The sequence below is a fragment of the Candoia aspera genome, chromosome 6, assembly GCF_035149785.1.
Source record: "Candoia aspera isolate rCanAsp1 chromosome 6, rCanAsp1.hap2, whole genome shotgun sequence".
NCBI lineage: Eukaryota > Metazoa > Chordata > Lepidosauria > Squamata > Boidae > Candoia > Candoia aspera.
This window is the reverse complement of record NC_086158.1, coordinates 87,338,545-87,439,949: the sequence shown is the minus strand read 5'-3', so window position 1 is coordinate 87,439,949 and position 101,405 is coordinate 87,338,545. Positions and strand designations below refer to the sequence as shown.

At 42.2% G+C, this 101,405-nt stretch overlaps 2 protein-coding genes across 2 annotated transcripts; both read right to left on the bottom strand.

The window, feature by feature from the left end:
- Positions 1–2,385: 2,385 nt before the first annotated feature.
- On the bottom strand, positions 2,386–80,901 carry LOC134500510 (PH and SEC7 domain-containing protein 1-like). The gene is made up of 8 exons (XM_063307844.1): positions 80,698–80,901; positions 40,591–40,634; positions 22,578–22,756; positions 20,557–20,627; positions 14,782–14,939; positions 11,339–11,483; positions 10,828–10,971; positions 2,386–3,422 (listed from the first exon to the last, which is right to left on the bottom strand). The coding sequence occupies exons 1-8, from the start codon at positions 80,899–80,901 to the stop codon at positions 3,198–3,200; spliced, it is 1,170 nt and encodes a 389-aa protein (XP_063163914.1). The 3' UTR covers positions 2,386–3,197.
- A 92-nt stretch (positions 80,902–80,993) lies between these two features.
- Positions 80,994–95,033, bottom strand: LOC134500509 (PH and SEC7 domain-containing protein 1-like). Its single transcript, XM_063307843.1, has 4 exons — positions 94,887–95,033; positions 94,156–94,214; positions 92,527–92,616; positions 80,994–81,155 (listed from the first exon to the last, which is right to left on the bottom strand). The coding sequence occupies exons 1-4, from the start codon at positions 94,972–94,974 to the stop codon at positions 80,994–80,996; spliced, it is 399 nt and encodes a 132-aa protein (XP_063163913.1). The 5' UTR covers positions 94,975–95,033.
- Positions 95,034–101,405: the final 6,372 nt, after the last annotated feature.

The following is a 101,405-nucleotide window of genomic DNA, read 5'->3' as shown; positions in this document are numbered from 1 at the left end:
CCTTGTCTTTATTCCTTCTCTCTCAGAAAATTATTTACTTGTTCATTCCCAAATAGAAATTATTTCTATTTCATGTTGCAACATGTTTTGATTTTGGAAATGCCTTGCTTTGAGATGTTTGTCTACTGATTGGAATAATCTGTAAGCCCAACCAACACATTAGGGCATCATGTTCAAAATGGGTTGTTCCAACCTTTTGGGAAGAATGTCAGTTTTACTGTCCCTTCTGAAGACAGCAGAAGAACCATAGCAAGAGTCTTCATGGACCCACCATCAAAATACCTATAGAAAGTGCAGAAGGTGTCAGCAATTTCCAACATGCACTTCAAAACTCCACTGTGAAGCCCAAAATAGATGTAGTGTGTAGACATTGCCCTGTGGATAAGGAGTGACAGCATGCATTCATATTGTGAATTGTCAGGCATGAGCTGCCTAATACTGGCACTATTAGTAGAAGGCAGCAGTGAAAAACTGCTGCCTTCTTTGCAAAGGCATACTATCTATTGAAGCAGCAGACTGATACAGCAAAGCATATGGCAAACTGCAACCTTAGTGTGATGAAAATCACTGTCCTCCACTGTTGTGTTTGTGCTCAACCACCATCTCCCCTCTGGTACATCTGCCACCAGAGCATACACAAGACCTTCCATTTAATTGGGATGATCTGTTTAACATAGCTGCCCGCTCAGAGTAAGACTCTGGGCAATAATAGCTTGTCACGTAGAGGACCTCTGAATGCTTAAAGTAGACCTCCCTCCACTTAATGGTCCACAGTACTTTCCTATCTATGATGAGCTCAGTTTCAAAATCTTTTTGTTACCTTTGCTTTGCTTTTGTTACCTTTGTAAAGATGGGATCTTTGATTTCCTTAGAACATCTCAACTTGCTTGATGCCTGAAGAGTGTTCACTTTTTATGTGGATCACATAGCTGCCCTGGACCTCTTTCAAGGATTCTGCTCAGCTGGCTCCCATAAAGGCCTCTCTCTTACTATCCAACAATTTGCACAATGGTTCCCAGTAGTGATTAGTATCTTCCCATAAAGAAGCACATTCCATGAGAACAGCAGCTTCCTCTTACGGAATTCTTCAACCAGCTGCAGCTCTGTCTCAGCCAGCTATCTCCAGTAATTACTATCACATGAATTTTGAGAGAACACAGATGCAGTATTTGGGAAACTTTTTTTTTACACAAGTGCTATCTGCTCATGTGTGGTATGCAGAGACCATGATCATTATCTGTATCTGGGATTGGCTACCTGAGCATTCACTTAACTTGCCCTCCTTCCCCTAATACTTTCCTTTATAGGCCTAGCCTAATTTTCCTTGGCCTATAAAGTCCGGGCGTGCGGGGGAGGTGAGGAATATGCATAGAAGACAATGGCTGCCCCCAACACCACTAAATCCTTGGTGTTACAAGGCTCCTGAGAACACTTCCATGTAAATGATGAAACTGTGTGTGTGAATGCAGTTCAACCAGACCTTTTTATTCTTTGTAAAACACCTAATTCCTGGGTTACACTGCTGGTACCTTGAGAAGGAATGGGAATTCTCTTTCCAGGAATTGCCACACTTTTTGGTGATTATTGGGCAGCTTTTCCTTAATGGCATTTCAGAAAAAACATGTATGTTTATCTGCGTAATCCAGCATCTAAGCCAGGTCTCCTTCCAATACCTGGAAGGCTGTTGAGAAAAAACATGGTGCTTTGGGCTCATTTATATTGAGGTGGTCAATTATCTGTGTTTGAACAAGGCAACAGAAGTTGCTGATCCCAGTTTATGGCACTCGCAGTAACACATTCTTTATCCTGTTTCTGTAATACAGAAGGAGTTTGAGGGACAACTGGATCACTGTCAATGCTTGAGCTGGTTTACTTCAGTAACTGAAGAACAAACTATACAATTGGCTTTTTTTACAGTCTGCTTAGAACAGAAGAAATATGACATATTTTGAGATTCAGTGATGGATCTCTGGGAGTGGTTTGTCTTTCAGGCATCACCCTGCAATACTCCCACCATATAGGTAGCCTGGTATTCCACATCTGCAGAATTTCATGTTGCTTATACTTCTGCCCTGATGATCAGCTGGGTCCTTTTTTCTTTCACTGTGTATACAAGATTGTGATCAAACTTTGAGCCGTGCCTTAAAGCCTTTTGAAATTACAAGTTAAGGGACCAGGCTATCTATACAGGTGTTATGACCACACCACCTATGCAACCAATGGTTTGGGAGTTGGGAATACTCCTGGAAGTCTAGAATACCCCCATCTGTCCTCTGAATATGCCCCCACCAGGCTCAGGTGATTGAATGGCCAAAGTTTCTTTCTACTACATAATCAATGGATTTTGTTCTGGTCACTCAAATTCATAAATTACTTGTGAAGAACAGCAGGCCCACTGCCTAGGGTGTTCTGCTGTGGAAGAGGAGAACTATTAGACAAGTGTGTGCTGATGGATTGCCCTATTATGGCATTGTCCAGCTGCCACTTGGGAGGCATCCACTGTCCCTGATTTTGTGCTGGTCCCTTTGAAATATATGCACCCTCTGCCCAGTTTTGTAAGTGCTGAACAATTATCAGGATAAGTCATGATCCAGCTTGTGCTGGTGAGAAAATAACTGAGCCACTCCAGGAGAGCTGCTGGTGGTGAAAGAATTGGGCTTCCATGAAGATGCTCCTGCAGGCTGACCATACAGCACTGTATCTGCAAGGAAGAGCAGGAGCCTCTGCCCCCAAAACTCTATGCAAAAGTATTCACTGAATGTAATAACTGTCTATCTTATGCAATGTCAAAATTACTTTTTCTATTCCAGTGTGATTCAGCATTATCAGGTACTAAAAAATGTAAAATATATCACAAAAAATGTAAGAAAAAGTAGGGAAGTATACTCCTTTCTTCCACTCCCCTACTCTTGGTTTTGCAAGAGATGGAAAAAGTTGATATAGTGAAGCACTGATTAAGAATGCAGCCCTGTTACTTAACCGTGGATTTTGGTTCTTTTACCCATGAGCCATAGTCTGATAATACTGGGAAGGCTGTATAGAGTGGGACTGCAGTCATGATAGGTCTTTCCATGATGAAGTTAATACAGAATTGGGTCCATTAACAATGTCTTCAGTGTGTGACTCCTGACCATGAGGAATGACGACTTGCAAATTTCTAGGACAGGAATGCCATTTTCTTTGACAAGAGTGATCACCTATGATTTTTGCTGGTTACTAGTAGTTTGCTGATTGCTGCGTTTCATCTTGGAACCTGTGCCAGCTGGCTCCAGGTTCAGGGAAAGGCTGGACTGGGATCCCTTGAAGCTGTCTTCTGTGCTGCCCACTGTATCAAATAGGGTGGCTTCCAAAGCTGCTAAATCCTCAGAGCCAGTCTTCAGCTTGGTGCGCATTAGTGTAGCATAAATGCCATAGCGTAATTTCTGCAAAAAGCAAGAAGCAACAGGTTTGGCGGCCCATTCGGCTGATGTCTCAATGATAGCTATGGACTATAGAAAATGCAAGGAGTAACACAAAAGTAAGAAACTAAGAACTTCTCAAAGCTGAGTAAAATGACATTAATGTTTAAAATCCCTAGAGGTGTGGTTCTAGGGGAAACATGGATTTTGAAGGTAACATAGTGCCCTCTGGATGTTTTGGACTACAACTCCCACAATGTCTCACCGCTGGCCATGCTGATTTCAGATTATGGGAATTGAAATCCAAAATATCTGGAGCATACCAGATTCTGTATCCTTGACTCATTCTATAATAAATGTGTTGCTCTGAATCCTAAAGACTTATTTTTATTCCCATTTAAATTAGCAAAATGAAGTTAATTATGACAGTAACCCACTGATTTTCAACAGGACTGATTAGTCTGAATCCAGATGGATCATGAAAACCAATGGAAGTGTTTATATGTAGAATGAACAGAATGAATAATTCCGACATGGTTTACTGGTAGTCGAATGACTTAAGGGTCCCCCGTGTGGGGGAGATGGGCGGTGATAAAAATACGATAAATAAAATAAATACATAAATAAGGTAAATTTATGCAGGGTATGAGCCAAGATTTGGCTATCTGTAGTTCTCCAGCTACTGTTGGACTGCAACTCCATCATTCCCTAACTTGGCCATTGTCATGTTCGCCGTTTCAATGTCTTTGATACATCGTAACGTTTCGCATGTCATTAGCCGGATGCGTGTTTCATCTTTCTCGGGAGGATGGGAGTACTTATCTTTTGGCTTTGCTCTGGAATGTATTCGCATTATCTACTGCGCTCAAGGTTACTTTCCCAGGCTAGCAACTCTGACGATTGCTAGCACCTGTGCCGGGCGGGGCTGTTACGAGGGAGGCGGGATACGTTTGCACCAAGGGTTTAAGTTTGTATTTGGCGCGCTTTTGCTCATTCTCAGCTTTCTCTGTATTTGCCTTTAGTTCCTTAATAAATCAGATTTCATATAGCAGCCTCTTGTGAGTCTGAGTATTTGGGCTAGGGCAATCAGTACATAAAGCTGAGAATCTAAGATCCCAACTCCGCTGGCCCCTGTCCAGGAAAAGACAAGTTGTCTAACCCTGTGAGGGAGAGCGCCAGCGATGACCGAACCCGACATCGTGATGATGGAAGAAGGGGAACCGGACTCGACCGTGAGGCAGCCCGACCGACCGTCCCAGGGGGGGGAGCTGTCAGCCATCCTAGAAGAGGCGAGCTCCGAGTCAGAGGGTGAAGCCGGGGGTCTGAAAACCGCCCTGGAGACTACCGTAAATTCTCCGGGCGAGCTGGTCACCTGGGATGAGACCCAAGGGGATGTCACGGTGGCGGGGGGCCCATCCTGGAGGCAGAGATACCCATTATCCCCCACCGTGGTGCAGGTGCAGCCAACGGAGGGCTCCCCCACCCCGGATCGTATCCGAGTACTGGAGTCAAAAATGGACTCGTTAGAAACTATACTGAAGCAGCTGAGCCTAGATGTGACCTCGTTGAGAGAAACCCGGGAAGGATCAAGCCAGCGGCATTCAACCCCTTCGTCCCATGGGCAGTCCCCGGAGCAGCGACGGCTGGCGCGGAGGCACGAGGGGGACCAGTCGGTCCAGATGGAAATAGCAGCATCGCCGGTGCGGCCGCCCCCGGGCCCCGCGCCGCCGCGAGCCCGGGAGGTACCAACCCCTGTAGCCCCGGTGGCGGGGCGCAGCCTGGCGGGGGGCGGGATGAGAGACTTCCCTGTCAAGTTTGATGGGGACCCAACCAAACTCTCATTTTTCCTGACGAATGCTAAAGCCTACATGGAAGAATGGGGGTCGCTTTTTCAATCGGAAAAGGCAAAGATCATCACCATTGCCACCAAACTGAAAGGGAGGGCGGCAGACTGGTATGTCCAGATGTGCCAGTCGGAAGCGCCTGAACTGGAGAAATTCAATGAGTTTCTCTGGGCATTGAGACAACACTTCGAGGATCCCTTGGCGAAAGAGAGGGCAAAGCGAGCTCTGAAGGAACTTAAGCAGGGGTCAAGATCCGTGGCTGATTATGCACTGGAGTTTAAAGCGCTTGCTGGGAAGGTGGATGACTGGTCCCAAGCCACCATTATCGAGTTATTCAAGGATGGCCTGAATACAGAGGTGCTGCGCTGGTCCTTGGGGAGGGACGACCCATATACGCTGTACGAATGGATCCAGCTGGCGGGGAGGGCTGAGCATGCCCATGAGATATTCGCCCATCGAAAGACCGCCAAATCGGGGCGGGAGGTGAAGCCCAGCCGCCCATCGAGCACCGGGGGGAGACCAGGACAACGACCCTGGGATGAGGAGCGAGAGAAGCGGTATGCAAAAGGCCTGTGTCTGAGATGTGGTAAGGAGGGGCATCGAGTGGCGGCGTGCCCGAAGGCAAAGGGAGAGGAACGGCTCGGCAAGCCGCCGCCGAAGTCCCCTGCCCTGCCGAGGAAGCAGAAAGCCACGGTGGCTGAAACCGAGGGAGACGATGCGATGTTCTACGAGGATGAGGGGGAGCCCGAAATCCTGCAGCCGGCGGGAAACGCCAGCCACCTGCTTTAAATGGCGCCGCAGGGCAGGTGGTGGAAGAAGGGCGCGAGCCTTCATCGGTGAGTGGCAGTTACCGCATTCTCACGGTGAAGTTGAAGTTGGGCTCCCAATCCAAGACTGTAGAAGTATGGGCCATGATTGATTCGGGGTGTTCCCGGTGTCTAATGCACCCCGATGTGGTAGCGGCTCTGGAGCTACCTACTTTCCCTTTACAGCGACCCATCGCCTTTACACAGCTGGATGGGTCCATGGCAGGGGGCAAACCGGTCACCCATTTCACAGGGCAGGTAGCTTTGCAGCTGGGCAGCCATCGGGAAGGTTTGTCTTTTGTCGTGGCTCCAGTAGGGGGTCCCTGGTGGTGTTGGGGGTGCCCTGGTTGGTTCAGCAAAATCCCCAAATAAACTGGGTTTACCGGACTATCACGTTTAGGGATGGGTTCTACCAAGCGACTGAGGGGAAGGGTGCCCCAGAGGAGATGGTGGGGGTTGCGGCAGCTGCGACTCCGCATCTCCCGGCCCCTCCTCTGGAAGGCTTGCCGGCAGAGTACAGGATGTTTGCTGATGTGTTTGGCGAAAAGGAAGCCGACCAATTGCCCCCCCATCGAAAGACGGACTGTGCCATTGAACTGGTGCCCAACACCCAATTGCCCAAGCCAAAGATTTATTCCATGACACAAAAGGAACTGACTCTGTTGAGAGACTTTGTGGACAAAAATTTGGCGCGCGGATTCATTGAGCCGGCGAATTCACCGGTGGGGGCGCTGGTTCTCTTTCGCCCAAAAAAGGATGGGACATTGAGACTTTGTACCGATTTCCGCGGATTAAATGCCGTCTCAATTTCCAATAAATATCCCTTGCCATTGATCAAGGACATGTTGTCACATCTGGCTAAGGGAAAGATCTTCTCTAAACTTGATTTAAGAGAAGCCTACTATCGTGTACGAATCAAGGAGGGCGATGAGTGGAAAACTGCCTTCAATTGCCCGTTGGGAGCCTTCCAGTATAAGGTGTTACCTTTTGGTTTGGCTGGGGCCCCTGGGTTATTTATGCAATTGATCAATGAAGTACTGCATGAACATCTGTTTAAAGGGGTATTGGTGTATTTGGATGATGTATTGATTTATACTGAAACCATGGAAGAGCATGTGTCTCTGGTAAAAAGAGTGCTGAGTAAACTCAGATCAGCAGAATTGTATGCCAAACTGTCTAAATGTGCATTTCACCAGACACAAATTGACTATTTGGGGTATAGAATTTCAGATAAAGGCATAGAAATGGACCCTGCCAAGGTGCAGGCTATCATGGACTGGGAAAGCCCCCGCACCCGCAGGCAACTTCAAAGTTTCCTGGGGTTCAGTAACTACTACAGATTATTCATAAGGGGATTCGCTGAAATTGCCTTGCCACTAACCGAACTGCTCCGAACCAAGGGTGTGGGAGATACTCGGAGAGTAAAGAATCCAGGGGCGCTGTTGCGCTGGACGCCTGCTTGTCAAACAGCGTTTGAGCGGCTTAAAGCAGCTTTTATCAAAGAGCCCATTTTGCAACATCCTGATCCCTCAAAACCTTTTGTGGTGCAGGCGGATGCCTCCGATTATTCCATTGGGGCATTGTTGATGCAACAAGACGGGACAGGATGCCTCAAGCCATGTGCCTACTTGTCCCGCAAGTTCTCCGAGACTGAGCGACGTTGGCATGTATGGGAGAAGGAGGCATTCGCAGTAAAAGCCGCGTTAGAAGCCTGGCGGCATCTGTTAGAGGGGGCGAATCATCCCTTTGAAGTGTGGACCGACCATAAAAACTTGGAGGCTCTTAGCACCCCTCGAAAACTGAGCCCGAAACAGGTCCGTTGGGCTCAATTTTTTAATCGGTTCAATTTTCAATTGAAGTTTATTCCGGGGAAAAGGAATTTCCTGGCTGATGCGTTGTCAAGGCAACCTCAGGACTCTGGGGCAGCGCCAGAAGTGGTTAGCACCCTGTGGACAGCACCCCAATTGGGTATGCAGGCTGTGACGCGTAGCCAAACGCGCGCGCAGCAGCCACCCGCTGCGGACGCCGCCCAGCCGAGCGCTTTGTCAATTCCTTCCCAGTTGCAACAAATGTTTCTAAAAGAGCTGAAAACTGATACTTGGTTGCTTGCAAATAAAAACAATGTTACTTTTGACCGAGGCTTCGCTTGGAAATCTAACCGCCTCTACGTCCCGGAAAGCCTCAGAAAAGAGGTGTTACTACGTTCACACGATGACAAACTGGCAGGTCACTTCGGGTTTGTTAAAACCTTGCACCTTGTTCGGAGGCAGTTCTGGTGGCCCACATTACGCAAAGATGTCAAAGACTATATTGCCTCCTGCACTGTTTGTGCAATGTCTAAGCGCAAGGTGGGGAAGCCTCAAGGACTGCTGCAGCCGGTGGCTGCCCCTTCTTGCCCCTGGGATGAAATCTCCATGGACTTTATTGTTGAATTACCACCCAGTCAACGCAAAACTGTCATTTGGGTGGTCAAAGACTATTTCTCAAAACAAGCCCACTTCATCCCTTGCGTGTCCATTCCGTCGGCACGTCAATTGGCCCGCCTGTTTCTGGTACACGTGTACAGGCTACACGGATGTCCCTCCCGCTTGATTTCGGACAGGGGCACACAATTTACCTCACAATTTTGGTGGGCGTTCCTCAAATTGTTAGGAACGAAGCAAGCCCTGTCCACGGCTTGGCACCCCCAGACGGACGGGGCCACAGAGGCTTTAAATTCTACTCTGGAGCAGTACCTTCGAGCTTTTGTGAATTACCAGCAGGACAATTGGGTAGACCTCCTCCCTTTTGCCGAAGTGGCTTACAACAATGCGGTGCATCAAAGCACCGGCCAAACCCCATTTCGGGTGGCCCAAGGCAAAGACTTCGTACCTATCCCTGATCTACCGCAGCCTCCAGGCGGATCGGCCACTCCGGGTGATTGGGCGTCGCAACTGGCAGACTCCTGGCCAATGATTCAAAAGGCACTAGCTGAAGCACAATTGGATTACAAACAGTATGCTGATCGGAAGCGTGCCCCTCAGCCGGCGTTTCAAGTAGGGGACTCGGTTTACCTTTCCACCAAGTTCATAAAGTCCTCACAACCTTCAAAGAAACTGACCCCTAAATTTGTGGGTCCTTTCCCAATTACCGCTCAAATTAACCCTGTGACTTTTAAACTTGACTTGCCTCATAACCTCAAACGCTTACACCCTGTTTTTCATTGCAGTTTGCTCAAACCGACTATTCCTTCTGACCGCTGGCATCGCCAACCTCCACCTCCAACCCCCATCATGATTGACGGTCAGCAACACTTTGAAGTTAAAGAAATTTTGGACTCTAGACGCCTTCGCAATACTCTGCAATATTTAGTTCGTTGGAAACATTTCCCTCATCCAGAGTGGGTCGCTGCATCAGATGTGGCTTCTCCTGTCCTGGTTGCCCGTTTCCACTCTGCTTATCCCACTAAGCCGGGTCCCTAAGGATATTTTTGGGGGGGCGGTATGTCATGTTCGCCATTTCAATGTCTTTGATACATCGTAACGTTTCGCATGTCATTAGCCGGATGCGTGTTTCATCTTTCTCGGGAGGATGGGAGTACTTATCTTTTGGCTTTGCTCTGGAATGTATTCGCATTATCTACTGCGCTCAAGGTTACTTTCCCAGGCTAGCAACTCTGACGATTGCTAGCACCTGTGCCGGGCGGGGCTGTTACGAGGGAGGCGGGATACGTTTGCACCAAGGGTTTAAGTTTGTATTTGGCGCGCTTTTGCTCATTCTCAGCTTTCTCTGTATTTGCCTTTAGTTCCTTAATAAATCAGATTTCATATAGCAGCCTCTTGTGAGTCTGAGTATTTGGGCTAGGGCAATCATTACAGCCATACTAACTGAGACTCATGGGAATTTGGATGGCCAAAAGTTATTTAAGACAGCCAAAGGACACCTCCATATGTAGTGTTAGTACCCCAGAATAGCAGTAGGCTGGAGGGCAAACAATGGGAGAACTGTTGCCTTCATGCTTTGCTTCAGGGCGTCCTGCAAATATTTATGGAGGAATTGGGACCTTGATCTAGATCCAATAGGGCAGCATTCACAAACCGCTCTAAATGTCTTGGGCTTCAATTTCCAGCATTAGTGTTGCTGGCCTTAGATAAGTCCTGATGAAGGGCTACTCAAATGAAAACATTTTCCCTACCTCTATTTTTTGAGAACCTTCTGCTTCCATTTCATGTAGCTTAGCAAATTGTTTGGAAATCTGGCTCTTTACCACCTCCTGCTTACTTCAATGACAAATCTTGATAGAATAGTTAAGAGCAGAGATATTACACTGAGGTCCGCATAGTTAAAGCAACGGTATTCCCCATAGTAACATATGGCTGCGAGAGCTGGACCACAAGGAAGGCTGAGAGAAGGAAGATAGATGCTTTTGAACTGTGGTGTTGGAGGAAAATTCTGAGAGTGCCTTGGACTGCAAGAAGATCAAACCAGTCCATCCTCCAGGAAATAAAGCCAGACTGCTCACTTGAGGGAATGATATTAAAGGCAAAACTGAAGTACTTTGGCCACATAATGAGAAGACAGGACACCCTGGAGAAGATGCTGATGCTAGGGAAAGTGGAAGGCAAAAGGAAGAGGGGCCGACCAAGGGCAAGATGGATGGATGATATTCTAGAGGTGATGGACTTGACCTTGGGGGAGCTGGGGGTGGTGTCAACTGACAGGAAGCTCTGGCGTGGGCTGGTCCATGAAGTCATGAAGAGTCAGAAGGGACTGAATGAATAAACAACAAAACAAACTTACTTCAAATATCAGATACTCTTCTTTCTGCTTCAGTTCCTCATATTCCTTGCCTTTCACCTTCTTCTCAGGAAGGGAGGAACGATGCTCTAAAAGCTCTGCTGCCATGGCTTTAAATTTGATTTCATGAGTCTTCAGTTGCTCTTCCTATGGAAAAATGGGGAAAATGCTGCTCTTGATCTCTATCGCTGGAACTCCCAATAGCAAATCAGACCCAACTGGCATTCACAACTTGCCTTCACTGTCCTCTTTTCTGTCTGAGGCAACACTACCAATTTCTTCAGCTCTGTGCTCTTTTTAGAATCCTCCTTGAATCTAAATTTCTGCACGGATACATGGACACACAACTCCCACTTGCCAATTTCAAGGCAGCTCATTCAATTCTGAAAGTTTCATTATTTCTCTGACTCCTTTTGCATTAGAATCTTACTAATCCCAGTTCTGATTTTTCTCCAGTTCTTTCAGAAGAATACTAGAATCACTAAAGGATGAAGAATAAAGATGCCCCACTTACCTGTGATAGTCTTGTGGTAGAACTGGGCAATAATGGACGAGTGAATTTTTTTTGGGATCCAATGGCAGCTGGAAATGGTGGTGCAGAGAACATGGCTGCTACCACATTAATTCGTGTGATCCAGGAATGCATTTGATCTGTGTTCCTGGTAAGATGTAAAAGTAAAGAGATATCATTCTCTAACTGTACATTGCAATACATGGGCTGAGACAGCTTGCCAAGAATGTTTCCTTTAAAAAATAACTTTATGTACATACAAATGTACATAAAAGAAATCCCCAGTAATCTGTTGAAACCCATAAAACAATCCCAACTTCCCACCATGCATTCTGTGAATCTTGAAGGCTGCATGTTTAAAAATAAAATTTAAAAACATTTAAAATGATGCTAAATGGAGGGAAAGAACCAAAACCAAAATCCACAAAATATTCTAATATGAGTAAGAGGGGGCAAAACAATGTATTTTATGCTAGTATGTGGCTACCAAAATAGATTCAGGGTCCATTCAGAATGTTACCATTTTTCCCAGATCACTGCAACAGTAGCCAAAATAATTTTACATCTAAGATTATTTTGGCTACTGTTGCAGTGATCTGGGAAAAATGGTAACATTCTGAATGGACTTTGGTTGGATGTGGACCTTTATACAGTTTTTGTTCACAGACCTGGAATTTTAAGGAATATGAGACGCAGCGCTTCTTCTTTAAAATGTTTTTTGTTTGGAACAGCCAGAAAGGGAAGGAAGTAACAGGGAAGGCTGTGTTCAGTGATAGATAAAACCTAACCAGAGCTTAGCTCTGTATGTTTCTTCCTCTTTTCCTGATATTACCTATTGTGAGCTGCCTAAGCAATTAACCGATCCTTCTAATAATCAGCTGTAAAATTTGACCTGCTGGATTTTATTCACTTACTGTTAACTGTTAGGTCCTTCATTCAGTTTCTCTTAAGTGACTAATCTGGAATTGTTTTAGCAATGAAGAGTTAGAATGTTTATAAACAAACAATTTTTAAAATTCTCTATCCAATGTTTCTTCTAATTCAACCCCTTTCTCTAATTTGTCTGATTGTTATAAAATTCCCTTCTCGCCCCTAAGGGTGGTATGTGTCTTCCTCAACCTCGGGTCCTCCACCAGAGGCCTGGGAGTCTGAGGGCTCTGCGTAGTATCTTAGCTGTTCCTAGCTCTGCACTCTTCTGGACAGAGAGCTCTGATGCTGTTCCAGGGATCTGTTGGAGCCACTTTCCCAGTTTGGGGGTCACAGCCCTGAGTGCCCCTACCACCACTGGGACCACTTTGGCCTCCACTTTCCACATCCTCTCTAGTTCCTCCTTCAGGCCCTGGTACTTATCCAGCTTCTCATACTCCTTCCTGATGTTGCTGCCACTTGGCACCACCACATCTATCACCACTGCTGTCTTCTGGTCCTTGTCTACTACCACGATGTCTGGTTGATTGGCCAGTACCTGCCACGTAATAATGCAATATGTATAATGTAATTATGTGTGTGTGTATAATTATAAATATATATAATGCATATTACATTTATAGTATTTTAAATCATTCTTTCAAGAAATCAGGAAGGATAATGAGCTGGATGGGAACCAAAAGAAGTATCTACAGTGTGGGTCTGATGTGGAGTAGAGGAGGAGTTTCTGTTTAAAATACTCCAAACCCTACAGCGGAGTTAGATGTTCTACTCATGAAGGAGAAATTCCCTTGTTTGAAATGGAGACCAATTGTGGGAGGAAGGAATTCACCCCCCCAATTTGCAGTCTAGTGGATGTACCCCACTCTTCCTTCTCCAAAGCAGCCTGTCTGTGTGTCTACTTCTAATTTGGGGAAGGTGGGCAGAGAAATCTGTGGAAGGATCTTCTATTTTCTCATTATGAATGATGTTTATTTCAGGTATTCTGGTTGTCTGCACAATGTTCTGCAGGATGAACAACAGAAATCTGTCCTTATGAAGTAGCAAATGTATGCAAGTCCCTCAGCCTCAAAAAAACAGCAGCAGTTCAGCTGTCCTAGCCAGAGGCATCATAATTCCCTATAGCATCCTTCTATCTACCCAAAAACCCTTCTGGCTTTCTGTTTGATTTTGTGTTATTTAAAATCTTATGGGCCTTTGAATCTTCTGCTATCCAACTGCAACTGTTATTTATGAATCCATGGAAACAGCATTTAACAATGTTTAATGTTTCTGGAAACAGCATTTAACAATGTTTAACGTTTCTGGATTCTTTTTTGTCATGTTTGTGAATGTTACTGTTACAATGGCCCTAGATTTACTTGAGAGGGGGGCTGATATGCAAAAATTAAGCACCTCATTTAATATCTCAAGATAATCCCAACTGCACCATTAAAAGTCCCACACATTTATAAGTATTTACAGTATGTTGGCAAATGGGAGTGAAAATGACAACATGTCTCACACGAGGCATATTAGCTCAATACAAATATTTCTAATCATGGAGTGTTAAGGAGTAGGAGATGATGAACTTTGTAGTTTCAAATACACTGCTTCATTTATAATTTTCTTTTTACATAAATAAAGCATTTTTCAGTGCAATCTCATTATTGATAGCAATGATGGAACATAAATTATCCCCAAAACCTGTCTTAATTTTTCAAGATAGCATCGTATCAGAGCCTATCACTAGGGCCAGAGTAATTATCCAGACTTTATTTTAAAGAGGAAGTGTCTATTTCCCATAAAGAGCAACATTTATCAGAAGCATTTTCAAGGCAAGTTACTTAGCTAGAGTCTGTCCAAAAGAAGACAGTAACGCACTCTTTGTCGTTTCCTGTGGTTTGTAAATAATGCTTTTGGGAAGAGGCTTGGGCAGGGGTAAGCATACACTTATTTGTGTATTGCACTAAGCCATAGTATAATTTAAGCCACAAATGAATGTAGTCACAGCTACTAGCTACTTCTGTGAGAAGACTATGGATGACTCCACCAGTTTGTTCAGCATGTTATTCAAAGCAGGGACTCCAGATATTCCTGGACAATTCATAGGCTCTAGTTTCCACAACAGACAAAGATCTAAGCAGACAAAGAGCTAAGCCATCTGTAGAAAGAGTTCATTTTAGAGAAGAATTTGTGGGCACAAACCTGGTAATTCACTGCTAAGCTACAGCATGGCACAGTATAATATGCAAATACACAATTATTCCCTGAAGAGCTGCAGCAAGACTGAGACATTACTAGAAACTACAGGCTATTGTTCAGTAGCCTAAGACAAACTTGTAACAAGCCATTAAAAAAAAAAAAGGCAGGCAATGATTAATTTGGCTAGGTCAGTTTGGTGGAGGAGCTGAAGCAAATGGAGAGCTGGTACACATAGCGGCTAAAGAATCTGACAAAAGTAGAAGCAACTATCAGCTAAATCGATTTCCCCTCCCCATTAGAGGTGTCTAATTTATATTCTATGCCCTACTGCTCACTGGGCTTGGAAGAGGAAGACTCTCCAGTCAGCTGTCCTGAGGTAGAAAACGTTGGGTCTCTTGTTGTAATCTGATGCTTGGGTGGCCAGTGAATGATGGATGCTGATGGCATTTTTCAGATCTTCCTCAGCCAGGGCTTGGCCAGGTTTATATTCCTCCTGAAATGCAGGTAGAGGATAGATGTCTGTTATGTTTCTTTCCTTATTGGTCCTGTTGTTTCTTTCTTTTATTTTCTATGATCTCCAGCAAGTCCTTCCACTGGCAGTGTCAGCAATTCTCCACTCTTCAGAATTTAAAGAAATCATACAACCCAAGCATATCATTCAAATTCTAACATGCGGCATATATCTTTATCCTGTCATTTCAAAGGTATGCATGCTCTTGTTCTAGATTTATCTTTTAAAACGAGAGACATTTCTTTACAAAATTCTAAAAAAATTGAAGCATTGTAAGGTCATCTTCAAGCACGAAGTATAGCTCACTGTATGGACTTTTTATTTTTATCTTCCCTGCCATGGCACTGACTTAGGCCAGTGTTCTGCAGTACAAGTAGTCCTTGCTTACTGACCACTCATTTAGCAACCATTTGAATTTACAATGGCGCTGAACAAGGAGACTTAGAACCGGTCCTTGAAGTTGCATCCATCTCAGTGTCCCCATAGTCACATTATCGCAATTTGGGCACTTGGCAACTGGAGCACATTTACGATGGTTGCAGCATCCCGTGGTCACACAATTGCCATTTGTGACCTTTACATCTGGCTTCTGACAAGCTAAGTCAATGGGGAAGCTAGCAGGAAATTGCAAGTTGCAGTCATGTGACATTGCACTAAACAACCTGCAGTGATTTGCTTAACAACTGTAGCCAGAACTGACATCATAAATCAGTTCTGCTTTATGACCATGTCACTTAGCAGTGGAGTTGCTGGTCCAAATTGTGGTTGGTAGGTGTGAACTACCTGTACTGTAGTATAACCCTGTAGTCAGTTGCAGGGTTTCTTAACCAGGGTTCTGCAGAACCCTAGGGTTCTGCGAGAGGTCACTAGGGGTTCCCTGGGAGATGATTTATTTAAAAAAATTCAAATTCAGGCAATGCACTCTCACAGCGATGAGCAGAGACTGAACAAAAATCTAGTTACAACTCTTTCTGAGCTCTCTGGTAGTGCACTGTAGGACTGTGTTTGTTTGGTTGAATCTATTCTTAATTTTTTATGCGAGATAGGGGAGACTGTTGATAACAGGTGAATGGTATACTGCAGGAAGGGAAGAATATATTGCAAGAAGAGAGGAATATATTGAAGGAAGGGGAGGGAGAAGTGCATTTTTCAAGAAATTAATGGACTTGTCCAACTAAGTCTATGACGTCAGTCTCTCCCTCCCGGTCTATTCCCTGTGGTTTCCCTGTAGTTATTTTATCCTGTTATTTTAAATAAATTTCATACACATTTATTCAGTTGTGTCTGAGCATCCAATGGGGCAATTTTTGAAGAGGTGGTGTGTGAGAGAAGAGAAGGATTCTAGAATGGACAATACCGATAACTTTAATGATGATAATGATAAAATAATTTAAATCTTCTCAGGCATTGCCCTATGCTGGTATATCAACGGACTCAAAAAAGCCTGTCTATTTATCAAATAGCAAACTATTTATCAATGGGTTTTACATGGACTGGTGATCCATTGTGCCTCATCCGTGACAAACAACTTACAAATGCAGCAATGGCTCCAGCAAAATTAAAAAGACACTTAACTACAAATCACAGCCATATGACAAGTAGAAGTTCTGATTATTTTAAATGGCTATTCAAATCACAGAACAGAGTAAAGCTTTTGTTAATAAAATGACAGTAAAAAAGCCAAAGAAGCAAGTAGCAGAACTTAATTTAATTTAATTTAATTTTTACATTTGCATGGCCGCCCATCTCACAAAAAGCAACTCTGGGCAGTGTATTATTACTTATTACACAGCAAAGGAAAAGTCATGCTTTGGGTGAAAAAGTAAGCATGCCACCATGTCAAATAGTGGGAAAAATGCTAGGACCAGATACAGTACAAGAAATTGAAAAGGTTCCACTCTCAAACAGTACAATAAGTTGGCATATTGATGACATGACATATGATGCTGAAGAGGTTTTGTGTGATAAACCGAAGAACAGCTTTTCTATCCAAGTTGATGAGTCAACAGATTTCACCAATAAATGTCATGTTATGGCATTTGTAAGATTTGTAAATGATGGTAAAATTCAAGAAAACATTTTCTGCTGCAAAGAACTACATAAAACATGCAAAGGCCAAGAAGTATTTAATGTTTTGTCTTCATATTTGGAAACAAAAAGTCTGTCTTGGAGGAACTGTGTTGGCATTTGTACTGATGGTGCTCTATCAATGGTTGGCTCCATGAGAGGTTTTGTTTCTCTTGTAAGAAAAGAAAATCCTGATATTGTCACAACACACTGCTTTCTTCACACAGAGGTGTTAGTGTCAAAAACTCTTAGAGATGAAAAAGTTCTGGATGACGCTACAAAAATGGTTAACATAATTAAACAAAGACCAGTTCAGAATGTTTAAAAAACTGTGTGAAAACCTGGACAAGCAGCATATAAGTCTCCTGTTACACACAGAAATATGGTGGCTTAGCAGAGGAAGAATTCTCAACAGGGCGTTTTAGCTGAAGGCAGAACTGCAAGAGTATTTTCAAGAAAATAGAATTCCACATTTTGCTGAGTACTTTGAAGATGGAGAATGATTGCAGAAGCTAACGTACTTAGCAGACATCTTTCATCACATGAACTAGCTGAACAAGTCTGCAACGCACAGGAGAAAATGTTTTGACTTCAAGTGACAAGATTCTTGGATCTAAAAGAAAACTAAATGTTTGGAAAAATCATGTTCCAAAAGGAAGTACTGAAATATTTCCACTGCAGCTTGGGCTTGAGAGTGAGGAAGGATACCAGAAAGTCTCAAATCTAATTGAAAACCACCTGGAAGTACTACAGAATAAAATTATCAGTACTTTCCCTCCCTTTCAACACAAATGTATGTCTAGATGAAGAATCCTTTCTCTGCATCTTCTGCTCAGCCTGAAAACTTCACTTTGAAGGAAGAGGAAGAACTCTGTCAACTGCAGTCTGATCGTACACTCAAGATGAGATTCACTGATCTGTCCATGGACAAGTTCAGGATTGAACTGTGAAAGAAGAGTATCCTGCCATTCATAGGAAGGCATTGAACATTTTGCTGCAGTTTTCAACTTCTTATATGTGTGAGCAAGCTTTTTCTTCTTTAACAAGCATGAAAAGCAAAGACAGAAATCATCTTATTTCAGCTGAAGATGAAATCTGTGTGTGCAGATCTCAAGTTTGGCCCAGAATTGAGTGCAGCAAAAAAACAAGCACAGGTTTCACATTAAAGAAGTAAGTTTCATTCTTTGTTTTCAGTTTAAGAACACTGTTAATGTATATATACAGGCCTACACATGAAACAAATATAATAGTTTTGTAACTTCTAGTCTATTTTTGAGCCTGAATGTGCAGGAGTTCTCCGGGGCCTGAAAAATATTTCAAGGGTTACTCCAGGGTCAAAAGATTGAGAAAGACTGATCTAACTTGTCCTTCAAACTGGTCTCAGTGCCAGAGGACTGGAAAGTTTAAAAGTCCCTTTTAAAAGGGACCAGAAAGCATAGAGAGATCCAAGAAAGCATAGGCTGGTCAGCCTAATAATCTGGACAAATTGATACATCAAATGTAATCACCTTAAGGACCAGCCTGCTTGAAAGTAAATCAGCATGGATTATGCAAAGGTAAATCCTGCTGTACCCACCTCCTAGGATTTGAGTGTATCCAGGAATATGGAAGAATGTGACCCTATTGACTCTGTATGCTTTGAATTTTCAATTACCTTTGACAAAATTTCTTATCACAATGTTTTGAACAAATTTAGCAGTCATAGATAAGAAGACTTCTCCTTTTATGTTACACTTGGTGGACCCGAGGAGGTGGGCCTTCTTTGCTGTGGCACCTGCCTTGTGGAGCATTCTGCCCCCTGAAGTGAGGTCATCTCCATCCCTACTTATTTTCTGGAAGCCCCTCAGGCCTGGCTAGGTCATCAGGCCTAGGTCTCAGGGGACCAGTGAGATCTTGAGGTGGTTGCCTTGCTGATCTTGTGTGTTTTATGCTCTTTAAAACTTTTTAATATGACTGTTTTTGAAATGTTTGTTTTATATTTTTTGCTGTATTCTTGTGAGATTAGCAGCCATATAAATTTTATAAATAAATAAAATAAATTGCTATTAATTGCTAATCACTCAAAAAGTTAACTAGAAATAAATGAACAACTTTCTTAGCGGAAAGGAAATAAGAGTTCATCAATCATTGTGTTGGGACTGGTGCTTTTAAACTTTTTTGTAAATAATTTTTATAAATGATCCCTGGCCAGCAGTGAGTTTGCAGAAGATATAATTTGAGGGGATCATGAAAACTCCTGTCAGCCTTGCGAGGTATTCCAGACAAGAAGCACACCCAGAAGTACTAGCTCTACTTTATTGTAAGGATTCCAACAGACCATTACAGTTCCAGAATGATCTCTTTAAACTGGATTAATAAGTTAGCCAAATGATAAATGAATAAGTGTAAATGATGCACACAGAGGCAAAAAATGTAAATAAAAAAACTTGTAAGGTCAGAACTGGGACAAAGACACTGAGGTCATAAGATCGACTCACTGAAGATGTCAAATCAGTGTGCAACAGCTGCGAAAAGACAAACTGCATTCTAAAGAGCATTAGGAATTAAAATAAAACTGCCATTGCTGTAGTCTCCTTATACAAATCTGTACTGTAGTAAGTTCATGTCCAATATACTGTGTGTAGTTCTGGCTGAACCCCCCCCCCCCCAGCAGAAGTGCAACTAAGCATTTTCCTTGTGAGAGAAGATTAGAATCTTTGGAATTTAGTCTGGACAAAAGAGAACTCAGGAAGACATAATTTGGGTATATAAAATCATGCATGGCATGGAGAAAGTAACAGTTTTTCCTCCCTCTCTTAAAAATATATCCAGAGTCATCTAATGATTTGAAATGATTAAAAAGAGATTAGAACAGACCAAAAACAGCACTTCTTACCACAGAGCCTAATTAATCTGTGGAAGTCATCCACAAGATATGGCAATAGCCAGTGATTTGCATGACTTTAAAATTAATGGAGGACAGGTATATCAAGGGCAATTAGTTCTGAGTTTAAGCTAATGGAGTAGACCCATTCTTATGTTGGGATTTGAAGTTAAAGAAACAGGAAGTATGTTTCAAGAGTTCTAAAAGTGAAAATGCTGTATTCCATAGATTAAGATAGACAGATTAAGATCCCACAGTGCACAATTTATTGCTCACAACTTCCAAATCTTAGGGTGCTCCTGAACTGTGGCAATTCAGTCATATACAACCAAATTATAGAAGAAATCATAGAACAAAAGAAAGAGTACCATGTTGGAACATATGTCAGCATTTTAATATGGGCCTACTTTAGAGATTGACAGTGGATTTCTTTATAGAATAATCTGAAAAGTACTTTATTATCTTTAATTTATACATTGTTTTCTACAGCAAAATTTATATAAATACTACAATGTATGGATATTTTAAGCAAGTTGAGTATATCCTGATTTTTAACATACTGTAATTGGGCATGCAATTAATGAGATTCCATTCCTTAAGACATGAAAGTGTGTGTGTGTGTGTGTATGTGAGAGAGAGAGAGAGAGAGAGAGAGAGAGAGGAAGATACCTTCTGTAGATACAAAATCATTCCCTTTAGTATCCCATGGAAAGTCTTCCACCCCCGTTTTCCTCTTGGAGCTGTCAAGCAAAAAAGAAAGTTAGTAAAATTTTACCTTGACAAACATGATAAATTCTGCTAATTTATGAATAGACCTGAATAATCTTTGTTGGTACCAGGGAAGAATATGTCTGTAACCTGTCCACTCTTACTGTATTCTAGGGCTATGACAGTTGCAAAAGATAGTTGTTTGAGACTTTGTACTTACTACTTGGTGGAAGCAGATATGTAAAAAAAAAAAAAGTATGGTCCACATCCTAGATAAACTTGAAGGAAAGCTACTATTCCCATCTTGAACCTCTCTTCCTCCCTTTCCAGTAAGTAGGAAAATGTTATCACCTAGCAGATGACACTTAACCCTCTACCTTTCCCTTCTACTGGTCTTCCTGAAAATGCTGCACTGCCTTATGTTGTTATGCATTCAATACAAAAACTAACACTCTGCAATAAAACATTCCCCCATAGACTATGCCTATCCCCACAAAAATATTCTTTTGTGAGTTCTGTGTAATTTGAAAGCTGGAATCCTTGGTATGTTAACAACCTCCATGGGAGACTGATATGATCTGAAAAGAAACCAGAACATGCTATATTATTGTAATGTAATGTTGCTGTCCTACTCTTTTTATTGTTTTGATCAAATAATTTTTTGTCTGTCATGTCCAGAATAATTTGGCAATAGCCTTGAAATATTAATTTCATGAATCTCCATGGCATGGTGTAGCTTCATTATGTACCCCAAAATGTGCATGTATTTGTGGCACTGTCCACCTAAGGACAGCTGGAGCTTTATATTCTCCTAACCTATATTATGTCTGCTAAGTGCTACATGCTTCAAGAGTTTTCTTCCTACCACAGTGCCCCTGCAGAAATGTGAGATAAAGTTACAGCCTTGAAGTGCGATATCAACCATGTTTGTGGAAACAGAATGCCACAAAATCTTTGAAAAGCCACATTCCCAAGTGCTAGGGAGAGGTGTGGCCAAAATCAAAAAGAGACTTGGAAATGGGTCTGATAAATGTTATTTTCTTCTCTGTCTCTCTCTTCTTTCTTCCTTTATAGCTTCCTTTGTCTCATTCTCCCCCTTCTCTTTCTACGTGTGGATTCTGTCTGCGTCTGCATCCTACTTAGATTCCTGCTTATTGAGAAAGGGGCTGCTATTCTTTTCTTGCATCCCAATTTTCAGCATAAAAGAAAAAGGAGGTCAAGGTGGTCAGGAGGCCATAGGCCCCCAACCACTGTGGGGTTAAAGAAGGAAGAAGTAAAGGGTAGGCTGGAGGATCTGGAAAAAAGAAAACTAAGTTAATAGAAGACCATCCAATTTAATTGCATATTAAAAACTGGTAATAGTCCTATGCTGGCATATAAAACCTCTACCATTGAGGCTGCAACTACCACGCGCCAGCATAATTTTGTTTCATGTGGAAATCAGTAAATAGTAAACCAGTTTTAACCACTTAAAAGAAAACAGAATGAGAAAATATATGGAAAAGTCTTCAAACAGAGTAGCCTGTGATAGGCATTTGAAACAATGTTTTCTAATTAGGTTTAGAGGAAGTAGGAATGCATGTAGATTGTTAGAGTGTCCCATGGTCATTCCTGTACTATGTATGCTTTCCATCAGATTCTCATGGAAATTTCAACAGAGAATCCTACTGGGAATAATCAATCATTGCCTCCTTACTGTTGGGTTTTCAAAATGAATCACAAACTTTCTGACTGCCTCGGCAAAACTTAAAGAAGATTTCACAAGCCCACAGTGTATTTCCTTGATGAAGGACTCCTGCCTTGAAGCAACTACAGGCTTAAAAGCTGACACTTGTAAAATAAGCCTCTCCAAGTTGTATAATTCAGCCGGCAGAGGAATTATCCTTCTTGGAGCCTCCTAAAAAGAGTGAACACCCCCAATTCTCTCCTTCTTCTCTCCTTCTCTCTCTCACACAGACATGCCACTATTGTCACACACGTACTCTTTTTGCAATCTGGCTCAGCATGGCTCTTGCGCACCAGGAGACCGTGCTTGTACATAGCAATGCTGGGATCCTGTGAGAAGTCCAGGAAAGGATTGCTGCAGCTGCTGATGCGTTTGATGGACTTTGAGTTGGGGTCTGCCAGTTCTGAAAGGGACTTTCGCAGCTCTTCTTCATCTCTAGAGGGGCAAAGAAGCATCAGAGATTCACCTCTTCCAACTATTTGACATATACCGTATTCATCATTATTCAGGTGAGGCTTTGAAGCACTTGAGACTGAGAAGCACATATCTGGAAACCTGTTTAGTGCAGTGTCTTTTGAGGGTGTTGATTTATTTATTCAGCATAGACAACAGGACAGAATAGGCACCTGAGAGTATTGCCATCTTGTCTGGACTTCATTCTACAGAGGTCATGTACAGATAATTATTTTTAAACAGCAAGAGGAACAATATCCCCTTTACCATTTCTGTATCACTTTAATACTTTTGTAATACTAGATATCATTCAGGCATGATAATTCTTTAATGTAACATCAGAAGAAGGGATGGAAGGAGTAGTACTTTCTACATTGGCCAGCTTTATTTCTAAGGTGCTTTCTTGAAGTAGAATCATATTCTTGTTTGAAAGAATACACAGAAATTTTAAAAAGATTAAAATATTATAAAATGTTGGGACTTTCACTTATTAAAAACAAGAAAAAATTACAAACTGATCTAAGTGTTAGCCTTTAATCATATTAGCAGTTGGCCTGAAGGAAGGAAAACAACACACACAAAAAGGGTAGTGAAATACCTTGCTCAACTGATGCTACACTGAAATCTGCTAAGGGGAGAAGCTATGATGCTCCTCAAAGTCAATACCACCTGAAGTCCTATTAGTACATTTAAAATTTAGAGTTGAGCTAATAATGCTCCTTTTTTCAATGGGGTATGATGTATTGCATATCCCTCACACAAAAAAGTAAAATCTCCCTCAAGTTGAGTCCTGTTACTTCATGGGCATACATGTAGTTTTCTTAAGAGATTACAAAACACACCAGGCTAAGTCTACCTACCATCATAACTAAATAGTTGTTACTCTGTCTCAGAGTCAGGTTTACTACAATGATCAATCCCAGAAATACTGGAAACCAAGAATGCAGATGAGAGTTGTATGTTTCATTGGTCTCAAATGTCAGACTGAAACAAACAAAAACCACAAAACTCCAAAAATTAAAAACCAAGCTTCAAGGAATTTATCAGTTTGTAGCGGTATAGTTTGATTTTAATTGTGCCTCCCCATGAATCCTTGAAGAGTTTTCTGGAAGCCCAAATATTTTGAACAACCATCCTTAGGTTTCTTCTTCCTCAGGAACAACCAGCCTTAGCAGTTTGATGTTCGTGTAGTATGGCTGGGATAACAATATAAGGGATCCATTATGGTTTTTAAAAGAGCAAATCAGTGCAATCCACTAGTACGGACTTTATTATATTGGAGACTGTAGTAATACATGTAGTTCACAAATGTCCAATCATTTCTAGCTCAAAACTGTCATCCAAAATCATAGTATAAAATGTTACCTAAAACAAGAATGTTTTTATTTACTATATTTACTCTTCAAGGATTCATGGGGAGGCACAATTAAAATCAAACTATACCACTACAAACTGATAAATCTACATGAATCATAATCCAATAAAATCAAATTTCAAAACAGTATTAAAATAGAAATGGGCATCCAATGACCAGATATCAACCTCCAAATGCCTTTCTTTTTTGTTATAAATTGTTCTGTTAAACACATCACCTATTAGAGAAAAAAGGAAAAAATCCCATTCAACAGAAAAGTTATAATTCTTTCCTTTACAAAAAGCAAAATAATATGCAAAACGAAAGTGAACATACATACAACATCAGACTGAGTTATATATCCCTTTATGTAGATAATAAGAGGGGTCATTTTAGAAAACTTTCATAGTTGTTGGGCACAATGCAATACTTCCAACTTCCTCCTCCTCCAGAGGGTTATTTCTGGGAGATCCAGAAGGATCTGGGAGGAATCCTAACTCAGGAACCCCAAACTGAATCTTGAATCTACCCCGCCCCCAAAGTTGAAGACTTCTCTAAAGAGAAATTCCCCAACAGACACATGACTGAATCATCACAGAAAGCTGACTGACCAGGGGAGACATGGAAGCCTTGAAGGACAAACAGACCTTCCTGAACCCTGGCTGACTAAAGCTCTAAATAGGAACACAGGAGCATCTTGCAGTGGTATAATTTGTAAGAAATTATTTTCAGGTGTTCACTGGTTCTAAATGTGTTTGTATTATTTGAATAAATTATCTTGCTGTCACTTCTAATTTCATGTATGTTAACAGGCATTATACAATAGAATGTCAGGATTCTTCCTGTAAGGTATGAATACACTCCTGATTAAATAGAGAAATGATTTTAAAAAATAGAGTAAAGTAGTAAGCAAGCTGCAGAGCACCGAGCAACTAGTTAATGGCTTTCATTTAACTTTGCTTCCTTGGGTATCAGTCCTTTCCAGTTTCCTGACACTGATGTTAATAATCTGTTGTTATGTATTTCCAGATTGGTAAGTAAGTATTCTTGAATAAATTGTTATTTTTCTAAAAAAAAAAATCTAAATATTTGACCATTTTACATAATATTAAAGCCTGTTAATTAATATACAAGTTGCTTTTCATTTTCTTCCAAGTTCCACATTAACACCCAAGTTTTCTCTTTATTGATTTAGCAGCTTGAAACTTTACCACAAGGCTGTATGTGTTCCATCAATGTTTTTAGGAAATTCTGGGTTGAGCAATTGTTAGCACAATAACATCAGCAAATAATTTTAATGTATGTTCTTGTGCAGCTAATTTAACTCTTATGATTCTATATTCTTTTATGATTTTCTTGACTTATTTGAATTGCCAACAGTTCTAATGCTAGTCAAAATAAAGAGGGTGAGAAAGGGCATCCTTGTCTTGTTCTCTTTAATATAGTGCATTGCTGTGAAGTAAAACCACTCAATAATTTTAGCTTTTTTTTCTTCATAAATACTCTATACCTTGTAGGAAAATTAGGGCCACTGCACACAAAAGATCCATTCCAAATTATCGAAGACCTTTTCAGCATCAAGAAAAATAGTGGCCAGTTTTTGGTCTAAGTTTACCTTACATTTAAAATCTATCTGATATTGTTTCTCATATATCTCTTTGGGACAAAGTATAATGGTATGTGGGATGACCTTGGGAGATGGAGGGGAAAGAGATGTTGCCTAGGGAAAGATAAAAAGTGTATGTGTGGGGGAGCTTGCAGCTTCATAATGGACACAGAAAGAAACTCAGAAAAAAATCCTCCATAACTTGAGACTTCCGGTGGGAATATGGCCGACTGAATGGCTGTCTGTGAGCTCCATGGACAGAACTGACAGCGGAGGGTTTTTTTCAGGCTCAGGCAGGCTGTTTCCTGAAGCCCAGAGCTTTTTCATGAATAAAGAAAAAGCTTGGAATCATCCCATTTGCCCTCCAGAATGATGTCTTATAGCCAGAGAATCGCAGACAGCATTCGCGATGATCCGGTAAAAGATGACGGGAGGCAGGAACATCACCATTTCCATGCCACGCTGTAGCCTTAAAGGGACATTAGGTTGAGCCACCCCATTTCTAAATCACCCAATTTATATATTTTTTTAAAGTTTAGGTACCTCAAGAGAGGCTTTCTACATCAAGAAGAAGTGGACTCTCTTGGTGCTTATTGTTATTTTTGGATTAAATTTTTAAAAAACTTCTAAAGTTTTGGCTTGTTTTCCTGTTTAAAGATTAAGGAGGACTGAGAATAAATAATTGCCTCCCTATTATTTTTGTACTGAATTTGAAGGATTGAACATTTTCCTACACGTTGGATTTATCATTTTGAATCTTTAGTTCTCTGTTCACTCTCCCTGGAACCTGCTTGTTAGTACATTTTCTCCTGTTTCAATTTCACTCAGAAGTTTTTCATTAACTCATTAACTCCTATCTGCATGAGTCACATATCTAGGGGACACCATAATCTACTGCCTGAAATAAGTACGATTTCAAGGAGGCTTTTTCAGAGTTCCGTTGTGAGCTTAAGCAGATCTACAAAGAGATCTTGTCAGATTGCTATCAGGCTATTCTGCAGAATATTCGGGACATTGCAGAAGATATTATTTCTAAAGTGTGTCATCTGGCTGAATATGTTATGGAAGATGATGAAGATTTTGACAAGGAAGGAAATCCTTCTACTCACAGCGAGATTGAATGCCAGACGAAGACTACATTTTGGTGCTGAAGAGGTTAAAATGACAGTCTGAGCTGCAGATTACAAGGAGAGTTGTTTTTCTGAAGGAATGTTATGGCTTTCTGAGGGAATGTTATGAGAGAGAAGAGAATCTGCTTTGTGGGAGTTTTTTTCTTGCTGAGAAGTTTTAGTTGTTAAGGGAGGCAGTTGGGCTGTTTGATTTTTGCAAGCAAAATGCCTTGGGTGTAATAGGGAGATTTGTAAATGTCTTAGTATAATTTGAAGTGGGGTAAAAATTTAAGAATGTGTAATTGGATTGATAATGAAGTTATTATGATTTCATTTCTCTTTAATGATTTGAATGAAGATCTACTGGACTTTTTTAAAGGTTTGATTTGTAAGATTTATAAGCTATCTATAACATATAATAATTACTTGGTTTTTGGATTTAATAGGGTTAAGTTTGCTGTAGTATTATTAATTATAAAGGTAGGCAATTTATGTTTTTATAATTTGAGTTCTATTATAGTGGACAGAAATATATAGAATAGTGGTAGGAAGGAAACAAATAAAGGTTTTATGGGGGAGGGAAGTTGATTTATATATATATATATATTTATACACACACACACACACACACACTGTATATATTCTTTTTTTATGTAAAAGGAAGGAGCAATTGCATTGGTGATTTGTATATGTGCTAATGGAAGGATTTATAGAAATGATGTGATTTTGGTTTGATATAGAGTAAGGGACTGATTGTGGAAATTGCTGCATATTCTTGCTGTTGAAGGTTGGAAGTCACTTCTTTATGTCATTTTCAAAATTCTTTTTTCCTGTGCTTCACACTTTTTTAGTTTTTCTTTTCTTTTTGTAGTTTTTTTCTTCTTTTTTGTAGTTTTTACCTTTGTTTCAAACTCAATAAAATTCTTAAAAAACAAACAAACAATCCTCCATAACTTATCTGGTAAAAAGGGATGCTGGGAGATTTGTACTTTCAGACTTGCAAGATTCTGTTAATGCAGCCTTACAATAAAGTAGAATTAGCTCATCTGGTCATGTTTCCTGTCTAGTCTACCTGTGAAGGCTGACACAAAGCCCATCAGGTTAAGATGCATAATCTCAGTTAAAAAAACATTTAGCCTGTTAGCAAGAATTGCTGTGAAGAATTTATAATCCACATTCACTAGCAAGATGGATCTACAGGTAGTCCTTCGTTATTGACAGCAACTGGGACCAGAATTGCCATTGCTAAGCAATGTGGTAGTAAAGTGCAATGTCACGTGACCATGCCACTTAGCAATGGCAGTTCCAGCAGCTGTTGTTAAGTGAGGACTGCATGGTTCATTAAGCAAGGACCTCACATAACCACAACTTCTGACTTCCTGCCATCTTCCCCACTGACTTTGCTTGTGGGAAGCCAGCAGGAAATGCTGGAAATTGCAATCACATGACCACGGGGATGCTGTTATGGCCGGAACTCAGAGGACCACTTGTAACTACCACTTGTTCAGCGCCATCGTAAGTTTGAATGGCCATTGAATGAGTGGTTGTTATATGAGGACCACCTGTATATGCTTCAGGATGGCTTTCATATTATCCCCCACATGCAAAAAAACTCATCCGTATCTTATATTGTCAAAATTGTCAATTTTTGTCAAGAATCTTAAATTCCTTTTTTTTAATATAATTTTTATTAAGAATTTTAAACAAAAGATACAGCAAGTATAATTAAAAATTTTAAAAATTACCTCTTACTCTATAGTTACAAAAACAAACTCTTTTTTCTATTATCTATATTTTCTAATCATCAAACCAATTAAGTTATAAGTTCATTTTCTTTTTTTTTTTACACAAAAAGTCTGTAAGGGGCTTCCAGTCAGCAATAAATGTAGGTAATGTCTTTTCTCTAATTAAGGAAGTCAATTTAGCCATCAAATTCTTTCTCTTTCCCAGAATATCTGGGGGAATGTGTGGAAGGATTTCAATTATAGTATCCCACACTTTCAAAGGTTTCTTTTTCAGTTCTAAAATTGCTTCTTTAGTCTTGAAATGTCACGTGGCATTTTTCTTCTTCATGCTATCCAAGAATTTATTCTACAAATTTCTTGAATTTTCAAAGATTCATTGGTATTGAAATCAAGATAAATTTTAAGTAAGTTTTCCATATCTCTTTTGAGATCTTCTTTAATGGAATATTCTGGTATGCCTCTACACTGCAGTTAATAAACAGTAAAAGAGAAAATCCAGACAGCGATAATCCACCCAAATAAGGAAAAGATTGTTATAAATCCTTTCTACAGAAAGTTAAAAAAGCACAGTAGAAGATCTAAGAGTTCAACAAGAATATATAGAAGTTATAAACCTAAAAATCAGAAGAATCCAGCTCAGGATAATCCTTTGGGCTCATCCTTTAGGAACAGCTTCCAGAGAAAAATTAGCCCTTCTGCCAAGTTTTTAGCAATCAGCAGCTAAGAAAGTCTCTTTAAATTGGATTAATAAGTTAGCCAAATGATAAACGAATAAGTATAAATGATGCACACAGAGGCAAAAAAATTAAATAAAAAAACTCTTCCATGTAGGCTCCCACATTAGCTATGAAGAAAGACAATTGCTGGGGGTCCCCATTAAACTCTCTGCAGTAAGGATGAGACTGATCTCGTGTCTCCTAATGAACCACCATCTTCCTGGTATCTAATTTTTTATAAAATTGAACTGTAGACATTATACATAAAATAATCCAAATTTCAGGTGTGGTACAAATCCACATATAAAGTTACAGTTCAAGAACAGTTTCCAGTTAGACTTTAAATCTACATCAGTGCTGCTTTTTAAATACAAAGTTTTCTGTGCCTCAAAGCATGCTCTCACAATTTAGTTAATTATTTTTCCAAAGGGGGAGTCATATATCCTTTCTAGTAGAAGGAGTAAAAGATTCTTGCAGTGGTTAACATATCTAAAGCTAATTTAATCCACTCAATCGTGTCTGATTCTCAGAGACTGACTGGATAAGTCCCTGCAGTTTTCTTGGCAAGATTTTTCAGAAGTGGTTTGCCATTGCCACCTTCTTAGGGCTGAAAGTGACTGGCCCAAGGTCATCCAGCTGGCTTTGTGCCCAAGGCAGGACTAGAGTTCACAGTCTCCCAGTTTCTTAACCACTATACCAAACTGGCTCTCTTGTTCCATTTACTATAAACCATTTTCCAGAATTGTTGGATTTTACAGCATTGCCATCACATATGGAAAAACATTTGTTACATTTCCAGCTTTTTTTTTTTTAAAAGAAAATAAGTTTTCCATGTTAAAAATCAAGACTGGGGTACTGTTATGAGTATGAGTATGGTGAGCAGGAGGGGGCCCCTATCCAGGGGGGAAAATACATGCGTAGTTTAGAGGCTTTGAACTGTCATTCAAAGAAACCCAGAACAGACCTACCTTGAATTTGGGGGTTTATCTGCCTGGGTTTTCCCATGCTCCTTCAGTTTGGTAGGATTTTCTGTCTACTATAGCAGTTTAATAAACACTAGAGACATTCTCATTTCAGCGTGTTCTTTGCTTAAGCCAGGACAGGTACAGTTAGTAAACTGTAAATTATCTTACCTTCAGCAAAGGATCGTTACCTTGTCGTGGTGCTGGAGCTTGAGCACCTCAATGATGCCATGAGCTAAACCGTGAAGGGCCATTCAAGACGGGAAGGTCATGACAGAGAGGTCAGACTAAATGCGATCCCTGGGGAAGGTAATGGCAGCCCACCCCAGTATTCTTGCCGTGAAAACTAAATGGATCAGTACAACCAGAGATATGTCGGTATACCATCGGAAGATGAGACCCCCAGGTCGGAAGATGGTCAAAATGCTACTGGGGAGGAACAGAGGATGAGTTCAACTAGCCCCAGACGTGATGACGCAGCTAGCTCAAAGCCAAAAGGACGGCTAGCGGCCGACGGTGCTTGTGGTGAACGGCGAATCCGATGTTCTAAGGATCAACACACCGTTGGAACCTGGAATGTAAGATCGATGAGCCAGGGCAAATTGGATGTGGTTATTGGTGAGATGTCAAGATTAAAGATAGACATTCTGGGCGTCAGTGAACTGAAATGGACTGGAATGGGCCACTTCACATCAGATGACCACCAGATCTACTACTGTGGACAAGAGGACCACAGAAGAAATGGAATAGCCTTCATAATTAATAGTAAAGTGGCTAAAGCAGTGCTTGGATACAATCCAAAAAACGATAGAATGATTTCAATTCGAATTCAGGGCAAGCCATCTAACATCACAGTGATCCAAATATACGCCCCAACCACAGATGCTGAAGAAGCTGAAGTAGAGCAGTTCTATGAGGATCTGCAGCACCTACTGGACAACACGCCTAAAAGAGATGTTATTTTCATCACGGGAGGGGGTGTTGACGACCGACAGGAAGCTCTGGCATGGGCTGGTCCATGAAGTCACGAAGAGTCGGAAGTGACTAAACGAATAAACAACACAAATTATCTTACACCAATTTTCTCTGAGTATAACATTTGGAATAAATTTAATCTTCTTTTCTTGAAATTCTGATCCTCTATTATTGTATTCAAGTTCTACATCCATTTGATTATGCAAACTTCAACCTGTTCAGATACTGAGTCATACTTCACTAATAATTTCTAAATTAAGCCCAACAGGTATTCAGCATTACACATTACAAGATCTTCCGGAAATCTGCAACATGGGGAAAACGAAGAAGAGACAGCATACACAGCCTGCGACACAGCTTTCATCCAAATCTATGAAATAGCAGAAAGTCAATAGGTATTTAATAAGCAGCCCTCTCCTGTAAGTACTACAAGCCCTTTTGCCGTTCAGATAGATAATATCTCTTGGATTGGAATTTACAAGCAGAGATAAAAAACCAACAACTTACAAAACTCCACCTCCAAACTCAGCAAGAGGGAAAGAACAGCACAACAGCTAAACCACTAATCAACCAATTGCTCAAGATAGTTGGGGTAAGTTCTAGAAACAAACTGTGGGCGCTGCTGCTACTGTGCTGAGTAATTTAGATATGTAAAATAACAACAAAGGGCTCCCAGGGGTTAACTTGATTTCTTCCTATTTGCCTTCTGACAAAACACTAATTGCCAGGGCCTTCAGAGAATAAAAATCTTGAGGAAGACGCTTACCATATTTCCAACACACATATCTCACCCTGTGAGTTGTAACCCCTCAATTGCATCCTCCAGTAAATGCAAATTGATCAGTATGCTATGATGCAAATCCATACACCTGTCTTGACTTTAGTTAGCCCTGCCTCCCTGCTTAATACTGCATTTGGAATGCAAAGGAGTACCTGGAATTCCCTTAGGAAAATTAAGACTGGACCCTTTCAAGACGAGTAAAGGAAATGTAAGGCCCCAACTGGACACCGAACAGTAACTGCACATGAACCTTAGCTGAATATAGTTTCAGTGCTGCTAGAATATACCGTGCTTCTCTTTACAACCCTTCTTGTAGTTATAGTCTGACTGGCTGCAATAACTATATCACGGATCAAGTGTTTTTAAAATTTCTTAGGATTCATCTGTTTAACATAAATTGTAACATAATCTGCACATTTTCATCTAAAGAAATCCCAGTTTGGCTTTTTGAATGTTCTCTACTTCAACAGTAATTCTCACATCTCCACAAGAAATACAGAGGGAAATTACTACTTCCCATGCTGATCTTGGAAAACTTCCAAGCCACAATGAGACACAATATTTGGGAACTATTTCCAAACCTAAAGAGAAAGATTTACTCATGCACGTAAACCTTTTTTTTTCTTCCTAGTGTTTTTCTCCAGGTGCAGGGTCTGCTCTTTTGGATCAACCGAATGTTGATCCATTGGTTGCAAAAGGAATTGACTGACTTGTTGCCCAAACCTGACGTCGTGGGCTGAGATAGAGTGACTGGCCCAAAGTCACCCAGCTGGCTTTCATGCCTAAGGCAGGACTAGAACTCACAGTCTCCTGGTTTCTAGCCTGGAACCTGAACCACTAGACCTAACTGGCTTTTACACATGTATGTAAATGTAGTGCCATTATTAAGGCAAATCAAACTCTTCACTAAACATTTTCAATTCCTGTTTCTATCCATCTTATATTGAAATCTTGACAAAGTCCCTTGCATTAGACAATTCAGTCCTCAGTGGGCTCATCCACATACAGTAGTCACTTTTGCTGTGCTTTCCTCCTGTCCTATCCTGTCCTGCAGGTGGGATGGACTCCTGTTGCCCACCCTTTACCATGCATCTGGAATACGATCCTCCTGTGCTGCTGTCTGTACAGATGGACTGCATTTCTTTATTTAACTATTTAACTATTGAAGTTATATAGCTGCCCATCTCATATAAGGTAGTCCTTGACTTACGAACATTTGTTTACCAACCGTTTGAAGTTATGACGGTACTGAATAAAGTGACTTGTGAGCGATCCTCACACTTACAGTACAACCATTGCAGCACCCCCATGGTCATGTAATCAAAATTCAGGCACTTGGTAACCAGCATGTATTTCCGATGGTTGCAGGGTCCTGGAGTCATGTGATCATCATTTGAGACCTTCCCAGTCAGCTTCTGACAAGCAAAATCAATAGGGAACCACGTGATTCACTTAACAACCATATGATTCACTTAATGGCCACTGCAAAAATGTCATAAAATTGGGTGCAGGCACATGATGCCTCACTTAATGACTGCGCTGCATAACAATGAATTTTTTAGTCCCTATTGTGGTTGTAGGTCAAAGACTTAGATACGGAGATCTAAGATGGCAGCTGTGAGCGAACGCCGGGAGTGAACGCTCTTCGGTGCGGGTTCCAATTTTTCAGGTTTTTCAACCTAACCTGCCTGCCTGCCTGCTGAGGTTGGGGGTTGGTGTAGGATTGGAAGGGGCTGGTGTAGGATTGGAAGGGGCCCCTGGAAGGAGCAATGGTGGAGGTCAGTGGGTCCTGGTGGGGCGCGGTACCGGAGCAACCCGGGACCAGGGCTGCAGCTGGAGCCGGAAGCTTTCGGAGCTGGGGCGGTTGGAGCCGCTGGGACTGGTTTTGGTTTCCCTCGAGGGAACTGGGGAGACTGCACTGAGCCTCGTTGGTGCTGGGACGCGGACGCTGGAAACATGGGACGCGGACGCCGGCAGCACAGAAGATTTGGCGGCGACAGGGCCCGGCAGCGATGGTACCCGGGGGATACCAGCGGTGCGGCGGCACTGGGATATGGAAGCTGGCAGCATGGAAGTGGACGCTGGCAACATGGGAGATTCGGGTGCGATGGGACCCAGCGGCAACGGACGCGGATAGATTGGGCACAATTACATCGACAGCGCAGGATAATTGAACTGAGCGAGTATCTAGCGCTCTGTAGAACTGGTCCGCAGGCACGAATTCTAATTTTAAGAGCTGAATTCCCTGGGTTTTAACCCTGGCCATCTCCCCTACCCCAACCTTTTTAGTTATCATCAGTTATCTTTAGCCTTGTGAAGATTCCTCCAGGTGTATGGGGTACCCCCTCCAGGCATGAGAGGCAGGGAGGGAGTACTGTCCTGACTAAGCAAGAACCATGCCAAGACGAGGAAGAAGTCTCTAGTGCTTTATTATTGCTATAGTAGACAGAAAATCCTACCAAACTGAAGAAGCGTGAGAAAACCCAGACAGATAAACCCCCAAAAGTCAAGGCGGGTCTGTTCTGTGTCTCTTTGAATGAGAGCTCAAAGTCTCTAAACTATGCATGCATTTTTGCCCTGGAGCAGCCCCCTCCTGCTCACCATCAGAACTCATGACAAGTACGGGTTATTGGGTGAGGACTGTATGGACATACTTGCCCCCTGAGTGAGAGGCAGGGGGGCGAGGAGTAGTGGCTGGTGTGCCCCCTCCAGACTAGTGAGAGAAGCCGGGGGGGGCCAGTGAATGAGTGGACAGGCGATGCTGAGGCCCTGACAATGCCGAGAGCGGGAGCTGGTGTGTTCAAAGGGCCCACCATCACATTGTGATTGAGTGAATGTGAGGGTGGGAGTGAATGTATGTTTGGATGGAGGAATATTTATCTCTAACCAGGGGTCTTCGGAGTCCAGGATTGGTGGCTAATGGACAATACTCTGGGGACTGTAGGGCGGGACAGAGTACTGAGGTGGTGACGGGTCAGGGATGTTATGACAGGAACCGGACGGTGGGCCATCTATGGGGAAGACGCCCCCGGTGTTTGTTACCAGTGGCGTGTTCCGGCCCTCCGTGTTCAAACCCAGACCCTGGTCAGCAGACTCATGGAGGCCCTGGGCTTCGGCTACTGCTCTGCAACACCAGGTCCGTTAACAACAAGGCCCCCCTCATCGGCGACTTGATCACGGAGGAGGGGGCTGACATGGTGTGCATTACTGAAACCTGGCTGGGCCTGGAAGGAGGTGTTCCTCTTTCGGAGATGTGCCTTGCCGGGTTTCGAGTATGGCACCAGCCGAGACCTCAGGGCAGGGGAGGAGGGGTGGCTGTTGTCATCCGGGAATCCCTTGTAGCTTTCAGGGGCCATGCTCCACAAGTGACTGGGTTTGAGACCCTGTTTTTCAAGTTGGATTCTCGGGAACAGTTTGGAGTGTTGCTAGTGTACCAGCCTCCCTGCTGCATAGCAACCTCTCTGCCTGAGCTGCTGGAGGCCATCTCGGGGTTGGCAGTGGAGTTCCCCAGGCTTATGGTTCTGGGGGACTTCAACCTGCCATCCCTGGGGCGGGCCTCAGAGGCAGCTCGGGAGTTCATGACCACCATGGCGGCCATGGACCTGATTCAGATTATCCGAGACCCAACTTGGGACAGTGGCCTCACCCCGGATTTAGTTTTCTTGTTGGAGCAACGGCAGTGTGATCTGAGGGGAGAAGTACATCTCTCCCCTTTGTCGTGGTCAGATCACGCCCTGGTGAGCCCGAGATTCTCCTATGCCACCCCCTCTGCAGGGAAGCAGGACCTATTCGATTGGCCTGCCCCCTGGTGACTAATGGACCCGTCAGGGTTTCAGAGGGAGCTGAGGGTTATACCCGAGGATCTGCTGCACGGTCCAGCGGAGGCCCTGGCGGCGGCCTGGAATAGGAAAACAGATAGGGCCTTGGACAAGATCGTGCCTGTGTGGCCTCTCTCATCCCATCGAACCTGATACTCCTCGTGGTTTACGGAGGAGCTCAGGGTTCTGAAGAGGATTAAGAGACGCCTAGAGCACCGCTGGAGGAAGACAAAGATCGAACCTGACCAAACACAAGCTAGAGCCACTATTACGGCCTACCTTGTGGTGGTAAGAGCGGCGAAATGTCAGTATTTCTCCGCTCTTATTGCATCTGCAGAATGCTACCCAGCTGCCCTGCTTAAGATTACCCGTTCCATTTTGGGGAAATAGGATCCAGAGATCCATCTACAGGGCCGAGCTGAGGAGTTTTCTGGTCATCTGCAGGATAAAATCGCTCAGATCCGTTCCAGGTTGGACTCTGAGCATGAGGCAGTGTCTGGAGAAATGCCTGGGGAATGCTCCTATTCTGTTATCTGGGAATGGTTTGAGCCTGTTGAGCCCGAGGGAGTGGACAGGATCCTCTGGATTGTAAATGCCACCACTTGTCAACTAGACCCATGCCCCTCCTGGCTAGTGAAGGCTGGTTGGGTCCAAGCGATGGTAAATACTTCCTTGAGAGAGGGGGTATTTCCCGCAGCCTTCAAGGAGGCACCGGTGTGTCCCCTCCTCAAGAAACCATTGCTGGACCCTAGCGTATTGGACAACTTTCGCCCAGTCTCCCACCTCCCCTTTTTGGGGAAAGTGGTTGAGGAAGTGGTGGCACTGCAGCTCCAGAGGATCCTGGAGGAAACGGATTATCTAGACCCCTTTCAGTCAGGTTTCAGGTCCGGTTATGGGATGGAAACGGCATTGGTCACACGTATGGACAATCTCTGGTGGGAGCGGGATAGAGGGAGTGCATTCATCCTAGCTCTTCTTGACCTCTCAGCGCTTTCGATACCATTGACCATGGTATCCTTTTGGGTCGACTCAGGGAGTTGGGGGTGGGCAGCGTAGTTCTGCGCTGGTTCACCTCCTTCCTCCAGGGCTGGTCCCAGTCAGTGGTGATAGGGGAGGTCGGCCCCACGGCCCCTTCTTTGTGGGGTGCTGCGGGGATCAGTACTCTCCCCTCTCCTTTTCAATATCTACTTGAAACTGCTGGGTGAGATCATCCGTCACCATGGGATGAAGTATCATCAGTATGCTGATGATACTCAATTGTATATCTCCATCCCAGGTGAAGTAAGTGATGCTGTGACCACCCTTTCTGAGTGCCTGGGGGCTGTGGGGGCCTGGATGGGGAGCAACAGGCTTCGACTGAACCCTAGTAAGATGGAATGGCTGTGGATTAATGGCACCTTGGGTGCCAGGAAATTGTCATCTTTAGTGCTGGATGGGGTTGCACTGCCCCAGACAGTCCCGGTGCATAACTTGGGGGTCCTCTTGGACTCACAACTCCTGCTCGAAGAGCAGGTGGCAGTCGTGGCCAGGAGGGCTTTTGCTCAACTCCATGTTGTGCGCCAGTTACGCCCTTTCCTGGACCGAGAGGCCCTTCAAACAGTCACTCATGCCCTGGTCATCTCCCATATAGACTACTGTAATGCGCTCTACATGGGGCTACCCTTGAAGAGTATTCGGAAGCTTCAGTTGGTTCAGAATGCAGCCGTGCAGACAATCTTGGGCATTCCAACATTTGCACACATAACACCTTTGTTGCGTGAGCTGCACTGGGTCCCAGTTTGCTTCCGGGTCCAATTCAAGGTGTTGGTTATCACCTTTAAAGCCCTACATGGCATGGGACCAGGATATCTGAGGGACCGTCTCATCCCTATTACATTGACCCGCCCCACCCAGTCATGCAGGGAGGGCATGTTATGGATCCCATCTGTAAAAGAATTCCATTTAGCGGGGTCTCAGAGTGCCTTCTCTGCTGTAGCTCCCACCCTTTGGAACATCCTTCCCCCAGCTCCCGGACTTCCGAAAAAGACTAAAGACCTGGTTTTGTCAGCAGGCTTGGAATGGGAGGGGGAATAGTTATACCTGGGGATGGCTAGCACCCTAAGTGATTGTGAGGGACCTGTTACTTTCACTGACTGATTAAAATCTCTTGCCACTTAGATTTTATTGTATTCTTATTTTATTGTTTTGCTATATTGAAATGGTTATAAATTTTAACTGCATTTTATTGAAAACCGCCCAGAGTCCCCCATGAGGTGGAGATGGGTGGTGAATAAATTTATAAATAAATAAAAATAAAATGACTCAGGATGGCTTAGAAATAATTAAAACAAATATAAAAATAACAACAAAAAATACAACAGTTTAAAAACTACATACACGCATGTACACACACACATTAAAAATATCATCAAATACATAAAACTAACAGCCCATAATGCCATTCATCAAAACAATCACTACAGCCACTGCACCAGTTCCATCACACTCCCATGACCCATGCTTGTTGGCAAAATCACGTCTCCAGGGTCTTACAAAAAGCCAGCAGGGTCGGGACAGGTCTGGGAAATATATGGGAAATCATTGATCATTTTCTTGGTTGAGACACAAATGTTTCAACCACCACCAATCACTATATAGAATGTGTGCTGGGGCAGTGTTTGTATAGTCTGGGTGCTCTGTCCAATCAATTTTCCCCCCCAAAGGAGTGTTGACCTACTAATCTAACAACCACTAGTTGGCAACAAAGGATTTATCTCACCTGAATGCAATGTACTGGCTACCCAAATTTGCGAAACCCAGGTGCAGTCTCTACATGAATGTTCCCAGGGTTTGGGTATGTGAAAGTGACTAGTTAAACTGGGGGTACATCCACATATCTCTTCCAAAATCATTACCGATGTGTCCAATTATTGGCATATTGATACAAAACAGCAACAAAGAACTAGAGTTTTCTTGTACCTCTTGCTGCCATCTAGTCATGATTCAGATTTATGCAGTTGAAATTCTGCCACAAAATAAGTATTATTGGAATTTTAGAAAGGAGTTTTGCTACGTACAGTCATGTGAAAAAGAAAGTACAGCCTCTTTGAGTTCTATGGTTTTACGTATCAGGACATAATAAAAATCATCTGGTCCTTAGCAGGTCTTAAAATTAGGTAAATACAACCTCAGATGAACAACACATGACATATTACACCATGTCATTATTCATTTTACAAAAATAAAGCCAAAATGGAGAAGCCATGTGTGAAAAACTAAGTACACCCTTACTGCTTCCATAGGTATTAAGAGGCTAGGTAGCAGCCAGATGCTGCTAATCAAATGCCCTCGATTACTGATCATCATCAAGTGTGACCACCTCTAAAAAAGCTGAAGTTTTAGGAGTTTGCTGGTCTCGAGCATTCAGGTGTGTGTTAACACAATGCCAAAGAGCAAAGACATCAGCAGCAATCTTAGAGAAGCAATTGTTGCTGCCCATCAATCTGGGAAGGGTTATAAGGCCATTTCCAAACAATTTAAAGTCCATCATTCTATAGTGAGGAAGATTATTCACAAGTGGGAAACATTCAAGACAGTTGCCAATCTTCCCAGGAGTGGACGTCCCAGCAAATTCACCCCAAGGTCAGACCATGCAATGCTCAGAGAAATTGCAAAAAATCCAGGAGTTACATCTCAGATTCTACCGGCCTCAGTTAGCATGTTAAATGCTAAAGTTCATGACAGTACAATTAGAAAAAGACTGTACATATATTGTACAGTTTGGAAGGGTTGCCAGGAGAAAACGCCTTCTCTCTAAAAAGAACATGGCAGCACGGCTTGGGTTTGCAAAGTTGCATCTGAACAAATCGCAAGACTTCTGGAACAATGTCCTTTGGACAGACGAGACCAAAGTGGAGATGTTTGGCTATACTGCACAGCGCCAAGTTTGGCGAAAATCAAACACAGCATCAGCACAAACATCTCATACCAACTGTCAAGCATGGTGGTGGAGGTGTGATGATTTGGGCTTGTTTTACAGCCACAGGACTTGGGCACCTTGCAGCCATTGAGTCGACCATGAACTCCTCTGTATACCAAAGTATGCTAGAGTTAAATGTGAGGCCATCTGTCCAACAGCTAAAGCTTGGCCAAAACTGGGTCATGCAACAGGACAATGATCCCAAGCACACCAGCAAATCTACAATGGAATGGCTGAAAAAGAGAAGAATCAGGGTGTTGTAATGGCCCAGTCAAAGTCCAGACCTCAACCCAATTGAAATGCTGCGGCAGGACCTTAATAGTTGCATAAACAAATGCCGTAAACCTCAATGAACTGAAGCAATGTTGTAAAGAAGAGTGGGCCAAAATTCCTCCACAACAATGTGAGAGACTGATAAAGTCATACAGAAAACGATTACTTCAAGTTATTGCTGCTAAATGTGGTTCTACAAGCTATTGAATCATAAGGTATACTTAGTTTTTCACACGTGGCTTCTCCATTTGGCTATATCCACTAAAAAAGATGGCTACTTCCCCCATACATTTGGCTATGATCCACTTCAAAATTACAACAAACTGGAGCAGGGGTCTAGAACAAGATGTAAAGCAGACAGCAGCACATTTTATTTTCATTGTGAGGCATCTTGGATTTATGTTGAAAATAAACAGGAAGAAATAATAAAATACATCTCAAAGGAAAGGGCAAGATTAAAAAATTATTCTAAGAAAAGGAATGCAGTTTTTACTATTGAGATTAAATAGGGGTACTCACATGGCCCACTGTAGCTTTTCATTCTTGATAGAACTATATACAGCCTGCAGAGGTAAAAGAAATAAAATTATTTATGTTATTAGGGGTTATATAATGACAGTGTTTCCAGTACAATGGATACAGTAAATGTTATTTTTCTCCCCATGTTCCTATAATGCTAGAATTTAAATTACTCTAGGGCAGGGTTCCCCAAAGGGTCAACAGGACTATCCAAGGGGTCGATAAATGTCTGGGGGTCAATAGTGGGTTGATAAATGATGGAAGGTCAATTGGGGTCAATTAATCTTTTGGGGCCTCTGCGGATCTCCATGCCAGTCTCTAGTCCTGAAAGTGGCTAGTGGTGAGACAGTGTTACCCAGGGTTGGATGGTCAGCCACCATAGAGAGCAGCCTTGAGTTGTCTCTATTATTAGTAGTAGTAGTAGTAGTACTATTAAAGTAGTATTTATTAAATTATTTTCATATAATAAATGTTTGGGGGTCAATGAACAATCTGAAACTTCATAAAGGATTCAATAAGCTGAAGATTGTGGGGAGCCCTGCTCCAGGACTAACAGATCTGATTTAGATTTTTTTATTTCCATGTTGCTATCTAGCAATTCTCTGGATTTCTATAGTCCTAGTCATTCAGCAGAGTTAACTGGCAGAAGCTTCATGAATTCTTTACCCTGGATCAGCTCCAGTTTTCTGTAGGGTCCAGACAAAATATTGGAGTGGCTCCTCTCTTTAAAAGGCAACACGTAAGAACCCTTCTCATACAACACGCTTTGTTGAATGTTAGTGGATCATGTGATTGCCAAATTGGTCAATAGTTGGGTCAGAGAGGGCTTGTTAGTTCTGGATTAAACCAATTATCCCACTATTCAACCTTAGTCAGTTGTGGAACAGAGGATTAACTATCTCCCTACTGCAGGTACAAAACAAGCAGGCTCCAGGTAGTCCAATTTGACTTTTAAAATTTTCATAACCCCTCCCTCCTTAATGGATGGATCAAACAGAATTCAAGGCCAATAAGGTCACTTGGATTTTTATTTTAATTTTCAAATGATAGGGAAAAAAAATAGGAAGCAATAGCCTCCCAGGTACCTTCATCACCACAAACTCTTCAGCTAAGACGCTGCTTCTCATTTGATCGTTGCATCCCTGAATTTATTTATACAAGGTTTTATATGCCACCTACTTCCTTGGACTCAAGACTATTTACAATAATACTACAAAATCACACTGACCTATAAAAGAAAATCAAAAATCAAAACTAACTAAAGACAGCTCTGTCATCATTAATGTCCAAATAGTCTGTGGAATAGCCAGGCCTTAAGGGCCTTCCTAAAACTCAGGAAGTTAGGGGTATTCCAAACCTCAGGAGACAAAGTGTTCCCAAGATAGGAGGCAGCAACCAAGAAGGCACATCCTTAGGCTCCCACCCACTTTACTTCATTTGGGGTGGACCCTCAATATCCCTAGAAGAATCCAAAGAAGAGGATAACCAGCAGCAAGGTGGATGGACTCAGTTATAGTGTCAATGAATTAGAACACCCGAAATACCAGGTTAAGGATAGATCATCATGGAGAAAATCTATGTGTTCACTAAGAGGTGAAAATGACTTGATGGCACATAATCAATCAATCAATCAGAAGAACCCAAAGAGTGGGCTGAATCTTGCCAAGACAGACAGCTCACCTTGTGCTGCCAGCTCACCAAGGGTTTATATGGTGCTCTTAGCAGACTCATTCAATTTAATCGTTCAAATCCCAGTCTGGGACAAAAGGGACTAGCTGGAATATTTTCTATATTATCATCATGAAAAAGTTTGAGGATTCTCCAGATTTTTAATTGCAATTCTGGGAAATAATAAGACTTGTACTCCAAAACATTTGAAAGGCTTCAGGCTTAAGAAGGCTGGTATATGGAAAAGAACAAATCCTGTCTGCAAGATGTACCTGCATCTGTATGTAGTTAAATGAGCATACTGATTAGTAATGGTCAGAGGTTGCATTTTGGATCAGTTGTAGTTTCCTAGTAGTCTTCAAGGGCAGCTCCATAGAAAGCACACTGCAGATGTCTAACCACATGGTGATAACAGCATGAGTCCATGTAGTCAGATCCTCAACTAGCACCAGCCGAACCTGGGCAAATAACATTAGAGCGCTCTGCTGGATTGGACCCCTGGCCCATCTAGTTCAGCAGTCTGCTCTCACAGGTGCCAACCAACTGCACAAGGAAGCCCACTGGTTTCATAAAATATGGCCTTCAAAGGCAGTCACACTGCTATCAAGACTAATAGCCAGTGATCCCCATGGCTTCCATGAATTAATCCAACCCCCACTTTTTTTTTTGAAGTAAGCCAAGCTGGTAGCCAGTACCACATCTTGTGGTAGATTCTCGTAGACATAGCATCCACTTGCCTATCCAGCAGTAGCCACAAGTCCAGGAAGACCGCCAAATCATTGACCACTTCCTCAGACCAGTGCTACCCCAAAAGGCAATAATGAAGCTATCAGAGAACCATGATAGACAAACACTTAACGCCATCTTGCAATATTAATATTAATATTTGGCTACTGATTATAATACTCATTAAACCACTGGATGACTTCTCCCAGTGCCTTCATATAAAAATCAAACAGTAAGTGGGAGAGGACTGAACACTCTGGCCCCACAGGAGACCCACTGAGACTGGAATGTTTTGTTCTGCAGAATAGTGCTCCCAAACACCAGCTACTGCAGATAGCCTAAAGGTATGCCACAATTGACAGTATCAATAGCTGCCATGAGGTCTAACAGGACCAAGAAGGGTACCCTATCCTCATCAAGGTGCTAACAAGGGCCATCATCTAGAGTAACCAATGCTGTCTCATCCCATGCCCATGCCCAAACTCTGACTGAAAAGAGTCCAGATAATCTAGTTCCTCTAGGATGCTCTGCAGCTGAACCCACACCATGTGCTTAACAACTTTCCTTAAAAATGGAAGGTTGGAGACTTGGTGATTGTTATAAAACAATGCTGGGTCCAGGGACTGACTTTTCAGGGGTGGGGTGTACCACCACCTCTTTCAAGATGCCAACTTCACCCCCTCCAGAAGAGACGCGATAATATCCTCTTGGTTCTAGATAATCAGATCTCCTTCAACCCTATGTTGGACATGAGAGGTCATGGCTCAAGCCAGTAAGTGGCAAGCATTAAAGAGCACCTTATTCACTTCCTCAGAGAACAAAGTCAAAAAGAACACCAGGTAACAAAACTAGACAATACCCCTGTCACCACTTCAGACTCTGCCCAGAACTCCAGGCTTCAATAAATCAGAGTGAATTGTCAGCAAAATGCTGAGCAAAACCAATCACAGCTACCCAATGGGAACTCTTCCTGATCATCCTTCCCTAAGAGAGAACTTATTACCCTAAACAAGGTAGCCAGCCAGCAGCCACCAATGCAATAAAAGAGAAGTAGTGACTTTTCATCTCTCTTATAGCTATTGGGAGCTTGTATCTGTATTGGCTTGGGTTCACTTTTGGTCTTTCCCCATGAGTGCTCTAGGTGGTGTTTCTGGTGCTCCATCTCCTGGAGTTCCTCAGTAAATCAAAGGGCACCCTGGGATCAGTAGACAGAAAGAGGCCCCATGGGCAGTTTTGCCCAGGTAGCCTCCAATTGCCAGAAATGCTTAATACTGAAAACTCCTAAAGCACCCAAAGGCAACCCTCTGGAAGCATCAGATACCTGGACTGACTTTTCCTAATGGACATTGTCTGCAGAGATCTCAGGTGGCCCTTATTTTTAGCTGGACCAGGAAATGCTCTGACCACAGCAATGGATTAGATGTAATGCCCTTTATATTCAAATCACCACACAACTTCTTTTAAGCAAACATCAGGTCCAGCATTTGACTGCCTGCATGTGTTGGGCAGAGATTACCTGGGACTAGCCCATGGTTGTCAAGGAGGCAGTGAACTCCAGACTTGACCTCCAAGTTATGGAGATGGCTGTCACTCAGATGAGAAGACTTGGGTTCTCCAACATCATCCAGAGACATTGACCCTGGAAAGAAAACCAACTGGGCAGCATAGCATTTGGTACACTGGAAGGATATTCAGCTTGTTCATATAGCCCAATTTAATATTCTGCTGTCTTAGGAATGGTGCCCCTGATCACAAACACATTATACCTAAATATCAGTGACACCTTCCTGGCCTTGGGCCCAGAAGCATATTTCCAAGAATATTACCTTTACCTAACCAGGTCTTGTAACACAACCAAGTCATGAAAGAGCCTAGTGTTATTATGAGCAAATCTAGCTTTAATCAGGAATAACTTGAGCCCAAGGTCACCAACAATCCAATCACCAAGACTCAGTTCTGGGATTACCAGGCTGGACATAGATATCAACATCAAATTGCTAATTTCCTTTCTTTTGGAACAGTCTGCCTGACACTATATCTCTCTTGGCCCATCACAACTGAGATCATGCTGCCTTTTTCCGCAACAGGTGCTGGCCCCCAACAACCAGCTACCTGCAGTTATTCTCATACTCTCCAATGCCATCAAACCACAGAACCACTTAGCACAAACTAATATTAATATTCACAACCTCAGATTCTGCAACCAGCATTTATTGAACAACCTCTAATTACAGCACTCACTCCTGCTTCCAACTGCTAGCCTATTCCTGACACGGCCACCCAACCAATCTGTTAAGTCCAAACTTAATTACCCAGTATTCTACAACACAAAATTCCACCAATTTACCCCAAATCCTCAAAAGAAAATTTTTTTTGTTCCCTTCCTCAACTCCCTATGAGCCTCCTCTCATTAGGCTCCTGGCTGAGGAAAAAAATCTCCCATCTGCTGTTTCACATCTTTTACATAGGAGAAAACAGTACAAATTCAGTTCTCCCGCCTAAAGTATTAAACATTCCAGATAGTCTGTGGTTGTCACCAGACCAACCACAGTATTGTGTCTCTCTTCCTCGGCCACCAAGCAGGCTCCAAGCAGAACTCACCCTCTGGCAGGCTTTGACCAGACACACTAGTCCCACGTCTCACTGAATTGATCAGACAGGCCTCCACAACTTGGTTCACTAATGCCACCCTTCTTACTACTGCTAATAATTTGGAATGCTTTCAGCTGGATGCTCAGGCCTCTGCTTCCAATCCTAAAGCAACCTGTTGGCCTTCCAGGCCCCTCTATCTCCTAACACACCAAAGCTGACCTCCCTCTGCTTGAAGTAATGAACTCTCCAAGCAAGCCATTAGTGGCCTGTTTTCTCTCTGTCCACAGACTGAGTTATCAACCACTGCTAAACTCTGCCAAAACTAGGCCTTCCATCTGTTTCTGCTGTGACCACCAAGTAGGCACCATAATCACCACTGAATTGCTTCTTCCATCTTCACTGGTTTCCAGACGAACTGCATCCTAAGCAGGTCAGCTACAAGATGTAAGCTTTCCGTACCTATTTTTTGTACCATAATTTGTCTGCCACAAAACATACCAATGGAAGAAAAAAAAAACCAGCCTAAAAAGGCCCTAAAACATTGTCCCCAGTGACAACTTAGAATAGGCAAGCATACCAAGTGCCAACTTAATTTAATTTCTGTCTTTAATCTCTCTCTTCCTTTCAGTTATCATTTCTTCCTCATCTACATATGGACAAATAATAGTACAAATAACAGTGACAGCCATATCATTTTGGAGTGCAAAGTTCTTGGAAGTAAAGTCAAGAATCCAAGGGTTCGGATGGTATTTTTATCCATCCTTCCAATCATAGAAAGGAAATACTACAATATACTCTCGGAGAACAGTTGGCAAGGGAAATAGTAACAACATTAAATATTTAATTTTTGAGGCAACAGTCTGCATTTTTGGGGTCAAAGACTGCTGGCAGGAGATGGGTTACATCTTCCAAGAATGAGAGGAATGCATCTGATTGAAGCATGGTGAGCTTGATCAGGAGGGCATGAAAATGAATCTTGTGCAGGATGACAATGAAACTCCAGACATAAGAAATTTGGATAAAGTTCTTTTCTATTTATGCATTGCAAAGAAGTGAGAAAGTAAGTCAATCTACTGTCCTTGACTCGGTCCTATGTTTATAAAACATACATATATACATACATACTCATTATGCAATTCTCTTTCATGGTAAGCAATTGATTTATTTTTCCTAAATGAAGAACTTTGCATTTGTATCTAGTAAATATAATTCTGTTTCTTTCAAGATCTATGGAGATCTTTTTGAATTTTATTTCTACATTCCAGAGCAGCTTCCTCTCTTTTTCTCACTTCAGATCCATGTTAGGTGGATCAGCGAATCGATGTCTCGTTCGCTCTTAGCATGCAGCTTGATGTCATCTATGTAAAGAAGGTAGCTGATGATAGTTCTGCTCTTGAACCTGTATCTGTATCCAGTCCCCCCCCCCAAACGCACACACACACACACACCCTACACATATACATATACTTCAACTTAAAGCCATTCATTCAGCAACTGTTTGAAGTTACAACGGCACTGAATGAATGGTTACAACCAGTCCTCAGAGTTCCAGCCATCCCAGCACCCCTGTGGTCATGTGATCCCAATCTGGATGCTTGGCAACCCATTCGCACTTACAACCAGTTGCCAAGCGCCCCGCTATCACGTGATCGCCATTTGCAGCCTTCCATGCTGGCTTCCCCAGAAAATCAAAGGGGAAGCCAGCAGGGAAGATTGCAAGTCACTGAGGTAAATCTCCCCCACCTGCGCACCCTTGCCTAACCACTCCACGCTTATGCTGCACCCTCCTCTGCACCCTCGCCATGTGGTGCCTCTCACACACCCACTCGCATTTTCCCCATGCCCTCGTGCACCCCCACACACCCTCCCTGACCTACACGGCACCTCTCCACACATCCCCTAGTACCCAAGCCATGCACCTCTTGTGGAACCCCTAGCACCCTCACACACCCTCCTCACGCCGCACCTCTTGCACACCCTCCCTGACCCTCCCCCAGACTGTTGGATTCAGTTATCAGTGGCAATCGGGACTGCAGGGATTGCCATCACTAAGTGATGCGGCTGTGCTTTAAAACTGCATCGCCTAGTGATCAAAATTCCAGTCCCAATTGCCATTGTAAGTCGAGGACCACCTGTGCATATATTCCTTAAAATCAGTGTTGACTACTGGTGACTGCCTGGACAAGTCCCTGCAGTTTTCTTGGCAAGATTTTGGAAATGGTTTGCCATTCCCTTCTTCCTAGGGCTTGGAGGATTGACTGGCCCAAAGTCATCCAACTGGCTTTGTGCTGAAGGTAGGACTAGAACACACGGTCTCCCAATTTCTAGCCTAATACCCACAACAAACTGGCTTCCTAACATTATAATGTAATTAGATTAATCAATGGTGCAACTGCATCTGGAATACTGTTTGTAGTTCTGGTTGCTGCACCTCAAAAGGGATAAAGTGGAGAGAAGGTTCAGAGGAGGGCAACCAAGATGATCAAGGGACTAGAGCAGCTTTCGTATGAAGTAAGGTTGCAACATTTGGCACTTTTTAGTGTATAAAGGAGGCAAATGAGAGGTGACATGATTGAGGTCTAAAGAATTACGCATGTCATCAATAAAGTGGACAAGGAGAAGCTGTTTTCCCCTTCCGAAAATACTAGAACCAGAGATCACCCAATTTAATTAAAAATCACGACAAAAAAAATTTTTTTTACACAATGCACAACATAATCTAAGTTTTAAATTCACTACTAAAAGATGTGGTGCTGATTACCAGCTTGGTTGGCTTCAAAAAGGATGGCAGCAATTCATGGAAGTCATGGGGATCAATGGCTATTAGCCTTGATTGCAGTGTGACAGTGGACTTCCTTGTGCAGTTGGTTGGCCACTTTAAGAACAGACTGGAGTCAATGGGCCAGGGGTCTGATCCAGTTTATGTTTTTATGTTCAGGTAAATGGAACTATTTCAAGAGCTCTGTTTATTTATGTGGAATAAGTAGATGTTTGGTGCTCTGGATCGTTTTAAAATTAAATAAAACCAATGTTGACAAAGAATATGAGGACAGAAGACCAAAAAGAATTGTCTGTTAAATCTGGGTTTCAGGTTGAGAAAAAAGTGAAGTATCTGGGTGACTATGACTAATATGAATTGTATGTTATTTCAAAATAACTGTGTTAAGATATGGAGGTGAAGGTATGAAGATATGAAGGTAAAGTATAGAGTGAAATTAAGAAGGCGGGAAAAAGTACGATTATCACTGCTTGGAAGAATTTCTGTGGTAAAAATGAATGGATGATGTTTTTATTTCAGACAATATCTATTTTGAGAAATGATGCACCTTTCAAATGATGGCAAAAAGATATATCCAGATTTATAAAGCAGAGCAAGAAACCAAGGGTTAAGTATAACATTCTTCAGGATGCAAAGGAAAGAGGAGGATTAGGACTCCCAGACTTTAAATTGTATTTTGCCTCCTGCTGTTGGGTTTGGATGAAAGAATGGCTATTGCTAAGAAAAAGGAGAATGTTACAATTAGAAGAGCAGAACCTGAGGTTTGGGTGGCATGGTTTTCTATGGTATGATAAAGACATATAGATTTCAAAAATCATTATGTTAGAAATGCCATATTAAGGATATGGAACAGATATAAACCCAGGCTGTGCCCGAAAACACCTTTAACTGGCCTCAGCGCAAGAAGTGTTTTATAGAACAGAAACAGCAGGCAAAGCAAAATGGTTAAGATATCAAGACTTGCTAATACAGGAAAATTGATAACTTAAAATGAAGTCAAGAGAACAATTGACTGTAGTGATTTAGTTTTCAATGGTTTTCATACACACAATTAAAGGAGAGATTTAACATGGATAGAAAAGGTATAGAACAACGTATTATGGAATTTGAAATGCAATTATGTACAAATGTTGAGTATGTAATTGCTAAAATGTATAAACCTCTGTTAAGATTTGAAATCGAAGAAGAACAAGTTGAGGGCATGATAAACTGGGCTAAGAATTTTGGTTATAATATACTGTATAGATGGATCAATGGGAAAGAATGTGGCTGAAAGGACTGAAATTATCTTATAACTTAAGATAATTTTTTAATAAAATGATGTACTGTTGGTATATGTCACCAGAAAAATTACCTAGGATGTATAAGGATACTTCCAATTGTTGGAAAAGTGAAAAGCACAAAGGGACATTTTACCATGCATTGTGGACTTGGGAAAAAGCAAAAACATATTGGACATGAATACGTATGATGATGCAGAGAGTTTTAAAAATCAACATTCAGATGAAACCAGAATTTTTCTTATTAGGACTTATGGATAGTCAATTAGAAAATATTCATGGACGATTGGCTTTATATATGGTAACTGCAGTGAGGTTATTATATGCACAAAGATGGAAGAATACAGAAATACCCACAACGGAGGGGTATTGTGAAAATGGCAGAACTTGCAGAAATGGCTAAATTGATCTGTTTGATTAGGGAGGAAACTACTACTACTTTTATAAAAGACTGGAAATCCTTTATGGACTTTTTGCTGAAAATGGATAAAAATGAATTGATAATTTCTGGATTTACCAATTAATAAGGACTGAATATGGGGAGAAGGGAATGTTATGTAATATGGAAGGGAGAAACTATTTCAAGTATGTCTATAACTGCTTTAAAGAAGATTGGAAGTTGCTTCTTTTAATTTTTTGTTTTCTTTCTTGGCTTTCTTTTGCTTTCAACACCTTTTTCTTTATCTTTCTTTTTTCCTATATTGTTTCATATTTACCTTTTAACTTTGTAAAAAACTTCTTTAATATTTTTTAAAAAAAATAGATAGATGTTTTTAGCCAGGAATCTGTGGTAGACCTCTGATTCATTTTGTTGCATGAATGTGTTATAACCCTTATTTTCCCTTATTTTTATTTCTTTATGCAAGTAGGAAGTCCTGTATAATTTCAGTCTGTTTTCCAGAAGATTTACCGGCTGAAAATCTTTTTCATTAAGTAGTAGACTAGTCTGTACTCTGTGGAAAGCACTGCTTATATTTCTGTAAATCATATATTTTGGGTTACTTTTCTTTAAAAAATTAAGTATGATTTTGTTTACTTCTTACGATATTGATTTATCTCTCAAAACCATAGTGCTTTTCGGAGTTTGTTCTCTGAGCCAGGAACATAAGTGATATAAAAATAAAAACAAGGGAAAAATTGTGCCCACCTAATCTGATGAGGGTGAAGGATTGTGCTTTCTGCAGTTGGTCCAAATTCTAGTGATCTTTTCATACTTTCACTGGATGGATTGCTCCCTCCAAGAAATGTCTCCACTGCTGGAGCACTGCTTTTATAGTAAACAACTTTATATTTAAAATGTCATTATCTTTCACCTTGAAGAAGCAATTTAGAAATCTGAAATAAAATGCAGAAAGGCAAGATATCTCTCTTGCGATCCCTGCCCACCCCGACCCCCCTTCAATGCCTGGAGTAGAACAGCTCTTAATGCTGTATCTGACAAGAAAAGTCTGGATGTCTGAGCAGGGACTGGGAAAAGGATTTTCAAGTCCTGAAATAATACCTGCTCTTGAGTAGACCATTTGAACATATGTCCTTTCTGTAAAACTGAGAAAGTGGTCTTATGTACTCTGAAAAATTAGAGACAAACCTTCTATAAAAATTTGTAAAGACCAGAAAGCACCAGTCATCCTTCTCATTTCTAGGTGCTTGCCATGAGAGTATAGACTGTTGTTTATTTGTTTAGTCACTTCCGACTCTTCGTGACTTCATGGACCAGCCCACGCCAGAGCTTCCTGTCAGTCGTCAACACCCCCAGCTCCCCCAGGGATGAGTCCATCACCTCTAGAATATCATCCATCCATCTTGCCCTTGGTCGGCCCCTCTTCCTTTTGCCTTCCACTCTCCCTAGCATCAGCATCTTCTCCAGGGTGTCCTGCCTTCTCATTATGTGGCCAAAGTATTTCAGTTTTGCCTTTAATATCATTCCCTCAAGTGAGCAGTCTGGCTTGATTTCCTGGAGGATGGACTGGTTTGATCTTCTTGCAGTCCAAGGCACTCTCAGAATTTTCCTCCAACACCACAGTTCAAAAGCATCGATCTTCCTTCTCTCAGCCTACCTTATGGTCCAGCTCTCGCAGCCATATGTTACTACGGGGAACAACATTGCTTTAACTATGCGGACCTTTGTTGTCAGTGTGATGTCTCTGCTCTTAACTATTTTATCGAGATTTGTCATTGCTCCTCTCCCAAGGATTAAGTGTCTTCTGATTTCCTGACTGCAGTCAGCATCTGCAGTAATCTTCGCACCTAGAAATACAAAGTCTTTCACTGCTTCTACATTTTCTCCCTCTATTTGCCAGTTATCAATCAAGCTGGTTGCCATAATCTTGGTTTTTTTGAGGTTTAGCTGCAAGCCAGCTTTTGCACTTTCTTCTTTCACCTTCATCATAAGGCTCCTCAGTTCCTCTTCGCTTTCAGCCATCAAAGTGGTATCATCCCCATATCTGAGATTGTTAATGTTTCTTCCAGCGATTTTAACTCCAGCCTTGGATTCCTCAAGCCCAGCATGTTGCATGATGTGTTCTGCGTACAAGTTGAATAGGTAGGGTGAGAGTATACAGCCCTGCCGTACCCCTTTCCCAATCTTAAACCAGTCCATTGTTCTGTGGTCTGTTCTTACTGTTGCTACTTGGTCGTTATGCAGATTCTTCAGGAGGCATACAAGATGACTTGGTATCCCCATACCGCTAAGAACTTGCTACAATTTGTTATGGTCCACACAGTCAAAGGCTTTAGAATAGTCAATAAAACAGAAATAGATGTTTTTCTGAAACTCCCTGGCTTTTTCCATTATCCAGCGGATATTGGCAATTTGGTCCCTAGTTCCTCTGCCTTTTCTAAACCCAGCTTGTACATCTGGCAATTCCCGCTCCATGAACTGCTGAAGTCTACCTTGCAGGATCTTGAGCATTACCTTACTGGCATGTGAAATGAGTGCCACTGTTCAATACTTTGAATTTTCTTTAGTGTTTCCCTGTTTTGATATGGGGATATAAATTGATGTTTTCCAATCTGATGGCCATTTTTGTGTTTTCCAAATTTGCTAACATATAGCATGCATTACCTCGACAGCATCATCTTGCAAGATTTTGAAAAGTTCAGCTGGGATGCCATTGTCTCCTGCTGCCTTGTTATTAGCAATGCTTCTTAAGGCCCATTCAACCTCACTCTTCAGGAGGTCTGGCTCTAGCTCACTGACCACACCGTCAAAGCTATCCCCGATATTGTTATCCTTCCTATACAGGTCTTCCGTATATTCTTGCCACTTTTTCTTGATCTCTTCTTCTTCTGTTAGGTCCTTGCCATCTTTGTTTTTGGTCATGCCCATTTTTGCCTGGAATTTACCTCCGATGTTTCTAATTTTCTGGAAGAGGTCTCTTGTCCTTCCTATTCTATTGTCTTCTTCCGCTTCTACGCATTGCTTGTTTAAAAATAATTCCTTATCCTTTCTGGCTAACCTCTGGAATTTTGCATTTAATTGGGCATATCTCCCCCTATCACTGTTGCCTTTTGCTTTCCTTCTTTCTTGGGCTACTTCTAGTGTCTCAGCAGACAGCCACTTTGCCTTCTTGGTTTTCTCTTTCTTTGGGATGTATTTTGTTGCCGCCTCCTCAACAATGTTGCGAACTTCTGTCCATAGTTCTTCCGGGACCCTATCTAGTCCCTTAAATCTATTCTTCACCTCCACTGCATATTCCTTAGGAATATTAGTGAGCTCATATCTAGCTGATCTGTGGGTCTTCCCTAATCTCTTTAGTCTGACCCTAAATTGTGCAAGAAGAAGTTCGTGATCTGAACTACAGTCAGCTCCAGGTCTTGTTTTTACCGACTGTATAGATGTCCGCCACCTTTGGCTGCAAAGGATGTAGTCAATCTGATTTCGGTGTTATCCATCTGGTGAAGTCCATGTATAAAGCCATCTCTTAGGTTGTTGGAAGAGAGTGTTTGTTATGCAGAGTGAGTTGTCTTGGCAAAATTCTATCAGCCTATGTCCTGCTTCGTTTTGTTCTCCCAGGCCATGCTTACCTGTAATTCCAGGTGTCATCTGACTGCCCACCTTAGCATTCCAGTCTCCTGTGATGAAAATAACATCTCTTTTAGGTGTATTGTCCAGTAGGTGCTGCAGATCCTCATAGAACTGCTCTACTTCAGCTTCTTCAGGATCTGTGGTTGGGGCATATATTTGGATCAGTGTGATGTTAGATGGCTTGCCCTGAATTCAAACTGAGATCATTCTATTGTTTTTTTGGATTGTATCCAAGCACTGCTTTAGCCACTTTACTATTAATTATGAAGGCTACTCCATTTCTTCTGTGGTCCTCTTGTCCACAGTAGTAGATCTGGTGGACATTTGATGTGAAGTGGCCCATTCCAGTCCATTTCAGTTCACTGATGCCCAAAATGTCTATCTTTAATCTTGACATCTCACCAATAACCACATCCAATTTGCCCTGGCTCATCGATCTTACATTCCAGGTTCCAATGCTGTGCTGATCCTTAGAACATCAGATTTGCGGTTCACCACCAGTACCGTCAGCTGCTAGCCGTCCTTTTGGTTTTGAGCTAGCTGCGTCATCATGTCTGGGGCTAGTTGAACTCATCCTCTGTTCCTCCCCAGTAGCATTTTGACCATCTTCCGACCTGGGGGTCTCATCTTCCGATGCTATACCGACATGTCTCTGGTTGTACTGATCCATTTAGTTTTCATGGCAAGAATACTGGGGTGGGTTGCCATTACCTTCCACAGGGATCGCATTTAGTCTGACCCCTCTGTCATGACCTTCCCGTCTTGGGTGGCCCTTCACGATTTAGCTCATGGCATCATTGAGGTGCTCAAGCACCAGCACCACGACAAGGTAACGATCCTTTGCTGAAGGTATAGACTGTACTTTGCATATTTTCCCACCCTAGCAAAAGTTTGTTTGTGGAGTTGCTTTAAGATAGCTTTAATGTGAATCTCATGCAAAGAGGGGTCTTCCAAAAGAAATCAGTACGTCATCCAAGTACATCACTACATATTTGTCCAAAATATCAGAAAATACGTCTTTTATGAATCTGGAGAAGAGAGAGTCAGATTAACCAATCCAGAAGGCATTAATGGCCCTCTTTCATTCTAATCAAATTGTATGGGCCTCTCAAGTCCAATTTAGTGAAAAATCATGTGAAATAAAAGGCAGCCAGCAGTGATTCCTAAAGGTTACAGGTCAAAAAGTGTGACTGCACTGCTTAGTGACAGCAATTTCTGCATTGTTAACTGAATCCCACAATTGTTAGGCAAGTCAACTTCCTGCCAGCTTCCCACAGTGGGTAAACTGGCAGGAACTTGCAAGTCCCAGGCTGGCAGGCAGGCTGCTGCCAGGTGGGGGAGTGTGTGAGGGGGTGCACAGGGGAGGGTGGTGGGTGCATGAAGGTGCAAGGGGGTCTGCAAGAGGCTTGGTACAGCATGGGTGGAGCGAGGATGTGAAGGGGTGCACGATAGGTGTGTCACAGGTCAGGGTGGGTGCACATGAGAGGCGCAGTGCAGGTCAGGGGCACAAGGGTGTGAGGGGGTGTGCAAAGGTGCGTGAGTGGCAGGCACGGCGCGAGCACAGAGGGGTTGGGGGAATGTGTTTGGGTGGGGGAGACTTACCCCAATGACTTGCACACCTCCCTGCTGGCTTCCCCATTGACTTCCTGGGCAATCATGGGATTGCAGGGTCCTACAACCAGTTGTAAGTGCGAACTGGCTGCCAAGCACCCATCTTGCGATCATGTGACCATGGGGGTGCTAGGACAGCCGGAACTCCGAGGATGTATGTAACCACCATTCATTCAGCACCATTGTAACTTCAAACAGTTGTTGAATTAATGGTTGTAAATCAAGGACTACCTGTACACTGTTCAGGAGTCTATTGTCATGCACTGTTCTAAAAGAATTATCTCCCTAGGGATGAAAAATATGGATGTAGACACTGGAGGTTTAAAAGGTTAATAAAACCTTTCTTTAGCTTATTGTCCAGAAATTCCTTCAATGTGGCTAAATCCTGAGTAGACGTGGAGTATTGCCTCATTGCTGGGATCTGGCTCCTGGCTTCAGGTTAGTGGTACAGTTGCTTCCTTTTCTCCCCCAAATCTGCAAATTGTCATTTTTTGGCTAGAAAGGGGATTCAGAGAGCTGTGCCATAGAGGGAATGAGAGAATGGGAAGCCTTCAAATGTGCAGTTGACACTTTTGAGATGGAAAAAAAATTCCTTGCAGGACATCTGGAATCATCCTGTGGGCATCTGGAATCTACTTGAACCTGAGGTCACCCAATGAAAGTGAATCCTGGAAAATTCAGGACAGACAAAAGGAAATATTATTAGCCTTGATGGCAGTGTAACTGTCTCTAAAGCCCTTCTCCTGGGAGACTAGCAGGTTTCCTTGTGCAGCTGCTTGGCCACTATGAGAACAGACTGCTGGACTAGATGGGCCAGGGGTCCGATCCAATAGGGCACTACTTACATTCTTATGTTTTCTGTTTGTAGCCAATCAAGGCCCAACACAATGGGAACATATAAGGAAGCTGTGACACAGAGTAGAAAGAATTCTGTATGATTACTTCTTGTCAGTTGCAAATATATTGCACACACCAAAATTGGGCCATGTCAAAGTACTTGCCTGTCAATTATTTCCACACACATCAGTTTCACTGTGTGGGCAATTTGAACTGTAGAATATTTCCCATTGTTGCTATTTTTGAATGTATTTAGGTCTCTATTTTTTCATCTGAAAATCTGAAATGAAAAGCTAATACCCTCCAAACTTCCAATAGAGAAATCTCCCAGGTGCAAAGGTCAAACTTAGTAAGAAAAAATAGTTTATGGGTGTGTATGTGCACATTTGCCCCTTTGAGTCAAGGTAGGATTAATGACAGCTTTTAAAATTTATAGATTAATTGCCCATGCACCAGAAATCAGTTAAGTATTCATAAAAAAACCTAATTAAAAAGAAAAAAAACAAGCTTTTGTTCAAGCAAATTGGGAGTGCCTTTTTCAGGCTGAGAATAAGCACGCTGCTCTATTTTGGAAACTAGCTGCTTGCTCATTGCATGAGAAAAATAGTGCTTGGAGATTAGGCTGTCCACTGTCAGACGGTAAGAGTTTTAGAGCACAGTTTATAGCTCCCCCGCTTCTATTTGTCATCTCCATGTGAACATTGGCATGGATTCTTAATTAAGAACTGAACAGAGAAACCCTACCGTGCTGGATAATTTTCATCCAGTCTTCCACCTCCCCTTCATGGGGAAGGTAGTTGAGAAGGTGGTGGCACTGCAGCTCCAGAGGATCCTGGAGGAAGTGGATTATCTAGACCCCTTTCAGTCAGGTTTCAGGCCCGGATATGGGACAGAAACAGCATTGGGCGCACTTATGGATGATCTCTGGCGGGAGCGGGATGGAGGCAGTGCATCCCTTCTTGCCCTCCTTGACCTCTCAGCAGCTTCCGATACCATTGACCATGGTATCCTTTTGGGTCGGCTCAGGGAGTTGGGGGTGGGTGGCGTGGTTTTACGCTGGTTCACCTCCTTCCCTCCAGGGCCGGTCCCAGTTGGTGTTAATAGGGGAGGAGAGATCGGCCTTACGTCCCCTCCTTTGTGGGGTGCCACAGGGGTTGGTACTCTCTCCTCTCTTTTTTAACATCTACATGAAACCGCTGGGAGAGATCATCCGTCTCCACGGGATGAGGTATCATCAATATTCTGATGATACTCAGTTATACATCTCCATCCCGGGGGAAGTAAGTGATGCTGTGACTGCCCTCTCCAGGTGCCTGGGGGCTGTGGGGGCCTGGATGGAGAACAACAGGCTTCAGCTGAACCCTGGTAAGACGGAGTGGCTGTGGGTTAACGGTCCCTCTGCTCCTAGAAATTTGCCATCTTTAGTCTTGGATGGGGTTGCACTGCCCCAGACAGACCTGGTGCGTTAACTTGGGGGTCCTCTTGGACTCACGACTCCTACTCGAAGAGCAGGTAGCAGTCATGGCCAGAAGGGCCTTTGTGCAAGTTCGTGTTGTGAGCCAGTTATGCCCTTTCCTGGAGTGAGAGGCCCTTCGAATGGTCACTCATGCCCTGGTCATCTCCCATATAGACTACTGTAATGTGCTCTACATGGGGCTACCCTTGAAGAGTATCCGGAAGCTTCAGCTGGTCCAAAATGCAGCTGCGCAGGCGATTCTGGGTGCTTCAAGATCAACACATATTACCCCTTTGCTGTGCGAGCTGCATTGGGTGCCAGTTTGCTTCTGGGTCCAATTCAAGGTGTTGGTTATCACCTTTAAAGCCCTACATGGCATGGGTCCAGGTTACCTAAGGGACCGTCTCATCCCCGTTACATCAACCCATCCCACCTGCTCATGCAGAGAGGGCATGCTGTGGACCCCGTCTGCAAGAGAATTCCATCTGGTGGGGTCCAGGAGGCAGGCCTTCTCTGCAGCAGCTCCCGCCATTTGGAACACCCTTCCCCCGGAAGTGAGGCTAGCCTCCTCTCTTTCAGACTTCAGGAAATGATTGAAGACTTGGTTTTGTCACCTTGCCTAGAGAGGGGAGAGGAAGAGCCAATCTTGGGGCTTGTTGGCTTAGCGGCAGAATTTCTGGTCTCAATTAGGGTCGTTAAGCAAGGACTATCTGTACATTCAATCTCTCTAAGCCCCAAATTATGGTTTTCTCAGGAAGACTTAATTGCTACAAACACCAACGGCTATTCCGAAATAATAAAATTGAACAAGTTCCAGCTTTTAAATACCTTGTTTTTTTTTCTCCAGGCTCTGGAGCTTGGCAAATTAAAGCCATTTATGCCAAAGCCAACAATAGTGCCAAGGCAATTTGGGGTCTTTTCCACTCCAAAGGGGGCAAGCACATACTTGTCGCTGTTAAGCTTTTAAAGGCCAAAACAACAGTATGGTGCACAGTTATGCACCTACAATGTCTTTAGTCCAGGTTTTTACAAGCACTCTTGTGCTTTCCATGGTATGTTTCAAATGTTTTAATCAAAATTGATTAAAATCCACGTATGATCCTATTGTAGGCAAGAGTCTGTGTTTGCCAACTCTTACTGGCTTAGACTCTTGTTTTCTAACAGTTCCCTGGCCCCATTAATCCTCCTCGGTGGCTCTTCATCACGATGGAAAGAACAAATGTTAGCTGACTTGAGTTACTGCAGCCTTTCTACCTAATTTATGTTGCCCCTAGGTTTAGAGAGCATGAACACTGAAAATGCAAAGGATCAACAAGCCCTAGTAATAAAAGTCAAGGAACGTAGTGAAAAAAATGGGAATAAAATTAAATAATAAAGACCAAATTAATGACAACAGGTGTAACAACCAGCCTTAACAATGAAGATACTGAAGTGATAGATAGTATTGGTATATTGTTTTTCTACTACAGATTAAGGTTACTGTGGTAACTAATGATTTTGAGGAGGTTGAATTTAATCGTCTTCTTTTCAGATGTTAATAGTTGCACTGAGGGGGAGCAACCTTGCCTGGACTTGTTTTAGTTTCAGTTTTCCTTCTCTTTATGCATGTAGAGAGTAAGCAGCTCAGGGAGATTGTCCAGCAACTGCCGGTCTACAGGACAAAGAAGTCAGCTGAGGTGACTTGCAAAAGAAGGAAGAAGCCATGGCTACCTCCCAGCCCTTAGCGATGCCTCTGGAGCGCCTATCAGAGACCAACTATTTGAATTGGGCCCTGAAGATGGAGATGTATCTTCACAGAGAGAATCTTTGGCTGCCAATTGGTGAGCAAATCCTCCAAAATCCCAGTGCTGAATGGCTTAGGCAGGATGAGTGGGCTAGAGCCACCATTATCCTGGGAGTTGAGGACTAGTCCACAACTAGTCCACGTGCGAGGTATGCAGTCTGCAAAGCAACTTTGGGATGCTTGGAGAGACTTGTATGTAAAGGCAACAGCAGGGAGTAAAGTTACCCTGACAAAAAAACTGTACAAAGCCTACCTTGCAGAAGGAGATAGCCTTCCTGAGCACCTGCATCATATTCAGCAGCTGTTTGTTGAGTTGCAGGAGAGAGGAATGGAATTTACACCTCTCACAAAATCCTGTATCCTCCTGTCCTCACTGAATGAAATGTGGGACACACTGATTTGTACCCTGGAGGCTATGCCTGAAGCAGACTTCACACCATCGTATGTTACACAGCGCTTACTCACTGAATGGGAGAAGAGAGAGGAAAGATTCCCCCCCATCTCTTCTGGAAAGCTGCAATACCAGAAAATGAGGGAAAAGAAGGGAAAGGAATCTGAGGCCACAGTGCTAGCCAGCCAGCGATGCTTCACTTGTGGTTCAGCTGGACATTTGCAGAAAGACTGTGCTTTGATACCCAAGAGTAGAAAGACAGAGAAGAAGAACACAAGGGCAACACAGAAGAAGGCTCTTCAGACAACCCAAATTGCACAGGTTGCTGAGAAGGGTAATTCTGATGTTTGGGTGTTAGATTCTGGAGCCAATTGTCATTTATGTAATTGTAAAAGCTCTTTTGTGTCACTGTCTAAAACAAACAGACAAAGTGTATCTTTGGCTGATGGATCTGTGACCAAAATTATGGGACAAGGTGACTTGTATTTATCCTGCTTGGGAGAAACTGTAAAAGGTGTGTTGTATGTTGCAAATTTACAATCAAACCTTTTATCTGTGGCACAATTGGCTGCAACAGGGTATGTCATAACATTTAAGAAAAATGGTTGTGAGATTATGTAAAAATGGAAAATTGCGGGCTACAGGTATGTTAAAAGACTCCTTGTACATTGTGCAAAATGCAAGGAAGCCAAGCTGTAAGGCTGCAGTTGGCAACACTCCATATCATGACCAATGTGTACACCTGATGCACAGGAGATTTGGTCATGCTAATTTCAAGTATATAGCACAAATGCCACAGCTATGTGCTGACCTAAAGATAAAACCCTGTGACAAATACTTAGACTGTGTAGTTTGCAAAGAATGCAAAACACTAAAAGCTCCTGTGAGTAAGCACAGTGACAGAGTTACAACTAGACCTTTGGAAATTGTACACTCTGACATTATTGGTCCTTTTGCTCCAAGTCTTGGACAAGCAAGGTATGCAATGACCATCATTGATAATTTCTCAAGATACACATTTATCTACATCTTAAAACATAAAGATGAGGCATTTGAGAAATTTAAAGGTTTTGTGACATGGGCAAATGGAAACTTCCCTAGGCCTGTATCTGCACTCCAATGTGATAGAGGAGGAGAATACCTTTCTCACAAATTCAAAAGGTTCCTAGCGGAAAAGGGGATAGAACAAATTCTTTCTAACCCTTACACCCCTCAGCAAAATGGTGTTGCTGAAAGAAAGGGCAGAACCTTGCAAAATACGATGGAATGCATGCTTGAAGATTTACATTTTTTAAGTATTGGGGAGAGGCAATATCTACTGCCTGTTATGTACAAAACAGATTGTACAACTCTGTGATTCAGGACACTCCATTCCATTTGTTTTATGGTGTGAAACCAAAGGTAAACCATCTTAGAGTGTTTGGTAGCACTGCATGGGTGCATATTCCAAAACAACAGAGAAGGAAAGGAGGCCCCACAACAAAGAAAGCCATCTTCGTTGGCTATGAACAAAGCCAAAGGAGCTATAGGTTCATAATGGGAGAGAAATTAATAATTAGCAAAAGCGCTTCTTTTGCTAAACAAAACTGGGGGAGATTAAACTCTAGCTCTCCAGTTGATCTGACCACAAGAGAACAGCAAGGACTTGCTGATGGTGATCTTTTGCCTGATGAGGACATTAAACCAGAAAAGCAAACTGAAGATCTGTCTGATGAGACAGATGCTTCTCAGGAAAGTGATAGGAGTCAAAATTTAAGCCCTGTATTACCTCGAAGATCTCAGAGAAGTAATAAAGGCGTTCCTCCATCACGTTTTCAGGCTGAAACAGTAAAGGCTTTTCACATATTCACAGAACCTGAGTCTTTAGAACAAGTGAATGCTTTACCGCCTGAGATTGCACAAAATTGGCATTCTGCCATGCAACAGGAGTTAGCATCCTTGAAAGAAAATAAAACATGGAAACTGGTAAATCTACCTCCCAATGAACACTGTCTAGGTTGTAGATGGGTTTTCAAACTGAAAAGGGATGCTGATGGCAAAATCCAAAAATATAAAGCAAGGTTGGTTGCAAAAGGGTTCACTCAAAGGAAAGATTTAGACTTTGACAAGACTTTTGCACCAGTTACTAAAGGTGAATCAATTAGATTACTGTTAAAAATTGCTGCACTGAAAGGAATGTCAGTTCACCACTATGACATTCAAACCGCATTTCTCTATGGTGATTTAGACCACAAATTATATATGCAGCAACCCCCTGGCTATGAAAAAGGGGAGAATGCAGAAGCCTGTAAATATGTTTTTGTGCTTTCTGTAAATAAATTTATTTTTATAGAAATGCCTGGTGTGTGACTTTTCTGATCTCTCCTGGGCCAAATGATTTCTAGGACTCTGCCAACAGATAGCTCCTGTCTTTTAGGATCAACCATCAACAGTAAGGGAACAAGCAATCAAGAAATACAGTGCAGATTAATGCTTGGTAGGGGAGCCATGATGGCCTTTGAAAAATATATTCAGATGCCATGATGTATCAATACCTACAAAGATCAGAATAATGCAGGCAATGATGCTCCTCATGATATGTTGGACTTTAAAGGATAGCAGGAGAGAATAGTATCAACACTTTTGAACTATTCTAAAGCCTTTGACTGTGTGGACCATAACAAATTGTGGCAACTTCTTAGCGGTACGGGGATACCAAGTCATCTTGTATGCCTCCTGAAGAATCTACATAACGACTAAGTAGCAACAGTAAGAACAGACCACGGAACAACGGACTGGTTTAAGATTGGGAAAGGAGTACGGCAGGGCTGTATACTCTCACCCTACCTATTCAACTTGTATGCAGAACACATCATGCGAAGTGCTGGGCTTGAGGAATCCAAGGCTGGAGTTCAAATCGCTGGAAGAAACATTAACAATCTCAGATATGCAGATGATACCACTTTGATGGCTGAAAGCGAAGAGGAACTAAGGAGCCTTATGATGAAGGTGAAAGAAGAAAGTGCAAAAGCTGGCTTGCAGCTAAACCTCAAAAAAACCAAGCAACCAGCTTGACTGATAACTGGCAAATAGAGGGAGAAAATGTAGAAGCAGTGAAAGACTTTGTATTTCTAGGTGCGAAGATTACTGCAGATGCTGACTGCAGTCAGGAAATCAGAAGACGCTTAATCCTTGGGAGAAGAGCAATGACAAATCTCGATAAAATAGTTAAGAGCAGAGACATCACACTGACAACAAAGTCATAATTAAAGCAATGGTATTCCCAGTAGTAACATATGGCTGCGAGAGCTGGACCATAAGGAAGGCTGAGAGAAGGAAGATAGGTGCTTTGGAACTGTGGTGTTGGAGGAAAATTCTGAAGAGTCGGAAGCGACTGAACGAATAAACAACATTACTATGAATAATATGAGTTGTATGTTATTTCAAAATAGTTATGTTAGGGTATGGAATGAAATTAAGGAGGACATGTTAAGATGAGAAAAATTACTACTGTCACTGTTGGGAGAATTTCTGTGATAAAAATGAACGTATTACCTGGAATGATGTTTTTGTTTCAAACAGTACCTATTTTAACAACTGATGTACCATTAAGCAATGGCAGAAAGATATATCTACGTTTATATGGCAAGGGGAAAAAAACAAGAGTCAGATTTAAAGTTCTTCAAGATGCAAAGGAACGAGGGGGATTGGGACTGCCTGATTTGAAACTGTATTTTGCAGCCTGCTCTTTGGTTTGGATGGAAGAATGGGGGTTACTGAGAAATAAGAGGATTTTAGAACTGGAAGGGAATGACCTGAGATTTGGGTGGAATGGTGTTTTTATGGTACAATAAAGTTAAGGTTAATGTACTGTAGATTATAAAAACTATTATGTAAAAAGTGCCATATTGAGAATATGGAATAGCTACAAACCCGGGTTGTGCCCAAAAACGCCTTTGGGGATTTTAGCACAAGAAGCATTTTATAGAAAAGAAACAGCAGGCAAAGATAAATGATTGACATACTATGAGTTGTTTGAACAGGAACATGGAGAATATAAGATGAAGTCAAAAGAACAATAAACTGATGAAGTATTTGGTTTTCAATGGTTCTCATATGTACAGTTGAAAGATTTAAAGATAAAAGGGCATTTGGAATTGAACATAAGACAGAATTTGAAAGTGAATTATGTGCTAATGATGAACATGTCATTGCTAAAATGTATAAACTTTTACTGAGGTTTGAGATGAAAGAAGAATAATGGACTAAAAGCTTTGGCTATAATACACTGAAGGATCAATGGGAAAATATGTCCTTTCAGGACTGAAATTTACATTATGTTACAATTTAAAAGAAAACTTTTATAAAATGATGTACCGTTGGTATATGAAACAAGAAAAACTTTCTAGGATGTATAAAAGTACCTCAAATTTATGTTGGAAATGTGGAAAACATGAAGGGTCATTTTATCATGCTTGGTGGACTTGTGAAAAAGCTAGAAAATTTGGGTTCAAATACATACAATAATACAAAGAATTTTAAAGACTAATATTCAATTGAAACCAGAGCTTTTCTTGCTGGGACTAATGGACAAACAACTAGAAAGGACTTACGGAGGTTGTCTTTGTACATGGTAACTACAGAGAGATTATATGCACAAAGATGGAAAGATTCTGAAATACCTACTGTACAACGGAGGAATGGTTGGTGAACATAACAGATTTTGCAGAGATGGCAAAATTGACTTGTTTAATTAGGGAAAAGACAATAATTACATTTGTCAGTGATTGGAAACCCTTTATGTACTTTTTCCCTAGGGTGGACCTCTCCCCCTAACAACACTGACTGGAACAGGCCATGGAGGAAGGAGAAGAACTGCTGAAGAACAGTGCCTCCCACTCCCAACCCCCTTAGCCAGCCCAGAAGGATATCATGATCAATGGCTGCTGAAAGATCAAGAAGGGCCAGGGTGGATACACTACTCCACATCCTGAGTCTTCCAGAGGTCGTCCACCAGCTGCTGCGTAATAGGGAGGTTGATAACAAGCAACATTCCCAACTGATCCCTGCAGCCCAGCTTCATGAATAGGGCCTCATATCTGGCTATCTGTGGAGAAACAGTCCTGGAGGCCTTCAGAGTCTCCCAAACGACAATAGTCATACCTCCACCCTTACTTCTGTAACTACTACAGAAACATTCACGAGTAAGACTGGTAAGTAGACACAAATGCCTTGCCCGTAAAAAGGAACTTAAAAAAGAAACCCAAGCAAGTAATTTTATTTTTATTTAAAATGTTATCAAATGTTATCACTTAAATTTAAGTAGCATTTTTAAAAAGTTTAAAATAAGAACAAAATATAATATAAATGTTAAATTCCAGAAACTTCTTAAAATTCAACTAATGACTGCTTACTAAATTTGTTGGAGGTTTCAGCAAATCAGCATGCCTCATTAGCATGTGGATGAGTTCGTTCTAGGATGCAATTCTCTATGTGCTTCTGGAGGAAGATGTTTGTTGTCCCTCCCACATTTCCTCAGTCCTACCTCCATCTACCAACTGGGAAGGAAGCATGCTGCTCCTGCTCCTTCCATCTGGGGACCAAGCATGGGGCCTAGAATCAGGAGGTTCTCCCTTTCTGCATGAAGCCTTTAGCAGCAATGAGGGCTAAGGGTTAATTCAGTTTAGGGAAAGAAAGAAAGGACAAGAATAATTTTTCCTGAATGGATGTAACTGCACCAAATAAATAAGATTTTTCTTTGCTTACTTTTGAACCTACTTTGTTTAAGTATGTAATTCTTTATGCTTGGGTGGGCTAAGTGTGTAAGATCAATAACCTGTATTTCTCTAACATGCTCATTAATGCTATTTTAGATAATATTCTTTTCTGTGCATGTCTTTTCACTGTATTAAGCTCTGCTCCATTCAGTGGTCCTAGCTGTCCACTAATGGCTTCCTAGGGTTATGGGCCCAGATTTTTACAGAAGAATTTATTTTTAATAGAGAAGAAAAAAAGATAAACTGCAGAAATTTCTTTTTTTGGCTTGTTTTGTTTTTGCATGAGCATTGTCGTTTTTGAGAGAATACTCAGTGTAAAATACTGAGGAGGTTATCTTGCACAAGGAAATAGCCAGAAAGCATAAAGGGAAGATTTTTTTAAAAAACCTTTTTCTTAGACAAAATGGCCAGTGTACCCCTGCCTCACAATCTGGTAATTTTTAAACTCAATCCCAGAGAGTTTTATCCCTGGAAAATTTGGGTGGAGAGGCAGGCAAGGATTCTGAATCTGCATAATATTTTGAAGGAAGACCTCCAAGTTCAGATTCAGAATGCTATGCAAACTAGGTAGCCAACGACCTTAAACTCCAAGGACTAATCATGAATTCCTTAAATGGACCAATGTTGATACAAATCCAGAACAGGGAAACTGCAAAAGGAATGACAGAAGAATTGTTTAAACACTTTGGGGAAGGAGGAGATTCCCAAGTTGTTAATTTGGTAAGTGTCAGAGTCACGCCTGCCTCTGATTCAGAAAGCGAAACTCTTTCAGAGTCAGGGAGGAATTGGAAACTTACCAGGCTGAGACCAGGAAAATGAAACTCCAGGATGAGTCAGCAGCGTGGGAAGAGTCCAAGGCGCTGATTGGTCAAGATTTGGGGGAGGATTTGAATCCTCCAATCAGAGCGCGCCAACAGGCAGAAAAACGCGCGAAGAAGGCAGCCTGATTGGCTGCAGAAGGGTCCAGGCATGCAAAGGATCGGGATAAAAGGCAGACACACGAAGAGCGAACTGCTGGAGACAACCGATCCTCCCAGCCTCCAGCGTCCACAGAGTCCTTACCTGTGTCAGAGACAGTGTCTGTTGCCAAAGGGGAATCAGTGCCTTCGTACCGCTCTGAAGAGGACTTGAATCCTGCTTCTGCTGCCTTCAAGGATCCTTCACTTGCCGATCCCAGCAGTCTCGATCTTGCCTCCAGTTTTGAGACTCTGCGATCTTCCAAGCGGCTTCTTCGTACCTGGAAACTCCAGTGCTACCGCGTGCCTTTGGTTTCGGCCAACCGTGCTTTGTGTGCTCAGTTGTGTTCAGGCATTCCACACCTTGTTCAGGATCTGGTATCCAGCCCAGTCTGGGGCTTCCAGCCGAGTCCAGTCTCGTTCTGACTTCCCAGCCTTATTCCAAGTCTCCAGTCCAGAGAATCCAGGGCTTCCAGCCAAATCCAGTCTTGTTCTAAGTTTCCAGCCTTGCTCCAAGTCTCCAGTTCAGAGGATCTAGCCTAGTTCGGGGCTTCCAGCTGAATCCAGTCTTGTTCTAAGTTTCCAGCCTTGCTCCAAGTCTCCAGTTCAGAGGATCTAGCCTAGTTCTGAGCTTCCAGCTGAATCCAGTCTTGTTCCTAGTTTCCAGTCTTGTTCCAAGTCTCCATTCCAGAGAATTCAGCCCAGTCCAGGGCTCCTGACCAAGTCTAGCCTTGCTTTGAGGTCCAGTCTTGCTTCAAGTCTTTATCCCAGTCCAGAGTTTCTAGTCAAGTCCAGCCTTGTTCCCAGTTCCTAGTCCTGCTTTGAGGTTCCAGTTGCTGCTTCCAGTCCAACACGAGTCTCCAGCTACTCAGTGATCCAGTGCCAGAGTAGTTCCAGTATTGTTCCATTTCGAGACCTGTTACCTTTGATTGCATCAGCACCTTGCGTTCCAGTCTTATCCAGCCTCCAGTTCCAATTAGAAGTCCTATCTGCTGACATCTTGTGTTCCAGTCAAGCTCATTAAACCCAAGTCTTCGTATATCAAGAACTTATTTATTGGAAATAGTTATTAATAAAGATTATTTTTGATATTTACTCTGCCTGGTTGCATAGTCTGAACAGGACAGTAAAAAAGTTATCCAGTGTAAAACTGCAACCAAATGCAGACATTGATGAACATATCTCCGAAATTCAGTCATTATTACACAAACTTGCTTGTGATGATGTGATTCTAGGTAATAGAATACAAGTTGGATTTTTATTAGGATCTTTACCTCAGAGTTTTTCAAGCTTTGCTGCTTGATCCAGGCAACCCGTATCAGACTTGTTTCAAGAATTAAAGTCTGAACATAGCAGGCAGACCTCCTATAGAAATTCCAAGCAGACCCATCATGAGGCAGGCTATTTTACAAAGATGCCTCAGGGCAAAGATGTTGGTCAGAAGCAGAGGAGTGGTTCAAAAACAAAGAAACCCATCAAGTGCCATTTTTGTGGAAAGAGTGGGCATTTAAAAGAAAAATTGTTGGGCCAGGAAGGCAGATCAGAAAAACAAAGAGAAAGCAAGTCTTCTTGCACTTTCAGCCATTAATAAAAATTGCTCCTCCTTCATTATAGACAGTGGCTGCAGCATGCATATGATAAAAGATTGTGATCTCTTCTCTGAATTGAATCCAAGTTCAAAGGAAGGGATTGGCTTGGCTAATAGAAGAACAATCCCAGTGGAAGGGGAGGGCCGTGCTCTCCTAAGGTGAGGAAATGGCCCCACCCAGAGGGATATGATTGCAACTTTCTATTTGTTCCAGATTTAAGCATGAATCTAATTAGTGCATCTGCGCTGATGCCATACTCTTCGATTTAAAGGTGACAAATGTGAAATAATGGATCAAAAAGGTGTCTTTTTAATAGGATTCCCAGATCAAGGATTAATTTTTCTCCATTGTGAGAAGCCAGACATGGCATGATATCTGAGCAATACCTTATGGAAACAAAACTTAGAACAAGATGTTCCTTGATGATTCACTCCCTCAAAGACAGAGGACTTCAGTCTTTTATTTTACTTTGATGAGATGGGTATGTGAAACTGAAACTGAAACAGAAAATACTGAAGAGATTACAGAGCCCTCTTTCAGGAACTAGAGAATTAGTGATATCATCATCTTAAAAATGCTAAGGAAGAAAGATGAGTTCCTTGGCTTTGTCAGTGGCAACTCATGAGCACTTTCTCCTGTAAGCAGCCTAATAATTAAAGAATATCAATCATGAGGTTATCCATATCTAGACAAAAATGAATTTCTTCTAGAAATAGATTAGCAAACATTGCCACTATATCTAAATATTCTATCTGCTAAACCCAGAGGGACGCGGTGGCGCTGCGAGTTAAACCGCTGAGCTGCCGATCGGAAGGTCGGAGGTTCGAAACTGCGTGGCGGGGTGAGCTCCCGTTGCTAGTCCCAGCTCCTGCTCACCTAGCAGTTTGAAAACATGCAAATGTGAGTAGATCAATAGGTACCGCTTCAGCGGGAAGGTAACGGCGTTCCGTGTCGTCATGCTGGCCACATGACCCGGAAGTGTCTACGGACAACGCCGGCTCTTCGGCTTAGAAACGGAGATGAGTACCGCCCCCTAGAGTCGGACATGACTGGACCTTACGTCAAGGGAAACCTTTACCTTTACCTAAAGCCAGATTAGAAGTTCATCAGTGTGATGAACTGATGGTAAGTATCAACAAGGCTAGGGATGATGATCAGTGACCCTTCAGATGTTTTGGACTTGTAACAATAGCCATCTCTGGTAACTGGCCATTTTGGCCAGTACTAGGAGAACAGAACAGAATATACTTAATGTGGATGGAAATATGGAAATATATCTCTGTGAGATCCATTCAGGAAATAAAACAGAAAATATATTAAAGAATAGAATTTATTAAAGAATATTTCTTTAATAAATATATAAAAGAAAATATATTTATTTTATCGCTTTCTTCAGGAGATTATTGAGACGCCTAAGATCTAATACTGTTTTTATTCCCTTAATCCAAAAAATGCCACCAAATCTTTATTGATGGTTGTTTTTTTTTTAAAGATGGTGGCGGTGAGGGTTGTTATTTGAGGGGCTCTGTAGTAACTTTTGAAGGCTTTTGAAGGTCTTGGGAAGTGTGGAGCTTTGAAGAGAGTTGGAATGTGTTGGAAAGTTGGAGGGGAAGTTGGAGCAGAGTCGGGATGGATTGCTCACGCATGCCGGGAAGGAGAGAGCACACTGAGCAGAGGCTGTGTGGGACTGTTTGGAGGACTGTGCTGGTGTTGGAAGACTGGTTTCTGCCTGACCCCCCAGATGGGCTACACTAGACCTACTCTTGAATGGGCTTCCTTCTGGTATTGTTAAGAGCAGCCAGTATCTGGGAGTTCGATTTCTGAAGCTGTGGATCCAGCAAGATGGCGTGGGATGCATGATGGCAGCAGAGACGATGGGGAAAGACGATCTCTCCTGGTCTCTGCTGAGGGTGGCAGCTGGAGCTACTTGCACAGATGCTGGAGGCATCGTGGAGAGGAGCGGCTAGACTTTCTGGCTGGACTTTCTGGTCTGGACATTAGAAGCCTTGGACTCTTGGAGGCGACGAAGACGGTGGCTTTGCAAATCAGCACTACATGATGATTGGCTGGTGCTGGTGGCAGCAGCATTTGGTGAAGTGCAATCTGTTCCCAAACTGCTGAAGAGGCTGCATGGCCACCCCACGCTGTTAATGAGAAGCACTGTACTTTGTGTTTTAGGAAGCTATTCCTGGACTGCTCTGTGTGGCTATGCAGAACTTGTGATCTTGCCCTGTGAAGCTACCTAGGGATGATCCAGGGGCTGTGGGGTGGCAGAGGGGGATTGTAGTGTGCGTAGTTGATCGTCTCCTCTGGGTGAGAGCTGGGGGGTTGGTGGAGTGGCTCCCTGCTGGGTGGGTGAGAGCCACCAGGCAGGGGGGCGCTTGTGGTTGTTGGGGATATGAGTGGGGGTGGGTGATGACCCTCAGAAACTGAGAGCTAGTGCTATAGCACCTGTTGGGTTTTTACTTTGCCCCTTGGTTGTGTGTATATTGTATGTATGAGGTTTGGAGGGGGTTGTCTTTAGATCGAGAGGGGAGGTTCGAGGATGGGGGATGGAGAGACTTGGGGGTGGATAGGATGGGGGAGCAGTGGTGTCGGATATGAGGAAATACAGTGGGAGAAGGGGGTCGTTTTCAGGGAACTCGACCTCAATGCCTTGTACCAATCTTGTGTTCCACTGTAACGGTTGCCTCGTTTCCCAATAAGGCACGGACTCACTTAGATGGGGCTAAGGATTTCCGTTTATTGAGTACAGAGTGCACGCACGCAAAAAGACGGGAATGCGGGCGTGGTTGCGGGGTACCCCGTATATACCCGCGTGGCGGACCTTGTCCTCCTCCACCCCCTATTGTCCCACAAGCTGGATCCGGATCCTTGATGGGCGATCTGGAAGCGATACAGGTCTGTTGATGGGCGATTAGGGTGATCACCGCTGGTTTCCTCTGTCTCCTTTCCTTGTCCGGTGCAGGTGCGTCCCCCGGGGTAATGTGTTAAGTTCCGGTGATATGTTGATGTCTCCTCTGGTCCGGGCAAAGGTGTGCCTCCTTTGTCCTTGTGATTGCTTTTAGTGTTTAAGTGTTTAAAGGATTAGGATTATCCCTTCCTCCTTCCTGAAAGGCATGTTCCCCGTTGTGATGCATGGATGCCTTGCAACGGGGAACATGACATCCACCCCCCTGAGCTCAACCCAATGGCCTGGTCAGCAGATCTACAATTGCCCAGGTTTTAGGCTGTTGCTCCTGAATGCCAGATCAGTCTGCAGTAAGGCTCCTCTTATTGCTGATCTTATAATTGCAGAAAAGGCTGATCTGGCATATGTCACCGAAACACGGCTGGGGGGGGGACTCCTCTCTCTGAAATGTATCCGGTCAGTTTTTGAGTGTGGCACCAGCCTAGACTGCAGGGCAGGGGAGAGGGTATTGCTGTTGTCATCCGAGAACCTCTGGTGGCTAGCAGGGGCACCACTCTACAAATGCCCAGTTGAGACCCTTTTTCTTAGGTTGGGCTCTAGGGATCAGTTGGGATTGCCACTGTTGTGCCAGTCTCCCTGCTGCATAGCAGCCTCCCTGCCTGAGCTCCTTGACCTCCACTGCAAGGTTGGTGGTGGTGGTTTCCCAGGTTTATGGTTCTGGGAGACTTCAACCTGCCTTCCCCGGGAGTGGGATCAGAGGTAGCTCTGGAGTTCATGGAAACCATGACTTCCATGGGCCTATCCCAAGTCGTCCAGGGCCCAACTAGGAATAGTGATCACACTTCTGGTTTGGTGTTCTTGTCGGAGCGTTGCTTATGTGACCTGGAACTGGTGGACCTATCTTTGGTCCCCTGTCATGGTCAGATGATGCCCTGGTGGTTATAAGCTTCTCTAGGGTCTTGTGAGGTTTGAGCCTGCTTTGGACTCCGAAAAACAAAACGTATTCAGAGTCAGAAGGGGAAAACAAAACCTAGTTACTTAGAGGCATTTTATAATTATTGTCAATGTAACTCACTGACCATTAACTTCTCTAAATCAAAGGTAATAATATTTGCCAAAAGATGGTGTTCACTGAGATGGCTCATGGGTAGTACAGAAATTGAACAAGTTAAAACTTGTGGAGATGCCTGGCATAGGTTCTTGCCCAGTTATCTGGGAACACTTTGACCCTGTTGCTCCTGACGAAGTGGACAAGATCCTAGGGACTGTAAGCTCGGCCACTTGTGTGTTGTATCCAAGTCCCTCCTGGCTAGTAAAAGCCTCCTGGGAGGTGACATGTGGATGGGAACTGGCGGTGACTAATGCATCTCTGGAGGAGGGGGTTGTGCCCCAGCCTTTTAAAGAGGGTGCGGTTCGCCCCCTCCTTAAGAAGCCATCGCTGGATCCCACCCTGATGGACAGTTTTCTTCCTGTCTCCAACCTCCTCTTTCTGGGGAAGGTGGTTGAGAAGGTGGTTGTACTGCAGCTCCAGAGGATCCTGGATGAAACGGATTATCTGGACCCCTTTCTGTCAGGATTCAGGCCTGGATATGGGACGGAAACGGCATTGGTCATGCTTTTCAGTGATCTCTGGCAGGAGCGGGATGGAGGGTGTGCGACCATTCTGGCTGAACTTGACCTTTTGACAACTTTTGATACCCATGGTATCCATCTGGAGTGGCTTTGGGGGTTGGGGTGGGGAGCACTGTCTTGTCCTGATTTACCTCCCTCCTCTGGGGCCATTTCCAGTCAGTGTTGATCAGGGGCAAGGTCCCACCCTTGGCCCCTGCTTTGTGGGGTGCCACAGGGGTTAGTGCTCTCTCCACTCCTGTTTAACATCTACATGAAGCCACTGGGTGAGATCATCCATCACCATGGGGTGAGATATCATCAGTATGCTGATGATACTCAGTTATACATCTCTGCCCATGGTGAGTTAAGCGATGCTGTGAACACCCTCTCCTGGTGCCGGAGGCCATTGAGGTCTAGATGGGGAGCAACAAGTTGAAGTTGAACCCTGGCAAGACGGAATGGCTGTGGGTTTGAGGCTCTTTGGTTTCCAGAGAATTACCATCTTTGGTCTTGGATGGGGTTGCACTGCCTCAGACAGACTCTGTGCGTAACCTGGGGGTTCTCCTGGACTCATGACTCCTGCTTGAAGAGCAGGTGGCAGTTGTGGCCAGGAGAGCCTTTGCACAACTGCGTGTTGTGCGCCAACTATGCCCATTCCTGGACCAACAGGCCCTCCTCACAATCACCCATGCCCTAGCCACCTCCCGTTCAGACTACTGTAATGCGCTGTAAATGGGGCTGCCCTTGAAAAGTATTCGGAAGCTTTACTTGGTTCAAATGCAGCGGCCCACATAGTTTTGTGCAAGCCTAGACTTGCCCATGTGCCGCCTCTTTTGCAGGAGCTGCATTGGTTGCCTATTTGCTTCCAGGTCCAATTCAAGGTGCTGGTTATCACCTTTAAAGCCCTAAATGGCTTGGGGCCATGTTATTTGCAGGACCGCCTTTCCCTAGTTACATCCACCCAGCCCACCAAAGTGGGGAGGCAGGGCATGTTGGGGTCCCTTCATTAGGGAGGTACATCTAGTAGGACCAAGGAAAAGGGCCTTCTCCATAGTGGTTCTGTCCCTTTGGAACAACATTCCCCCAGATATAAGATTGGCCCCCTCCCTGCTCCTGTTCCAGAAGGCCCTGAAGACATGGTTCTGTCAACGGGTCTGGGGACCCCAAGCTGCTTTGGAGCCAATCAAGTGGCTGGTATGAATGTGTTTGCTGCCGCTGGGGAGTGTCTATTGTGTTACGGTTTTTAATTCTGTAAGCTGCCTGGAGTGACGTTGTGTGTGAATTGGGTGGCCTTATAAATCAATTTAATAAATAAAATAAATTGATTCTATGGGGATATGATGCTTTATGACTACCAAAATTCTATAGTGCTTTTAAGTATTTTTTTGACCCTGACAACTTGAGAGAGGAAAGATATTAAGTGGCAGGCATAACTGTTTCACTGACTCACACAACAGTTGATTCTCCTCTTCTATAGAAATAGCTGCAGCCAGTCAGATGAATAACTGACTCCTAAATTTATCTGAGCATAACATTTCTTGTAAAGCAATAGATTGCCTGGATCTGGTGTTAAGGCCAGTCCTGAACAGAGATGTTTAAATTTCCTTGATCTATAGAACTGGCAAAGGAAAAAGGAGCCAAGACTATTACCTTATTGTTCTCTTAGATTCAGAAGACATGAATCTTCCTTTTATTTTAGTTCCAATTTTTCACTAGAACATGTTTAATCAATTGTCATCCCTGCTCCAAGAAATGAATAGTTAAATTTGACAGATGAGATTCACACACTTTTGATACTAACTCCATACAATGTTGGACCATCCACAGAGCCTGTACCTTTAATGAACTTCTTAATATCTTCCCTAACATGTTTTAAAGCTTGATGAGAAATTTCAGTGGGTGCATCTTTTACCCAGAAATAAGAGTTGCTGACAAAATAAGAGAAGCTACACTGTTTGTAAACACTACGGCTTCATTTTTCTTTTTACTTCAATGGGTATGGGTTATGAGGAAAATTATACCAGAAAGTGAAGTACTGCTATTATGAGAAGAACTTGTAAGAGAACTCACCTCCTATGGAAGAGCATAGAATTTGTTAGTATTATCAAAAATCTTTTCTGATCCAGTGCAACACATTTTGAAATCTATAAATAATGGAATAATCTGTTCTGGACTGCTTGGTCTAGAGCAGGCTTAGGAGGCAGCTACAGGAAGCAAGCCCAGAGCTAAGGCATGTTGGTAGTTTAGCAACACAGTACATGGGAAAAGGATAGGTCTATTAGTGGATCACAAGCTCAGTATCTCCCAACAGTGTAATGTAGATGCAAAGGCCAACCACATCTTGAGGAGCATCAAGAGGAATGTAGAGTTCAGGTCACAGGAAGTAATTCTCCTGCTCTACTCTGCCTTGGTCAGGCCTCACATGAAAGACACTGATAAACTGGAGCTACTCCAGAGAAAGGCCACCAAGATGGTAAAAGGACTAGAAACCAAGTCCTGCGAGGAACAGTTTAAAGACCTAGGTAATATTTAGCTTGCAGAAGAGAAGGTTAAGAGGGGACATGATAGCTGTCTTCAAATATCAGAAGGGCTGTCAAAGTGTGAAAGTTTGAACTTATTCTTACTTGCTCCATGGAATAAGACTAGAACTAATAGGATGAAACTTCAAGGATGTAGATACAGATTAGACATTAGGAAGAATTTCTTGACAATAAGAACTGTCAATCAGTGGAATTATTGCATGGAGTGGTTTTTTCCCCTTTATTGGAGGTTTTCAAAGAGAGGCTGGATCTATCAGGAATGGTGTAGTAAAATCCTGCAGTGTGCAGGGGGTTGGACTTGATGACCACTTAGGTTCTTTCCAACTCCATGATACTATGAGTACCACATCTCAAAAAACACATATCAATGGTCTAAAGAACAGAGCAGTCAGTTCATAGAGATAGAAACTTATATCTAACAACCTTCAATATGAAAGTAGGATAAAGTATTCCATTGAAAAAGAGGGAAGAAACCTTTTCTCCCCATAGAGATTTGCCATTCATTAATCCATTTCCCTGAGTTTATTAGTAACTTTATTCCACTTAGCTGTGGAATGTGCTTAGAAAAATGGGAATCCCAGAACATCTTGTCTTCACATGAAACCTATATCCAGGTCAGAAAGCCATAGTAAGGACACAATATGGTGAAGCAGACTAGCAAAGGAGTGAAGCAAACTGGCACAGGAGTGAGACAAGAATGTATATGCTCCCCTTATTTATTCAACCTATATGCTGAATATATATTAAGGGAAACTGGATTGGAAGAAGATGAGTGTGGTTTTAAAAGTGGAGGAAGAAACATCAATAACCTGAGCTATGTTACAGGATATATTATAGAAAGAAGAGTATTATGATGTAATTTTAGAGTGAGAGCTTAAAATGTAATTGCACTTATAACTGCTGTGAAGAATATCGGAAACACTGCTTTGTTATCTTTTTTCTTTCCTTTCTATTTTCCTTTAACTTTTTCCTTTTCTTGCACTTTTTGCTTTCTCTTTGCTTTCATTTTTTATTTTTACTTTTTTACTTTATATTAGCTTGTATTGGTTTTATCTTCATTTTAAAAAGTTTTAATAGTTTTTAAAAATAATACACACACGCACACGTATACACACACACACACAATATATATATAAAAAATTAATAAAATAGATACAATAACCTGAGCTATGCTGATGAAATTACTTCGATGGCTGAAAATGCAAAGGATCTGCAAGCTCTAGTAATAAAAGAGCACAGTGAAAAGATGAGACTAAAATTAAATATAAAGAAAGTCAAACAACCAGCCTTAGAACTGTTGATGAAGATATTGAAGCGGTAGATACATGTGACCCTTTAGAACGTAAGAGCAGAAACAGTGACCTGCTGGATGGGACCCCTGGCCTGTCCAGTCTAGCAGTCTGTTCTGACAATGGCCAACCAACTGCACGAGGAGGTCTACCAATCCCCCAGATGGATTGATTGACTGCTTATTTATATGATTTATAGAACCACCCATCTAACATCAATGATTCTGGGCAACATACAAAGATTAAAACCATCACAAAAGTACAAATTCATTATGCCTTAATTAACAATAACCCCCAAAACAAAACCACATCACCAACTTCAGCAGAGCTTACCTAACTGCCTGGCCCAAAAGCTTGGAGGAACAGTCAGGACTTCAAAGCCTTACAACAGGCTAACAAGGTCAGACCTTTAGAGGCAGTGGCACTGCCATCAAGGCTAATAGCATTTATCCCCATGACTTCCATGAATTGATTTAACCCATTTTTTTAAGCCAGTCAAGTTGGTAGCCAGCACTACATCTTGTGGTAGGAATTCTGAAGTTGAATTATGTGTTGTATAAAAAGATATATATTTCCTTTTGTCTGTCCTGATTCTTCTAGGATTCAATTTCATTGGTTCTAGTATTTTGGGAAGGGGAAAATAGCGTCTCCTTGTCCACTTTATCCACACCATGCATAATTCTGTAACCCTCATTCATGCCCCCTCTCATTTGCCTCCTTTTTAGACTGAACAGCCAGAATGTCTTAATCTTTCCTTACAGAAGCTACTCCAGCCCCTTGATCATCTTAGCTGCCCTCCTCTGAACCTTTTCTAGCTCTACCATATCCTTTTTGAGGTGGAGTGACCAGAACTACACACAATGTTCCAGTCATACCACTGACTGATATAAGGGCATTAGGATGTTATTTCTATTTTCACTGCCATTTCTTATTATCCCTAACAGGCTGTTGGCCTTTTTACAGCAGATGCACACTGTGCATTCACTGAACTGTTTACTATTACTCCAAGATCTTTTTCCTCATCTGTTAGCTTCAATGGCATTAGTTTGTATGAGTAGTTAGGATTTTTGGCACCAATGTGTGTCACTTTACACTTTTAGGATCAACCATCAAAAGGAGCAAGCAGTCAAGAAATACACCGCGGACTAGAACTTGGTAGAGCAGCCATGAATGCCTTGGAAAAGATATTCAGATACTGTGATGCATCTATACCTACAGAGATCAGAACAGTCTATGGAAATGTAAGTTGAAGCAGAATAGAAAGAGTATTGACACTTTTGAACTTTAGTGTTGGAGAAGACTCCTGAGAATACCATGGACAACTAAGAAAACAAACAAATAGATCATCAAACAAATCAAACCAGGCTTCTCACTTCGGACACAAAGGACTAGCCTCAAACTATCATACTTCCAACACATTATGTGAAAACCTAGCTCTCTGGAGAAAGCTCTAATGCTGGGAAAGGTGAAAGGAAAGAGAAGAGGATGGCCAGCAGCAAGGTAGATGAACTTAGTTACAGTGGCAATGGCTGTACCTTTGGAAGACTTGAAGGACCACATTAGGCCGTATCATCACAGAGACAATCTATATAGTCACCAATAGTCAACACCAATTTGATGACCCATAATCAAATATTTACTCCTCATTCCAGATCACTCTCAATTTGGAACGGATAGGTTAACAAAGAACTGCTAATGGTACAGAGAATACAAAAGTCTAAGTTGGCAGACTGATTATGCCATCACACACATAGCACCAGAAATGATTGACAGAAAGAAGCAGTTCCTTCAAAGGAAAGGATAGGCTTTATCTCCCCTACTATTCCTCATTTCAAACTCTTGCATCTATGGGAGGAGGAAGGAATTATCTATACGTATAGGCACCCCAAATGATTATGTGCTTTTAGATATACCCTCTTAATTATCACTTACACAACACTGCAGTGAATTACATGAGATGCTGCCTTTAAAGATTACCCAGAAACCTCAGTTAGTACAAATATGACAGGTAAATACATTGGATATTATTTATGTATTATGCCAGTATAGGTATTGTAATATACTCACTGGCTCTGAATAAATTTTCAGGACCAATTCACAGTGATAGATGCCAAGTACTACTGAGGAGTATTTTATGTAACTTCAGGTTCTGCCTAGGTGCAATGGATGCCAAGTGTTTCTGAGTTTCAGTAGAATGGTAGGACTCCTGAAACCTCAATTATTTCATACCCAAAATGATCCAGAATTCAACATCCCTGAAGGTTTCTTTACTCCTTAGCCTGACCAAAAATTATACTGAAAATAAAAAGCCAGCCCAAATCCATAACTAACAAAAAAAAGGAATACCAAAGTAAAACCCAATGTTGCTGCATTTCTTCATGAAATCAGTAAGCACAAGACTGTTGAGAGCTGTAAGCTCTGCTCTCAATATAGGCGGGGCACAATTAAGAACAATAAATGAAAATATTAACATTACCACTTGCTTATTGAAAGAAAAGAAGATGAGATATGAGGAAAGACAAAACAGTAGACCATTAATACTTTTTCCTTCCCTTACAACTCAACTTGAAAGAAATAAGAAAAGGGCCTCTTTCAGGCCCCTGAAACATGCCCTCCAGGAGCTCTTTTTTCCTGGGCTCTGGAGGAGGCTTCCAGAGCAGGAAGAATTGGCTCAAGTGCTGCAGTCACCTCTTCATTCATCTCTAGGTAGTCCAGAATAGAAGGTTAGTCATGGAAAGGCCTAATTACCTCCTCCTCAGCCTTTTTCTCCAACTGGCAAATGGAATTGGGCAAATAATCATTCTCTTGCCTGACAAATCACCTGCTCTCTCCCTTGAAGACTCCACTGACTTGTGAGATGCCCCCTCCCACCCTCTTCTTGGAGGAGCACCTGCCACTGCTGCCTAACTATTCAACTGTGTGCTCTCTTTTTGGGTGGCCTGACAGGGATATGCAGAGGGTTGGCCCCACTGGGTTCAAAAGTGGAGATGAATGACAGCATTAGGTGTTTAATTCCACATCCAAATCTTTATGCAGCCAGAGAAAGAAAGAGTGCAGAATTCACTGCTTTTTTCCCCTTTCTTAAGACAGCATTACGGTCCCCATGAATTAGTTACCATGGAATAAAAAATCAGCTAATGCCTTCCTTTGCTACCATGCCATCTCTCAATCCAAAGTACATACAGGATAGTTTTATATATTCAGTTGTAACCCTTGCCTGTCTTTGCATCTGCCCAGAGGTGTGTAACTGAAATCTATTCATTTTAGTCATCATCACTCTCTCAAGTTACCACAATTGTGTAAAACAAAAGGATGAGGACATTGTGTTCTCTGAGATACACGTGTGAGTTGCAGTTTTTTAAATCGATCTTTAGTAACCAATTTAGAATGTTGGAATGTTCTTTTCAGGGAATGTGTAATTTATAAAATGGAAATTTCTTTAAATAATGTTTTTAAGTGTTTTGATTTGGGTTGATTTAAGTCATGAACTGTATCAGAGAAATTTACAACAGTCCATTACAGAAAGTAATGCAACTGCATGTCCTGGTGAGATGACCAAATGGTTGTTTTTTTTAAAAAAATTAAAATATCAGCAGTATAATTATCTTGGCAACAATAACCCAAGTGGTTGCCACTCCTTTCTTTCAGGACTTTTTTTTCTGACTTCCCAGACTAGCCCAGGCCCTGGGATTCATTGTTCATCTCCCCTCCAAGTATTAATGAGGTCTGGTCTACTTAAGTTTTTTGATAAGCTAGGTCTTGCCACTTACTCATTAAGTGCTCTGAATAAATGGACCTCAGAAATAATACTTGCTGGTATGAATCTTGACCACAGCTGTACAAGGCTGTATCTGGCTGCCAGACCTCACAGAGTATGAACCCTATCAGACTACCGACAATGATGGAGGAAGACAGTCTTGACAAAAGCTGCCATTCTGTGCACATTGGTTCGCAGTAATTAATGTGCAAAGATTCGGGCCGTGTGCATTCCATGCACCAAAGAGCCTGCAAATGTACCACCAGCTTTCTTCGTATCTTGAGCCCCGTGCTTGCTGGCATTTACCTTGGAAGAATCCGTGCGCTTGTGCCCGCAAAAGCACAGCCGAGCCCAACTCGCCAGGGCACTGCTGGCGAGAAGTCTAATACCAAGCGGTGAGGAAGGTTGTGCTCATAACCCCAGCCCAGAGCGGCCTACCGCCCTCTTGTTCCCTTGTACCAAGACGTCCACCTTTCTCTGCATGAGAAGGTAACGTCAGAGAGCCGCCGGAAACCTGCAGCACCACAGCCCTCGCCCTTACATCTTACCGGCTTTTTCTTTCTGCGGCTCTGCAGGCGGTTGACTACCAGATCTGTGTAGAGGACGGGTTTGAGGGTCCGCGAGCGCTGCGGCCAGCCGTAGCAGAAGGTCTCCACGCCGCGGCAGTTGCGCCCATAACGCACCGAGCACATGGAGCGCGCCCGGAGGCGGCCAGCGTTGCCGCTGCTGTTGATGCTGTTAACACCGATCATCTTGGCCGAGGCGGAGCTGACCAACCGCCTGGCTGCCTGTTGCAAGCGCGCCTCCCCGCAGCAGCCGTCCGGAAAGGCGCCAAGCTCGTCTCCTAGGCGCAGCGCTCCTGCTTGGCGTTATCGAAAAACCGAGCCTCGGGGGCCAGCCACGCACAGAGTCGCTCCCGTTTTCCTCCTCCTCCTCCTCCTCCACAGCAGCAGCTCAGGGGGCGGCTGGGAAGCCGTTCTACGCGAGAAGCGCGCTCTGGCGCTTGCTGGAACGCAGAAAGGGCGGGGCGGCGGGAAAGGGCGGATCGGCGGGGCGGGGGCTAGGAGCGAGGAAGGGTGGCGGCGGCGGCGCTGCACGTGCTAAAACGCGAGAGAAACCTGGACGGCGGAGGGGAAGGAGATGTGTTGGAGAAAGAAAACTCGGCGAGGGAAGGTCCTCGCTGAGCTGCTACAGGCCTTCGATCTGCACCAAACCCACACTTTTATATTCTAGTTTCGGAATAGTCGAACTGCCAGGTATTGTTCCGAATCCGATGTGCAGCAGGCTCGTACTTTGTTCCCACGCCCTGACAGTTACTCGTTTTTATAAATAAATGGTCAAGAAGCATGCCAGCGTGGGAGGGACGAGTGTATAACACAGCATTAAGCAGAGGAGAGAAAAACCTTCACAAATGACAGGATCGTGCTTGGGGTGTGCATTCCATGAATACAGTATTAACCGCCCCCCTCCCACTTTAAAATAGTACTATGGGGTGGTAAAGCAAGAAGCCGTCGCTAATTAACTTGTCTCCATGGCAACCACTTTGTATCTAGAAATGTCGAAAGTAGTAAATACGTTGGTGGGTGGGTGGGAATCATTTTTGCCACTCACAAAGCGGTTGAACTTATGCTTGAGTGGTCTTGAAAAGGGCCAGAAGATGACTATTTGGAATACAGTTGGAGTTTATTTTAATTCTATATGGATATATAGGTAATACCTGCCATTCTGGGGACATTCATTTTGTCACTGTGATTTAGGATCATGCTGTGTTATTTTTGAGGCAACTATATAGTAATAGTTGACCTTTATGTTAGAATTTGTTCAGATAGTGCTTTGGAATTTTTTTCTAACATCAATATACTCAGTAATATTTTTCTGCTTTTTTTCCAAGTTCTGGCTACAAAACTCCCACAGCTGTACAAAAGCTCCAAAGGCAGCTTTTCAACAAGGTATTGAGAAATCACACAGTACCTTTTCTAATTTGCAACCTAGCCTAAACCTTGGAAACAAAAGGGCATTGTCATTTCTGAGGTTATCTATCCAGCCTAAGCGAGTTAAGGTCTCTTCACTAACAGTGTTCAACATTGCATTAAGCAATAAGATATTTTGCGTGGTTTGGATTTTAATGTGAGGCATGAATCCAGTTTACTGTGGCTTGTAAATATGATGCTTGTTGCAGGCCACTATGATAACCACTCAACAAACCATAGTTAAAACAAATCATGGATTAATCTAATGCGTGAAGCCAATATGAGGAGAGAGATTCTGGCGAATAAAAGTGATTCTGATAATGTGGAATTGATCAGACTAATTTAGGAATTATATATGCAATTTGTTTCCAAAGACTGGTAACCTCTTGGTCACTCAAAGATAGTACATTTCTATAAAGCCCTAAATAACATCACTGAAGGGTTACAATTTTTTCCTTCTGGTAAACCTAGATGAAATCTCAAGAAGCAAAGTATGCCAAAAAATGGAAAACAAAAACAAAACAATCAATACTTTAACTTAATTCTTAATCAGATGTCAACATAAGAAACTGTGTTAATGTGTTAAACTTTTAAAAGCAGATCAGCATTGCTTATTGAACAGAATGAAAAACAACATTCGATCTCTGAAACCAGTTAAAAAACTTCCAGTTTCCATGAACTTGGAGTTCCTAAAAACTGAGCTGCATTGACTTGCACTGTGATGTTACCTAACACTTTTTCAGTAGGACTTTATCAGGGAAATTTAGCCCATGCATCTTTTTGTAGTACAGGTGGTCCTCACTTACTAACTGCAGTTGGGACTGGCAACTCCGTTGCTAAGCGACATGGTCAAAAAGTGAAAAGTCATGTGACCATGCCCAACTTACAACATCAGTTCATCAATTCTGGCTGTGGCTATTAAGCAAATCATTACAGGTTGTTAAGTGCCACATCACATGACAGTGACTTGCAACTTCCAGCTGGCTTCTCCATTGACTTTGCTTGTTGGAAGCCAGCTGTGAAGGTCGCAAATGGGATGCTGCAACTGTTGTAAATGTGCACAGGTTCCCAAGTGCCTGAATTGTGATTGCGGGGATGCTACGATGGCCCCAATGTCGAGGACCAGTTGTCTCATTCAGTGCCATCGTAACTGAATGGTTGCTGAACAAGTGGTTGGTAAGCGAGGACTACCTGTACATAATTGGGCCTACTGTTTGACTTAACAGTAAAATGGAAAATACGATCACGCTTATGGAGAAATGTGCAATTGATATGTTTCCTGAGTAGATCCAAGTTGTAATAGTGTGCATGCAGCATTAAAATCTGAAGAAGCCAGACACTTTTAAGTGTCAAGCCATTAGAATCAGCAAGAAAAACTACTCAAGATGATTCATGAAAGAGAGTCAAGTTTGGCTTCTGAAGAAGCCAAATTATGTACAGGTAGTCCTTGCTTACCGACCACTCATTCAGCAACCATTCTTTTTTGTGATAAAAAGCTGCATGATTTATCCAACTTTAGCTGGATTCATTAATTGTTTATTCTTTTTAAATTGTCCTGTCCCAGCCAGGTTAAATAACAGCCCAAAAAGAAAATATAAAGTATAAATCAACTGCATAGCAAAAAGAAATGATACTAGTAGCATATCAGCTGAGGAAGAAATGTATGTCAGCTATTTGAGCACAACCTTTCCTATGTTTGTTTTTCACTTGATTCTCTTCCCAGTATGGGTTTCGCACAGATGTACTCATGCAGGTAATGTTAGCAAACCTACAGTATTGTGATATTAGGTTGATAGTAGATAGATCACTCCAATTACTGTTTTCTTCTTCCAGTTCCTTTTTGTCAGTTACTTGTAACGTCACAACCACACAGCAAGTTGGTTGGTAGGATCCCAGAATTCTCTATGCACTCCCATAATTAAGTCCTGTAAAATGTTAAATGAAACCTCCTATTCCCACCCACAGTTGCTTATATACTAGTGGAAGCAGATAGTCCACATGGCCAAAGCCTGTCTTAGTAATAGTAAAAGGATGTTACAGTATTAGATAGTGATTCATATACTTGATTCATATACTTTATTAAGCCATGGTTTGCTTACCCATGGTTTATTGAATAAATCACAAATGGCAAAATACAACATACTAACTCAAACCAAGTAAAACGCATTATGGCTAAATATGCTGTATGAACATAGTCAGTGCCAGTACAGATAGTCTTTGCTTAATGACCACAATTGGGACCAGAATTTTGGTAGCTAAGTGAAGCAGTCATTAAGCAAATCTGACCTGATTTTATGACTTGTTTTGCGGGGATTGTTAAGCAAATCACCACGGGCCTTAAGTGAACCTTGTGGTTGTTAGGTGAATCACGTGGTTCCCCATTGATTTTACTTATCAGAAGCTGGCCAGGAAGATCAAAAATTACAATCACGTGACCACAGGATGCTGCAACAGTCATAAATACAAACTGGTTGCCAAGCACCTAAATTGTGATCACGTGACCAGGGGGAATGCTGTGACAGTTGTAAGTATGAGGACTGGTCGTAAGTCAGTTTTTCCAGCACCATCGTAAGTCTGAACCATCACTAAACAAATGGTTGTTAAGCAAGTTATTGTAACTGGGATGCTGATTTCTACCCGGGCTCAAATCAAGCAGATTGATGAACACTGTGACAATGGAAGATGCTTTATTTTTATTGCTGCTTTCACTATTTCCCTTATTAATTTTATGACCCTATTAAGAAGACCTCTACAATATTTAATAGTGGTTTTACAAAACCATATTCTGCAAATTATCATGTAATCTGTGCTAATGATTTTAATAAAATTCAAGATTCTCAGGCAGAAGTGCTTGAAAAATACTTTTTCTCAAAACTGGAACTTATTACAAGCAGATATATTCAATTTAATACTTTTGGCATTTTTGAAATCTAAAACATAGAGAATGAACTTTTTTTCACATGCACATCAGCTGTTTTACATTTGATTATTATTTTTTATTTCCCCTCTTTTAGTGGATCAATTATGGACTCTTCAGTAGGCCTCATTGCAATTTCATATCATGCTGCTATAACATTAATGTCAAATATTAAAAATTATACATCAACTAATTCCAGATGGTATTTAAATATTTCTCTCCTTAGAGACTCTCTTTTTTATAGAGTATATTAAGACTGATTTTTTTGAAATCAGTCAGGGTACAACTGATACTTTTACTCTCTGAGGCACATTTAAGTTATTCATTAGGTGATATATTCTTAGAGACTCTTAATTTTATATAGTTGGAACAGATGGTTAAGGACTGACTTCTATTATTTGCCAGAAACCCCACAGATGAATCATACTGAGCATTTGCAGCAGCAAAGTTTAAATTGGGGCTTTTACATTCAGAACAATTTGAGGTCTCTTTGAAATGTATTAATCAGAAATACTGGGATTCAGAAAGAATGCTGAGAAGTTACTGGCTTATCATTTGAAGCAACAGGAACAATGAAGCTTATATCAAGAATTCAGGCTAATGATGGACAATTATTTACTGAAATAGAATCCATTAACCAGATATCTTATGTTGACAATGTAAGACATTTGAAGGTTCTTTAACTCACATGATTTGGTCCTGTTCTGTTATAGCTTTGGTTTGGTTTCAGATCAATACATATGTTAATATAATTTTGAGAACAAATCTTACAGTTAAGGATCTTCAGTGGCAGCTGAATACTTTTTATCCTGCCATGTTCTATCCATATCAGTGAATGTGTCCTAATTACTCTAAATAGTGTGATTTGATGCTCTGCACATTAGGATGTGAGGGTGATGTGGCTGCAACATCTGTCACCCCATTCATCGCCAGGGTTGATTTGGCTGATCTGGCTGGCTAGGTGTCCCCTTCCTCCCTCACTGCTCCATGTGTGTCCTTCCCGAAGCTGCGCACTCAGTGGAAGAGGACAACCATCCCAGATAGAAGGAGTGTACTGATCTTCGGTCAAGGTATACGATAGCTGCGCTCCCCTGCTAGAACCTCCAAACAAGCTCTGCACGTTATATTACTCTTAGGCTAGGTCGGCAGCCTAAGCACCTTGCCTGATCTCAAGAAGTTAGGCAGATTGGGCCTGGTTAGTACATGGATCGGGGACCACCAGGACTCTAGGTTAGACTGGGAACCTGCAAAAACACCCAAGAAGACAGGTGGTTAAAGAAACAACATGGATGTTACCTGTAGTTATCAGGAGTTGAACCTGACACTTGTTTACTGGCTTTTTTAAAAAAGAGAGGTACCGTATTTTAATTTCTTTTAACCACAGCCTTTTAAGTTAATCACACTGTAAAACAATAATGTTCTAAAAGCAGCTTACAATGAATGTGTGCTTGATTCACTTTCCTAGTATTGGTAGTGCTCACTTAATGACCCTAGTTGAGACCAGAATTTCTGTTGCTAAGCAAAGCGGTTGTTAGACAAAACATCAGGTGACTGTAGCACTTAGCACAGCAGTTCCAGTAGTCCTGGTTGTGATCGTTAGGCCAGGACCTCATTCTTCTTCTGCCCTGCCATGCTTGCCTCAACTTCAACTACCCCCCACCTATCTCCTCCCAATCTCTGCCCTTTTGGCCGCCCTGCACTCTGTTGCCTCGCAGAGGGCCAGCAGTTGCCTCAGCTGGACGCAAGGAAAAAGCAGCAGGAGGAAGAAGAGAGCAAAGGTCAGCTGGGATGGCAGGGGTAGGTGGCAACGAAGTGCAGGGCAGCCAGAACGGCAAAGATGGAGGGAATAGGTGGGTGGGGGGAGTTGAAGCACACTCTGTGATTGTAAATGAGGGCAGGCTGCCAAGCACCCAAATTTTAACTATATGACTGCGGGGACACTACAACAGCTGTGACTTCAAGAACTGGGCATATGTACCATTCATTCAGCACCATTATAACTTCGAATGGTCACTGAATGAATGGTCATTAAGCGAGGACTACCTGTGAGGCCCTACCAATATAATTTTAGCTGTTAAAAAATGAAAAAGTAATACTAAATATGTTTTATACCTATGTAGAGATTTTAAATTATTTGAAAAATAATTTTATTTTCTACAATTGGAGAAAAGAAAGAAGAATGGTGAACAAAATGCAGGATGGCAGCATGCTGTAAAATGAAGCCAGGCACTGTAAAACCTCAGAGCAGAAGCACTCCTCTGGGCTTAACTAGTTAGAAACTCAGGGTCAATAGAATTGAGAATGGACATGTGTGATCAGTCTTCTACCTGCAGTAAAATAAAATGGGAAAGAACTGCAGATCTGATAGCTTAGAGACATGCTTAAACCCGCTTTCCCAACTTACAAAGGAACAGAGAGTAAGCCTTGTATTGTTTCATTCCAAAGGTGGGACAATAGCTGCCCTTCCAGCTTGGATCTGAGAGAATGGAAGAAAATAGCACTATTTTACAGACCTCCATCAGCTGCAGTCAACTATTTTATAAACATATGGTATGGCACTAACATTTGAAATCTGTTTTGCTTCAGTTTATTTTTATTTAGCAATAAAATGTATAGCTTGTAGTTATAAAACACTACGGATGATTAATAAAATACAGGAAAAAAAAAAATCAGAAGCAAAACTTGCACAGGAATCAGAGAGTCTACAACTCATGCAGCTAGAAAGCAAATACTGTAATACCCAACAGAGTAAATAAATTTTAACAGTAAAAACAGTGAAATTAGCATCCCTGAAGAAATATTTCATTGCAATCATGGTAGCACAGAAAAAGACCCTTGGAGGAAGAAGTAAATATGAAACTCAAAAAAGTCTTAGAAGAATGAGGACACTCCTAGGGGAGAAGGTAATATGCTATTTAAAGGTAATAGTAAGTACATTAAGAGAGCTGGTTTGGTGTACTGTAGCGGTTAAGGCACCAGGCTAGAAAATGGGAGTTCTAGGTCTGCCTTAGGCACAAAGCCATCTGGGTGACCTTGGGCCAGTCCCTTTCAGCCCTAGGAAGAAGGTAAGGGTAAATCACTTCCAAAATCTTGCCAAGAAAACTGCAAGAACTTGTCCAGGCAGTCACCAGGAATCAATACTGACTCAAAGGCATCTGAAGCACCTTAAAACTGTACCAGTACTATGCTGGTCACAGGAAGTCAAACGAATAACTGGAGTTTATAGTAAAAATATTCTTAAAGAGTGTCCCTAGAATTTCTAAGGCATGGATAATTATGGCAAGAACCAGTTTATGATTCAACTGTTAAGGGTGAACAGTTGCAGCCTGGAGACTCAAGAGCAAACTTGGATGCAGAAACACTTGCATATGAACTCTAGAACGAGCAAACATGTTTCTTAGGAATCTCTTTCATGATTCCCACTAGCAGGATTCAGCTTGATTTTGTTCATTTTTACTCATGCTAATAGCATTTAAACACTAAAGTTACAAAGGACTACTTTTCTTAGGTTTTGTGAGAAAAAATAGATTTGGGTATCATTGGCACATTAATAATCTAGTTTCCAAAATAATTAACTCATATGGTCTGACTTCATATGGATTGTAAAGAAGACTGGGAAAAAGATGGAGCTGTATAATTTTTTTCTCCTGAGTCCTATAAGAATTCCACAACATGAAGTAGTGGTTAAGGTACCTCACTAGGGGCAGGAAGACCCAGGTCCACTTTCAGCTATAAAAGCTCACAGGGTGACTTTGAGTTATCACTCTGTCAGTTAAACTATTTCACTAGGTGGTGGTTACAGGGAACACTTGAGGAGAGAGTACTTTGTATGCCACCTTGAACTTCTGGAGGAAAGGTGAGATCAAAAAATAACAAATTCATGTATTTATATTGTAACAAATATCTACTCTAGCAAAAATGGATGGAAAACAGTGCAGAGTTCCCAACGGAGGATTTGATGGGTTCTTTAGTGAATGAAATATCACAAGAACATTCAAGCCACTTAAACCTTAATTCATCCATCTGCTAGATATGGTAGATACTTCCAGATGCAACTCTGCTACTTTAGAGTATTTATTGCAAACAGGAATGAAGCCTTAACAATCAAGTAGTTGATTGACTACTGCAGAATCTTCTTATATCTGTGCTGTAGCATTTAAGCTCTTAAGTTTCTTCTTCCTATCTTTCCCACTTAACAGATACTTGATGGTTCACTTGATAGCCTTGGAAAACTGAGGTAAGTTTACATAATGGTCCTCTCTTACATGGGAACTTCAGGTAGTTCACAACTTATGATCACAATTGGGACCGGAACTTCTGTTGCTAAGCGAGGCAGTCGTTAAGTGAGTCACACCTGATTTTATGACCTTTTTGCCACAGTCATTAAGTGTATTGTTACAGTTGTTACAATCACATGGTTGTTAAGCGAATCTGGTTTCCCCCATTGACTTTGCTTGTCGGAAGCCAGCTGGGAAGGTTGCAAATGGTGATCATGTGACCGTGAGATGCTGCAAATGTCGTAAATACATGCCAGTTGCCAAGTGCCTGAATTTTGATCACATGACCGCAGAGACTCTGTGATAGTTGTAAGTGCAATGACAGGTCATAAGTCACTTTTTTCAGCACTATCATAACTTTGGTCACTAAATGAATGGTCGTAAGTCAAGGAGTACCTGTATTGGTTCTTGTGTTGCCATCCTCAGCCTTTTCACTAAGAGTTAATTCTGCTTTTTCCATTTGGGTAGACTATGGAACAATTTGTCATTGGAGTTCAGCTGGCTTCCTTCCCATTATAGCTCAGGAGTGTTTTTTAAATTCCTTTTTTCTAGGCCTTCCAGAATTTTTTTTATTTTTTAGGTTTTAATGGCATGTTACTATCCCTTGTGGGATGTCTGAATTCAACTAATAGAAAAATATAGCAAGGAAAGGAAAAAGATATTTTTAAGATCAAATATACCAAAGTAAAATTAACAACTAGGATCATGAGTAATGAGGATGGAAAGGTTATACTGAATCCTTTTAAAAATAGGATTATAGACTGTAAGAAACATTCCCAGAGAGAGAAACTATTCAACATCTCCACTAGAAAGAGAGAGATGGCAGGCAATAGAGCAGCTGTCAAAGAGGAAAGCACCAGGTGCCCAATTGCTTAAAGCTTCAGGAGAAAATATTAACAGCTATATGTCAACAAAGACTGTGATTAGAAAAAGAATTGTGTATATGCCATGCCAAAAAAAGGAAATGTAAGGGAATGTGAAAATTATTAAGCTATTGCATTAATTCTTTACATAGGCATAGTTTTGCTTAAGATCTCACAAAAAATCGAGCCATGCCTCAGGACACAAATGCCAAATGAAGAGGCAGGTTATAGGAAAGTCAGAGAAATGCAAGAATAAACAGCTAATATAATTGGATCATAAAGAGAATAAAATGCAAGGAAACTCTTTTTTTTTATTGACTACAGCAAAACCTTGACTGTATAGCTCTTGCAAGAATGTGGAACGTATTAAGACTAAGGTGTTTTCCAGAATATTGGATTATTATTTTGAGAAATCTTTACAAGGATGCATACTGGTCCACATATCTGTTTACTTTATAAAGCAAATATACAAATAGCTGAACTGGAAGAGATGAAAGCTGGAATCAAAACTGGAGTTCAAAATGCTAACAAATTATGCAGGTAACACCACTTTGTTAACTGAAAGTAAATTTAGAAGAGGTCGCTATGAAAATAAACAAAGTGAAAATTTTGTGTTAATATAAAATATTAAGGAGACAAAGGCCTGCATACTTAGTGAAGTAATAGCTGATGGTGAAAAATATGATAATTTTATTTTTGGTGCTCTAGAATAAAGATGAACAGAATCTTGCAGAAATAAAGGGATTAATTCTGGGGAGGAAGGCAATTACAAATGATGAATATCCTTATCCTTTAGATGATTCTAAAGGATAAGGATATTTCTGTGACAACAAAAATCAATGACGAATACTTAAAATAATGGTATTTCCATTATGTATTGCTTTGAAAGACGTTTTTGAACTATGGATTTGAAAGCAGTACCATGGCATGTTCATCATTGGACCAAATCAAAACTTAGCTTATCCCTTGAAGTAAAGATCAACAAGCAGAACTTCACATATTTAGGATGCATGATGTAAGCGAGTGATGGTCCTGTTTGGTAAGGTGAGGGAAATAGATGGGGATTCAAGGTGGGTAAGGTGGATGCATAGAATTACTGGAATGTCCTTGGAAAAGCTGCAAATTATTACTAAAAAGAGATCAAGATGGCATGTATTTGTCCATGCAGTCAGTAGGATTGGAACCCAACTAGATGGAACCTAACTAACATACTTGGATTTTATTATATATGGATATTTGTAAGTTGTCTTGAGACCCAAAATGGGTAGTTTATAATTTTTTAAATTAAAAAGCAGATAAATAAAAGAGGGTTTCAATCCCTGATTAATCAGTATAGATACTGATTTAATCCTAAACCAGGACAACATTCTAACTGGACCTCCTAGATCTTAAATATGAATAGCCTGTAAAAATATAAGTGCTGACCCAAAATATTTGTTTAGGTGTTTGGGGGAGATCCCAAATGCTTTCTATAAAATAATACTAATTTTGTGGAAGGAATAATTAAACGTTCAGATAGACAAGAGAGTTACTGCACAAAGGTTGCCCTGTTGAAATTACATAGTGATATCATGACCTTTCCAGAGACATTATGGATATATTCTCAAATATCTTCAACAAGGAAGCTGATCTTTTATTATTTTTAAAAAATAGACCTTCAGCATTTAACAAACAAGAAATAATGGCACACAAAAATATCTTCACTTTTTGTAGGAACCCTGAAATTTGGAACATTTTATCTCCTACAAGCTTCATGGGGAATAAGTGGTGCCATTAAGGTAGAGGAGTGTGAATTTGCCTTGTCCTGCTCCTTGGGTATAGGCAGTTTTTCACTCAGTGAAACATGAGGTACCAAAGCAGCCTTCCAGGGTGCATCAGATTTGAATATACACATAACCTCCCTCTACAAGTACCCCTACACACCTATGGAAACACATTTGTATCTTCCCTGCCAATGCACACAAAACGTCTGTTCACTTACACTCACCCATCCACAGCAATACATATATGTACAGAATATATGTGTATATGTGTGTGTTTGTGTGTATATGCCCACACACACACATTTCTCAATACACATGGACATACCACATCCGCACACAGCATGATCTTTGCTAGAAGGAAACAGGGAGCTAGCACAAATACCATGGCTGCAGATAGGTTTCTTCTTGAAAAAGTTGTCTAATATGGATTAGTTCTTACTCCAATGAACTCTCTGGAATTTAAAAAAACAAACACTTGGACTTGCTAGATCTAGGGAACTGGCTTTCTGAAAGTGACAAGCAAACACTTTCCAAAGGCTTTCCTTATACTGCACTGTGTTTCCAGGAAGAACTCTAGTTGGATTTACCTTGAGTAATTCTCGGGGGAAATCACTTCCTTGATTGAGTCCTTCCAGGTTCCCAATGAAATCTGAGCAAGACATTCGCTTCCCAATGTTCTATAAGGAGGAAGAGAAGAAAGATGAAGAGAGACTAGATCATAAGGTTAGCAAGACTTTCAATTAAGTTTTCTGGGAAAATGTGTCACAAAATGTGACAGTGGGTTGTGTGGCTTTCCAAAAAAAGCAAAATTGGCGGGGTCCAGGAAGCGGGCCTTCTCTGCAGTAGCCCCCGCCCTTTGGAGCATCTTGCCCCCAGAGGTGAGGCAGGTGCCTTTATTTCCGACCTTCAGGAGGGCCCTGAAAACTTGGTTCTGCCATCTTGTGTGGGGCGGGAAGGTGGGTAACCATTCATGGGGTTGGCGAGCGCCTTAGAGCCCCTCCCACCTGATTAGAATTTTTTAACCTCTTGGATTTTATACTTATTTATATTGTATTTTATATTTGTAAATTGTTCTTTATAGGATTTTAATTCTTTATTATTATAGTTGTAATTTTATTGTAAACCGCCCAGAGTCCCTCTTTTGGGGAAGATGGGTGGTAGCAAAATTTGAATAATAAATAAATAATAAATAAAATTTGAGGATAAAGTTGTATCATGGATAATTAATGACAGCTTGGTGGAACTCCTTTCTTTAACAGCAGTTTAGATCTGAATGAATGAAATGTTTTAATAGCATAAAAATATTTCAAAAATTAAAATAATTGGTCATTAAACATGGATATTAGAAGGTCATTTGGGGCATCAGGGCTTATTATGTTGGATGCAGAAACTCTATGATTGTGTTCACAAAACATACTTAACCAGGAAAAGCAGATTCATATGTATATATTCAGCTTTGGGTAACTTATTGTGGGTTAGGCAAATTGTGCAAACCCAGTCTGTTTGGTCAGTGCATAGTGTAAACCTTGAAAATGGGTGAATCCAGGTTAAAAATGTGTGAATGCAGTCCACAAGTGTTATTACAAGAACAAAGGGAGGGAGAAGCAAAGCTTTCTCAGCAGCAGAACAATATGCCCTTATTCTCATTTAAACACATATAAGCACACAGTATAGATGGATCTTTCAGAAAGCTACTCATGGAAAAAGGCTAAAAGGCACATAGCAAAATGGAACAAAATAGCACTTGCCCATCATTTTAGAAGAAAAATGCTGCAGGTCTTTATTTTTTATACTTAATATTTTCCCTAGCACAGGCTTTGCCATCCTTTCCTATAATCTATTCAGCCCCCCAACCCAGCACCAAATGGCTCCTTACTGATCATTATATGGCCTCACAGCAGAGCCTTTATCTTAGGTCCATTCTGCTGCTGAAGCAGAAATCCAGCAGGAGAATTCCATGAGAAAACAGATCAAGTCCTCCTCCATGTGAATATTCTGACTGCAGGAGAAGCAGAAGGGGTTAGCAACCTCGAAATGGTCTGCTGAAGAACTGCCCCTTCCCATCCTGGCATGGGATTCTGCGTCTCCATGGCCATTTCTCTTTTGGCTGCTGGAGAGAACAGATCCATCTAGTGGCCGGTTTTCTTTTTTTCTTTTTCACTAAACTCATCTCAGATGCACCAGGTTGGGTGAGTAAAAGAATAGGAGGCACTTACATGTCCATGAAGGTCTGTATTTAAGAGCATCAAGGCACAAGCCAGAGTGTGGGCTCCATCTGTAGCACAAGCACCAAAGAGAAATAATCAGTCCAGGCACTTCTTATTGTACTTATTGTCAAATACATGCCACTAACAGTAGGCAAAAGCAAGACCCCCCATCCTGCTATCTCCTTTACCACCAGCATTTTGCTTATGAACCTCCAGCCTCCCATTTTATTTATTTATTTATTTATTCAATCAATCAATCAATCAATCAGTTTGTATGACTGCCTAGTTGCCATGTGACTCTGAGTAGCTAACATCCAGTTAAAAACAAACGGCAACAAAATCACCAGTAAAAATTAAAGCACATGCCTGGGGCAGCTCATGTATCTACACCAATAACTCTGCTAAAACCAGGCCCACTTAAATTCCTGGCCCAGTGCTCAAGAGAAAAACCAGGTTTTAGCACCTTACAAAAAGCAGCTGTGGTCAGCACCATCCAGATCTCTGTTCTACCAGCAAATCGAGTTTGTGGGGGGAGGCATTCTTGGCAGTGCTAAATCCCACCTCAGCCAATGTTGCATGAACAGGTGCTGGGCCTGAGTGCTAGCGCTCTAGTGAAAGTAGTGGAGGAACTCAGAGTGTTCTGCCTGAATGGCCTAGAAGATGTCCACACAGTGAGAAGAGAACTAATAAGCTGAAAAGCCTTATCCATTCTTACTAATTATTAATTTATTTTATCTCACCTTCAGAAGAGATGGCTTTGGGATTGCACTCATAATAACGTTGTGAAAAATGAGCTAGGACCCGCTCCCGTTCTTGACTTTCTCCCATGAGGGCTAGCTCCTTCAGAAAAGACCTGAAGAGAAAAGGAAGACCAGGCTATTTCTCAAGTATAATATCCACTGCTCTAGGACTTCCTGCTTTCACTCTGGAACAGTAAAGCTTTCCTGCTTCATCTGTGGTCCCAGCAGCTCTGTTAACATCATAGCAACAGCTCTCTGTCAAAGGTTACAATTCCAAAACACCCTCACACAGGCTATGAGAAGCTCTGCAATCTCACCGTGCCCAGGAATGCAGCAGGGAGTCACTGCAGCAGAGACACAAAGGCCTAGAATCAGGATAGTCCTTTTAAAATCTGATTCTGGAATAATAAATGGTTCCAGAACTGTTTCCAGCCCTGCTGGTTGTTATAAGAACCTTGTAATATTGAAAATTTATTTCCATTCCATCCCTTTTATTCTTTCTAACCCAATGGGATGTTGGAAAAGAAATATGCAAAAGTAGACTGTCAGCAGAATAACTCTCTGAAAGCAGAATCAAATTTGGTGCATGGTAGGAGAACCTGGCAAAGGAAAAATTCAGTTTGAAAATTAGCCACATCCTGCCAGGGGCTGTGGATAAATAAAAATCCTGGAAATGATCTCCCATTGCATATCTATGGGAAAGGGAGCTGGGCATGTTGCTGCTACTCTATTCTCAGCCCACTCCTCCCTCCTGAACCCTGCGATTTAGCACTAAAGAGAAAGAATCCCAGGACCATGCTCTGCATTTTTTCTCTACCTTGTTTCTTTTGTAAAGTGCATTAGGGCTAAAGAATTACAGAACCACCTTGCACTTTGTTTTTTAAACTGATTTGTAAGTTCCTTTGAGAGGCATTCAAACTGAACAGTGTGGTAAAATGCTCTATATACGGTAAATGAACATATTTCACATTGAAACAGAACAGCGTATTTCTATGCTTTTGTACATGGCACTTCCTGAAAAGGCATTTTACTGCATTTTTGAATGCTTGCTTTCCTAATGTAGGCATTTTTGTACTTGTTTTTTAATTGGAGAACCGCATCACAAAATATGGTGTGAACATTGTAGAGTTACTGTTTTCTGTATATGTATTATTTCAGGGAGTGCAAATAGCTGCATTGAATACATCCCAAAGTAATAGGTGGAGAATAAATCCAATAAAGGTTTGGCATAAAAGTTTCTGTTTTTCCTGTCATGGTCAGATCACTTTCTGATAACACTACAGTTCTTTGGAGTTGCCCTCCACCCAGGGCTGCAACTGGGGGGGGGGGGCAAGCGGGGCATGTGCCCCAGGCACCATGTGGGGGGGTGCCAAAATGAATGCCGGGGGGGCGCCAAAATAGGCGTGGAATCCATGTTTGTCCCGGATGACACAGGCCCTAGTTGCGGCCCTGCCTCCACCGCAGAGAGGCAGGATTGGTCCGCCCAGGCAACCGATGGACCCAACTGGGTTCGAGAGAGAGCTTGGGATTGCTCCTAAGCATTTGCTGCTTGGTCCAACTAAGGCCCTGGTGGCCACCTGGAATGAAAGGGTGGCAGGGGCTCTTGATCGGATTGTGCTTGAGTGGACTCTTTGCACCCAGGAACCCCGAACTCCCTTTGCAGTTGGAAGAGTTGAGGGAGATGAAGCAGGTGAAGAGATACCTGGAGCGCTGCTGGAAAGTGACATGGTATGAATCTGATTGAACACAGGTTAGAGCCGTTATTAGGGCCTACTGTTAGCTATTCAAGACAGTCCAGACAAGAAGCACAACTATGAGTATTAACTATCTTTATTGTATGGTTACATTAACAGAATCTTTCATGACTGAAAGTATTTCTCCCCTCCTCTCCTTTTACTCTCCAGAAAACTAGGGAGGTGTCCTGTTCAGACTATGAGACGGCCAGGCAGGTTTACTATAACAAATTTTTATTAAAAGTAACTATTTACAATAATAAAGTACTGTGATGAATAAGGCAAGACTGATTAATCAAGACCACTCAGGCAATAATGGAGAAACAGGCAAGGCAGCAGGACTTGACGAAGCTAGAGTACGTGGCAAGGCAGGAACTGAAGGCAAGAGTGTGGGAACTGGCACACTGGCAGGACTATGCTGATGCATAGAACTGGAACCACTGGGCTAGACTTGACTCTGAAGGCTGGACTAGACTGGGCTGGATAATCTAGGCAAGGCTGGGAACTGGAAGCAAGGCTGGACTGGACTGGAAACTCTAAACAAGGCTGAGAGCTTGATGCACAGCTGGACTGGACTGGAGACTCTAGGCAATGCTGAGAATTTGAAACAAGGCTGGACTGGACTGGAGACTCTAGGCAAGGCTGAGGACAAAGCACGACTGGGCTTGACTGGAGATCCTGAGCAAGGCTGAGAACTAGAAACACGACTGGGATGGACTGGAGATCCTGGGCAAGGCTGTGAGCTAGGAGCAAGGCTGGGAACGTGCTTGGAACAAGCTGAATGGTGGTGGCAAGGTCCAGAACTGGATGCAAGGCTGAGGTTACTAGAATCGGCTGGGAAAGGATCCTCTGTGACAGCGTGTGCAGGATGCAGGTCCCCCATGATTGGAAACGCAGGTGCTGATTCCCCTCTGGCTACAGACAAGGTTTCCGATGCAGGTAAGGACTCTTTTGCTGAGGCTGCAAACTTGAAGGATCGGTTGTCTCCAGCAGCTTGCTCTTCACGCATCTGCCTTTTATGCCAATCCCTTCCGTGCTTTTTCTCTCCAACAGCCAATCGGGCTGCTTTCTGATTGCATGCTTTTCTGCATGACTTTCCTGCGCGCTGATTGGAGGATTCAAACCCTCCTCTGAAGACTGGCCAATCAGTGTCTGTAACTTCTCCAGCGCTGCTGAGTCACTTCTGGGTTTCACTTTCCTGGTTTCTGCATGGTAAGTTTTTGTTTCCCCTTCTGACTCAGAAAGAGTTTTGTTTTCTGAGTCAGAAGCCAGCTGAAACCACATGGGAAGATCCCTTCTGAAACACTTGCCACACCCCGCTCCCCTCTTCTGTGGACTGAGATAGCTTTTACATGACAGTTGTGCAGTCTGTGGGTCTTCCTCCTGTCTCCCAAAGTCATTTTCCCATATCATTACACCTACCTTGTGGCATGAGGATGGTGAAACATCAATATTTCTCCACCCTTATTGCATCTGCAGATAGCTGCCTGGCAGCCTTGTTTCAGGTCACCCAAGCCCTCTTGGGAATGGGTGGCTCAGAGGTCTACCTACAATTCCATGCTGAGGAATTTGCTAGGCATCTGACAGATAAGTCAATCGGATTCGTGCTATGTTGAATTCTGGCCTTGTAGCAGGTCGTATGGAGGTGATTGGGCAAGGTCTAACTTGGTTATCTGGGAGGAGTTTGATCCTGTTGTACCTGAGGAAGTGGACAGGGTGCTTGCAACTGTTAGCTTAGCCACCTCTGTTTTAGATGCATGTCCCTCCTGGTTGGCTAAGGCTGCCTGGGACGTGACGTGTGATTAGGTCTTGGAGGTGGAATTCCTCTTTGAGTGAGGGGGTGGTTCCTCCATCCCTTAAGGGGGTGGTGGTCCATCCCCTCCCTCAAGAAGCTATCCATGGACCCAATGGTACTGACAAGTTTTGTCTAGTTTCCAACCTTCCCTTTTTGGAAAAGGTTGTGGAGAAGGTGGTTGTGCAGCAGCTTGGAACCTGGAAGAAGCAGACTATCTGGACCCCTTTCAGTTAGAATTCAGGCCTGGGTATGGGACCAAGACAGCATTGATCACACTCTTGGATGATCCTGGGTAAGAGCAGGACAGGTGGTGCATCCATCCTTGCTTTTCTTGATCTCTCAGCAGCTTTCGATACCATAAATCATGGTATCCTTCTGGACTAGGGTTGGGGGTTGGGGGTAGGTGGCACCATGTTGTGCTGGTTCTCCTCCTTCCTCCAAGTCTCATTCCAGTTGATGTTAATAGGGGAGGAGAGGTCTAGCCTACACCCTTTATGTTGAGTGTATCAGGACTCATTGCTCTCTCCTCTCCTGTTTAACATTTACATGGAGCCATTGGGTGAGGTTATCCATCAGTTTGGGGTGAGGTATCATCAATATGCAGAAAATATCTACTGTAGTTAGACATCACTACCCTGGGCTGTCCAAGTGAAGCTGTGGAGGTCCTCTCTCCATGGAGTATGGGATTTGGAAGGGGAACAAAAGGCTTTGGCTCAACCCTAGTAAGACTGAATGGTTTTCGGTTTTAGGCCCCTCTGGTTCTGGGGACCTTCCATTTTTGTTTTGGATGGGGTTGCACTACCCCAGACAGATCCTGTGCACAATCTGGGGGTCCTCCTGGACTCAAAACTTCTGCTTGATGAGCTAGTGGCAGCTGTGGCCAAGGGTGCCTTTGCACAGCTTCATGTTGTGCACTAGCTGTGCCTGTTCCTGGACTGGAGGGCCCTGCTTACAGTCACTCACACTTCAGTCACTTTCCAAATGGATTACTGAAATGTACTCTACATGGGGCTGCCCTTGAAGAGATTTCAGAGGCTTCAGCTGGTGCAAAATATGGCAGCATGGGCAGTTATGGGTGCAGGTTATTTGGCACATGTGACATCTCCATCCTGCAAGCTGCATTGGCTACCAGTATGCTTCCAGGTGCAGTTCAAGGTGCTGGTGGTTATTTTAAAGCCCTTCATGGCTTGGGGCTGGGTTAGTTACATGACTGTCTTTCCCCAGTGGTGTCTACCCATCCTGGCAGGAAAGGCATGCTCTGGGTCCTGTCTGTGAGAGAGAGTCATCTGTTGAGACCCAGGAGGAAAGCATTTTCTGCTGTGGCACCCACCCCCTGGAACATCATCACCCCCCAAAATTAGAATTGCCCTGACCCTGCTGGCCTTTCACAAGGCACTAAAATCCAAGCTTTGCCATTGAGCCTGGGGCCCTGATAGCATGGGTAAGCCTCCATCATGGCTTGTTGAGCATTTGTGAATCTTCTTGGCTGCTATTTTTATGTCACTCTTTTTATTCTTTTTTAATTGTGAGCTGCCCAGAGTCATGCATATGAGATGGGTGGCCTAAGCCTATAAATTTGATAAATTTACCATTAAAATCTGTAGCATGGAGTAGGAATTAACATACATTAGGAATTCATAAAACTTGAAAAAAAGAGTCAAGATGAAGCAGGGAGATTTTTACTATTACAGCATCAAACTCAGCAAGGGAAACTTACAATTTATTCAATTTATGCTCCAAATGATAATAGAACAAAATTGTACGATTTTTTTCACTCACTTATTGAAATTGCAGAAGGAGATGTTTTGATATTTTTTTCCTCAAATCCTGATACATCTGGTTCATACAAAAGGAATTCTGGCAAATTATATGTCATTACTTTCTCTCTTAAATGAGTGGAGATATAAATATCCTTTAGAGAAAGAATATACAGTATTTATTTTTCCCCTTCTCATAAAACTTACTTAAGAATAGGTACATGCTGGAGATCTAATTAACTGTTATTTAAATTTACAGAAGTGGAGGTTGCAGTACTTAATGCAGATCATAATCCAATAATTATAAAATTGCCCAGAGGAATCTCATTCAGAAAGATGGAGATTGAATGGCCCATTATTATTACAAGAAGATATCAAATTGAAGTGACAATCTGAATTAGAGTTTCTTCCAAACTAACTCAATTCCTGATGTTTCTTTATTCACAGTATCAGAATCTAGTAAAATGTTTATAAGAGGATTATTATTAATTATTATTATTTAGCATCAAATAGAGAGAAAGCCTCACAAAACAAAAAAGATATACAGTTGAACGATTTGAAATAATTAGAATCAAGGCACAAGCAGAACCAATGTGGGATAAAGCGTAAAAGGTGTATCTGGATACAACACATATTAAAAGAAATTAAGATCAGCAAAAGGAATCACTTAATAAGCTAACTACAGAAGGTGAGACCAAGCATTACAGAAGTTAAATGTGAAGGATCAGATGGATTTTCTGCAGTATAAGACCTTCAAAGAAATGTTGACCAAATCATTAACTCAGTTAATAAACAAGTTACAACAATGTCAAGCAATGGCAGGAGGCTTGTTTGTTGCTTCTTTATCACATTTCCAAAGCCACCCAACTTCTTGATGATTCTGAGTGGCATAAAAATTTAAAATAAATAGAACAACATAGATAACAAAAAAGGAAGATAATCATCCTAGTGGAACAGACATAAAATCCCTCACACAGGGTGCCCACATCCCACTATAGCCCAAAACCTAGAGTCAGGTCTTTAAAAATCATTTAAAAGACAGCCCGAATCTTTGGGGGGATGCTGTTCCAAAAAGCAGATGTCACAATAGAAAAAGTACCATCCTGGGTCACACAGATGGCATTATTCAATGGATGAGCATGCCAAATCTGTCTGATCTTACAGGATGGGCAGAAACAACAGGAGAGAGATGGTGTCTCAAGTAACTAGGCCCTATGACCAGCCCCTTAAATTA

Excerpts from the sequence above, each read along its gene's own strand:
- LOC134500510 (XM_063307844.1), bottom strand. The coding sequence starts at position 80,901 with ATGATCGGTGTTAACAGCATCAACAGCAGCGGCAACGCTGGCCGCCTC. Across the intron at positions 20,628-22,577 it reads TGAGCCAGATTGCAAAAAGA|CTCCAAGAGGAAAACGGGGG; the intron begins GTACGTGTGTGA and ends TTTGCTTGACAG. Across the intron at positions 14,940-20,556 it reads TGATTTTGTATCTACAGAAG|GAGGAATATAAACCTGGCCA; the intron begins GTATCTTCCTCT and ends CCTGCATTTCAG.
- LOC134500509 (XM_063307843.1), bottom strand. The coding sequence starts at position 94,974 with ATGGGAGAAAGTCAAGAACGGGAGCGGGTCCTAGCTCATTTTTCACAA. Across the intron at positions 94,215-94,886 it reads CAAAGCCATCTCTTCTGAAG|ATGGAGCCCACACTCTGGCT; the intron begins GTGAGATAAAAT and ends CTTGTGCTACAG. Across the intron at positions 92,617-94,155 it reads ATACAGACCTTCATGGACAT|AACATTGGGAAGCGAATGTC; the intron begins GTAAGTGCCTCC and ends TCCTCCTTATAG.